General features: G+C 32.7%; 6 protein-coding genes, 1 long non-coding RNA gene and 2 pseudogenes across 7 annotated transcripts; 5 read left to right on the forward strand and 4 right to left on the reverse strand.

The window, feature by feature from the left end:
* Positions 1-4,894: 4,894 nt before the first annotated feature.
* On the reverse strand, positions 4,895-12,230 carry LOC132722199 (uncharacterized). Its single transcript, XR_009624590.1, has 3 exons — positions 12,125-12,230; positions 11,052-11,121; positions 4,895-5,336 (listed from the first exon to the last, which is right to left on the reverse strand). It is a non-coding gene; the product is annotated as an uncharacterized LOC132722199 (long non-coding RNA).
* Positions 12,231-16,113: 3,883 nt separating this feature from the next.
* On the forward strand, positions 16,114-19,262 carry LOC132722200 (transcription intermediary factor 1-alpha-like). The gene is made up of 2 exons (XM_060706648.1): positions 16,114-16,462; positions 19,129-19,262. Exons 1-2 carry the CDS (start codon positions 16,128-16,130, stop codon positions 19,241-19,243), a joined length of 450 nt encoding a protein of 149 aa, XP_060562631.1. The 5' UTR covers positions 16,114-16,127; the 3' UTR covers positions 19,244-19,262.
* Positions 19,263-19,480: 218 nt separating this feature from the next.
* On the forward strand, positions 19,481-20,470 carry LOC132722204 (uncharacterized). Its single transcript, XM_060706652.1, has one exon. The coding sequence runs from the start codon at positions 19,481-19,483 to the stop codon at positions 20,468-20,470; it is 990 nt and encodes a 329-aa protein (XP_060562635.1).
* Positions 20,471-22,873: 2,403 nt separating this feature from the next.
* On the forward strand, positions 22,874-25,474 carry LOC132722205 (uncharacterized; annotated as a pseudogene).
* A 3,218-nt stretch (positions 25,475-28,692) lies between these two features.
* On the reverse strand, positions 28,693-30,458 carry LOC132722201 (complement C1q-like protein 4). Its single transcript, XM_060706650.1, has 2 exons — positions 30,093-30,458; positions 28,693-29,596 (listed from the first exon to the last, which is right to left on the reverse strand). Exons 1-2 carry the CDS (start codon positions 30,340-30,342, stop codon positions 29,175-29,177), a joined length of 672 nt encoding a protein of 223 aa, XP_060562633.1. The 5' UTR covers positions 30,343-30,458; the 3' UTR covers positions 28,693-29,174.
* A 4,593-nt stretch (positions 30,459-35,051) lies between these two features.
* LOC132722202 (heavy metal-binding protein HIP-like) lies at positions 35,052-36,426 on the reverse strand (annotated as a pseudogene).
* A 3,445-nt stretch (positions 36,427-39,871) lies between these two features.
* On the forward strand, positions 39,872-46,452 carry LOC132722206 (beta-alanyl-dopamine/carcinine hydrolase-like). Its single transcript, XM_060706653.1, has 3 exons — positions 39,872-40,044; positions 40,413-41,092; positions 45,591-46,452. The coding sequence occupies exons 1-3, from the start codon at positions 39,957-39,959 to the stop codon at positions 45,963-45,965; spliced, it is 1,143 nt and encodes a 380-aa protein (XP_060562636.1). The 5' UTR covers positions 39,872-39,956; the 3' UTR covers positions 45,966-46,452.
* Positions 46,453-48,700: 2,248 nt separating this feature from the next.
* Positions 48,701-53,262, forward strand: LOC132722207 (beta-alanyl-dopamine/carcinine hydrolase-like). The gene is made up of 4 exons (XM_060706654.1): positions 48,701-48,881; positions 49,564-50,246; positions 51,018-51,434; positions 51,834-53,262. Exons 1-3 carry the CDS (start codon positions 48,794-48,796, stop codon positions 51,390-51,392), a joined length of 1,146 nt encoding a protein of 381 aa, XP_060562637.1. The 5' UTR covers positions 48,701-48,793; the 3' UTR covers positions 51,393-51,434; positions 51,834-53,262.
* Positions 53,263-53,962: 700 nt separating this feature from the next.
* LOC132722209 (GPI ethanolamine phosphate transferase 1-like) lies at positions 53,963-97,535 on the reverse strand. Its single transcript, XM_060706655.1, has 27 exons — positions 96,611-97,535; positions 90,440-90,561; positions 89,719-89,817; positions 88,194-88,297; positions 85,881-86,005; positions 84,916-85,046; positions 80,567-80,680; positions 79,808-79,908; positions 74,671-74,763; positions 73,635-73,712; positions 73,336-73,392; positions 72,889-72,968; positions 72,231-72,406; positions 71,686-71,758; positions 71,340-71,433; positions 70,496-70,588; positions 69,168-69,259; positions 68,769-68,819; positions 68,462-68,516; positions 67,746-67,854; positions 67,263-67,369; positions 65,637-65,792; positions 65,146-65,244; positions 64,578-64,633; positions 61,529-61,604; positions 60,272-60,388; positions 53,963-59,726 (listed from the first exon to the last, which is right to left on the reverse strand). Exons 1-27 carry the CDS (start codon positions 96,835-96,837, stop codon positions 59,556-59,558), a joined length of 2,856 nt encoding a protein of 951 aa, XP_060562638.1. The 5' UTR covers positions 96,838-97,535; the 3' UTR covers positions 53,963-59,555.
* Positions 97,536-132,223: the final 34,688 nt, after the last annotated feature.

The raw sequence follows: 132,223 nt of genomic DNA on the forward strand, positions 1-132,223 counted from the left end.
CAATGTGTTGAAAAATATGAAAAAACTATAAAAGGGGATCATTTTGGGGTTAAGTGCATTTTTGGGTTTCAAATACTTTAAAAGTAAAATAAATTTTTGTCCCTTTTAAAAATATTAAACAAACTTTCAATGGGGACAATTATCTTTTTTCTATGAAATCATTACAAAATTTGTACAATTTTTTAAACAGAATATCTTTGATCAAAATATCACATTCAGAAAACCGGGGTGGTATAAAATATATATATCCGGGAATTTTAACAACGTCTTTAAAATTTCAAAAAACCCGGGATCGTTTTAACCCTTATCATATAAACCCTTTTAACGCTTTTTTTCACCCTCCCCTTTTTTTGTTTTTGTCTCAAAGGGTGAAAAAATCCCTTATTTGGGCCCCCCAACCCTTTGTTTTGGTTGAGAAATGTTGTTTGAAAAAGACCACAAAGGGTAAAAAAATATACACCAGGGGTTGCACCAGAAGGGGGATGTGGCCCCTTCTGTTTGGGGGGTTTGAAGGGGGCGACAGTCCCCCTCATCGCAAAGAAAATTTTGGACTTGTGACAGGCTGAAAATGACCCCAGATCGATCATAAGGTAACGTGTAACCAACGCTGAAAAACATTTGGCTCTATCTCAATCTATTAAGAAGTTGCAGCACTTTGAAATAACTTTTGATGGAAAAAATCTTTTTCGTTATCAATTATGTTAAGTATATCTTATGATCTTTTCTAAAAATAATATTTAAATACATGAACATAAAATTTAGCCAAATATTATATTATCAAAACTTTGATTATTTTTTTCAATTAGGCATATAATTACAAGTATTGCGATTTCCGCATTTTAAGTTTGTTGATAAATAAATAGCTTAAATTATATTTAAATTTTAAGTTTAATTAATTTACCATTCACAATAAAAAATAAAAAGTTATCGTTTAATCGCCTTTCATTACGACAACCCAATATATCTAATACTATCCCGGATCCCGGGCGTCCCGGATCCCGGGATTTTTCCCCCACCCTAAATACTGGAAAGGATTTATTAATTTATTTATAAACAAAACTCATGGCCCTTAAGGGCATAAGAGTGAACAATCAACAAAACAAAAAATAATAATACAAACATGGCATGAAGTAAATAAGTAAATAAGGAAGATGACTTATTGAAATTTCAGCATTATAGCTTTGACAAAAATGGCTAGATTAAATAAAGTATTTCTGTTGTCACTACACATAAGAGCCTGAAAATTTAAAATACTAGGAAACCTTGAATAATAGTTACTGATATACCTGTGTCTTTCATGATTAAAATAAGTACATTAAAAAATATAATGAAATTCATCACCTATTTCTTGCTGATTACAAAGTGAGCATGTTCTATTTTCCCTTTCAATACCAAAATAGCGACCTTTCTCTATAGGAATATTAGAATTGAGACATCTAAATTTACAGAGTCAGAGAGCAATTGCTAAATTCCTTGGTAAACATAGTAAATAATGTTCTAATTTAAATTGAGTTTTATATATTCTATAGTTTAAACACTTAGCCGTTCAAAGTCGCGAAATGGGATAAAAGTCCTCCTAATATCGAGCAATATCCGGGGTACGGTATACCGCATTGGTAATCAAATGGGCCGACAGCAGTTCAAACGTCGACAGCTGTACCAGTATATACATGTCGGCGCGCGAAACACAATTGACGGACGGTAAGTATCCACCTACACGGGGTATTTTTAACATTATCCCAACTGCGTTCGAGTAAATCAAAGTTATGGATTCATAGTCAACATCCAAAGGAGCAAACTAACATATTTCTGGCCCTGTGCAAGCTTTACTTCACGTGAATAATGACTGAAAATAACCACACTATCCGATGAGATGCGGCATTTTTATTTTTAAGTCACAAAAACTTATTTATATTTCCTCATGATAATAAATCCTTTTATCATACGATTCGTAAACGTCAACATTTCGTCATTTAATATTCCAAACCATATCTTCAAAAATGCTTTTCTGTTAAAGTTATAGGGTATTTAAGTTAGAGCGTCATCAAAATTTTAGTAATGTCATCAGCCGTTCGCATCTTTTATTTAATGATAACATCGACAGCCATTCATCGGAAAGAAAGAATAACGCTGAAAGCCGTTCAAGGAAACAATTTTCAGCGCTTTTGTGCTATAGTAACTAGGAAAGATTAAAAATTTTTGTTCATTTAAAATATTACTTTCTGTATTATACTTTCTGATAGACGTCATGCTTACGAAATCCGTCTACGCTTCAATAATTTCTAAATTTTCCACCAACCTACTGTAATCTTAAACCGTTGCAACGTTTTATTTTGTAAATATTGAGTTTATCAAATTATAAACACACCCGTTAATTGAGGAAAATAAGTTCAATGCTGCGAGTAGACCGAACAATTGTGCGTTTGTAAATTTTGTGATTGCTGAAATTGATTGCTGCACAATATATCATAGAAAGTTATGTCTATAAAAAGAGACAATAAAGAAGAATACTAGTATATCTTGGTTATCTTGACATTTACATGTATATAGCAAGTGCTACATGTTAACGGGTGTGATACTAGCGGTGTTTATATCTGTGTCAAGTTAGACACAGTTATCTCATGGAAACTGCAAATTTAACTTATATGCATATAAACCTTGAATAATAGTTACTGATATACCTGTGTCTTTCATGATTAAAATAAGTACATTAAAAAATATAATGAAATTCATCACCTATTTCTTGCTGATTACAAAGTGAGCATGTTCTATTTTCCCTTTCAATACCAAAATAGCGACCTTTCTCTATAGGAATATTAGAATTGAGACATCTAAATTTACAGAGTCAGAGAGCAATTTGCTAAATTCCTTGGTAAACATAGTAAATAATGTTCTAATTTAAATTGAGTTTTATATATTCTATAGTTTAAACACTTAGCCGTTCAAAGTCGCGAAATGGGATAAAAGTCCTCCTAATATCGAGCAATATCCGGGGTACGGTATACCGCATTGGTAATCAAATGGGCCGACAGCAGTTCAAACGTCGACAGCTGTACCAGTATATACATGTCGGCGCGCGAAACACAATTGACGGACGGTAAGTATCCACCTACACGGGGTATTTTTAACATTATCCCAACTGCGTTCGAGTAAATCAAAGTTATGGATTCATAGTCAACATCCAAAGGAGCATACTAACAAATTTCTGGCCCTGTGCAAGCTTTACTTCACGTGAATTTTGACTGAAAGTAACAACATTATCCGGCCGATGAGATGCGGCATTTATTTTTAAATCACAACAACTTGCATTTTCTCACGATAATAAAACCTTTTATCATACGATTCGTAAACATTAACCTTTCGCCATTAAATAGTCCAATTCATATCTTCAAAAAATGCTTTTCTGTTAAAGTTATAGGGTATTTAAGTTAGAGCGTCATCAAAATTTTAGTAATGTCATCAGCCGTTCGCATCTTTTATTTAATGATAACATCGACAGCCATTCATCGGAAAGAAAGAATAACGCTGAAAGCCGTTCAAGGAAACAATTTTCAGCGCTTTTGTGCTATAGTAACTAGGAAAGATTAAAAATTTTTGTTCATTTAAAATATTACTTTCTGTATTATACTTTCTGATAGACGTCATGCTTACGAAATCCGTCTACGCTTCAATAATTTCTAAATTTTCCACCAACCTACTGTAATCTTAAACCGTTGCAACGTTTTATTTTTGTAAATATTGAGTTTATCAAATTATAAACACACCCGTTAATTGAGGAAAATAAGTTCAATGCTGCGAGTAGACCGAACAATTGTGCGTTTGTAAATTTTGTGATTGCTGAAATTGATTGCTGCACAATATATCATAGAAAGTTATGTCTATAAAAAGAGACAATAAAGAAGAATACTAGTATATCTTGGTTATCTTGACATTTACATGTATATAGCAAGTGCTACATGTTAACGGGTGTGATACTAGCGGTGTTTATATCTGTGTCAAGTTAGACACAGTTATCTCATGGAAACTGCAAATTTAACTTATATGCATATGTTTTATCTGGATGTTTCAGACCCGTTTTGAGTCGGAGAGTAGCTTTTATTTGTGTTTGGCTAAAAAAAGATGATCAGTGGGCGTTTTGAAATTGATTATGATGGTCTCAGACATATTCTTAATAAAATATGACCGAAACATACTTTTTCTTTTGGATGTCAATACATTATCAAAGATTACACCCAGGGATTCATTCCGTATTAATTTAGTCCTACATTATGATGAATATTAGTCGAGGTGTTCCGATTGAGGAGATAACTTTGTTAATAATTAATAATTTTTTAATTCAGTCCTAGTCACGGTTGTTAAATTCCATATGGACCATTAAATTGTACATCTGTAAAAGGAAAATGTGACTTCAGTAACTATATATATATCACTCCATGTGAAAGCGAAAGTAAGTCATTTCAAATTTTTAAACATGTTTTACGGTATGTCTTAATACTGTATATGACTCTTATTCGCGGATATGACTTTAAATACCGATTGTAATTATCTTTTTTATTATTTTTCTTGATACGATGTTTTATAATAATGAAATGATTTTACACGCAAAATATCGTTAAATTTGGTCCATAAATAAAAAAGTTATAAGTTATATTCGAATTACGTTCTATAAAAGTCATATCCGTAGCACAGGTGCTAGTGGCATTGATTTGACCTAAAATGTGTTTGACCTTGTTATTTATACAATAAAATATCAATATATATAAAAAAAATTAAAAAAAAAATAATTTTTTTTTCACTGTTATATTATTATAATAATATAGATCTAACAGTGAAAAAAAATATTTTTTTTATTTTTTTTAATATATTGATATTTTATTGTATAAATAACTGTCGTATAGCTGGTTGCACAGGCTAATGAGTCATACACGCTATATTCAAAAAGAATGACAAGTCAACATGTATATACATATATTAAGATTTTTATTTCATAATGTGCACTATGGAACATGACATGATTTATGAGTATTATAGTTCAGGATATAAGCGGACTGATCTTATGTCAAAATGATTAATATATGTAACTCTAAAACGTGTGTATTTATATACATTATAAAATGTCCTTATGACAGGTTGTCTTTATATATACTATTCTCAAATGTCAGAGAGGGGGAGTTCGACTTTGGTATTCCACTCGTTCATATGTGTGTTTGTATTTGTATATTAAAAGTATGTAACATCCGTGAGTTCTTCCTCCGTTATGCGACAACGGTTGATTTGGCGCCTAAGACCAGCGATGTCGAAGCGACGATTTTGGACAGCGGGACACAACGAAGTACCTGAAGCAGAAAATTAAAGGTGAGTGATCGTTTATATACCTGTAATTTGCTAATTTTGAAGATGTCAGATCAAGAAATAACTACAATTTTTGAAAATTTGTCAGATAAATTAGACAATATTTCAACTGTCATAGGTACACAGGGTTTATCAGAAATAGTACAAAATTTTGATGGAAATTCTAAATATTTTAATGACTGGATAAAATCTATAGAAAAATATGCTGTTTTAAAAGGTTTGGATGATAATAAAATAAAATTAGTCGCATTTCAATCAAGTAAAGGGACTGTAAGCGATTTTATATGTAGATATTTGCGTGATAATCATCGTAATTCGTGGGAACAATTAAAAGAAGAAATAAGTACTAGATTTGGGGAAATTAAAGATTTACATCATGAATTTTATCTTTTGAGAAATTTAAAACAAGATTTGGGAGAAAGTGTTCAAATTTTTGGGGAAAAATTTATTAATTGTGCTGAAACCGCTTATGAAAATTATACACTAGGAGATAATAGTTTAATTGAACTTCAGTTAGTAGAATTGTTTACGGACAATTTAGCGCATAATTATTTAAAACTTAAACTTATGAGAGAAAAGCCAAAAACTTTACAAGAAGCAATTACATGCGCAATGAATGAACAGAATTTCAGAGCTAGATTTTCTGCCAGAGTAAAATTTTCTAATTCTCAAAATCACGCAAAATACATGAATTACAAAGCAAATAATTTTAATCATTATTATACAAGAAATTTTTGCGTGTACTGTAAGAGACCAGGTCACCATGTGCGTAATTGTAGATTTAGGAAAAATGAAATATATTCTGTATTTCACCGACAAAAATTTTCACGATTAAGGAAAATAATAGCAATAATAGTTTGAAATCAAAGATTAAGTGCTGGAAATGTAATAATTTTGGTCATATTATGCGTGAATGTCGTAAACAAAATTTTTACGACAGAAACAAAATACATTTTCAGGAAAACTAGCAAGTTCCTGTCACAAAGGGGTCATTGACAGGAACGCTAAAATACCAAAATTTAGTATAGCATTAGCTGGAAGCCCTAATTCGTGTTTGATTAAAATAGAAAACTATAGATACAGATCGTTAGTAGATTCAGGTGCTGAAGTTTGTCTTCTGCATCGCAGAATATATAGAAAATTGAAGAATCCCCCTCAACTTATAAAACAGAAAATAAATTTATTTTCAGTTGACGGAAATTATTTACATAAAGATGGTTATATAAATCTTAGTTTTCAAATAGGGAAAACAGAAACAACTCAAAAATTCTATGTTGTTTCTAAAATGAATAGAAATATTATTTTAGGCCGTGATTGGTCACACAAAATGGCGTTAGATTATATTTTGATTTTAGGCTGCTTAAGAGTTAATAATACATATGTACCCCTCGAAGAAGATATTCAATTGCATCAATTGTTAGATTAAAACAGGATGTTATTCTGAAACCTCAAACAGTTAATGTGTGCACTGCTAAATTAAAACAAAATCCAGGCTTGGAAAATGATAAATTATATGAATTAAAAAAGTGTAGAAACTGGAATGATTGCTTCTGAACCAGGTCTTATGATAACAAATTCTGTTATGAAACTTTCGGCTGATAGAAGATTTCCTATTATGATTGTCAACAATACGCATAAAACTATAAGATTAAAACGAGATTCAGTAGTTGCTAAAGTTTCAGAAGTTGAGAGCATTAACTCGGTCACAGAGGCTCTTCAAACAACTTCCCCTCTTAACAACGATTTCGAACGTGATATTCATACACCTTCAGAGCATTTTGATATTGTTAGAGACTTATTAAGGAAAAATAGAAATATTTTCGCAAATAAAGATTCTGAATTATCACAGACAGATACTGTAACCATGAAAATACCAACAGGTAATCATCCTCCAATCAAGTTAAGCCCATATCGCACACCTTTAAACAATAGAAAATTTATGAGTGACACAATCGATGAGATGTTAGATGCTAATATTATAAGAAGAAGTCATAGCCCTTATTCATTTCCTGTTGTTATTGTCGGAAAACGTGACGGCAGTAAACGGTTTTGTGTTGATTTTAGACAATTGAATAAAATTACAAAGCCAACATCATATCCTCTCCCATTAATTGACGATATTTTAACACTACTAGGGTCTTCGAAATATTTTACAACACTAGACATGCGCTCAGGGTTTTGGCAAATACCCGTGCATGAATCAGACAAGGAAAAAACGGCATTTACGACATTCCGAGGCTTGTTCGAGTTCAACGTAACACCTTTTGGCCTAGTTTCTGCCCCTGGAGTTTTCCAAGAACTCATGTCACATGTCTTACAAGGTTTAGAGGCATTTGCTGTCAGTTATCTTGACGACATTCTAATATTTTCGAAGTCATTAAATGAACATTTATCACATATACAGACAGTATTTTCAAAGCTTAAAGAGCATACATTAAAACTTAAACTGAAAAAGTGCAGTTTTATTCAGCAACAAACAAAGTACCTTGGTTTTATAATTGATCATGAAGGTATAAAACCAGACCCAGAAAAAGTAAAAGCTATTAGGTCACTTCCGGTACCAAAATGTGTTAAAGATGTCAGATCTTTACTTGGTGCTGCTGGTTTTTTATAGAAGATTTTGCCCTAAATATTCTAAAATTGTTGAACCTCTAATCAATCTTACAAGAAAACGTGTTTTGTTTAAATGGACAAAAGAATGTCAAAAAAGTTTTGAACAATTTAAGAAAATGTTAACACGTATTCCACTTTTAGCATTCCCAGACCCAAATAAGCCTTATATTCTATACACGGACTCCTCGGATTTAGTGGTCGGAGCATGTTTAAGTCAGAAATGTGACAAATCTGGTATTGAAAAACCTATATACTTCTTATCTCATAAATTAAGTGAATCTCAAAGAAAGTACAGTACCATAGAAAAAGAAGCATTCAGTATTCATTATGCGTTACAAAAATTAGATGTTTATTTACATAATGCAGAGTTTACTATATTTACAGACCATAATCCTTTAAAAATATCTTCTAGAAGCACCTATGCAAAACAAAAGAATTCAGCTTTGGGCTTTAAATATTTCTGCCTATAACTGTAAAATTGAATATTTGCCAGGAAAATTAAATTTAATTGCCGATTTCTTTTCTAGACCTCCAGCTGATGATAAAAAATGCTAACAAGTCCGATATTGAACTTTATGAGCCTGATATAAATGACAATGCCTTCGAAATAACAGTATCAAATTCAAGTAATAATTCAAATAATGATAATGTACATGCTGTGAAAACTAATGAAAGCTATGAAGTAAATGCTTTTGATTCTACGCACTTTAATGCCAAAGAAATAGCAAACAAAGAATACCAATTTCAAGAGCCAATTGTAGAAGATATTAAACAATTCGAAAAATTAAATATGGCCTCAGAGCAAGATAAAGATCAAACTATTCTTGAACTGAAAATATTACTACGTCACGGACAGCCAACTAAATCAGTGCAGAGCAAATATTTAGAAATTGACCAAGTTCTCTATTATCTGTCTAATGTAGATGATAATCCTAATCTTAGATTGTTTGCTCCGCAACACTTAAAACACCTTGTCATTACTCAATATCATTTAAATAATGGTCACCCAGGAACACAGAGGTTATTTACAACAATAAAACAAAAATATTTTTGGCCAAATATGTTCAAAGAATTGTATGAATATGTTTCTAAATGTGTTGATTGTCAGTCACGTAATCTTACAAAAATAAAAGCACCTATGGGCGAAACAAGAGTACCAATGTATTCATTCCAGACCATGAGTATCGACGTTATTGGGCCCTATGAGAAAACAATGAGTGGTAACCGCTACATTATTTGTTTTATTGACCTTTACAGTGGTTATCCCGAGTGTTTCCCTACTGCTGACAAAAGTACTGATACAATTATACATTTACTATTAGAAGAAATTTACCCTAGATACGCATGTCCATTACAAATTGTCACTGACAATGGATCAGAATTCACAAGTAATGCTTTCAAAGAAACACTTAAAGAGTTAAAAATTGATCACGTGCGTACAACTACTTATCATGCTGCTGGAAACGCGAAAAATGAACGTTCTCACCATGTCATACATGATATCTTAGCTAAAAGAATCCAGGGAAATCTCAAACAATGGGATATTCATCTTAACATGACACTAGCCGCACTTAGATTCAATGTCTCTAGGACTTCAAAGCACAGTCCATTTTATTTGTTATATAACCGTGAGGCCATATTACCGGTCGACCTGTTGCTACAACCAAGGCAGCGCTATCATGGCGAAGAGTATCACAAAATTGCATTACAAGAACAACATAATACTTTTCTATCTGTTTATAAGAACCTTAAAAAAGCAAAACGAGAACAAGCTAGCTATGCAGATAAGACCGCAAAAGATATCAAATTTGAAATAGGCGATCCCGTATTTTATAAGAATTTTCGTAAGAGAAGCAAACTAGATGTGAATTGGAAGCCATTTTATAGAATTATGGAGAAAAGGTCACCATTAACTTATATAATAAAAAATCAATTCAACAGTTAAAGTCCATGCAGAACAAATTAGGCTTGCAAATATTATTATTTGGTCAATACCAAAAGCAGATGATACTGGCCGACCAAAAAGAAATGCCACATTTGTAGTAACACCTGAAAATAGCGATACTGATGATGCTTCAGAAATACCAGAATCAGTATTACCCCAAGTTGCTAAAAATGTTAGAAAAGAAAGGTCAAATTCTGATAGTGAAGATGATATTCCATTAGCTGAATTACAGAAACATCTTCGACAACAACAACAAATTTCAAATAATGAAAATGCTCAAAGTAATGCACATTCAGAAGAAATGCAATCGCAGACTGATTCAGAATTATCAGAATCAAATTCCATACAAGTAAATAGCAATCCTCAGTCACAAGCAGCATATAATGCTATTCAGTCAGATTCAATGGCTGATGATAATGATTCGGATAATGAAATGTTTATAAACTCTATTTCTAGCAAAAAGAAAAGTATTGTTAAACCTCGATATAAAGTATCTGGTAAAGCAAACACAAAGGTGCATAGTAATAATAAACGCTTGAAACCGAATGTTAAAATGTTTTTACAAGGATTAGCCAGTATGTTATAGAAAGTTATACTCCGTGTTATGTGCTATACTAATTTTCGGTAAATTGACCTCAGGCATTGTAAATAGTTATTATAGAAAAAAAACATATATGTTACAAGAAACGATAATAAAACAAAACAGAAAATTACATTATTTAATCATATATCTTTATATTTTTGGTGGTTGTATTCATTTATATCAAGTTTCAACTTGCTTTAATTAGAACTATATATCTTAGATTTTTTTTATTCTTGTTTAAAATGATCGTTATTCGCTATATGTTTATCAATAGATCGGTTAATTAAAATGCATTTCAAAGTAAATGACAGCACTTAATCATGAGTTTCAAATTGATTATTTACTTTATTTCATATTAGAATAACATGTGTATACATACATGTTTCAACTGTCAACGCACAATCATTAAATAAAGTTTAAATTGGGATAAGTCTTATTGTCGAAATAAAACTAAAGTTGATAGCTTAGTTAAAAACTAACAAAATATGTCTAAAAAAATTCAATATGAAAAGTAAAAAAAATTTCAAATATCAAGTATTACATAAATAAGATACTTACACTAGAGAACATCTTTCATTGGAATTCTTATCCTATGCATTTTATGACAGTTGTCTTGTTGTTCAAATATCTGAAAAAAAACAAAAGTATGTTTATTGTATATAATATCTATTAACCGATCTGACAACGGACGAAAATGCAAAATATTGGTCTAACGATCACTTGTCGTCCAGCCAAGACAGAGAGGTGTGAGCGATTTCGCCGGTACAGTAAAACACCGCCTGACTAGAAATATTACAGTCAGCCTCTACGATGTCAAACTATGTACAACAAAAACCATGCAGATATAACCATAAACACCTTCTTCGATGTAAAACCATGCAGATATAACCATAAACACCTTCTTCGATGCAAAACCATGCAGATATAACCATAAACACCATCTTCGATGTACAACCATGCAGATATAACCATAAACACCTTCTTCGATGTAAAACCATGCAGATATAACCATAAACACCTTCTTCGATGTAAAATTATATGAAATAAGCGTCTACGATGTTTAAAATATATAACTATGCTGACACAGCCGTCAGCAACAACAACAACAAACTTGTGGAATCAAATAAACTTTTGTTCCTGTCTTCAACCAGAGAAGCCGAAAACTTCCGTTTATCAATAGAATGTGTTTTTCTATGTGTTATATAAACTTAAAAACAAAAACCCAGAGAAATACTGATGACAACTTCTTATCAAAATAATTATTTGTGCGCGACAGAGATATCCAAAAATAAATATCACATTAACATTTGCGAGGATCGTGCAACAGCAAACTGTTAATTTAATTATCTTTTACTCAAAAAACATTGCTACATAAATGAAGAATTATAGATCTATCATCACTTTGTTGTATTGTTCAATACAAGACATTCTTTTTACAACGACGAAACAAGAACAGCGTTTACAGATGTGCCAATAAATATTCGAATATAACTTTATCAACGTGTGTATAAAGTCTACGTTTACACATATCAAATACATATATATTAATTTAAAAGAATCTTCAAGAACATCAAACATTTATGAACAATTATGAGTGTCAATTTAAAATTATACTTTAAAAAGCTACATACCAACGATTTGAAATTCCCGACACGTCAAACGACCAAGCCATACTGATGTCAGCAAGTACCTGTTACAAAAATATACTCGTCACAGGATGTGTTCAATGCGCATGCACAATACACGTTTTACAGGAAATGAAACACCTGGACATTTTATCAATTTAATTTATCAATTGTTTATAATATACCTTGTTTAATACTTTTTTTAAACTTTTTCGTATATAAATATCTTTTCTACTCTTATCATACATATAATTCTGTTAAATTTTATACCTTAAAGTTTTTCTAATTAATATTCTTACAATAATTTGTTCTTTGAAAATTGTTAACTTATTTGTTTGTTCTTTATGTTTCCTTGATCTCTAGAAATTAACTTTTTTTTTCTTTTTTTATGATGAAATAAAGGAAATTTAATATTTATTGAAAAACTTATAAAGCTATAATATTTACCTTATGTTACTTTAACATATTTTTTTTGTATTTTTTTGCATAAAGATTAATCGAACAATTAACAATAATTATTATTTTACTTATTCTAAACTTTTAAAACTAATATCAAAAGTAAACTTACCTGTGCTACATTGTATCTATCCAAATTTTTCTATTAAAATGAATTCAAACATGAAAAGGTTACACACGATATTCAATTGACCAATCAGAGATGATATGACCTGAGGTGATTTTTTCTTTTCAAAATAAAGTAACAAAAGTCGTTAGATAACATCTCTGACCGGACATCTCTGACCGGATATTACCTTAAGGGTAAAACAGATGTCAAGTTGATTTTAGATTTTAGATTTTTTTTAATTTGTTAGAACGAGTTTGAAATGTTTGATATTAAATAATACCTTGTTTAATACTTTTTTTAAATTTTTTTTTTATATATAAGTAAAGGAGGAATTGTCGTATAGCTGGTTGCACAGGCTAATGAGTCATACACGCTATATTCAAAAAGAATGACAAGTCAACATGTATATACATATATTAAGATTTGTATTTCATAATGTGCACTATGGAACATGACATGATTTATGAGTATTATAGTTCAGGATACAAGCAGACTGATCTTATGTCAAAATGATTAATATATGTAACTCTAAAACGTGTGTATTTATATACATTATAAAATGTCCTTATGACAGGTTGTCTTTATATATACTATTCTCAAATGTCAGTGAGGGGGAGTTCGACTTTGGTATTCCACTCGTTCACATGTGTGTTTGTATTTGTATATTAAAAGTATGTAACATCCGTGAGTTCTTTCTCCGTTATACGACATAACAAGGTCAAACACATTTTAGGTCAAATCAATGCCACTAGCACCTGTGATTCGTAGCGGACCGAAGATACCGAATATGACTTATATTTTATAAAATGATTTTTTAATAACCTTTCTTAAAACGGTGTTTTATAATAATAAAATGATTTTACATGCAAAATATCGTTAAATTTGGTCCGTAAATAAAAAAGTTATAAGTTATATTCGAATTACGTTCTATAAAAGTCATATCCGTAGCGGACAGAAGATACCGAATATGACTTATATTTTATAAATTGATTATTTTTTATTAACTTTTCTTGATACGGTGTTTTATAATAATAAAATTATTTTATATATTAATATATCGTTTAATTTTGTTCATTAATAAAAAAGTAATAAGTTATATTTGTTGGGGTTTTTTTTATATAAAAATCACAGGCACGAATATCGGACCTTGGAAGAAAAAATATGACCAGATTGATAAAAAAAACTTGTGTTCATCTTAAAAGTGTCAAACCCCCCCCCAAAAAATGTAAATAATGACCCCCTTTAAAAATATACTATATGTTAAGAGAAAGCCGGAAACTCCAGATTCGTGCCTACGAGCAAGGGATTCATTTCCCGGGCCGTTGTGAAAACAATTGGCCAGACAATTAAAAAAAACTCTTATCACTATTTCGCATTTAATATTTAGCTTCAAAATGAGACCAACCCCAAGTCTCTAGCCCTTCCCGTTCATGAAATATCTATCAGGAAACGAGCGAATTCGTGCTAAAAATCCTTGGTAGACAGAATTGCGGCACAACAATTCGGTACGTAAACATAGACTAATACATGTATGTCAGCTGACTACGGGTCAATATTACTTGAATTTACTAAATAATATTACTAAATACATTAATATTGACCACTCACAACCGTCAGTAGCATCTGATACACACGAGATTCGAGTTTCAAACATTTACACGGTCTTTCAATCGCTTTCTACGCCATTAGGCATCCTTGTGTGAAACGTTGCGGTTTTCGTTGCTATTGGCCAATCAGAAGACTCGTTACAAAATATCGAACAGCTGATTGACAATGGCGTAGAAAGTAATCTAAAGACCGTGGAAAGGTTTGAAATTCGAATTTTGCGTGTATCAGATGCTTCTGACGGTTGTGAGTGGTCCAACTTAATGTATTTAGTAATATTATTTAGTAAATTCAAGTAATTTTGACCCGTAGTCAGCTGACATACATGTATTAGTCTATGTTTACGTACCGAATTGTTGTGCTGCAATTCTGTCTACCAAGGATTTTTAGCACGAATTCGCTCGTTTCCTGATAGATATTTCATGAACGGGAAGGGCTAGAGACTTGGGGTTGGTCTCATTTTGAAGCTAAATATAAACGCGAAATAGTGAAAAGTTTTTTTTAATTGTCTGGCCAATTGTTTTCACAACGGCCCGGGAATGAATCCCTTGCTCGTAGGCTCGAATCTGGAGTTTCCGGCCTTCTCTTAACTTATAGTATATTTTTAAAGGGGGTCATTATTTACATTTTTTTTTTTTTTTTTTGACACTTTTAAGATGAACACAGGTTTTTTTATCAATCTGGTCAAATTTTTTTCTTCCCAGGTCCGATACTCGTGCCTTTGATAAAAATCATATCCGTGAAGAACAGAAGATACCGAATATGACTTATATTTTATAAAGTAAGTGGGTTTTTTTGTCTGGATGTGATATTTAATTACAATGAAATGAAATAACATGGAAATAATCGTTAAATTTGGTCCATAAATAAAAAAAGTTGTAAGTTATAATCGTTGCGTTTTCTATAAAAGTCATATCCTTGACCCGTGAAGGACAGAAGATACCGAATATGACTTATTTTTTCTTCATATGATATTTTATAATAATAAAATGAAATTGCAAAAAATGTTTAATTTGATACATAAATACAAATGTTACATGTTATATTCGTTGCATGTTCTAAATAAAAGTCATATCCGTAGCGGAAAGAAGATACCGAATATGACCTTTTTAGTTACATATATTGCACGCTCTGTATAAAAGTCATATCCGTGGCGGATTGAAGATACCGAATATGACTTGTCAAACTTGTTTCTTTTATTTTTTATTTATTTTTTGGTATTTTTTTTGTCACATAATTTATAAATTTTACATAATAATACATGCAAAAAATTGTTAAATTATGCCCGTAAATGAAAAAGTTACAAGTTATGTTCGTTGCATGTTCTAAAAGTCATATCTTTGGCGGAACTTATATACGTTGCATATTCTTAAGAAAGTCATATCCGTGGCGGATTGAAGATACCATTGATTGCTGCCGACAGCCACGTGCACGTGTCATACGTTGTATCATTTTTTTCCTTTTCTCAAATAGAACGATCTTGTCCGTGCATTATCTAATTAATTTCAGCTGATAACGAGTCTTATTCGGTATATTCTATCTAAGATTCCGTTTTTCGTGAACCTTAAATAACGCCGTTGCTGTTTACTTTTCTCCTTGCTACTGAGCAAAACTGTATGCGAACGTTTGGGATAACCCTCGTATGTCCATAACTTGTTTCAGCCTAAGCAGATATTTTTGCATTTTATTGCTATTTAATGTATGTTGTCATTCATTGCTATTAAAACAATCTTATTACCTAAACTATTTGTGAAGAAGATACAAACAACAAATAAATGTTAATTATATAAGCACGTTTTATTCTATCCCAATATTATAGAAGTAAGAGTGGCATGAACCATGGCTGAGGGTGGCGATTTGATTATAAAAGATGGCTCGGATGCTGACTTCGAGTACACATGTTCTCCATGTGGGGAGGATGATGTCAGAGAAGAGGCTGTCAAGTATTGTCCCGTGTGTGATGAATATCTGTGTACATCATGTTCACGACATCATGGTCGACAAAAAGCTACACGTTCACATACGTTAGTAAATTGTGATGCGTCAACAAAAGGTACAGCGGTAACCATGGTTACAAAAACAAAATGTCGTTATCATCCAGATCGCGACATTGAAATGTACTGTGGAGCACATGACATGGTCTTTTGTAACAAATGTATAATTGATAATCACAGGTTTGTTTATATATTTTATCGTCTTATTTAGTGGGGGGAGGAGCTCTACCGCTATGCTATTTTGAGCGTTTACCCCTAGAAATATACATGTATACTAAATATTAAAATTAATTCTAGCCAATCATACAGGGAAATGTTTTTCTATGCATCGGAGTAGAATTTTGATTATTGAACAAAAAGGGCTTTGAACATTAAATTATAATGAATTAAATTATAATTAATATTAAAAAAAATAACAATCGCCAGGACTATAACGGTTGGTTTTCAGCATAGGAAAATGGAATCACTTTTATGCTCTCGAGATATCTCACCTTTTCCAGAATTCCACGAATTCCGAGATTCCCATCTTTTCAAAGAAAAAAACGTTAAAACAAACAGTTAAAGATCCTGTATGTTTTGTGATTGATATTGTAACTGTGTGTATTGTATGTATGTAGTTAAAGCTTAATGAGGGTCCACCCGCCCTCTCGGGCACAAAATGCAGCTTTCGCTGTCGAGTACGGACCCCGGACATGTCACCAGTCATGCCATTAAAGAGTTAGTTTTGAAGCACAAAATGGTGATAATTTACCTCCATGCAATTTTCACGGTGTATTAGCCAAAGATATGAATTTTGAGTCGAAAAGTAGGTCACTGTACGGCGGTCAATGAGAACCTAAATGTACAGTAACCTGTGACAATAGGAAAGGTGTATAGCCCTGAAAAGAGCTGTTGGTGCCAGCTATAGGCCTGCCTTACAAGCCATCTATCTGTACTAGGGGCTCACGCACCCTAGTGCACCATCCTCGTCGTCTCAGCCTACTTTGTAGGGCCACTCCCCTCGGTATTAGTCAGGACATCGGCAGCTGGTCCGCAGAAGTGACGAAGTAGGATTCCGTAGTTAATGCCCACGGTTGAAGGCGCCGTTAAAGTTGTCTACTAGCCAAGTTGTAAATCTTCTGCCGATGCCCTGTGCCTTCTCAGCGACGTGCTGTCTCCGAGGGGAAGTGAGAAGAACTGTGTGTATTCCACACTTGCAAAAAATCTATATGTATATATATTTATGCAAATAAAACAATTTTCAAACATCGAAGAATATTTTAAATGTATACTGCAAATATTTTTTCACATTATATCTAATCAATACATTATATGCATTCATTTCTTATTGGAAAATTTTTACTTAGAATTTATAGAAAAAAATTTCTAATTACCTCCCTTTATTTACATAAAATGTTAAATTCGGTAAGATCTTTATAAATAATGCTTGTTGGAACTTACAATATTGACAAATCTTAATTTGAGCATCATTTTTAGCTCGACTATTTGAAGAATATAAGAGCTATTGTAGTCGCCCGGCGTCGGCGTCAGCGTCCGCGTCGGCGTCTGCGTTGGTTAAAGTTTTTTGTAAAGTCAAATATCTCAATTATTACTTGAGATATTCAATTGAAACTTGCAATACTTATTTATAGTAACAAGCTACATCAGTTTGACAAGTTGGATAACTCTGCCTACAATATTGACAGAATTATGCCCCTTTTTAACTTAAAAATTTTGGTTAAAGTTTTTTGTAAAGTCAAATATCTCAATTATTACTTGAGATATTCAATTGAAACTTACAATACTTATTTATAGTAACAAGCTACATCAGATTGACAAGTTGGATAACTCTGCCTACAATATTGACAGAATAATGCCCCTTTTTAACTTAGAAATTTTGGTTAAAGCTTTTTGTAATGTCAAATATCTCAATCATTGCTTGAGATATTCAAATGAAAAATAAAAATACTTTTTTATTAACAATGTACATCAGTTTGCAAAATTGCATAACTCTGCCTGCAATATTTGCAGAATTATTTGCCCCTTTGAAACTTAGAAATTTTGGTTAAAGGTTAAGGTCTTCAAATATATTTACTTGAAACTTTACACATGCACTAAGGGTCATAATTGGAGGGTCATAATTGTATGTCACTGACCAAGTTCCATAACTCTATCTTGCATTAAGGCTGATTCATATCCCCTTTTTTACTTAGTCTCTTGGTTAATGTTTACATGCAAGTTTTACATATCTCAATAACTATTAAAGATATTTATTTAAAACTTCACATATGCATTTAGGGTCATCATTGTAGGTCACTGACAAAGATCCATAATTCTGTCTTGCATTTAGGCTGATTTTTCTCCCCTTTTTCAACTTAGAAATTCATGGTAAAGTTTTGCTTGTAAGCTGTTATCTCAATAACTACTGAAGGGTTTGTGACTTTTTTGGGACACTTTTATGCATTCATAATAATAAAGCAGTTATTTACTTGATAAAACATCTTAATAACAAGCCTTTGTACCTTTTCTGTCAAATTTATGTATTCATAGGTAATTAGTATTATTATACTCAATAAAACACCCTCGTGACATTACCTTCCGAATAGTCAAGCCAATACTGTATAATTAGACTCTCTCTAAGGCCTATAACATGAATTTATAAAAAAACAATTAGCCCTTTTGTGAACTTAAAAAATTTAACATTATCAAGGCTCTTTTACTATCAAGCACTTAGAATAGTCGAGCATGCTGTCCTACCGACAGCTCTTGTTATGAAATAAAACCACGAAAAAAATGTAACAGGATCTTTAATAACTACAGGATATAACAATTAAAAAGTAATGATGATGACATTTTGTTTAATTCAGATCCTGCAATGGAGTATCTTATGTAGAAGACGTGTCTTCACATCAGATACAAGAAATTGAGCGACTCAAGACGGACATGAAAACAATTCAAGAGCGTTTAGATGACACTGACTAGAAGTTCCATACGAACATCAGAAGCGTTGAGAAGCAAAGAAACGAAATTATTTCTCGGATAGAGAGAATTGAGCGGGAATTCATTGAACATATCCGTAAGCTGAAGCATATAGCATTGGAAGCTCTTAATTCAGACTTTACTTTGGCCAAAGAAGAGATTGAGACAAATTTTTCTCAGATTAGCAAAGTTAAACAAGAAATTGAGCAAGCAAGTCGCCAGTTACAAACAGCAGACAGTATGAATATAAGACAACAATTTGTACAGACAAAACTGATACAGCAGATTGTAAACAATGCTTTGAAAGTTTTTAAACAAACCGAGGCTAAAGGTTGTCTGTCTTTACGCTTTACGGAAAATACGGAATTAAAATCTTTAATCATTGCGTCAACATCTTTAGGGTCTGTAGAGAAGACAACAGAAAACAACAGTCTGGTTGGATTAAAGTTGTATAAAGTAAGTTCACAGAAAGAGATTAAAATCAAAATGAAAAATGACCGTACACAATGCTACATTTGTGATGTATGTCAGCTTCCAGACGGTACAATCATACTGGCTGATTATCATAATATGAGGATAAAGAGACTTGATATGAATTGTAACATTAAAGATTGTTTGGATCTAGAATCAAAATCTAGAGGCATCTGTTGTACTGGTAATACTGAGGTCGCAGTGAAACTGAACAACAACGAAGTTTGGTTTATATCAGTAGGAAACTCATTATCTAAGGTGAGAGATATATCTGTTATAGGTGGAGGTAACTGGGGAATGACATATTGTGCTGGAGAGTTGTGGGTATCTGATGGAAATGGTGTTAATGTATACAATATGACTGGTACATTTATGAAGTCTGTCAGTAATAATGTCAATGGTCAATGCAAAATTAAATCAACTGCACAACAAATGGCTGTCAGTGGAGATACTGTTATTGTAGCAGATTATAGTGATGGTGCTGTCTGTCTTAACAGAGATGGTACTGTGAAGAGAGAACTGAGAGATAAAAGACTTGACGCCACACGAGGTGTATGTGTAGCCAATGACGGAACCGTGTTTATTTCTGGATATTACTCAAACAACATCATGATGTTTGATAGAGATGGTAAATGTCTGGGAGAATTGGTGGGTAAAGATGCTGGTTTGGTTAATCCAATATCATTGTTGTATGATGACAATAGAAACTGTTTAATTGTTGCATGCTGGCCGGACAAGATCATAGTTTATAATACATAATAATATGAGTCTATAGTTTTCAATGTACTGTTGTACGATGATTATATCTTAATATTTATATGTTGTGAATGATATTTAATGAAATGCGTGTATAGTACTTTTTGTTATGATGAAATAAAAATACTTTTTCTTCGAGGGTAATACTGTCTTAATGATTGATATGGACATAGGACGGTTAGAGCTTTTACTAATGCAAACTCCTTACAGTGATTACCTCCCTTGGCAGAATTGTAATCACTACCTTCACAGACGTTACATGATCATGAAAGTCACATGACGTAACTATGTAAATATCGACCGTTACAGTAATTTTTCTCTTTCTGTTTATTTTAACTTTTCGTACCTACGTCCGTTATATTTTATCAAAAAATATCAAAAGTATACAAAATAATGAAAAATAAAATCAAAAGCTAAAAAATATTAAATATCAGAAATTCTGATATATCGGACCGTGGTGGCAGAAATCTATGAAAATAAAACAGAAAGAGAAAAATGGCGTTAGATTTTCTATGTAACGGTCGATAATTACATTTGAATTTCGACGTTACGTCATGTGACTTTCATCATCATGTGACGTCTGTGAAGGCAGTGATTACAATTCTGCCAAGGGAGGTAATCAGTGTGAGGAGTTTGGTAATATCATAAGAAGTTATAGACGCTTGACACTACGTCACTCATCACTAATGAACATGGCATCCTTTTTATAATGTAATGTTACAAGTTGTTTTCTATAATAATTGAATTTCCTCCATTTCCTTGATATACAGAAGTTTGCTGACCTTTTCTGCAAGGTGGACTACAAACAGCACTGACACTTTAAAAGTACGCAAGGTCATACGCCACAGCAAGTCACATGACTTTTGTAGATGATGATGAGTAAGATAATTAAGATATATGCTTTAAGATACATGTATATAAACATATACACCCAACCGCCACTGGTTGAGAAATACGCATTCCGAACATATAGAATCTAAATGACAGAATATTGACATTATTTCATTTTATAAATTCCTGACCTACATACTGTTTATCAATTTCGTTAACACATAACAAATTATAACACATATCAAATTATAAAACAGTAGGTCGATATCGTGATCAAATAGAATATCTATTTTAAAGAACGACCCTACTTGAATCTTTTTGAACAGCAAAATGCCTCCTTATTTATTTTTTATTATTTGTTAATGAAAATTAAAAAAAAAGTAAAAACTTCTTGCACAAAGAACATTGTTTGGTCAATTCAAGGGAACATCGGACAAAATGCAATACGTGATCCATATGTGAATATGAGTCACGTCACGACAAATCCAACATAATGGGTTTGCGACCAGCATGGATCCAGACCAGCCTGCTCATCCGCGCAGTCTGATCAGGATCCATGCTGTTCGCTTTTATTTTCTCTACTAGTTATAGGGTTTGTAAGCGAACAGCATGGATCCTGATCAGACTGCGCGGATGCGCAGGCTGGTCTGGATCCATGCTGGTCGCAAACCCATTATGTTGGTTTTGTCGTGACGCGGCTCATATGTATTCCATATCCATCATCAAATCACAAGCCAATCAATAAGCCTGACTGCATATTGAAAAAATGACATAGTCTCTTTTTTAAATAATCTTAAAATATCAACACCCTATTCCTTAGATTATTCTGTCATCAGTGTATTATGGGCTATTTGATAGAAAGGAGTATACTGTATGACTACCGTTCACTTTCCATGTGTAGTGTCTTTAGTAAAATGACTAATAGAAGACAAATATATAACATTCTTACAATGTATTTTATTGTTGTCTATTAATATGTTTGAAACATTGATTAAAGAAGAGAGCACCTGTCTAATTATAAAACAAAGCACTGGCAGTAAACATTGCAACCAATATCTGTATTCTTAGCTTATTCCTGGGATATACGCTAGCTAAGATTTTCCGGGATATACGCTAGCTAAGACTTGCCTTAGTCTTAATATCTTTTTAAATGTCAGTTCTCAGTATGAACGGTTAATATCTATATAGTATTACGATTATGAGGCATGGCAGCATCCATTTAATTTGAATGTTGTTACATTGCTGTTGGTACAATCTAGGGGAAAACATATAAATGCATTATAATCAAACTTGTTAACAGAATACTAGTTTAACTTGAACGCGTAATTTCAATAAGTAACATTTAATTAAAATGCAGTAAAGTATTCAACTAGAAACACTTGCTTAACAACAATTGTTAACTGGTATAAGCATTATAAGTGCCACTTAAAACATCAAATATTTCACTAATCGAGGAAAGTAAGTGCATTACGAGTAATAAATAATTTCACTCTTATTGGTTAAAAGTAAAAAAGGGGATGGTGTCTATTTGTTATACTGACCAATTAAGTTGAAGATGCTCATTTAGACACTCTGTATCAAAAAGCTAATATACAATGAACAATACTAACATTATGAATTATACAGAAAGTTCATTGTGTTGATGGTACAATATCACTGCGACAAAAGTGACAAAGGTTCTGCAATGTGGAGATTGAAAGTTTTGCTTATGTTTGGACTGGTGAGCTCAGCTATATTAACAGTAACATCAGGCGATGACCAGCCCGACAGATTCGCTTACCATGCTAAACTTCTCAGTAGGATGATTAATATGGAAATGAAGATGGAACGAATGGAAGAGGAATTGAAACAAACAGAGACAAATATCAGCACTTTCACAAAGAACCAGGCTAGTATACTAGACAATAAAACCGCCGAACTGGAGCTATTAGGAGGTGAGACTTTTGATTTTAGAACAAAACATATCGGTTTAGTTTTAAAGTATATATGAGGTACAAGATAATCATTTTTATATACGACATCGCGCATCCTTTTGTATCATTTTTTCGTCATATGATCATCAATGAAGAGATAATCATAATGCTTGTTATATGTAAAACACAGCTTTTATTAAATGTGTTACAAAGAGAATATTGAAAATTAATCTCGCTTTTTGATAGATGCTAAAATATTGTATCCTTAACGTATAAAGCTTCTAACGTTACCATACTTCTGGGGTATTATGCTTTTGAATATACCATTGTTTATCTGAATCTACATTAACTTTGAAGTACAGAAACAATAAATTGACAACTGCATGTAAGCGAGCAATGGCCTCCGTGGTCGATTGTTAGTACCGCTGTCTTCGGATCACTTTCCCTTGACCACTGTAGGTTTGAATCCCGTCAGGGAATTTGGATTTTGCCGGGTGAGCAAGCTATCCAGCTAGGTTACGAAGACCGGTGGTTCTACTCAGGGACACCTAACGTTTTTTTCCATTTCTATAGCTGGAACACTCAAACTCAAAATAAATAAATAAACCTAATGCTGTCAAATATTTGTATCAGTAATTATGTCTATTCAAACTCAGTCGTAAAAACAATATTGTGGCATATAACAGAAGGATGAAACCTGTGACCTATTCTTTTGAGCATGTTTAATTGATTAGCAGCTTTTTGACATGTATTGCTTATAATTTTGCTTAAGCCGGTGCTAGCTGGCGTGGACGGTAACTTGCACTTTCCAGTACTGTCCATGAACAGGCTCAATCAATCCTAGTCTGCAACAATTTCAATTTTGCCGTGTTGGGCTTTTTTGGCGGAACTCTGTTTTTCTCTATTATATAAGCTGTCTGGTACTAAACAGTAGGGCTACTGTTGTCATTATGAGAAAACAATGTCGTGACTCTAGGAGGGTTCGAACCCACGACCTCTATATTGAGAGGAAGCTGTCTTAACCACTAGCCCACTGCTACCCTTAAACATAAAATCTTATTAACATATCTAAAACAATAACAACAACAACGACAACAGCAGCAGCAACAACAACAATAATAAAGAAACAACAAATGAACAAAAACAAACAAGAAAAATGAATTCGAAAAAAACCTACAAAAACAAGTATCAGTGAAATAACAGACAGAATTAACAGTCAGCTCCACTTTCTGTACAAGTTTTAAACATTTTATTGTCCTTAATACTCTGTCCAATATAAACATAATGCTCTGCCTTTAATTGATAAAATATATGACAAAATTATTATCTTATAGAAGGTTAATATTACCTAATGGAAAATTATTTTCAGGATGATCACAGAAATTTAAAAACTTAAGAAATAGCGTACCTTATACCTATATATTGTGGATTTCTTTTATTATATTCACGTTACTTTGATATTGATGATTTTATAAAATCATGATCTTAATCATAATTAATTTTACCATTATATATATTCTTAAATTTATTTTAGAAAGAGTAGATCTACCCTTGGTTGCTTTCGATGCCTATCAGCCAGTCGATACAAGTCCAGATACCAATGAGATCAATGGTATGGAGATACAACTCGTTTGAATGAAGGAAAAGTATATGATACAGTTTCGTACATTTCAAGGCGCCTGTTTCTCTGGACTCTTATCTACTTGGCAGTATACATGCATGTAACTAATCAGTGGTCGGTATTTCCCAGTATGCCCATAGTTCTTGGAAAATATCCTACATAGCGACGAACGTACAAATTCGACATAACAAGACTTACGATTTGCGGCTCGCATGAGCACGTTCGCCCGTGTAGAGACCGGACAGAAAGTGTGGGTGAAGTGTACCAGCGGAAGTACCAATGTTCTGCTGTGGGAAAGTCACGGGAGAAGTTCCTTCGTCGGTGCTCTAATTCATAAATAGACTGTCAAAATGATAGTAAAGAATTGCATGCAAATAATTGCGGTACACATGGACACTCGACCACATGCACATACAATAAAATGAATTGCCTGAATGTATTGAAACCATCACACCAAAAGCTTTTCACAGCGGATAGACGAATTCAGTGTACTTTGTTTTGCAAGCCTTATACATGTGTTCAATGCGTTGCTAGTACAAGATTCTGTTATTTCCGATCACCGTTGCTTTCTTGGGAGCTTGAACCTTTTCTTGCTACAAGCAGGGTACATTGTATTCATGTTAAACATGTTTGGAGATAAAATGTTTATGCTGTACTACAAAGATCGTTTTCTTTTCTTTATATAAACGATTTTTTAAAATGTATTAAAAGCGTTAGTTGATGAACGCTTTAATATTGAAGTTAATAAAAGCTTTATTATATTTAATAAACGTTTAATTCATATAATCAATGCAAATTCACAGAAGGAGGAGTTTGTTCCTGACTGCTGATTTATTGTTACTGTTCTTGTTTTTCATGCAGATCTTTAAAATAATATATTTAAAACACAAGAGCTTTTCGCTTACTTTGTTTTGTAAATAGTACACCGTAAAAAAGCTGCTACTGCGACAAACTGTATGTTACATTTCTTTAGTAGTAACAATGAAAATAATGATAATGATAACAACACATTATGCACATGTGGTTTTCCAAAAGGACAAAGAGCAGGAAAATGTTAACAGTGTAACCTTACTTGAAGTGGATACTTGATAATTGTCCTTGTAATACAAGGTGTTGAAATGTTCTTACGAATTTTCCTGTATCTAAATTCAGACCAAAACTTTTACATAAATAAAAATAAAAAAATCTTTAAAAACATTTTGTTTTTAAAAACATTTTCTTTTAACCCTTGGATGGGAGTACATTTAAAAACCTGGTTTTAAAACATTATAAAAGAAGTTGCTCGAGTTGTGGTAAAAGATCTTTTACCTTGAACTTTGTAATGCATAGAATCTTTGAACCTTTATTGCGCAAATGCCTTATTGAATACATTAGCTCTATGAAAAATAAGATATGTAATAACTCTTTTCGTGTGCCGCTTCAATGTTAACTTTATTATAGTTCGCGCTCAGGTGTTTGTTGGTATTTTATACTGAGCATGAACAGAAAATTTTAATACAGTATATATAGATATACATATACAGCTACATTGACACAACTACAATACGTAAATACATTTTGGGTATGCAACAATGAGTTATATTTTTAAGTTCAGAATTTATTAGTTTACATGATATCTTCCAATCTAAGAGTGTTCATCAAGTTGATAGTCACTTTTTTAACAAAAGTGTTACTGAATTAGTTGGTTCTTTCTCCACTGCGACATTTTAAATATTCTCGCGTTACGAATAGCCATGTTTTATAACACTGAAATTTTATATAGCAATGATTTTTACTCGTTCAGGTTTAAACTAATGGTTCAACATAATTTTACCAATAAATCCGGTAAATTAACTTCGGAATAATACTCTAATACGCAATTGCATGATAATGTTCTACAAGATCTATCATTCCATGACAACATGATATTTTATCTTTCTACAGTTCTTTTGTTCGCATAATGTCACTACAATCTATTTTGTCTTTATTTGTATGTCAACCGTACTCACATCTAACGAATGTGATGCCATTCTAAGCAGATATTGTGACAATTCATATTTTTCTTTTATTTCCCTAAATGATATTAAACTTGGATTAACCTTCACTTTAGCCCGTCATTCTGAAATGTAAATGTAAATGTCCATTGGTCTCACCCGCCATGTAGATATAAATAATTTTGGCTCAAATGATGATGGAAATAACCACCTCGCCCAACCCTTTTCTATTCTGGTGATACCGTCTATTAATCATAAATTGAAAAGTTACTCAAAATGTGAAAGAAATATTACTATTATTTGGATTACATTTGCCATTTTCGTTAGATACTTAGCTTTTTCGATGACACAACGCCATTTACATAAAAAATTTAATCAGACCCGTAGGGACAGCTAGGGGTGCGGGAATATTAAAGATAAAGAAAAAAGTGGATACCACACGCTTGCTTATTAAAATACGCTTACAAACCAAAAGGAGGGATTTTCCCCCCAGATGTCTAATACTGAAATGAATAAGAGAGATCGGTGATCTGTCGGCGATCTTTATCAACAATGTAGAAAATAAACATTTCTTCCATCGGCATTTTCGCTAAAAGTCCATGTTACTTAAACGTGCTTATTTTGTTAACATCATTTATACGGCATAACTACTTTCAATCTTTATCAGGGCACAGTGAACAGTTTGATTGGGATTAGCCAAGAGCAACGCAAGGCAAAAATATTCCGAAAACTTTAGACAAGGAGTAAACCTGTTGCTCAGCATTCGAAAATATATAGAAAATAATAGTTTCTTCAATGCCTTTATTGAAAATTCTGATAGCAAATAATATTTGCTTGAGGTATATGGGTAATATTCATCAAAATGCACAACACTTGATAGTCCGCGTAATTCCAACAATTTATTTTTATGTACGGTGTAATCATTGGCAATTTCAAACATGTCCTATAAAAGTGTCTATTAAACATTTAGATATTTAAAAAAAGCTAAGTCACTTTTTAGCGGCAGTAGCCAATGCTCGGTTTTCAATGTTCAGTCCTCCTTTTTGAGAGTTCCAGATAAGAACAAAGCTACCAACAATAAAATATCCCAGAGGAAAAGCACCGCAGAGAAATAGATCTGCACACAAACACCAAATGATTACATAATAAAAGTCATATCAAAGTATTTCAAAACTTTTAAATCACGATATATGAACTATTTATAAGTATCACCGGGGCCAATGCAGTCGGAACGTCCTTGGCTATTATCTATAATAACCTCGGAAACAATACTGATTGAAAGTAGTTCTACCACGTGGTTTTACATGTAAACAGTAACACAGAGTAATGTTAAACGAATGTTTATATTTGACATCCAAAGGAAATTTAAGTCTATTTCGGTACAATTAAGATTGAAATTATATGTCTGACAACCATTTTTAATTCAGATATGCCCACTGATGTACAATTTTAATCAAATCCGCCTAAATGTCAACAGATTGACATTTTGTACTTTTGGTTTCTACAACCATACTAGTAAATATATAAATGATGTATTGTTTGCATTTGTATGTATGAATTCACTTATTTTAGGTGAAGGTTTACTTGATATATTCGAAATAAACTTGGCAACAACTCCCAGCATTAAATTACTTTTTGTTTACATGTTTAGTTTCTTAGCGTAGGTTAGACCGAAATACCGCATCCGTTCTGTGTATTCATACTATTGTGTTCGAGGTTCTTCTCCGAAAACTTACGGAAAGGGCCGAAAAGTTGCGATTGGGGCCAATGTTCGATAATTTTCTCTGCCTCCTGAAATATTATTAATAGTCGGCAAGGTGTTCCGAATGATAGTATCTCTGGATATTATCGCTTCATTCTTTGATACAAGACATTACACACTTATCGTTTGATGATATTAAACTTTATTTTGATACATAAATATTTCATGATCATTACATAATCAAAAATGAGAATGTAACCTATCGTATAGTAACATTCTGATTTATATTTAAGTAAGGTAAATAAGAGACGTTACCGCATGAACGGACGTTACGTCATTTTTGTATGTTGTAGATTTTCATTTCTCATGAAGACGTACTAATCTAGAATTTAGTAGAATGTGTTGTCTTTATTTCTTACATTATTTACAGTCCTAGTCTTATATGAACGGAAAATATGAACATTTATGAAATTACAGAAATACAAGAATAACTACGACAACAAGAACACTAATGAAGTATTCAAAAGCACACCATGTTCATACACAAATGTTAACATTGTCTGAGGAAAGGAAGAACGTTGTATCTTTTATGTTTAATGTATAAAAGTAAGCGAAGAATATGTAGATCTACGGCTAAATTTCTACGAATGTCTTCCCAAAGTTCATTTCATGAATATTTTCTTTGTAACAGGAATCCGGAAAACGACGTTTGTCTATGTGTATCGTCATATAATTGCGGACTGGTGTTTCCACTTGTACACTTGACATATGCCCTTTGGCCTTTTGTGACCATTGTGACGGCGCTTGTTGAGCTACAGTCATATTGTACGTTGTTTAACTGTGTACTTCTGGCTATTGTAATGTGTTCAAGCATGATATCATAGTGAACACCTCGTCCTGGGTAGTTGCAGACATGTGCTACAAAGAAATAGAGCCCGGTTACAGGAGCAGTGAACACGCCCAGAACGTTATCATATCCGTTACCTTCATTCAGCCGGACCGTTTGAAGTATCAGGATCTGACTGGTATCTAAACTCTTATCAACTGGACTGTATGCGTTAAATGCAATGATTGGTGTATAATCTCTATCTGTAATAATAAATAAGACCTATATATAGTAAAGCACCAACTGCTAAATGATAAATTCGGTTTGTTTTTGCATAATGTTTAGCCAACATAAACTTATAAATAACTATACCATGCTAGTGTCTGTTATTACAAAATTTCCCAGGCAAGGCTTAGAAAAAGGGGTAAAATGCTCCATTCTCTTCATTTTATTTCAATATGTATTGATAAGGTGGCTGCTAAATCAGAGGGTAACTGATAAAATTATATGTATCAATCATGTACTTAGGTAACAGAAATCAATGCATTGACATGATAAATTCACGATTCAATGCTCGATAGATAAAATGAATTGAAACGTAAAACTGTTGCCAGTACACAATGCTTATCCTAATTCTTAATATTTCTATATTTTTCTTTGACATAAAAATCTGATTATAAGACAAATTAAGACAATTATCAAATTAAGTCTGCCGGATGGCCCTAGTCAGATATAAATTATTTGTAAAAGTTACAGCACCTTGTAAGAGCTCAAACTCTGCTGTTTTGTTATCCAGTACATTGTTCACATTTTCCAAGACATCTTTAGTATCAGAATTTGTTTTCTTCATATCCTTCTCTAACTCCTTAACCTTCACCTCTAGTCGAACCACCTTGTCTAATACCTGAGCTATATACGTCAAGTTTTCCCCCTCGACAAAACATAGCCCGTTCATTGCGATTTGAACTATTACCAAAACGACCAATTTTGTTTTCCCACACATTATCATTGAATAGTTCTTGCTTAAATGATAACTGCAATGAAGTAACAAACGTAGGCCAATGTTTTAAATGGTTAAACGCGTGTATGGTGAATTGCTTCAGATGATGTGCTATTTTATTTTCATTTGACAATACTTCACGTTTGTAGATATGATTTTATTTTCAAGTACAAGATGTCAAGTAGTCCATTTGGGTTTGAGGAAAAATGTCATATAAAACCGAGGAGGGACACCTGTGACATATAATTGATTCATACTTATGTAACAAGCACCGAGAAAGTAATTTCTTATTATCTAATTAAAGCAGAAACTATTAACTTATGCAAACCATCTTGATAGATATTCTAACAAATTTAAAATGACTTATCTGCACTGCATTAGAAATGTAATTCCTGATAATAGGTATCAAACATAATCCCTAATAAATATTGTGAATCTGGGACTCATGCCATGTGCTCGGCGCAGTAAATGCATGCTTACCGTATATTCATTAATAAAACAGATAAAAATCAACATATTTACGATACTATTGGTTTACCAAATCGTGCTCTTCAATGACTAACAGTACAAATAGTTTAAATCATTTTAACTTTTGAATTATTATAAACGACACATATAGATGTATTTGTTCGAGCCTGCATGGAACTGATGTAACTTTTGAATGCTGATCCATTCAAAAATTCAAGAAGCAAAAGTAACGCATTTACAAAGAGCAAAATTCTGCAAAATTTATTGTTCGAATGTCGCCTGTCTACACGTAAACAAAGTTCTGATAATAATCATATTGAAATCAAATGTAAACTATCGTGTGTTCAATACATTTCTTCAAGTGTTGATGCCAAATATGCCAATTCTTTGTTTAAATTAGTAAACAAAATTTCTCTGTGTGCATGCACACTCAGTATAGTTATCTTGAAAAAAAAACAACAACCTGTCCTGTCTTAGATTGAGAGATAGCATTTAATTTAATCTAGAACACTTGTTATATGTACACGCATGTAATACTGAAAAAAGGAAAACATAACACGTGTGGATCCATTGAAACAAGTGCCTTCATAAATATTTTTTCCTGCTTTGTCATTTTTCCTGCATGATGAATTCAGAAACTTGATTGGGTTTAAAAGTTTTAAACAGAACACCATCATTTAAACATAATAACGACATCTGCGGACAACTTCTTTGTTGATAGAAAAGAAAACAATCATTTATTTTAACCAATCAAAATGAAGAAATACAATTCTATTATAATTCATATGTGTTCATATTGTAAGTAAGTTATTTGAATTGTATAAATCGACTTATGAACATCAACAAGAGACTATGTTAGGTGCGAATTTGTTTGGACTTTTATGTGTAGCAGCACTAGCATATGGGGATAAACAAGTCGACACATTCGAGTACCATGCCAAGCTTCTTGAAAAGATGATTCATATTGAAAAGAAAATGGAAAGAATGGAAAACGACTTGAAACAAGCTAAGACAGAAGTTAACATTTTCATAAATGATCAAACAAATATCTTGGAAAATAAAACTGCAGAATATGAATTACTGGAGGGTGAGTGATTTCAATTGAATTTAGAAATGTTGTTAACAGCAAAGAAGGGTCATCTCTAAAATATTTCTTTTACATTTCTTTATTTAACTGTTAATAAAGCATAGACATTTATGTTAAGCAAATATATAGAAATGTTCATGAAAGCAAATATATAGAAATGTTCATGAATTACAACATTATTTCGGACAAAACAAAACAGCAACAACAACAACACAACCTTATATATTCTTTTTGTAGTGTTAATACCTATTTAACATTTTGTTTTGAAATATGAATCCAATGTTTTTCAATTAATTAACTGAATGCATGATTAAATTGCATATACATGTACAATATCTTTTATCGTGAAATAAGGTAATCATTTCTTCTACAAAATAATTGAGTAGAAGATATATTCCATATTAACAGCCAGTAACATGAAATTTGAAAAGATCTGATTAAGTAAGCATAGACATTTCTACGGCTGAATCGCTAAAATCGATTATACTCACCAACGAAAATCCCGTCCTTAATATGGAACATATATGTGTGCTCTATTGATTGATGCCAAGTTTTTAAAATTATATAGAGACTTGGCTGAGTTATGACTTGAGCAGAACCAAAGCACTGGAAGGGCGCAGGAGTTGCTACCATTGTATAACTAATACCATAGAGGTATAATGAAAATTGTGTAATAGTGCCATATTAATTATTGTAGTGTGGAAATTTACTTTAAATAATATCTTTTGGGGTTGTAACAGGGACTAGGGGATAATATCAGATCAAAGTGTTTTATTCCTGTGGGTAGAACTAGATAAACAATTTTTTCAAGGAATATCCAAATGATACGTTTCTATTGTTTTCATCAATATTTGAAATATTTTTTGAAAATGTGCTTATTGTAGACCAATCCACTTTAAAAAGCATTTTTCATCTTGAGCCTGCAGACGGATCGGGACATTCCTTTATGTCCAAAAGTTCTTAAATACAATGTTTATACAAATATTTACTCGATGTTTATTGTAATTGAATACCACAAGGTAACATAATTTTATCATGAATATACATCTTGCGAGATTTAACAGTAGTGTTGCGACATTTAACGGCACAAGAAAATCGTGCGACACTAAGCGGCTGTTGCGACATTTAGCCGCAATGGTACGACATATAGGGGCAAATGCGACATTCAGCTTTGTTGTGATATGTTTAGCAGTTGAAGCTTAAGTCTAGTCTGCGAGGACAACACCAGTGAACATCTTCGTATCATTATGTCTATTTAGTTTATAGAAACAATGTGTTATATTTTTCTGGTCCTTCGGGATCATTGATGCCAGCACTATTAAGTGTTGAGAATTGAGGCTCAAGCCGGTGCTAGGGGACGTGAGGGATGTTGTACTTTTCATTATCTCTCATGTACAGACTCAATCAAACCGAGTCTGCAATTTTCATATAATTTTGTTGTGAATAATGCTATCGAGAGGTCACTTTGTTTTCAGATTTTTATACTTCACAACAACAGGTGTTAAGTGCTGTGTGGCAGCTGTAAAAAGTTGCCCCGTACTTCACTTCAGTGTTGTTGTATTTTTCTGGTCCTTCGGGATCATTGATGCCAGCTCTATTAAGTGTTGAGAGTTGAGTACCGCTCAAATACCAATAAATACATTGGGTAAAGATAAAATATGTAAAACATGGTTAGGACTTACAATGCAAGTAAAACTTCAGATAAAAAGTATAACATTCCACTTACATTAAACAGAATCATGCAAAAGTAAGAAATAAAACCTATTATAACACCTGATTTAAATAAACATTCATTAAAATGCATGCTACAGAATGCATAAAACATGCAACATTCAAACAAGACATCTAGCATACCGCATCACAGTAAAAACGCATAATTACCCAGCTAAAAATAAGATATATAAGTATAGGTTATAGGTTATATACAGAGTTTTAAGAAATTAATTTTCGAGCGAACAAAGTGAAGCGAGAAAATTAGTTTCTTAAAACTCTGTATATAACCTATAACCGACTTACAGTTAGCCCTGTCTATTCAAATCGAGTGCACTATGTAAATAGGCGGAGTCCATTGAATCGGCTCATTAAATAAATTTAATACATACAGTTAAGTTACAGCACTGTATGGAAAATATTTCGGCAAAATCTAAACAAAATAGAGCGATTTCATTGGCAGACAAACTTTGGCGAACTGTAAAGCATGTTAAGAAGCAATAAAGTGGCACAGACCGTTAGTTTATACAAAATAAGCAACGGTCAGGATATTGGATTGGGCGAAACTTGCACAGTATGTACGACAGATCTCAAAAAAAAGTTTATATCCTCCAGGCTAGCCCCCCCCCCCCCTCTCTTCAAGTAATACTGTGGTGAGTAACATTAGCTATTGTGTCATAGTTTGGGGACCTTTCTGTTGAACATGTGTCAGAGTTAAATCGTATACATATACATGCACATTGAACTGGAGTGCATGTATTATTTACCCGCACTCCAGAGCATGCCCATTGATTGGCTCATTTTTGCTGGGGTTTACTTATTGTGACGGAAGAGAAAGGGAAAGCGACAAAAATATCATATTCAATGGTTACTTTTTCCCGGGGTTTCATATTGTGACAACAGGGAATGTGTTTTTATGTTTGACTATGAGAACATCAAAACACTCGGCAATCTGATTAATACTCGGGGGCTACGCCCCCTCACAGATCACATAGCCTCGTGTTTCGGTGCTCTTTCTATTACATATAACACAAACTGTCGTCAAATGTTTTGACCATCAACAGACTTACTCCGGAAATAAGGATATTTGGATTTCCCCTGCTAATCTACGGTACAAACAAACTTTTACAGTTACACCTTCGAAAATAAGAGCAGCAGGTTAACTAATCTATTGTGACCGGTAGTGCAACATGAAGCTATAACGGAAAACGTTTGTTTGTACCGGGGGATGAGCTGGGAAAAGCCCACATTTGCCGAGTTCTGGATTACATCTATTGGCAAGTACATGGTAGAATTTATGCTATACAATGAATGACAACAATAAACCACAACATTGGGTTACATGTGTACCAATTCACAAATATACAATGTACGTACAGACATTACATGCCACAATAATTTTGGATATTAATACTATTAACACTTTAATAGAGTTGAACTTAACAAAACCACGGATCTTTTAAAATGTTTTTATTTGAAATAAAACCTTTCATCTTTGTATAATAGAAAGAAATTATATAGTATAATGGGAACACCTAGATCACGTAAAGCACAGTAAAATTGTAGGCTCGTCATGAATAAGTCAGTTCAAAAGCCTTCCACATAGAAATATCAGGTCTCATACTACGTAAAAAAGAGAGAAAAAATGAAATAATTATTGATAGATGGTTAAAGTTGGCTTTGGTGATTCTTATAACACATCGTCTAACAATTATTTATGAATAAGAGCACCAATGAAGGAGCTTCTACCACTACTTTCCCACAGTTGGTTGCTGGTACCTCCAGTTGTACATCTCACCCAAACTCTTTGTCCAGCTGTAATCGTGGTGATAGAGCTCATTGAGTGACAGTCATTGACGGCGTTATCATATTGGTAGGACGAAGCAATGTCAGTTTTCTCCTTCACAATAGCATATTTATTTTCTACCCTGCATAGTTACACGTATGAACGGCGAAATAGTAGAGTCCGGTAACTGGTGCCGTGAAGATACCTGTATTAATGTCGTATGCGTCACCTTCGTTAATGCGTACAGATGCCCAAATGTATATCTGATTTGTATCAGGACTATAGTCACGTGGGCCGTGAGCATTGAAGGCTACTAATGGAACATCTATTTTTTCTGAAAAAAAAAGATATACAGCATAACGTTATCGTATAAAAATGATAAAATTTTATTGAGTACAATATCAAAATTTTTAGTTAAATGGCACTATATTCTTTTCGACTGAACGTGTATAATGACATGCATTTGTACATTTTTTTTAAAAAAGATGAAAAGAAATAAATTGATAAAAAACAAGCAAACGTAATCGAAAACAAACAAATATGATAGAAAGAAAGAAAGAAAACAAACAAAAGAAACAAAAGACAGAAGCAATCAAAAACATACAGACAAGTATCCGTTGGAAACATTTAACTGCACATGGCTATACAAAATGCGATGAAGTTACCTTGTAATTCCTCTAATTGTAAAGTTTTGTTGTTCAAAACCTTGGTTTGGTCTTGTATAGTGGCCTGGTAATTTGTCTTTGCTTTCTCTAATGATTTATGTAATCGTTCCATCCTTGATTCCATACGTATCATCCTTTCCAGAAGCTTAGCTTCATATGTGAGGTCATCCGGGTCATTATCCGAGTCATTTTCCGAGCTATTATCTACCGCTACAACATCAGTTACTACAGCAGCCAACACCAGCAATCCAGACACAAAAACAATCTTCATCATCAACCTTATAAGATCCTTTAGTATTATTCCTTGGTGTTTCCTTTGTCTCAAAAATCTGAATGCATTTTGGGTGTTTCACAACTGTTTATTTTCTGACTGCATCGGGATGAATTTATTTATTCATTTTGATTGGACGATATCTGGTCGTATCAAAAAGGAGGCGTGGCTGTTTTTTTTAATTGGATATTGTTTTATCATGCATCTGGTGTAATTTTTTCAATTTTTATTTTAATGTTTTCTCTCTTTCAACATTAAGTAGATACTTATAAAGTTATAATAAGTTATAATTAAACTCTAATAAAGGAACAAGGAAAATTAAGTTGTGAAGTAATGATGACGAATTAAGAATAAGGGTCATTTTTGGATACTTTACCTACATCATGCAAGTGAACTAGATTAATAGAATGCAAGCAATACATTGTCTGTTTCATAAAAAGGGATCGTCTTTTAAAAACGGACGGAGTGGTAGTACTTTTGAAGTAAAACACTTGCCGTCCAAACTTAATATAGATCTTAATGAAACAATATTTATTATATGTGTATTATCTTTACTTGAATTACATATTGAATCAAACTGAGTGTACGACATTTTTTAAAGAAGGTTATAAATACAAGCTGTTTTATTTATGAAAAATGTAAATCCTGATATGGTAAAATCAAGCACACATGAAAACAACGTTTTTTTTGCACCGTCTCACAGGTGGGTACTAAAATGGTCGCAAAATCTCAGGTAATGCATATAAGGTAGGGACATGCGTATGAAATTACTTGTTTTCAAGAGTTGTTTATGAGTAAAATTCATGCGTGGTTTTCACTAAATTTATGATGATATACAATTTCAAAAGGGGTCAACATACTAACAAAAATGGGCGATGTGGGTCATACGTATCCACTCTGGATATATACTGAAAGACTTATCTAACGCAATACTTTTGCTGTTATTAAAGAAAGGTTATTAATGAAATTAAGAGTATAGATAAAATGAACATCTCATATATGTATTGTGCAAATTTTATTGTAGCCAATAATGAAAAAGTATAAAATTTAACAGAAATAAAACATGAGTAACAGAGAATAAATCGCAAAAATTAACAACATTGTTTTATCACAGCACTTATCACAGAATACGTTAAACATAATATTAATCAGTTAATATCCAATATGTCCTCCCTCAGCTTGTATATCTTTCATACACGTCTGTTTCATGGACATTACATAATTCTTCAGAAATCTCTGTGGAATGTTCCTCCATTCCTGCACCAGGGCCTGTTCCAGTTCTGGTAGTCCCTGCAGTTGTACCCCTCGCCTGCGCAAACGCCTATTCAATTCACCCCACAGTGTTAAAAAAACATTTAGATAAAGAGATTTGGACGGCCAGGGAAGCTGCTAAATGTTTTGCTGTTGTAGAAGGTCCCGGGTGGCATGTGCTGTGTGTGCCGGTGCACCGTCGTGCAGAAGTATCATACCCCGTCCACCAGCTAGAAGATGTGGAAAAGTCAAAGGAATAAGAACATCCTGTTGATATTTTACAGCAGTCAGATTTCCTCGGATGATCATGAAGTCTTGGTATGTAGGAACACACAAGACAAAACCATTACGGAACCGTCGTCATACCGGTCTCGTTGAATGATGCAGGCGTCGTTCAACCGTTCCCCTCACCGTCAGTAAACTCAAACCCGACCGTAACTATGTAACAAATCAAAGCGGTTTTCATCCGTAAAGAGGACATTTGTCCACTCTGCATGCGTCATGATGTACGCTAATGCCGGCGAGCCCACTGTTCCCTCTTTTGACGATGACGTGAAGTCAGGACAAGGCTATTATATATTGTCGCCTTCCTCGAATGTTCTGGTAACGGAGACGCCTGATAACTGCCTTGCTACTAATGCGTCTACCTTGCGGTACGAGGTGTTGTTGACGCAGTCGATTCGGCGGTCTTTAATCGGTCTTGAAGATGACCTACAATAATCTTGGCATCTGATCCAGGTGTTGTGACCGTTCCACGAGGCTGCCGCCGCTCGTCCTCAACTCGGCCGGTATGCTGCTACTTTAATAGAAGTCTGGCTATGACAGACACGTACGTTTCTGCAAAAAAACTCGCGTCTTCTGAAAATATACAAACCAGAGTGATATTTGTTTTTTACTAATTATGAGGAAAGTAAAATATTATGTTTTAAGCGAATTATTTATCTTATCACAAACATTATAGGTAAAGCAGTATTTTCTTATATATCGCAAACTCACCTGTCTGACTGAATGACCTGTCTGAAGCATGCCGATTGCGCGTGCGCGCTCTTGTAATTGCTTGCGAACCATTTTACGTTTTACATGATATCTATGATTTTTCAATGTTGCTAACTCAATTCTATAGTTATATTGAAATAAAATCGACAACTTTCGCCAAAATCGACTTCCTTCATACCTATAGAATGTGCGGAACCAATAATCCGTCATGAATGAATGATTTCGTGGAAAATATTCGCAAAAAGTAGTCAAATATGGCAGAAATATGCCACCATATGTATGAATAGATTGCTAAACATAACACGATGTCCCTATAGGGCCATCGCGACACTTAAATACTTTTAATTAATTGACATCTTTCTATACTATAACTAATGTATAGACAATTAAAGAGGAACAAAACTATTGGGATGAACAAGAATTGAAGTTGTCTTTAAACAAATATAATTCAATTATCTCCCTTGACCCGAGTAACGCCATTTGTACCATTTGACCTTTAAACTTCGTCCTGGGTATGTGTACTAACTCATTTATATCATTAAGTTACATAGTTCTCCAATGGAACTTGAAATTGCTTAAAATGTTAATCCGAGATTGCTTACTTGCATAGAAATCTTAACATTTAAATGATTACATAGATCTAGATCTATAGAACAATTTTTATTGAGACTAACGATATATAGATCTATATATATACCAGTGTCATCTGAAAACATACAAATAATATTTTATGAAAAAATGTATGTTGAAATTGACTTTTAGATCTATATATGTTAATAACTTATGGGTTGTAACAGTGTTGGGCGAGGAAGGGGGAATCTGCCAGCGTCGTGTATATTTATCAAAAATTATGCTATTTACGGAACAATTTGTATAACGTTAAGTATTTAGATCAAGGCTGGGTTACTTTGTTTTTTTTAATGGCATAAAAAAGAACGATTAACATTTACGTACTAAACATGCTTGACCTAAAATAGTAAATGCCGTCCTATCTGGTTTGGCTTAATGAAATTAGTAGGCCTACATGTCTTACACTGTATCATTTCCGTAAGGGTCACTAAAAGACAACGACGTTTTAATTCGGTCATTTTTTAAACATAATTCCCAGTTGCAAAATCAAGGTTACTGAAAACACTGATTAAAATCTAAAGTAGCTTACACAAAAACATCTGTAAGTGTTAAAAACGTTACGCTAAAAAGGTTTACGTACATGCTTGTGCATCAATGATCACTGAAAAAAACACCACTTTTCACTTATAAAATTATACATAGATCTACATCATGTATACGGAAACACTCCAGTCGAATAATGGGAATTAATCTTTAATCTTTCATTTTGAATACAAATATTGTCTAATAAAATCGTATGAATTACATATATTCGTAGAAATGGACCAAACTGAAAGTCTTCCAGTATTATATATCCGAGCAAAGAGTCACTATGATGTTGGACATACTATTGGTACGACTTTTAAAGGTATGTTTCATTCAGTAATAAATTGAAGTCGAGTATAATTTATTTGTTCATGTAATGTTGGAACTTTCAACATAACATTTTAGATGGAGGATCCGCGTGGTATCTTTACACTAGGCAATTTGAATGGGAAGATCGGGTTGGGACCGACCCTGCCTATCCGTGACTTTACTTTATGTTGTTTTTTTTCGTCTGTCATCCATTTTTTTATCTTTGTAGTTTTACTAAGCATAACATTTAAACGGATTACACTTATAAAAGGTGATTGCATCCTGAAAACTGGTTTATATTCATTACTTTTGTAAAATGATTTATCAGCTTGTATTTTTATGCAGTGTCATATGATTATATGGGGAAATGTTTTCTTTCAGGATGGATAAAAGATTATCTAGACACTTCAAACGATGTCAAGCAGTATAAAAAGTTTTACAGCTGTGATGAAGGGAGTCAAATAGTTCAGCAGTATTTGTCAAGCAGTCGTAAACATTATCCGAATATTATGTCGGAAATTCAAGGCATGGCGGACGGAGCGGCAGTCAATTTTGAAGACCTTTTCTTACTACAACTTTCTTCGGAAATTGAGTTTTGTCATTTGAATGAAATTCTAGGAGACCAGGAAAGTAATCAGGTGGAAAAAGGCTGCACTGATGTTTTAGTTAACAGAAAACAATGCAGGGTGATTGGACATAACGACGATTGGACAAATGATGTTTCCTCCCGCGTTTATATTGTTCACGTGACTATTTTAGACGAAACTGATCACGTGACTGAACAGTTCGTATCGTTCAGTTATCCTGGATACTTAACAGGGTTTTGTTTCGGAATGAATCAATCTTTGGTTATAAGTCTGAACTCACTGTCACCGAAGAGAGCTAATAAGATGGGGGTTCCACTAGCAATTCTGCTGCGTTCACTTTTCGCTTATAATAGCATAGACGAATGCTACAACGTCATGGAGAGCAAGCCATATGGTTGTGCTTATGGAATGACTATAAATATTGCTTCTATAAATGGAACTGAGATGTGCTCCATGGAAATATACCCACAGGAGGTAAGAGTTAGACTACTTACGTGTGTAACCATAAACAATGGCCAGAATTATATCGTCATATCGTAGAAACTAGTTTTATTACTCTTTTTGTTCCATGTTTTTGTTGTTCTTCAAATGCATACCAAAGACTATCTTAATGTATACAATGGCACATGTATGTTTAATGTACAAAGGCAATGAGTAGTTGTATTTGATAGACATACTATATGCCCTATCATAAGAATCTAATATATGCTTCCATTCACACAATCCTAAATAGTTTTTTCCCATCAGCAGCCAAATGATCTAACTTAGAAAACCTGACTGTTTTTACCTTAATGTTTCTTAAAAGAAAGGTCATACAAATGAAAAAAAAAACACTTGTGTCAGAGGTAGTTTTTAATTTCCTAAATATTCTTTTTTTTTCTCGAAAAAGTCGTATAATTTTTCCTAATGTAATCCAAGCCTAAATTATCTGGAAAGACCGGGTACTAATAAATATTCAAATTTAAACCAAATTTAAATTACACTATGTGTAAACTGATCGTTCTAAATACCAGGGCTGGGAATCAAAACTGCGTCGTATCCTACAAAATGTAAACAAACGCCGCCATCTTGGAACTAAAAACGTATGTTTTTGTTTATAACTTTTTTTGTTGGAAATGACTGAAAACCAAATATATGTATTAACACGCTACACTATTTTCCGCTTCGTTCGGTATATGTTGCTTGCACAACTATTTTGTAAAACAAAAGTTATAGCGAACTTGCATCTCGAAGCGGGGCAGAATTTTTATGAAAATGTGTGGATACGACGCAGTTCATATTGCTTTATCTATCGTTTTTTCCTTCAAATCAATTATATATTTGTTTCAGAGTTCACCATAAACTTCGAAATATAATTTTGCATCATTTACTAAAATTTCATTAAAAAGAGATGTTTATTTTCTTAGAAAATAATGATTTTTACGAAATGATACGACGCAGTTGAAAATAAAATATGATACGACGCAGTTGTATTTTTGGCAGTCTTTTCAACAGGGATAATTTTGGCAAAATATTTCTATTTTATGGAATAATCACTTGCGCTAGATAAAAAAAAACCCAGATCATTTGCGGTGTATAGCAATGTTCTGTTGCTTTTGATTATTTAGAATACATTGTGTCATGTCCAATATAACATTTAATTTGAAAGTTTACATTGCGGAAGCTACTTTTCAGTTAAACATGTTACCTAATTGATCATAATATCTGAAACAATTTCTTATATTTTCTTGTATGTTCAATATTATCCCTATTTTTTTCGCAAAAAAAAATATAGAAATCTATTATTAACTTGAATTCATGTTGGCTAGCTACGCTCTAAGTTAACTGTGGTTCTGCATGTTCTGGGTAATGACTGCTTTTTTGTGGTTTGTTTTCAAACTTTCACTCTACACATTAGCTTTACTAGGGGCGAGGACTTCGGGTGCGCCTTTGTGCATTATTTCAGGCAAAATGTTGCACCTGCAGAGAACCATCGACATTTTGAAACTAGCTTGATAGGTTTTCCACACGAAAGAATAAAAAGTCCCTGGTAGTTTTCGAATGCATAGCAGTTCAGTTCAAGTGATTTGAATTCAGTAAACATAAACAGCTCGGCCACGGTCGGACACACCTGTCTGATTTGTTTTTTCAACAAAATTTGTTAACGTCAGCTGTACAAATAAGCAGCTTTTTTATTAACTTCGGGCGTGAAGTTATAAGATTATAAATATTTGAATTAATTATAAAGAGAATAACATTTAAATTTCTTATTTCGGTATGACTAGCAGAGAAATTTTCAATGTAAACAGGGGGTAATCCTCTGTGAAGTCATTTTCTGAAAACCTTTGTTTAAGTTTTCAGGCAATTCATTATCAAATAAAAATCACACTTTAGTATGAAGGTATGTTAAGATGCCATGTCTCTAGTCTGTTGAAAATTCGATGCGATAATCTGACCTTAATTTTCTGTTCAATATTGTGAAAACTTCTTCAATACTGTTGAAAGATCATGTCTGCCTATATCTGTATCAAATTTATCGGTGCACAGCGTAAAATACCTTTGCAAAACGGACACCTTCTTTACAAAATAATCTGTAGTTGTATCATATGTAACTCGATTTTGAAAATTTAAAGTTTTTTAATGGAGAAGAATGATACTTAAGTGCAAATATAGAAATACATTCCGTAGACCTTTCCTCATCGGCGATAAAGAAATGCAATACGACAACATCACAGGTAAAGTTCCGCGGTGCTGAACATAAAATGACTAAATGGAACGCATAACCTACTTGCAAAAATATATTGTAGCTTAACCATTTATAATATAATTTTAAAAATTTAATGTTCAGTTTCAAATAATAAAGCTCATCTGTTCTAACCGATTATTAAGAAAATGAGTACAATAAAATCGGCACGTAAAAGACATAAGTAATAACGGAATTGACGGAAATCATTGCTAATTACAAGTAACAAAGGTAGGCATGCAATTTGCGCATAGCTCTCTTCCGATAGCAAGAGACCTTTTCAAAATTTGTAATTCTTTCTCTCTTTTTGTTAAAAAAAAGGTCATTCCTGATTAATACTAGTACAGGGTTCAGGAGAGGTTACACTGAAATATTAAATTTTGTATCAAAAATAGTAATCACTCCCATTTCGAACTCACGGGAACAATTTTAGAAGCATGCTAAGGCAACACTGGAACACGTTGTCATATGGTTGTGCGATCACGTGTTTATTGCATAATGTATATTGCATTTGATACAGTTTTTCGGAATTTGTAGATGCTTAATATGATTGGTACTTAAATGCTACCGAAAAATGCAGCCTTGATAGAATTGTATTACATTTCCATTTTTATGGAACAAATGAGTGACCTTATCTGGTTCCCTGCCTACTATTCTACGATTATTAGTAACAGGGGCAGGTAATCCAGACTATGAGTGACCTCTGCTTTTGACTTAAGGTATTAGCACCCTAATGCATTACCTCCGCTTTGAAGAGTATTCAAATAGGCTAGAACTACTGTTAACTACATTGAAAATGAGGGCCATGGGTTCAATCCCCAGAAGGGTCAACTTTTTTTTCTTTCTTTTTTTTTCTTTTAACATTATTTATGTATCTCTCATGTCCCATTTGGAAAGAAAGAAAAAAGTGTTTAATTTTGATTTTTTTAATTCATATAGGTATTTATTGGCTAAATTATGCTAAATATAGTAATAAATATGGTACCTGATATTTTCAAAGTGTAATATAATCAAAACTAGACGGTAAAAGTTTTTCATATTTTACAAGATCAACCAATATACTTTTTTAAAAATTTAGGGAAACTTTGAAAACAGGCACTCATTTGGGTAAATTTTAAGAATTTTTTTTAATAAGGCTCCCTAAGTAGAAAAATGGTCAGACACGTGGTAAAAATGGGTGGGATAGGGTAACATTTTTATACAGATTTCATAAATTTTAAGTAGAAACCATAATTTTGCTTATTTGGATTGTTAGCTGAATGGTATTATTTGTTTCTTACCAAAATTTAATGGGAAAACATTTTTCATTAGAATGTTATTGCAGATTATTTAAAGGTTCCTACTTTCTAAAAAAAGGGCCCTCATAACATCCTAGCTTGAGTTCAGAAAAGTGGCCATAACTTGATTTCCGTACGGTAAACTTTGTTTAAATTTTGCATATAGGTGTACTTTAAGGTATAAATCTGACTTATGATGTCAATTTTTTAGTTCCTGATAGTGCCCATTAGGGTCCTAATACCTTAAGTTGTAAACAAGAAATGTTGTTGGACGTTATTAGCATACCTAGCACATAATTTAAATAGTTTAAAACCAATATGCAGCCTGCAATGAAAATACAACTGCGTCGTATCATATTTTATTTTCAACTGCGTCGTATCATTTCGTAAAATCATTATTTTCTTGGAAAATAAACATCTCTTTTTAATGAAAATTTAGTAAATGATGCAAAATTATGTTTTGAAGTTTATGGTGACCTCTGAAAACGAGTATATAATTGATTTGAAGGAGAAACGATACATAAAGCAATATGAACTGCGTCGTATCCACACATTTTCATAAAAATTCTGCCCCGCTTCGAGTTGCAAGTTCGCTATAACTTTTGTTTTACAAAATAGTTGTCTAAGCAACATATACCGAACGAAGCGGAAAATAGTGTAGCGTGTTAATACATATATCTGGTTTTCAGTCATTTCCAACAAAAAGAGTTATTAACAAAAACATACATTTTTCGTTCCAAGATGGCGGCGTTTGTTTACATTTTGTAGGATACGACGCAGTTTTGATTCCCAGCCCTGAATACTGTAGTTGGTGAACGGGACATAATTCATTTGTTTGGCCAATACGACACGGTCACGCTTTTTGATGGGCAGACCCTTCGTTGTAATCATTCATTCAAAACAAATAAAATGTTTAGGTAAGACGGATAGCATTGCGTCATGGTTGATAATGCATTATATGTTTGTATTGTAGGGGAAGTCTGAAGTAAATATCAAAACCATTCCATATGAAGGAGATTTACCACACGAAAAGTGTTATTATTATCATCAAAACTTTTATAAAAACATTCTTGCTGAGGAATCTGGACCATGCACTGGCTCCCGGCTTCGTGACAAGAGGGCTAATCAGATGACATCTCCGAAAACTATTGATGACGTAAAAGCTATTCTTGGCGATACTGAAGATGGCGTAGAACCAATTTATCGGGTGCCTTGTGCTTCCCATAATGCACCTGATGTGAAAACTGTTGCAACTGCAATTTTCAACATAAGTGAAAGGCAGCTCTATGTTTATAGGAGGAACCCGAAACTTTGTCGGGTATCTTGCCTGACCTTACCATTCTTGTAATCCGAATCTGAGACAGCTATTCTTGTAACCGTAAGCAATTCTTGTAACCTGAAGCTATTCTTGTAACCGGAGCTATTCTTGTAATCCGAATCTGAGACAGCTTTTCTTGTAACTGTAAGCAATTCTTGTAACCTGAAGTTATTCTTGTAACCGGAGCTATTCTTGTAATCCGAATCTGAGACAGCTATTCTTGTAACTGTAAGCAATTTTTGTAACCTGAAGTAATTCTTGTAACCGGAGCTATTCTTGTAATCCGAATATGAGACAGCTATTCTTGTAACCGGAATCTATTTTTGTAACCGGAGCTATTCTTTTAATCCGAAAGTGAGACAAGTACCTTGTTTGACTTGAACATTCTTGTAACCCGAAAATGAGACGGGTACCTTGTCTGGCTTTTCTTGCAACACATAATGTTTGTCATTGTATTTAAAACACAACGGTTGGTGTAAGCATAAACCTGCTTTATCAAGCTACAATTTCTATATTACTATATGTGTTATTTATGCTTGATAGATAAATGTGTTATTTATGCTTGCTGTTATTACATTATATGTGAACTTATTATATCAACGAATACGGGTATTTTTGATTAAGCTTCATTTAAACTTTGACCCGAACTTTAATTGGCCTAGGTTGAGAGGCTTAAAAATCAATTTCTTTTACGTTATATAAATTATATCTGGGACAATGTTGCATGACCTTTCCACCTTATTTTCTATTTTGAAGTGGATGTATAAATAAAACTGTGAAGACAAAATCTTACAATTACTGAATCAACATGTTTGCCCGAGTAAACCATTGTTGTAACCACCAACTGCCGTATAAATTATCAGCATTCATTATGTAAACTAGCCCAATTATATATCGACCTTACCAATACATATGTAAACTACTTCAAAATTATCTCAATATATGTATGTATATTGGTATTGAAGAGTTTCAACGTAGCAAAATGTTTTGTTGTTGTTGCTGCTGCAGTTGTTTTATGTCGCAACGACATTTTAAAGTTATAAGTAAATAAAAAAGTAAGACAAAAGACCACCCCAAAACAACAACAACAGCAACAAAACTACAACAATCGAAAGTTAACATCCAGACCTTGATGTAGGCCTAATACATATGATGCATAATACCTAAATCCCAGGAGGGGTTCATAACCTCTGTGGTCACATGCTTGGAAAGTGTAAATAAATAATATATGAATGATTTAAACAAGTGAATGTTACTGAATGGTATATGAGTAATAAATCGAATGGCGGTATGTAATATTGTACTATGTAAGTACATGTTTGTGAGTTTATGTACATTTAATTATCCATATGGGTGGATATTGATATAAGTCTGTAAAATGTATTTATATAAAGTTTATCAATAATTTTACTATATTAGAAACAGAAGTTTGTTTTGACACTAATAACAAAGTCTGAAATTAATAAAATTGGTTGTTATGATGTAGATGAGTTACATGATTGTCAGCTGAATAAATATGGCGGTCTATAATAATGAAAAGAAATTCCTAAAGGATTATGCCCAAGGAGTGCATTTATTTTTATTTCTCACAAGCTTCTAATTTGTTTTAATATCTTGTTATAGATTCAAAACAAAATACTCAAAATTACTCAATGGCCAATTACCTGAACCATCTTTTGCTTCTGTTGACTTTTGGTATTTAGTACCGTTATAGTGATATAGTATTTTGTATGAAAGTCAAAATATTACTTTGTTTTGCTACTTTTAAGACAAATAATTTTAAGTTTATTGCTTCTTTCTCTATGTATGTAACATACTCTAAGACCATAATTTGAACATATCACAGTTCAAGTTTGTCCCTTCTAAAGAAGGAAAAAAATATATTCCTGAGGCATCATGTGCCTTTAAACCAAACTGTTGGCAAATAGGGCATGTCGTCATTACATATAGGAAGATAAGAGACAGCTGTGCTTTGACATTGTTTTATCAAAATATATACTAATCAACATAGATATGCAAAACCTGTGAAACATTATCAGAAATAGTCTTTAAGTATAATTTAATATACCGATATTTTTTCGTTTTCTTATTTTACCGTCATCTTTGTCAAGTTTTTGCATATTCGATTTTCTATCCAGGCCATAATGCACATCCCTGCAACCAGTCCAACCTGCACATCCGTTCAACCAGTCCAACCTGCACATCCGTTCAACCAGTCCAACCTGCACGCACATCCGTTCAACCAGTCCAACCTGCACATCCGTTCAACCAGTCCAACCTGCACATCCGTTCAACCAGTCCAACCTGCACATCCGTTCAACCAGTTCAACCTGCACATCCGTTCAACCAGTCCAACCTGCACATCCGTTCGACCAGTCCAACCTGCACATCCGTTCATCCAATCAAACCTGCACATCCATTCAACCTTGCCAGGCTCTTTATTGTTTGCCAATTATTCAAACCTCTTAAATACGATTGAATGACTTAAGTCACTGAATAATGTTACTGAATGACATATGGATACTTAATACCCGGTTTGTCGAAGAACGATGTGTAATATGTAAAATGTGAATAAATGTACATAAAATATAAGTTATAACTCGACAAAGTGGTAGGACATACCATTGTACAAATTCATCAGGGCAAGACTTAAGTGACGTTGTAACGTATGTAATTTTGAACAGTTTCCATTATCTATAGGTCATGGTTTCTGGTTCAATATAAGGTCTTCTCACTAATGAAACTATGTGCATGAATAACTTTATATGAATGTATATTTTTTATATAATTTTCATATTATATGCAGTTAAGGGCCTCCAAAATATATACATATACATGTATACATATTCTATATTGAAATGGATAAATCAGAAAGTCTTCCGGTGCTCTATATTCGAGCCAGAAATCATTACGACGTTGGTTTTGCCATTGGAACTAGTTTCAAAGGTGAGCATTTACCTATCGAAGCATTTAATTCTTTACAGTGAGTAATGTTTTACCACAATTCTATTTTCATTAAGTCTGTATGTTTCATATTAGCTGAAGTTGTGTATAAATTTACACAAATAGTAGCGACATGAATTTTGTCAACGTTATTTATTTGTTACAATTTGCTTATAGGCCCATTATGCCGCAGATATTTATTGTTATTTCCAAAAAGTTAGTCATTGGCCATTTACCTGAACCATTCTTTCTCTCTGTTGACTTTTTGCAAGTACAGTTATAGTAATTTAGTGTTTCGTATGGAAGTCAAAATACTTCTTTGTTTACAGTTTGATACTTTTAGATTTGTTTTCACAATTAGTGTTACTTTCTTTAAGTAACAAGCATCTGACATGCTCTAAAACCATTATTGAAACGTTATAGAATTTATGTTTGCCCTTTCTTAAAAAGTAAGAAATTATTTGTTTCTGAGGCATAATGTGCCTTTTAAATAATGCAGTGTGGTGTGGCACATTTCTTTTTTGCTTTAGGCCTACTCCACAACAGGAAAATCACCATATGACATTTAGTGATATGTAAACAAAAACATAATGATAAAGTTTTTTTTTCTTTTCGACAATCCAGTTTTGGTGATATCTGTGGAGTACTCTTTAATGTTCGGTTTCGTATCTGATGTTTATTCCAGGATGGATACAGGATTACATGGAAACTTCAGACGAAGTAAAAAGGTACAAGGCGTTTTACACGGACAAAGGGGGGCGAAAGTTAGTAGATAAGTATTTATCTACTGGCTGTGAAACCTATCCGACATATATAGCTGAGGTTCAGGGCATGGCGGACGGATCTGAGGTAAAATTCGAAGATCTTTTTCTTCTACAGATTTCATCGGAGCTAAAGTTTTGTCATTTAAAAGAAGGGCATATAGAAAAAGAAGATATTGCAAATGCTGGAAAGGGATGCACCGATGTTCTTGTGAACGGAAAGAGCTGTCGAATGATCGGACACAACGACGACTGGACGGCAGACGTGTCTTCCCGAGTTTATATTGTGCACGTGACAATTGCAGACGAAAATGAGCGTGTGATTGAACAGTTCGTATCATTTAGTTACCCAGGATATTTGACAGGATTCTGCTTCGGGATGAATAAATCTCTGGTAATAAGTTTGAACTCGTTGTCTCCGAAAACAGCAAATCGAAGTGGGGTACCAGTCGCAATATTGCTGCGTTCCTTGCTCGCGTGCAGCAGCATTGAAGAATGTACGTCTGCAATGGAGTGTAAACCATGTGGAAGTGCTTATGGGATGAATATAAATATTGCAACAGTTCACGGGACGGAAATGTGTTCGATGGAGGTGTACCCACAACAGGTAATGATGCGAAGTAGTTACAGTTAATTTTATATGAATTACTGGCCGTCTGTACATGATATCGTTTAACACACAATGTTTGCAGTTTTTTCTTCATACTAGATCAACTTGTGTGTGTGGAAAAAGTAGTAGTACCTTAAGGTGATTCCGCTTTGTCAGTCACGTTTGTTTTCAAAACATGGGTCCAAAGTGAAAGTAGGCCAAAATTCATATAACAACAAAGCCTACAATGTAAAATGATGAACCATTTGCAATTTCACTACCAGGTCTATGTTTTAAGGACTATTATAAACAAAAATAAAAATGATAACAATAAGAATATTTACCTTAAATGAGCTAAATTTCTGAAGACCAAGTTAAATCTTTTGCAAAGTTTTATGCACATTTCATGAATGGCAAAATCCAGTTTAAAGTCTGTTTAAGTGCAGACAAATGCTATTTTTGCAATATAGCGTTCACAATAGATAACCTTTTGCGCTTATTTTCGAAGCTGTAACTGTAAAAGTTAATTAGTTAGTAAAACCCAAAATATTTTTATTCCGGAGTAAGTCTATTGACCAAGCAATGAAAACAAAAGGCGGAGCTTAATTAAATTAAACTTAAAAGGTCCTTTAAAATGCCTGCGATTAGTAGTCTTTTGTTATGAATTCGTTCTATTGACCCCATTTGTTAAAGTTTATTTGTCTTGACCTATATATAGATCTAGATATCGAGTGTTTATTTGTCTTTTCTTTTCGAAAACGATTTAAAGCATGTATACGTTTTCATTAGGGAAAATCTGACGTCAAACTTCGATACGTTCCAACAGAAGAAGAATCGTCGGACCAAAAATGTTACCTTTTCCACCAAAACCATTACAAGCACATCTCAGCTGAAGAAATTGGACCGTGCACTGGTTCTCGTCTGAGAGACAAAAGAACCAATGAAATGCCACCGCCAAAAACCGTTTATGACGTCAGAGTTATACTCGGTGACACGAAAGATGACGTTGAACCAATCTATCGCATTCCAAGCGCCTCACATTACGCGCCTTATGTAAAGACTGCGGCAACAGGGATATTCAGTATCAATGAGAAACTGTTATATGTGTATAGAAGTAATCCTAAACTTGCAGCGGCTCCTTGTCTCATTTTACCATTTTTATGAACAATGATAGTGCTGCTGAATGATTGGATTTGGACTTTTAATGTAATTATTCTCACTTTTATTTATGAAACGTCTGTTTTAACAAAACGTTTTGAAGTCATTTAGCTTGTTAAAAATTAAAATTTTAATGAAATTTAGTAATAAGATTTATTTCTTGTTCATAGTTTAATCACAAAGTCTTATTACTTCACTCATGACTTCTAGTTTTGAAGAAATGACCTTATCATCGCGTCCGAAGTCTTTGTTTCACAGTGTTTCAGTCATATTTTTGCCAGCAGTTGCCTAGGAATTGTTCTTGCATTCCGTACCATTGCTAACATGTTTTCCGCACATATCTGCCAACGTATTCATAATTATAAATCTTTTGAAAGTTGTAATGTTTCATATACAAACTCTATTTATGACTGTTTGAAATTAATCATGTCCTCTCACTTCTTCCAGATGTTTTCATTGGTGACTGATGTAATAGTCGGACTATTTTCATACCCATGGATAAAAGAACTTCTGACAAACACAAACAGAAAGCATTTAACAACATCATTCTACATTTGATAATCCTTTGCATTTACATGAAGGAACTCATGAATTTTTTTTTCAACATTTCGGAGGATTTAAATGTTTTATTATTCTCAAAAGAGGTTACATCTACTTTATTCCAGGCATTGTTTTGTTTTTATAAATTTTGAAAAAACTATGATTGTATCATTTCAAATTGTATTGGCATAAACACCAGTCAATGTTAATTTCCTAGAAACGGTGCATCAATTTACAAATAATTTCTGTTAACAATATTCTAAAAAAACAAATAAATAAAACACTTTTAGCTATCAAATACTGCACCTAGATTGATTGATTGATTGATTGATTGATTGATTGATTGATTGATCATATACTGTACCTATATTTATTGATTGTATGAATTTCCTCCAAAAAAGCCTCTGGTGCAGTTATTCATTACATTTATTATGAGGATTATTATGGTCTCTTTACCGAGGTACTAAAACTGGACTGGTTAGTATTTTTTTTCTTAAACGCGTCAAACTATAATATTATGAAGTCACGAGCGTGACGACTGTTATTCATGCATTGCTATGCTATGGAATATTACAAAGAGAACACCTTTTTCAGCCTTTTTGTTTTATTATATTTTATGTAATATAAACATGTATATCATTCTTCCAGAAGGGATTTAAAAATACTTTTTTCTACAGAATTGAACTAAAATTCCATATTTGACCTTGACATTAACGGTCATTTACAGATCAAGGTCACAATTAAAACTTTTACATGTCAATGTTCCCAGTCATTAAATTTGCCTTTTTCGAATTATTGTGAATCGAATCTGTCGATTAATAACAAAGTTTGGCAATTAGAGTAAAATTAAGTGACTTGACCATGCCTGTCAGTGTAACTTAAAGGTCAAAGTCAAACGTGAATACTTAATCATGTCGGTGTGGCAATAAGTGGACAAGTATGTAAGAAATACTTGAAACAATAAAATTTTAACAAAAGCCCAGCAAAATTCAATAGTTTGACCTTGACGGTGAGTGATGGTCAAGTTCAATCCGGACAACTTGAAGGTCTGTCCATAGGGTTTCTATGTACGAAGGCAATCCATTAAGAAAAACAACGTTAAACTGTTCGGACCCAACGACACCATGACTGTAGCAATAGCTTGAACTTTTTTCTTCCAAAATAATTGGATGCAGTTCTTTTTTGCAAGAATTCTATGTTGTGATCAAGAAAAGCTACTCGCTTTTTACTGCATGACAAGAACAGTGAAATAAAAGCCCGACTTAAGGGAATACCTAAGAAATTGTAATTTTCACATATATGTAATATTGCTCAGACGTTCTATGCGAAAATTAAATTTTCTTTAACCCATTACTTCATATACACGCCTTTTAACGCCTTTTTCCCCCCCCCCCCTTTTTTGTTGTCTCAAATGATGAAAAAATGCCTTATTTAGGCCCCAAACACTTGCTATTGTTTGAGAAATGTTGTTAAAAAAAGTGACCTCTTTTTCGGCGCGGCCCCCAACCAAAAGATACATCAGGGGGTTGCCAGAAGGGGGATGTGCCCCCTTCTGTTTGGGGGGGTTTGAAGGGGGGCGGAGTCCCCCTCATCGCCAAGAAAATTTTGGACTTGTGAGAGGCTGTAAATGTCCCCAGATTGATCATAAGGTAACGTGTAACCAACGCTGAAAAGCATTTGACTCTATCTCAATCCATTGAGAAGTTGCAGCACTTTGAAATCAATTTTGATGGAAAAAATCAACGCAAAATAGTGATTTTTGGCAATTTTGAGATGTCCCCCCCCGTTGCCATGGTAACAGAAAATTTAAGCCTGACCATGTTTTTGCAAGGGCAATGGTCCAGTCAACATATGTGCCAAGTTTGATTAGTGTTGAAGCAGTTGTTATAGTATTATAGCAATTTGAACTTGTAACGGGAGACTTTTCAATGAAAACAGCCATTTTTCACAAAATGCTCATGAAGTAATGGGTTAATGAAAGTTAGGAAAGAAATACGAAAACATCATGCACATTGTCTACAAAAATAAACAAACGATTTTTTTAAGGCAAAACGTTTATTAAAATGCAAAGCAAACAATGTTTTTGAACAATTTAAATGGTCTATAGAATGTTGATAAATTGCATACAAACTTTAATATGACTATTTCATATATTTGTTCATAAAATGTTTAACATGTATAATGACATTAAAATATGAATATTTTTGATACAGATAACCAATATGTCTAACATAACAACACATTAAAATAGGCCCTTACATGGTTTCACTAAACATTAACAAAATTATATTAGCGGAGTTACCAGTGCCGTTCCTCTGGAACTAAACTCGGTCAGACAATGAGGTGGCCTGTACTGGTACCCATAAACGCCAAAAACATAATCTGAGTGAGGATCTGGTACCATGCCGTCTGGCCATGGTCTGCCCTATTAGCTATTCTGTCAGTACATATTTTGTAATTTTTTCTTAACATTAAGAATGGTTTTTGGCCAGATTTGAGGATGGACGATTCTATTTTCGATATTTCGGGTGGTAAGGGTTAATATACACTACAATTAGATGATATAAATGATAATAATGATTATGATGATAATAAATAAATAATAAAACAAAAACGTTTTAATCAATATTTACAGATTACAGAATAAACATAAAAATCAGACAGTCGCAAATTGCATGGTGTAAACTTTACTCAATACCTAAACTTGAAAACTTGTTTATTCCTTATCAAAATGTTTAACAACACACTTTTACAATATCAGTATCCATTTAATTGACCTTTTTTACGACTAATTTTTAAAAGGAACATTATACATGTATAAAATGATTATGTGTAATAAGGAAATTAACAAAAAAAAAAAGAGAAAAAAAGATCAAATTTTTAACAATCAAGAGGTATTGTCATTTGTCAGTTACACTCCATCGACGAATTCTATCACAATCAAGATTATGGTTTTGAGATTTAAAGTATTAACTGGTTAAACTTAACGGTGAAAAACAGTTTATATCATTCTTATAACATTCTTGGAAATATACATACAGTACCCACTTGGAAATGAAATATATTGTTTAAAATATGCTACTTAGAAATGCTTTTTTATCTACGTATAACTGGTTAACAGAAGCATATGAATTTACCGGTGAAATATAGTTGATATAATTCATTTATTGAGAAAATGTATTGTAAATTATATTTCAAAAATAAACACTCTTGAAATAATACCCCTGGCCCTTTACAAATATGTGAAGACTTGAATTTCTTAATTCATTAAAAACAAAACAAAACAAAATATTCCGAATGTTTTCTAGCATTTAAGGAAATATCCTAAGTATCTTGCATTGACATACACCACGTTTATTCTTGCATTTTTGTTGCATTTTTTCGCATTGTTCTTACATTGATCAAATGATTACATGACTATATGAAGAAACCAAAAACAACATACAAGAATATAAAAATCATATTTGCCCTGAGAGACTATACATCAGCTATATATACCATGTATTCAAGACTTAAAGAAACAGAAAGTTCGTTAAGTTAAACATTCTTAAAGTTATAAATAATAGGCCATGCACACAATAGTAAATCCAGGAATTTAACTAAACAGAAAACATATTTTCACTAAAATAAGTATAATAATGGATTTCACAGCATATGTTTAACAATAGCAATTAAAATATAAAAAACAGATGTAATCCCTTTACCATGAATAGTAAGACAGTTAGAATAAAGGCGTATTAAATATCTTATATGATAACTTGTTTTATAATAAGCATTACATAAATATGAATTACTTGTTATTTAGGAGGGACATTCATAACTCAGAATCATATTCGACTTAAACCTTGCATTTCACTGTGCGACATTAAAATCTATATGAGAGGAACACAATATTTGTGTGTTGACTTGAAACTATACATTCTCCTACTAACTACAAACTATATATGAGCCGTGTCACGACAAAACCAACATAGTGGGTTTGCGACCAGCATGGATCCAGATCAGCCTGCGCATCCGCGCAGTCTGATCAGGATCCATGCTGTTCGCTATCAGTTAATCTACTTGTAATAGTTGGTAAGCGAACAGCATTGATTCTGATCAGACTGCGAGGATACGTAGGCTAGTCTGGATCCATGCTGGTCGCAAACGCACTATGTTGGTTTTGTCGTGACGCGGCTCATATTATATCTATACTAACTATTAAAGAAATATTCGTACTCATTTAAATACAGTGACAGCACCATTGATTTTCTGACTAAAATAGCAAACATAGTCTACTGGATAAAGTACTTTTTAAGTACTTAACCATGTACACATATTAACTTAAATTACCCAAAATGGCAATATAAAAAAACAGTTACACTCATCAACATTATAATTAAATGTATAAGCATTCACACATCATTTATAAGGGAAGTTTTTTCTGTTTACATTCATTAAACATATCAACATTCATAAATATAATTAACAATATCTGCCAACAACAAAATTCTTTACACATTTTACAAAGTATAATTTCTTATTAAAACATGGGCTGATATTTTCCTTTGAAGATTAACAATATAATGTCTCTTCAACAATTTGATATTTCAAAATAATTTCCTTATTTGTATGTTAGCACAGAAGTTTACAAATATTTCATGCAATATAGTTTGATACAGTAAGATTTGCCATTCAGATGCTTTAAGCATTTCTTTATGACACAAAAACTTACCTAACCTCAAAACGATGTAAACATCAAACGTAAAAATTCTACATATAAATTAGAACCGTTTATATATATTTATATATAAAATACTTATATTCAGTATGTTTACAATAAAGACAAATACATGTAGATACTTATATATTCATTGTCAACAATAAATAAAGGTACCTGTAAAATATCTATATTGTTTATGTTTACAATAACGACATGCATAGATACAAGTAAAATACTTATATTCATTGTTTACAATAAATACAGGTACTTATAAATACCTTTATGTTTACAATAAATACACGTATTAATACAAGTTCAGTATGTTTAGACATAGACTTAAGGCAGCAGTGATCAAAGTTTATTTCATTTATTTGTGTAATATGCGTGAATGAACAAAAAGAAGATGTAGGTATTATTTCAAATCGTTTTATATGGCAACTGTGTAAAGCCAAAAGCCATCAACATGGATATGATATTTACCAAAAGCCATCAACTCTTCAATAATATTTACCAAAATCCCGTGTCAATCAACTGACAAGCAAAATTAAATCGCTATAAAGAATTTCTTATGGAAGATATATACATTAAATAAAAATAAAAACACACACAATTAAGTGCACTAGTGATGTTGAACACACAAAAAAACACATCAGAAAAGTAAAACTTGAAACTTTAGGTAAAAGAAAAATATGATAAAAATAAATCTATACATGATTTGGAATGTTTGAATGTATGAAGAATAAAAGCAAGGAATGTAATTTTCCCTGAAGTGGACGATTAATTTCTCTATTAAGAAATAAGAAAATTTACTTCACTATATTTGCATCTCATAGACATGTACTACATGTGATAGAAAAATTATTTTTTCTTTTATTATAAAAAATGATCATGCTATAAACAATTTTCAAAATATTACAATATCATCTATTTAATATACTCGTACATAAAAATGACTTTATCTGACATAAATGGTTCAAAGCCTTGTGTAATGAAATATTTATTTATAAAATCTATAAAAGGTAAATTTATGTTGCTTTTGTGATATTAAGGCCGATTCTCCATGAAATGTCTCTGTTATTTAACACAAACAAATACATAATATGTTAACATAATAAAATGTTCCGGAATACAACACTATGCTGTTACTTTAAGTAGCATTTTAACTGATTACCAATAATTTCGTGCACATGCCATTCGCTCTAAATGAAATACACAAAGATAATTATTTCACACTGGTATTTTGGAAAGTATTCATTTGTAAAATTCAAACAATAATTTTATAAACTTCAGACACATGATATATTAGTTTTAACTTCAAGTCAAAACAATATTTTTTATGTTCGGAACAAATAGAGGGAACACAGAAATAACAAAGATTTACATAACGAAAACTATAAATAATTTATGAAAATGTGTTTGCATTGTATTTTGTTTTTGTTTTTGATAAATCAACAATTAAAAACAAGTATGAGCATCTGTGTAGATACTGCTTAGATTGCCTGAATTATTTTCTACCCGTTTATCTATTATCACAAACGTTATAAATATAAACTAATTCACTGTTCTTATGTACCTATTCACTGCTTCAATTTACAGCTATCATTTATCAATTTAGAGTTATCCTTTATCAATTTACTGTACACATATATAAATTTACTGTTCACATATATCAATTCACTGCTCACATATATAAAATTACTGTTCAAATATGTTATTTCGCTGTTTTCATATATTATAAAGTTGTTATATTATAAATTAGAACTTATTTTAATCTTTGCATGCGTTATAAAAGCATCTCTTCCGTGACAAAGATAATTTTCTATTTCTAGTACAGAAAGGAGTGTCAGTGAAATTATGACATCATATGTGTTAAAATTATGACATCACATGTGTTAAAATAAACAGCAGGCGAAGAAAGGCAAAGTAATCCCGAAACTAAATTATAAAATGACGCCACAGTGGACTTATTTTCATTAACCTTTAACCTTCTGAATTTGATTTAAATTTGGAACAGTCCATTTCAATGTTAGAGGAGGTCATTATCAAAACGCAAAAAATCGAGCTACCAGCAGTATAGAGTCTGGTCGGACTGCGCACATGTGCAGGCTTGTCCGGTTCTAAACTTTCTGATCCAGTAGGCTTATGGTTAATGAGAAACAAATGTTGAAAGATATAAATATGTAGATAGATATTATGCAATCATTTAAATATAAATAAAAACTTAAAACATGTTAAGGCCAATATCTCTATTAAACTTTTATATCATTTTACAAAAGTATTCAATCTATGTAAGGCAGTTGTGAAAGCGACCTTATCTGATTAAGAAGCACTTATTAAACATGATAAATTGTGTGATTAATCCTAAACATTGATTGTGACACAGCACATAAAATGAAAAGTTTACATTATCTCCTCCTTAAGCCAACCCCATCTCACATATTTATATATATACAAAAACACTTCACGTGAGATACAAATTGAAATACATCGGTCAAAGATACATACACTTAGTCTATATTAATCATAGCTGGCTTTCTTACATTATGTTTAAATGATCTTGAACTCTCCATTTAAGTTTAGAATAGCAGTATAAGTAAAGAACACATTTTCTCGTACAATAAACTCTGTATATGATACAAAAATACCATTTTTCTGCATATGATAAAAAAAAACATCAAGGCCATTATTTTATCATTTATCGTTCGTGCATCAAGAAAATCTTCAAGTTAATATGTAAGTTGTACTGATACAAACCTGGTGCAGAGTCACCAGTATCCTTCAGGTTTTATAACTTCTAAAAACACTTAACATGAAACAATTTAAACTCCATCAAATATTCCTGCTGATAAATCAGTCTAGAACACATCCTTTCTTTTTCCAGGTTGTAACAAAACCGAGTTAATGTTTCTATAACATCCGTCCGTCCGTCAGTGTTTCGAGGTATCTTTAAAGCAGCAAACGTTGCACGTGGTGAGCAAATAGGAAAATCCAAAAAGCAGCATGGTGACCATGTGCATTATTGAGAAGATGACGTAGTGGGAAACTGTCTCTCCAACATGTGTAGCTGATCCCCCATCATCCACCAGTAAGAAGAATTGCTACAATGTCAAAATAAAACAATACAGAATTAAAATTTGTAGGCAATTTAAAAGCGGTATTCAGAACAGTTATATAACAAAGTCATCTATGGCGGTATGGCCCAGTGGTTATCGCGTCGGACCAGTAGTCTAAGGATCGCTGTGTGAGTTCAAAACGTGTGAGGGGCGAGCTGCTGCTGTTTTCTTGAGCAAGAAACTTTACACCGATTGCTCAATGGGAACGGATTCCTGAGTGTATCTATAAGCTTTAAACATTCTGCACAATCGAACTTAAAATCAATTCTGTATAAACCAAAGTCATTGCATTAAGCCAGTTCAGCGTGTACTGCTTTGCAACTTGACTTTGCTTAAAATTATCGTCTGCTTTTATTTAATGTTCTGAACTTTTAAATTCCTGAATCTAATATTGGACAATACTGAAGTTAAGAAAGGACAAGGTCAATAAATTGCTGGTGAAAAAGTGTACTTAATATGTTTTATCTTTTACAAACGCATTCAGTGCAATAAACTTAAAAGTATTAAAAAGACAAAAAGGAAATACTCACAAAGTCTATAATATTTTGCAATAAAATGGCGACCAACGTAAATGACTTTAGTGGTACATGTGTCATCAAATTTATTGCTCTCATTGTGCATGTGATAGGAATAAATGGAATTATAATCTGGAAAAAAAACAACAAATATTTAATATAACATTGTACAGCAATCAAATGGTAACAGAAGGTGGAGGTCATAGTTTACAATCATACATTTATTCTTTTATCATCCTTAAACAATGCGTTTGAAATCAATGACAGTTATTTTCGTCTGGAAAAGTTTGGAATATGTTTGACACTATAAATAAGAAAATGTACAACAGAATGGTTTTATAATAGGTAATGATCCATTCGTTTTTGAGACTGTCAATAAGAAATGAGCCGCGTCACGACAAAACCAACATAATGGGTTTGCGACCAGCATGGATCCAGACCAGCCTGCGCATCCGCGCAGTCTGATCAGGATCCATGCTGTTCGCTTACATACTCTATAACAAGTAGAGAAACTGATAGCGAACAGCATGGATCCTGATCAGACTGCACGGTTGCGCAGGTTGGTCTGGATCCATGCTGGTCGCAAACCAATTATGTTGGTTTTGTCATGGAGCGGCTCAAATATGTCTTAATAAACATTGCTTGGTATGTACAATAATGGCTAAGAAATATTCTTTTTTACAACATGAAATGTGCACACGAATAATTGCCTTAACAGACTTGTTTATGAAAAAAAAATACAAACACGAATTCATATGAAATGAAAATGTTTTTGTAATTGAAATTCAAACATAAAATAAACAAAGAGTCGAAACTTAGTTAAGTGTAATTCAAGCTTTAGTAAAAATTAAAACGTTATTAAGGGATAAATGTTCATTTAATTTCATAATAAAATTAAATAAAATATCACCATAGATTTAACGCAAATGAAATTACATATGTATTTAACTTCTACATAATTTGGGGAAGAGTAACAACCAAAGGTTAATTTTTTAATGTTATTAAACATGTTAGATATATAATATGAAGAAAAATGCACATGATTCACGCATAATAATAATTTGTGGGATACGAGGAATTTGTTATTTGAACTGAAATCTGTTTAAAGATAGTAGAACAAGTTAAATGGCTTACAATTAGTAAATTATAACTAATAAATGTTTTCTATAAAAAGTTTCAATCCTAATAAATTATAATATCATTATTTATATATCTACTATATATCAAGCTATAAAGGTTCGGGTATTGTAAAAAAATTACCTAATTGCTTACCTTTAAAACAATCAATAATCCCATAAATGGGGGATTTGAAATTGTTAAGAAACAGAAAACTGCAGCCGGATCAAAACTGAAAACAATATGATACAAATGCGTTAGTATTCTACCAATAGAAAATTGTTTAAAGTGCAGTGAAAGAAAGAACAAACTGAACTAATTCTAAGAGCGAGCTACTTATATATGTTTTGAAATAACAACAATCTTGAATCCTTTCTTCAGTCTAAGAAATATAGCTGAAAATCAAACAAAACTAAAAATGTGTCCATAAGACACTGGTGTCCCCACATCCCACCGTTTTGTCTGTCTAGGGATGAACAGAGGAACAGACGGAATTGGCAAATCTACATGCCACTCCCTATGTAGTTCCCTACAAGCAAGCAATGTTAGTGGCTAAAATACACAGGTTTACCGGATACATGTATAACATTCGACGACACTATGAAAGTTTGTTTATTTGCTTTTCATCTGTCTCCAAACTATACGATCCTCCTAATTACACGGATTACTATCTAAATTTATTTAAATACAATCTATTTATACTAATAAAATATAGATCAGCAAATATCTAGATATATTCATAAGATCCTATCTTTAAAATAATCTAGCTTTACAAACAAGGGGGCTAGATTATGTGTTTGTTTTAAGATCATAATGTAATGGCCTCATAATGAAATAATATATTTTTATATACAAATCATAGTGTTATAAAGAAGTAAGCACTTTACCCGGCTTGTGGCACCTGAATCTACCTATACGACCTGAGTGCCGTCGGACTGCGGTCTCCACTGAGCACTATTCAGTCAGTGCATGTTTTAAAATTTTACTTAAAAATTATGAATGCTTTTGGCCAGATTGAAAGATGGACATGTAAATTTAAGATAATTGAGCATGTTAAGTGTTAAAAAGGGTTAATATACAGTATACTCTAATGATATGAATAAATATATATTTATATATATAAATGTTAGTCTTGTCACATAGAGACTGAATTGTTTCGGATGATAAGACTTTTCAGTAATATAACAGCTAATTTATCACTTTGAAATTTCTTGGAATAAAAATTAAAAAAAACAATACCGGTTAAATGCGTTATTAAAGTACAAATATATGTATATTATATTTAGAAATGACAGTTATATTGAATTTTGGTTTGAATTTCATATACTTATATAAAGCGTTTATAGAGAACAAACAAAATAAAGATACAGTAGTATGCCTAGACGAGTCTTTATATGCCACGAAAAAACCCAGAAAATAATTATTGTTTGTTTGTTTAATTGGGTTTAACGTCACAACGACACAGTATAGGTCCAAGCTTTACTGGTGGAGGAAGACCTCAGATGCCCCTCCGTGCATTATTTCAGGCACGAACGGGCCCCAGAAAATAATACTCTAAGTAATAGAAGCATACAAATTCTACAACAGGACGTACCGAGGTCAACAATTTGTATATAATTATTTCTTTTTTTACCCCTAAAAACCACAATGTCATTTCACATTAGGCCAAAATTATTAAAGATATGAGCTAATTGATTTCAATGTCACGAAATCTCTATGACGTCACCATTGATATGAATAAATTTAAAATTTAGCAAGATGTAATTTAATGGGTACACATTAGTTTGCTGCGAAAACTAACACATGTGTATGTGTATGCATACTAATATGTTAAAATGTCCACACAATTTATTCATAGACTGATGAGCAAAGTATGGAATTACATTAGTTATACTTTAATCATATGAATGGTGATTGTTCTTTATTTAAAAGGTATAAAATAATATCGCAACAATAAATTGACTTCGATACGTTCATTAAAATGTATGTGAAATTTAAACTAAACTTTAGAAGCATAAGTAGAAAAGTGGAGTTCTTTCTATTTACAGAACTACCTTCAGAATGATCAGAGTCCCCATAAAAGGGGGATTTTCAACGGTTACAAAACAATATACGCTGGCTGGGTTAAAACTGAAAAAGACCAAAAACGCCAAATTTAGGTCGGAAATATCTACAAACAGAAGTAGCTATCTCTCTATAAAAGAACAAGTCATGCATTTAAAGAAAAATACACGTAAACACTCCTCGTTATATAACTCAAAAAATAACAATACATATATAAAAGAAAGACAGAACGCTTAAAACGACAAAATGTTGCGTGATCCGTTTGATTTGAACCTGTTCATCGACGGAAATGATAAGTCATTGCCCCCAGCACCGGTTTAAGCAGTTAAGGCAATACACTACCAAAAGCAATAAAACACTATAAAGCGGGTCGTCTATATCCGGATTTACGCAATGGTGCAATCCTAAACTTTGATTTTACAATATTTTTAATGATATTTTTTCGCATAAACTATGGCATATTATTTAAAATAAACTTTGGCATATCCATCCGAAATTCATTCAAACCAACAGAGAGAAGTATTTCAATTGTATACCTATATTCTTAAATTGAGATTTGGAAATAAACATTTCAAATGTGGGCAGGACAGATGTCAGATGAAGTAGCAGAGCGATGTTTTGTTAAGGCTTGTGTCATGCATTGTTTTACAAGAAGAAAATATTTCCTGAAAAACTACTCAGAGATTTCCTTATAAAGGAGACAGATTTGGTTATATATGCATGTATTTATTCCATAGACATAACTTACAATACATATATACATTGCATTTACACATGCATTTTTTTAATGCCAATTATTAATTCAGAATTTAATGTAAAATGGATAAAGCTTCATTATTTGTCCTTAAATCAAGAAAAATCTGTCCTAATTGTACACGAAAAGGACCGTTTTGGCTTTGTTCAACCAGTATAATTATTCCGATATACGGGTGTGCATGACGTCACGTCATGTGAGACAAAAACTTTGATCACGTGGATGCAGCAATCAAGATGTCAGACGCTAGGTTGTCCGTATGTGGAAGGCTTTGCTTTAAAATTTTAGAATATTTTCAAACATTAACATATTGAGTCAGTTAAATTTTGTTGTTTTCCAATTTGAATAATAATTTTCATAAAAGATTTGAAATACAAAATATCTCACCTATTAACGCTTGCAAGATTTCCTGTTCCAAATAAACCTGCAGTCAACAGGAGCAGCTAAAGAGGAGTCAAGGAATAAATGTCGGAATATGTCATTACAAAATACTCCAATATGAAGTAATATACTCTTGAAAGCAAATCTATCTGGTTACAAATTGGTGAAAGGATTTTCCAATGATTTTCAAAACAAGCCTTATCCAAACAAATTACCTTGTATAACATTTCTTTATCGAATTAACTTCATTTCAAGCAGTCATTTTTTTTTAATGATTGGGAAAATATTCTGGAGTAATTTTCTAGTTTTATTATAAACGAAAACGACTGCAAGGCCCCAATATTTTATTATAAGAGCTGGATGAGTTCGTATAATATTTTTCTAGAGCAATAAAATAGCTGTCAAACTAATAACATCAATAACAGAAAGTGGCCTTTACCCCCCCCCCCACCAATTTCAAACATATTTTTCATTATTGACACCAATATCTCACTACAAGGCGTTTTTTGCACATGGGTGTTCCATGTGGACTAAACGTAAAACGATCGGGAATTAAGATCAATAAAAAGGATACGAAGTATGATATTCTGCGCAGATCAGCTCGCACTAGACCCTGCCGGCTTTTACCATTGGCAATTTGATTTGAGATAGTTGCAAAATCTAAACTTTCCAGCTGTAAAAAAGAAAAGTAAAAAATTAAATGAAATAAATCCCTTTTGAAACGTTCAATTTCTCAGAGAAACAATCAATAATTTTTTGATAATAACTGCATAATATTTCTTCAGGTATACAAGATTACGTTTTTATTTTAATTTTTTTAAAAGCCCCTTCAATAAAGATGAAAGACAAGCTAAATGCATGCCTAAAGAATAGATATTCATTTTCAAGACATCAAAAGAATAGGATTTCAACTACAGACACATTGATACATGTAACATCGTCAGGGGTAAGACATTGGTTCCTTGAGTAAGTAACTTCACACTTACAGAACGTGTGTCTATAAGCTTACAGCTCCTTACAAAATCAATCTAAAATAAAACTGTAAAAAAATACCTTGAAACTTACGAATTTCGTGGAATGTTCGGGGCTTGCTTTGCCATTCGGTATGTTACCATTCTCTATAATTTTTGTTGGTAGTTCTTTGTAATCATTGACTAGGCTAGCTTCTATCAGCATCCATATGTATAAATGCCAGCAAATAACAACCATGAATAAACATTCATATGTAACATTAGTTAAGGTCAATAATTGTGATAAATTAGTTACTTCTCATAACAAGCTATAGTTTATCTTACCATTTTGCGTACACAAGTTAGCATATATACCGTATTGAGAATATTTGCGTTTTTCCTAATGTAAGAAAAAGGGTTAAAGCAATAATACAAAACATTGTGTACATGGACCAGTTGTGCAATTTCCTGTCGTTGCAAAGTTCACGTGACTAACTTACTTACTGTGTTTTTATGGATGTAAATATTTTGCATTAATAGAGGGACTAAATATTATTACTTATATAAGATTTTGACAGGTTATATGTCCCGATTTAGTATATAGTTATTTGCATATAAAACCGGTGCCGCTTGTGTGAATCTAATGAATCTACGAATAACTGTTACAGATTTTGGTACACCTGCACTCCAATAATTTACTAATCTAACAATATATATATAGAAAACTTGTATCATCTGGAAATGATATTGTGTTTTTATGTTGTTCATTCATCTAGTATTTCCAAGAATCATTTCATGTCATAAAAATCTAAGGTCATTTTTATCAAGTTATCAAACGTGGGCGAAATATCGTATGTCAGGGGAAATAAAGTTTTTGATGAGAATACAGTATCTGATATATGGCTGTATATTCTAACTGACACACAAATGATAGCGAAACAAGCCGTCGTCTGCTTTTCTTTAAAAGAAGAATGAATTGAGATAATTATGATGCCATTATTTAATGTTATATAAACCTGTCTTTTGATTATTTCTTAATGATACGGTAATAATCATTAATTGAAACCATTTCAAATGGTATATAAATGGAACACATTTTATCAAAGGGAACTGTTTAATAAATAAATTGAAAAAAAGCAATTAAATAGGTCATTTATCAGAAGGACCAGAAAAATATAACAACACTGAAGTGAAGTACGAGGCACTGTTTTATAGCTGCCGTATGGCACTTGAAACCTGCTGTTGTTAAGTTTATATTGTAATCAAATGTTATGGTTTTAATTATGCTTGTACATAATTAACCATTTCTGAAAAAGTACGTGTGTTGATGGCTGATCACATAAGAAAGACAGCCAAATATATAATGAAAGCTTACTTGTTTAGACGAAGTATACTTTACTCTTAAATTATGAAAATAATTTAGGTTTTGCATTTCAACAAAAATGATGTCTCACTTAAATACTTTTTGTTATACTAGTATGTGCATACTTTCATATTTATAATTCGGTGTTGATTTACCATAACAATTTCCCTCGCGTTATCTGTCATATAATGCTATTTATTATAAAAGGTGACTAATAGGTCCATTGGGCCGGGTGCATAACTTTTTGTTAAAATGTATTGTACTGTGTAAATGTTCATTGCATATGTCACTATAATAAACAATTATCTTATCTTATCTTAATTAATGTCAATGACATCATTTCCGGTGACATCACTTCCGGATCAACACAAAAAAAGGATATGAAATACTAAAAAGTATAAAAGGTGACATCCACGCTAGAGCTATAGAGAAAAGCCGACATCTGATGTCTGTGGTTACCAAAAATGGTTCAATTATTCCTAAACCTGAAAAATACAGGAACATGCATTATTAATAGTTTACTTTTGACATATTTTTCGTATATATATACATTTTTTACTTTTAATAAATAAATTTAATTAGTATATTTGATAATTAATACAACACCTGTTTACATTTCTTTACAATAAGATTTTTACATGTATACAAAAGCCATCGCCGGACATCAGAAATAATATTCCTCAGTTAATAGGCTATCTTTCAAACTGAGTCATTTATGCAATTGCTTGTTTGTTCATTTGGAACAGGAGTCCTGCATTTTCTTATCCGGAGGGAAGCACAAAACCTGCTTTATGCCATTTTATGTATAAATCGAAAATAAATGTTACGGTACAAAATGGTGCGATAATACTTGGTACGAACCTAAAAATAACCAACTAAGAGTTTGGCTTATTAATGGTGTTCTTCTATTTGTAGCTGCCATTTCTGCTGTATGTCTCATAATAAATATAGAAACTGCTAAAATAAATATCTGAAAATAAACAAACAAATTTGCAATGTCTGAATAACATTAAAAGAAATAAAACCCGTCATTCCTTCCCTTGCTATGGTTACTTTTTCGGAAATCTTCATTTGACTCTGCATATAATGCAAAAATGATAAAGAAAGAATTATATCAAGTTAACAAAGGTTAGTTCTTTCTCTATGCTAAGCTATTATTCAATTCAATTCAATAATAATACTTAATAATATATATTAAGCGATTATGTAAACCATACTTGGCAATAACACCTTTTTTCATGACATAGAAATCGCCCATTACTTTTTGTACTGTACCTGTTTAACCCTATACTACAACTTTTAAAAATCATTAATTTCCATTACAAAATATAATAATCTAAATAAAACACAATCTCTTTATTTGCATTAAGCAAGATCAAATCAGAATATATTTCAGAAACACTTTACATCAAAATGATATAGAAAAATAATCTAGGAATAAAATATTAGTGCAATGTATCCCCTGAGAGCCGATATATATCTGCAATTTAACACGAACATTGCATCTGCTTCAATGTATGTAAAATTATTCCATATTACTCAGAAATGACAATTAACTGAAACGCTGCGTCGCTTACCTGGAAACCAAATATGAGAAACAGTTTCCGTTTTGCTAATTGTCTTGTGGCAAATCTGAAAAGAAACAAAAAAATGTTATTAATGATAGAATATTCTTGTTGACAGTTACAAATACATGAAGCTGTAAGTTTTGTTTCCATCTTTTGAATGAATACATCGAATATTTGAAGATATTCAAATTATAAATAGAGTTACATCGCAATTTCATGTCATATGAACAACCACAATAATCTTGAATTGACGTTATAAAAAAGTTCAAATTTTAATAACCAAAACAATTATATAAGTATCAAAGCTAATACTTACGTCTTTACAATAAAGCAAGCGATTGCAATGGCGACTAAGCCACCTAAAACACTGAAATAAAAATACATCATTGTAAGTATAGACACAGTATATTCCTTTTTTATATTTCTGTATAAAATGAGTACACACATATGAAGATAACTGAAAAAACGATCGCTATTTTTAAACCGTTTTCACAAGACACAGAGTATGCTGATAATAATTACATTACCGTTAAAAACACCCCCACCCACCCAAACAAAATAAAACATTAACTACCTATTCAATTCATTCAATTTAAAGAGTTACCTCCTTTAGAATAATGTAGTATTTTTTACTTACTATCTTTTAAAAAAACTGTTTTAATGTGTTTAAACAACTCTTTTTGACATTTTAATAACAAAAAATCAATATACTCACACTAAATTAAAATTAAGCTCTCTGGTCCCTGTAGGAATAGCTGGGAAGAAGGCAACAGTGAGGCATGATACAGACCAATGTATAAGAATACGCTGAAAAAATATACAGAAATTTAAATTGTGCAATCTATATATAAACTTATTCAAATTGGTTTCTATAAATAAAATCATTTCAATTGGTCTTTTGTATAAAGACCTTTTAGTCATTGGTCGACTATAAATAAACATACTTTCATTGGTCCTCATTAAAAGAAGTGTTTTATTGGTATAATGTTAAACTACTCTGTGAACATTCCCATGGGGGGATACTTCAATACAAAAGGGTCAAACATTCGAAGAAATTTCGGTTAGAGAATAAAGAAAAAAAATCATTTGGACTATGAGCAAATAACAGATAAAAGCCTATTCCTTGAACTTAAAACTAGAAATAAAACTTGATACTCAGGCATTTGTGCAAAACACAATCATATTCTACAATTTTATACGGAAAAACAATCTAATGGTAAAAGTGATGTTGTCTAGATTTTTGTATTCTATTATTTTCCACAGAGACAATTTAGATATTTTTGCATTTATGTGTCCCCAAATTAATGCATATTCCATCTGATAGACAGTATCACATGACAACTGATGTTTACTTTCTCTCTATATTTGCTGTTCAACATCAAACGTATCAAAGCATTCAATATAAACCGATCAAAACATCGGCTTTACGATAAAACAATTATGTTCCCATGGGTGGCCATCATACTGATTTCCATTAATATGCAAGACAAAAACAACAACAACGTATTTGATAGAAAATTATAAATACGAATATGTGACATATGCAAGTTAATATTTTGTTGATACTCCATTATGTATACACATAGCTGACATATAATCAGGCAATTAGTACAGTGAACTATTATTGTGTAGTCAAAATACCACCTTGTTTATATTTAGCTACTTTTATGAAATAATATTTCACTTTCAGTGCTACCCTGTCCAAGTATTAAGTATCCTCTTAATTCATTATTACAACATTCTAAAACATATGTTTGTTTCTTCTGTAGAAGCATATATGTATTCATTTCTGAGGATGTGACATAATTATATGAAATGTTGCCGCCCGTTGAAAAACATCTATCAATGATGTTGTATTTAGCACAGAGTAATAAATATATAATACTTTCAGTAAAAAAATATTGATACCACAACTTCAAACATGTTTTTTCGCTATCAAATGAAATGGGAATACATAAAGTCTAATACAAAGATCAGATGAAGCAAAATGAAATCATTATTTTGTATATTAATAAATACCACACTGTATAGCAGACTACTTACTCTTTCAATTTCATCTTTTTTAAACACCCAGGGCCACGCAGCAAAAAGTACAAGTCCAAATGATATTGCCTCTCGATAATAAAAGCCCATCAGCTGAAATTAAAACAAGTTAAATATGAAAAGAAGTCATGTGCGTTTGGGTGGTGTACACATAGAAGAACAGTTGTCTTTTGTTGTGTAATTAAGGTAAATGAATTTTAAAATTCAATCGTTCATACCTGAGTACAAGCCGTATAACGACAGATCTTTGCCACAGGCCTTTGCTACCGGCATATGACACAAGCCCATGCCACAGATCTATGCCACAAGATATACTGCAACATTTTGCTACAGACCTATGCCCCAAACCTTTGCCACAGGTCTATGTCACCGTCTTTGCATATTTGATACAGGCCTATGCTACATACCTTTATTGCAGACTAACGTATACGCCACCAACATCGTTGACTGGTCAATCAGATCAAAAATCTTATGATAGTAGAACAGGCCCAGTACACAATTTAAGCAGGATATAATTTAAACGTTTTAGTGTTTTTTTTTTTTTTTTTTTTTTTTTTTTTTTTTTTGCTAAATTTTAAGTCACATCGGCACTGTTAAGTTCATGTGAGACTTTTCAGCTTCATTTTGACAAGGAAAACGCCAGGTGCCCAATCTGTGCATTATTTCAGGACAAGCGGACACCCGAGTAGAATCATTGACCTTTCGTAGGCAAGCAGAATGACGCCCCAACATGAACAAACTCCATGTGCTGAGGTATAAGACCTAAATCACTCACAGGTCCCACCATATTCACATTTTAACAATAAGATAGTTTTAATGAATATTGTGAGTATTATACACTTACTATAATTTCTAGGCAAACAAATGTCAGCAAAAGATCAGGAAATAATGTTTTAACAGTGGATAATACACTTGTTATCTGCTTTAATATATCAAATCTGAAATAAAAACAATATTCTTGTTAAAATCCAGATGTTTGTCTTCAAAATATGACTTGTAACTTTTGCATTCAAATAATTATTGAAATTTTAAAGACTTTTCTTTGTAAACATTAACGTCATTGGTGGTAGTTTTATACGGAATCAACCAATCAGATATTTTGTTAAAAATGAATAAATGTGTCACCTGACATACAGCCAATCAAATGCACTGTTATATATTAGCTAAATATGAATTTATTAATCACTCACCTTAAAAATACAGCCATCCATATAGGACACGGTAACAAAACGAAGAAATAATGAGTCCAAGTTGTGGATTGTACTGAAAGAAAAACAAATTAAAAGTTTTTATTTTTGCAGAATATTCAAATAATAAAGTCTTAAATTAGAACAATGTGCAGTTTTCAAAACTCCTGTACTTTCCTTTTACATAATTTTTACAAAAATGTTTTTTGTTTTTTTTTGTGTGTTTTTTTTCAAACTTTTAATATTTATCACATGCTTAATTGAAAGCGGTATTGAATATAAAAAATAGCTTAGTTTCGGTATAAAGTTCCGAAATAAAATTGTTTATATATAAATTTTAATACAAAAGTATTTCAAACTTTCGATATCGAAACAGTACTCAGTGTTTTTTTTTTATCTTAGATGAATGTCAAACAATTACTTTAAAGTAAAATACTCCATAACTTAATCAAAATAAGCAAAATAAAATTTTAAGTTTCCTTTCTTCAATTCAATATTTCTCATCATTAATTTTCATGAAATGCATAGAAAATCATTAAATTACTTACTGTATAAAACTAAGAAACTTATGACGCTTATAGCACTGAAAAATCCAATTATGAGCCCCTTATATCTCCTCGAGAGTTGTGGCCCCTGTCCAGATGTAGACAACCCACTGTGGTCTTCATACACTAGACTCACAAGATAAATCATCCAGCCAACATACGCACTGACGATGTTAAACCTTAAATGAGTGGACGGAAATTTGTTTAGTCTAACAATGAGTTTCTCACACAAACAAATACAGCATTGGCACCAATTATATGACATGTTTTTTCGGTTGTTGCTGACAGGTGATGCTAAAAAGAGGTTGAAATATTATGGAATATTCTATTATTGATGTGTTAAAGAAATAACGGCTCTATAGAGGGTCGCTCATCAGAGGTTCCACTGTAGCTCCTTAAATTTTAAATATTCAAAATGTAACAATATTTATTTATCGAACAGACAATCTTGCATCATGGTTTAAAACTTTACATAAACAAGTGCCACTTTGTAAATATTATAACATTTTTACATGTTTTCTAAAAACCTGTATACCTTTTGAATTAAATGGCTATAAAAGTGTAAAATATGAAAACGATCAAATTTATGTTGCAATACATTTCCAGCAAAGTCTCAGAGAACTGATGATAATAACATCAATTTAATAAAATGTTATCTCACCAGAGATATTGTCTATCATATGTTGTGTAATATCGAATTCCTTCTAGTGCCATCTCAATTCCTCTTTTAGATTCTTCAATCTGATAAAAACACAATAAAACAAGTTATTTTTCAATATATGAAATAGTACAAGGGAAAAAAACACTGAATCAATGTTTAGAAAATAATAGAAAAGAGGACACAGTACATTTAAATAAGTCGTTCAAAAATAACTTTTTCCTGGCATACTTTCATATATCTATACATATATAATATGGTAACGTTAAACACATTTTCTTTATTTTTTAATATCATGTTTATAATGGAAGAGTATAGAGTTTTAAATGATACTGTTAATATTAAAACATATATGTTAGGCAACCTCAATCTCAATAACGAAAACATTGTGCAAAAAATCATTAATTTAATCTTAATATCACAACTAAGGTTGCAAAAAGAAATACTTACAGCTTCTTTGTAGCGATTACTGTTGATTTTTGCTCGAATGTCATTTTGGAGGTTGACCTAAAATTAAGAAATTATAATATATATGCGTTTGCACAGTTATAAGTTTAGATGGAATAAAAAGGATTTCCTAGAGCGGCAACAGCTTTCTTTTAAACTATCAAGAAATCTAACTCAAAGTGAAATTCAGGTTAGGTTTTAAATATGTTCAAAAGGCTTCAGAATACTCTTACATATTGTAAACAATCACTTTGCACAAAACAATTTAGAATCAGTTTTAAATTTTTAATTAGACTACTTACAGTAGAATCGGAGTCCAGAGGTTTAAATGGTCTAAATGTTATTTTCATTGAAGTTTCCTGTCTATCTTCTCGCAATGCCTGAAATATAAATAGCTTTAACGTGAGAGTATAAGATAACGTTTAAGTAGCAAAAGATCGGAAACATAAAATTTCGGATAAATAGGCTAGGTGGCACATGTATGGAAACATGTGTATGTGTATTTATAAATTTATAAAACTATGATGATAACAAAATATTAACAAATTAACAATGACGAAATACATGACAGGAGACCGAATCACACAAATCTTGCCGACATTATTCATTTGATTGTCCTATCATATATGGTCTTAAAATATTCAAAACACTTTCACTTAAATTCTCCAATGCTTAAGAAACAGACACCCCTGACGGAAACTAATTGAATGATATTCAAATATGCTATGTAACAAAGTAAGGTAAAGATAAAAAGCTCAAAGCAAATCTACTTTTATTTATTCAGTCTTTCCCCTCATAAAGCTTTAAAGATATACTCCTCAAGAGAAAAAAAAATGTCATAAAAGTTACTATAATTCTACCTCGTTACGAATTGATAAAGGTATTTTTTTTGTGAATTTTGACACAATTTACGTATCTAAGGTCGATTGCTAGTGCCTAACGCTAGCTTTATTGCATTAATTGTTTATTTATTAACCTTGCTTTGTTTGTTTATATGGTTTAACAGCGCACAAACACATTGCAGGTCATATTACGCCGAAACAGGAAAAATGATAGGAAAGACGATTTTGGCTAACCTCTGGCGTTACAAACTTCAAAGCAACACGTGGGGTCAAAACCATCTTACCTGCTGGAGCTCAGAGACGAATAACTACAGTAATTTGAACTAATTTAGTCACGCAGGGATAAACGGTGGCCTCAACATTTTAAGGCAACCCCTCGTACACAAGGGGCTTGCTTTTTTAAAAGCAAAAGTTTCATAATAAGTATGCCTTTGCATGCGTTCTTCATTACATCAATGACAGGAAATGACGTCACATATAAACACTGGGTACTTACCTCACATTGTGCTAGAAGTTGCCTGAGGTTTGCAAACAACATCTCGGACATTTCATGGTCAGTAATATTAAACAACTTGTCCGGAACAGGTAACTGAAAGTTGAAAAATTAATCAAAGTTTTTGTATAAAGTAGATACATACATGTGCATTTGGTATAGATAAAATATTGTAACATTATCAATTGTATCGACTTTTCATTCTTTTATCTTTACATGTATAATCAAAGGGCTGCAAGCTCTGTGGTATTTTCTGATCTTTGCAATCTAAATCACACTGACTATCTGTATGTATTTTCCTGTTATATACTATAATTCATCTTACGCAGCGACTGCGTTTAGATTTCTTTTTTAGAACAGTTTGAGATTGATACTTATCACACACCCGTGCAGATTTTGCGACTCCGTAAATATGGTATTGCACGGCCGTGCATATATTTTGACGTGAAGTCATTAGCGTTATACAAACATAGTGTAAAGACGCGCTAAATGTTAGCGTTATACTACAGGCGCGTCAATGAAAAATTGTTAATTTCACTTTAAACGGTCTTTATTTTTGGGTATGTGATAAATAGAATATTAAATTTGTGTAAGTTCATTACTGAATTTATTGCACTCGTTGAATAAAATAATATTATGCTCGCCAGAGGCTCGCATAATATAATTTTATTCAACTCGTGCAATAAATTCAGTATTGAACTTACACTCATTCAATATCCTCTATATAATTCATGGAATTTTGCATACCTAGAGTTGCATCAAAAAATCATTTTTCATTTTTTATGACAGCCACACTTTATCCTTGCATATCGTGACTACTTCCTTAAAAAAGACACTTCAAAAGAAAAAAAATGCCTCAACTAGGATTTTAACCTTAGGCCTCTCACACTTTAAACGAGCGCGCTACCTCTGAACCACGTTGAATAAATACGTATGTAGCTTGAATAAAAGCAAATGCATTGTAATTCTAAATACCGATACTAGCAGACGACAGGCTATTCTTATGAGTAAGTTTTCGAGTAAAGATAACCGGTTGCGTATCTCACTGTATAAATCGTTTGTAAAATGGGCTGACATATGGTAGGTTTAACAGTTAATTTAAATACTTTGGTGTCAAAAGATATGTAAAATTATATACTGTGACAAAGCTAAGATCCTAAGCTTTTCATTGATGTAATAATTTTTAAAATCGGACAAACTAGCGGTTTAAAAATGGCTTAATTTGTATTGTTTTATCGTAAGAGATACCAATTTTACTCGAAGATAAGGGAAACAACTCGTATTTTTCACTTGATATACCTCGGTTATTTACGTAGTTCATATAAAAAGTGTTTATGGGTGTATTTCCATTTCGTGTTTGTAATCCTTACTTATTTCGAGGTATTTTGTTCACGATAAACCTGTTGTTTAACACTGATGAAAATAATTTAGCGCCAAAACAGTCCGACATGTATATATTCCACTACTCGACAGTCAGATTTATCTGGAGTATTCGGTAATCGACATAGCTAAACATAGCATTTTCATTGATTAAAATGATATTCATCCGCGTAGTTTGTCATTGTGCATTCATGATTTACGAAAATAGCCGAACATTTTTCATTGGGTAAAAAAGATATTCATCCGCGAAATTTGTGATTGTAACCTCATATTTCTATTGACTAATCTAAACCTTTAATGCACTGTAATTCGTTAAATGCCTACATTAAAAATTATTTTTTTCTTTTAAATTGCTGTTTTTTAAGCAGTTTTGAGTGAGAACTACTTTGCGTTGTTAGGTCTGTTAGGAAATTTTGTGTTAGACCGTGGATGTTAGCTTTGTATTTACTGATCTTGCGATCAGAAAATACAAAAACGTAAAACATGCTTTATACAGGTATATGCAAAGTATTGAACTTAATATCTGTCGCTACCAACTAGGGCTATTCTAAGACACATTTTAGACACTTTAATTTCATTGTAGGTGCCTTAACAGTCTTATCCGTTGTATGTTACGTCAGTTCAAGGTCACATTCGATGGACTCAATAGTGCAAATTGACTGACTGGCTATCAAATTGCTACATTGCAATATTGCATAGACACCGAATGAGATGTTATACACAAGAGCAAATGGTTTTGTTGTAAGTAACTGACATATAGCTAGAAAAGTTGACTGCAAAACAACTGGAAAGTTCCATAGAGATATGCAGTGCTAAAGTAATAATTCTAACAGTGCTACGAGGTTTAAAAAAATCATTCAGCTTCAAACCGGTAAGTACAGGAAATAATTAAAGATTTTTTTCCAAAGCATTAGCCTTTGGGTTTTGGCGTCAGTGGAGTCACGTGAAAACTATCATCGCTTTTTTCACTAGATAATTCTTTATTGCAAATTCACGTGCGACATAAACTTCTGATAAAACTAGTTTTAAACATCAAATAAAACAGAAAAAAAAAATGTTTTGCCACAGTATGACAATTTTACCAATATGAAATAACGAAAAGTATTGAAATCTTAAAGAAAATAAATCAATAAACTTATTGTCATTTTATGAAGATAGTCAAGAAAGTTTTATATTTAATTTCCGTTTGATTTTTTATATATCGCACCCAACGGATACATTTCTAGCGTCAGGAATTAGTTTTTATAATAATGATATTATACATGTATTCTTTGAAAACGGGAAAAACCTCCTTGGTAACCTGACACGGACGTATGTTTGTCTGTATTGTCTTACAGTGTTTGTCGTAAACTTCATTTTCGTTGTCATGGTAATTTTAATGATATATTTTAGACAGTTTAAAATATACCATCAAAAGTGATTTATTGATTTGACAGGAAAAAAATCTGCCTCCTAGACTATGTACATATGAACTATGTAGATATATATGTATAGTGAATGAAATAGAAGGAAAATGGTTCATTATGCTGCTCTCGGAAAAAATGACGAAATGGGCGTTTAAAACAAACTTATAAATGCATTTTATCTATTGATTCCTCTATAATTCTTTCAACAATACTTGATTCAATAAATGATCATTTAATTGTTTTAGGTATGTGAGCTGAATGTTTTTTTTTACAGTAACAACGCCTGAGCTCATTTCTAAACACACACAGCTCTGACCTCAATCCTTTCTCTCCATTGATATTAAAGTTTTCGAAATCGTGAGTAGATGTCATAAACGTCTATTTGTTCGACCGTTAATGAATCAGTAAAATGTAAAGTACTTGTTCACCGTTTAATTTTACAATTAGCAGACGACAATCTTACAATAAGCTAATGACAAGATCGTAAATAATTAATGATCTATAAAGGTTCCTTATCAAATATATGAAGGTTCTACTGCTTCAGTGCCGATCGATTAGCGGGGATGATATATATTAATATGACAACTAACTGTAGCTGGCATTTCCAAAAGCCACTACTTCTTCCTGTCAAAATTCTCTACGAATGTGTTTGTGTTCAACATATTTTTTCATGAATGACTTCCCCTGATACTCATATATTAAAACAATTCCGATTGTTGCTGGTATTGAAGTTTTAAACATAACTTACAGCATAAGTATTGTCTAAATAATGACGCCTGGAGAAAGATATCAACTAACGAAATGCGATCTTTTAAAATAATACTTAACAGTTTTTAAATGTTTCAATTCGAAATGGTATGCTTTGAAAGAACAATAACAATGACTCTACACTTAGTATTGATGGAAAACATGCTAAAACTACGCAACAGCATTCAACAAAAGCGTTGGTAGCAAAAATATTCAACTCTCATACTGCAAAAAAGAAGAGTTTCGAAAACACGACACGGGTATTATAGGAGGAAAATATGGATCGATACTTTAATAAAACATGGAAAGGTTCTGTCATAATGAGGCACAGTTCTAATTGAAATATGACGACACTTTAAATATATTTTGATTGTCTTTCGATTGAAATTGTACATATTATAATGTAAGTGCCTCCTTGAAGTTCTTGCATTCTATTAATTTATTGCATCATTTATTTACTCAACCCTATTATGAAATATGATCGGGAAGAAGGAAACGTGGTAGAGTCACGTGATCAATACCTGAAATCACTATTTAAACATTGGTTCTACTTTCAGAGTCATATTTCTCCTTGTGGATATTCTTATTTCTTTTTAACAAACAACAATTAAATATGTTTAAGATGAAATTTAATATCATAGCTTTGAGATAAATACAGACGTATATCATTATTTAAATAACCTATATATTTGATTTAATTTCATGATATGAGAAATTGCTAAAGAGTTACAGATAATAGCCGTGTGTATCACAATTCAAACATTTTCAGTTACTTTATCTATGATATGATATGAACACTGATACATGCATTACTGTTAATATTTTCCGAACTCAAAACATCTTACGCTATAAAGGCAGTACAAGTGTACTTATAAACACCTATGAATATTCTGCTTTAATATCATTTAAAACAGCATGAATTTATTTGATAACGACAATCCATATCAGATATTAATACCATTTCCCTGAATGTAATGTCTGTAGGGAGTGTAATGCAGGAAACGAATATCATTAACGAAAACAAAATCCCAATAATTGTTAGTTTTAACATAGGAAATCTCTGGAGACATATAGAAAGTTATAGAATCACTGTTAATACATGATAATTGTTCAGCTGACATTGTCAACTAGTAGTTTCAATATCATCATCATCATTTTAATACGCCAGAATGGTGAAATATTGTATATCTCCACAGATCCAGGATAACTCATTCTATAGATAGAGTATATTCCAGGCCAAGTTTCACTTTCATCTCTTACAACAACAAATACAATAAACTAAAATACGCACTTAGAAAAAAGAAACGTTTATTTAAATATTATATACCAATTGAGATCGTGTCAAGAAGATACATAAGGAAAAAACTCAAGCTGTGTGTCAAATTTGGAAACGGGGCATATATTATCTTTAAAACGTGAATAGTATTCAAGTACTGTATGTTCACATTGACGTTCTTTTTAGGGTTCAAACGGCTAAACGATAACAGTTGCTTACAGTTAAACCCTTACAACGTCTTTAATGTAGGAAGATAATGTTCAATCTTTCATATAATGCCATAACCTTTTGCAGAAGCTTACTTAACGTGCTGGACGGAACATAAACTTACCACAGAATTCATTGGGAATGGTATCCCAACCAAAGCCGCAAGAAACGCTGCCATACTTGCTTGGTTAATGTCCGTCCGCTTTAATCCAGTTAGACTCCATGCTAAAAATAGAAGCCATGACCAGTAAAATACCAATATTCAATTTAGTTTTAAAGTATCACACCTCCAGAATCATGCTAATTTTTCATGAAATGTAATAAAAAGTAAAATATCGACAATTTACACATTGCTAACAACACTTTAAATACAGGATAATTACCAAATAAAGTTCAAAACATGCAAAAATAAGCCTTTCTGCATTAGTCATGCAGTAGAAATATGATGATGTATACAGCAAAATCAGTCATTCATTGCAAATAGCAAGTAAATTTTTAACTGAATTGTGAATATTTTAATATTTTTCTTTTCTTTCAATCTTAGTGTACTTTCTCAAAATTGATTTTTTCTTGAACATGTTTTGAACATATGAAAGCACGCAGCTTTAAAAATGTTAGACCCCAAACGGTTCACCCGTTTTTAGGAGCATTACGTCGTGGAATTTAGTAATGTCAGACCTTACATAAATATACTTTAATATGTAGACAATAGTAAAACTATTTAAAGTACATTTAGTTCTTATTCCACATCCAAATAATTTGACAATTTCATAAGATTTAGAGATAAAATTGTGTGTATACAATAACAAAATCTTGACTCGGAATACAATGTATCGCCTATAATCTATGGTAGACAAACGAATCGTAACGACCAACAACGAACCTTTGGAAAGACCATCCCGGTATTTTCTGTCTTCTTTCGCGGGTTCACGTAGACCTGGTCCCCATGCTATCAAAGGAGTCAAAGTCTCGTCTGGGGTACCATCCCCATGAGCTCCTAAAATATGATAGAAATTTATAATACACATGTACTGATTTACTGTAGTTTACATGGACACTAGAAATCGTGCCAAATTTTACTAAATGAAAAGACTTGTTTAGACATTAGTCATTTCCTGATTGTTGAGTTTTTCTCGAGATTCCTCAGCGCTCACTTTCCGAGATTTCCGACGATTGAGAAATAATTGTAGCCAGGTTACATACATTCTATCGTGCAGTTAGTTTAAATAACCATATCGTAAGATGAATGTTCATGCAACATATTCACATACTAAAAATAGTTATTTCATCATACTATAACGAGATATGGTTATGTAAACCAACATAAAATATCTTAGTTCATCCATGAAAAAGGGTATTTATCTCATATCATAAATTTTACCTTCATGATTAAAGCAGCATGCCCCTTGATTCATGCGAATTTTCATGTTTTTGTTTGTTTTTGTTTTTGTAATAAAACATTGTGAACAAAAGAAGTTGCACATTGCAAATATCTTGGCTCATCTGGAGGCAACCAGCTTTAAACAGAACCGGAGTTATACAAGGAAACGTAGTCGTGTCACCTATACGATTCGAACCTGTAAATCCTCGGTTACAAGTAGATAACATGACCATTGAAGCTTTCCCACCATTTATGACGATTAATATAATTATTTTCATAAAGAATACCTTTTAACAAAAATACATGTACAGATGTTTTTACAGTGTATGCTTTTGTTTTCTTCGTTTGGTTCATTTCCATTCGTTTGCTTAAAGCTATCTTGTTTGTTAATTCATACTCGTTAAGGGATATACTGTAGCTTAATACACAGGATAAAGAATGGCATTGTATATGAATAATTCATTTTTATATTGATAACATTATTTTGTCATTATTGAAAAACAACACGGATGTTGACATCGCATCAGAGCGAGAGTTGAAGTAGATCACTTTAAAGGCACAATGTGCCTCAGAAAACCATATTTTTGTAATTCTTTAAATATCAAATGTATGTCAAATATGTATTTTATAATGTTTTAATAATGGATTAAGAGCACGCTAAATGTTTAACAATTCACTGAAATAGTGCTGAACATGTGTTGTAAAGGTAGCAAAATGTAACCAAAGTAGTATTTTGACATCCATAGAAAATATTAATTCACTATAATTATACCTATTGCAAACATAGCAACAGAAGCAAAAATAGTTCATCTATATGACAAATGATTAAATTTTTGGAAACTGTACCAAGATATCAAAAATAATAAGTTTTTGAGCGAAACAAAAATGACAGCATTTCTAAGGCATAGTGTGCCTTTAAATATATCTATAAATAACTTCATGAAGAGGATTGTCCTTTATCATTTATGACAACATTCTGATACAACAATATTTCATATTCCTTCCCAACAGAATCAAAATATTTACTTAGCGTTTAGGACCCAATATTTTGATCACATGATTTAGAATTCAATGCATTATCAATACTTATACATGTATTTTTCAAGTATTAGTACAAACTAGGAAACAACGTGGGTTGTTTTTCTCTCCAATAAATCATACTGATAAATAACAAAAGAAAACTTTATTAACTTATCATAACGTACTTATTTAAAGATTACCGGCTTATGCCGACACAATCTTTAATGTTCGGTCCTTCGACAAGGGCTGTTGGTCAGAAACGCAATTCTTCCGCCCTTTTCCGTCAGTCTTCGGATAAGGACATGTGTCTAGGACGATCCGATTGTGGGACATGGGTAAGGTGCTCCGAATGTTGCTTAGTTTCTGATAATTCACATTTAAGTTTGTATAAATGTTGCCGTATTTCCAGAATACATTGTCATTACATTACATCAATTCAACAGACGCATATTGCTATTATATATAAGTCCCTTGTCGACTATTCCTTTAAACAGCATCGGTTATATTCTTATCTGATTCATTTAACATCTACAAGCTATAACCATTAAATAATGATGTATAACCCAAAGGAATACAGGACTTAGTAATTTTCAAACACCAGTGAACAAAAGGTCACGAACTCTGAATACGTAGGTATATACTTAGTACTGGGATTGCAATAGTGAATTACATTAATTTTGCATGTTGGAAAACGAAATAAAACAAATGTCAATGTGACAAGAAAAATTCAAATTTTACAATTGTTCGAAAGAGACATATGCTCGAAAACTGGCAATCAATGTAATCTTTCGTTATATTTCATATGTCAACAATCTTTAAAAATGACTTTATCATTTTGATTAAGATAAAGATATAGTCATAAATTTGCACCTGAAAAATTGGCGTTACAAACGTGTAGTACATGTACAATGTATTTATTGCATGTATAACGGCAAACACTTGAAATTATAGACTAAAGGGTTCACCATATAACTATCAAGACATGTGACTTTCGAACAAAATTTACAGCAAATTTAGCCCCACTGACCTTTACAAATACATACGTACAAAGATGTATAAGTGCAGTATGCGTTATTTACAACTGTATTCACCTTTCAGTAAATGAACAAAAAAGGTGAAAACAAACATAAATTATGCTATGTTGTATACATGATAAACTAAAGTAACGCGGTACATCAAAGCTGACAGGTTTTCCTTCAGATCAATAAAATCTAATTAAGAAAGGTAGGCGAGATAAATTCTAATCTTCAACAAATTAGATTCAACAGATAGACAATGAAACATCTTATAAAAGCACAATGTATTCTTTCTGATATTGAACGTGTCAGTATTGTTAGTTTGTTCCTTCATTTATCTTTAGTCCATCAGTGAAGCCATGTTTAGAAAAGCGAGTCAATGTCAGTGAAAAATTACCAGTAACCGTGAAAAGTAAAACTACATTGAATGAGCGAGTTTAGTTCTTGTCGATCAAAGTTGGCCAGTGACTGTTTTCGGTGAATTTAACAGTGAGTCCAAATATGTCAATTGAAGTGGTGCCAAGATTAAGTAAGGTACCACACATTTTTTGCCTTTTTATACCCCTACATGTACTTTTACAGTTTTGCGTATTTATAAAAAAGGACGTAATTTGTGTACTCTAGTACATAAATTACACATCACTATTGCTCTGAAATAATTATCAATAGCGGACATATGCTTCAAAGAAAAGATAAGATCAAATTATAATGTTTAGAGCATGATTACAAATCATTGTGGATTAATCCATTCAATAAAATACTAGCAAAGTGAAATGATATAATATTTTATATAATTTACAAAGACTTGCAATTAAGTAAATGTAAGACAAAATTACATTTAACTTCATTTAGTCGCCCCTTTTTTCTTTTCAGATCTGCGCATGCGTGAAATCAAAGAATGATAAAGCAATTGTAGGAAGATTATTTTTTTGTTCTAAATCGATATTCAGTCCATATATTTTTACTGCCGAGAATCTTTAAAGATATATAGTGCTTTTCATCACGTGACACAGTTCCCGTTTATTGTTGCTAAGGAAAACGAACCATTTATTATGAAGTATATTAAATATTTTTCTATCGCATGTTGTTACATTTATAGGCTCCTGATTTCTTGTCACGTGATCCTAAGAGTTCTGTTTTACGCACAATGTATCGGTTATTTCGAACCTTTTCTTCTAAATTCCTTAAACACACATGTATGTATAAGGGTTGGGGTGGTCGAGGTTGACTATTTAGGCGAAGTAGTATCGTGCATTACATAATTATAGAACTCAACAAATACACAGGTGCAGCAACAAATAACAAAACAGCACAGACAAATAAAACAATAAACAACAAATCTATCCGAGTCATACGTTTGCTGTAAAACGCTTATACTTCAAGTGAATACATAATTTATTAGACGCTACTCACACGTGGCGATGAATATTAAGTTTCAATGAAAGTATTAATTTACAAGTAGCATATCAATGGGAATAGCATCAGGTGTATCAAATTGAAATTAAACCGTTAAGTATGAAAACAATCATCAATAAGATAGTGATAAACACAATATTCTATACAAGATCTTTTATGCTTACAATGACGTCGGGTACTTCCGTAAAAATCGGATATATTTCCGGAATCTATACTGGAGAGCCCGCGGTATTCAAAGAATTTATGTACGAATCTAGGTTGTCGAATCATGTGATACTTCAAGCTCATTAATTAGTGATATTTCAAGCTCATTAATTATCATTTTTAGCCGTGTCAGGTGTTCTAATTTGAATAAAGGAGGGGGGAGGGGGTAGAATTTAAATAAGTAATAGTACAAACCCCAGTCAGTCATTCCGTGATCTGATGTAAAGACAAAAGCTGTTTGACCATCATGATTGTAATGTGATTCGAACTCTTCCACAACCTTCCTTACCCCTTCATCAACAAACGATATATGATTAAGGTAAGCCCTGGAAAATATGATAATAAATGCATGAGAAAAAATGATGGCTCCGGAGAGGGTATAATGCATAAAAAAGAAGTACGCCACATACGATTTGATTAAACTTATGGAGGTAGAATGACCCTATAAGTTGTTTAAGGCTTACATAGGATGAAATCATACTCAAATATAGAATATTATACTTTGTTTACAAAAACATGCCGTGGATTAAACTGGTTGAAGAGTTTCAAGAAATTAAAATATATTTCAATATTACAAAATTTAAATAACTATAAAAACACTCCATCGGAATTTTCGTCTACAAAGAAATATGTTATAATAGTGGTTATTATAGTCTTTCGTTCTTTAAGTATTTATCAAAACTTCATTGAAAATCTTTCATCTACATAACTTATATCATATGCTCAGGTATCAAATTTACTTTTTAATTTTATTTATAGTAAAAAAATGTTATAGATATTACATACTTGTTAATGCAAATATTGACCTTGTATCATAATTATAATGATACGTAAACTTAATATAGGTAAACTTTTCTTAGTTCGAATTATGTAAATATCTTATAACAAAAAGTATTTTTCTAAATTTCAATGCATTTATATTGAAACAGTTTTCAATAAGATCAGAACTATAGCTATCGTATATCAATATTCAATAACATAATTCCGCATGATTTTAAATAATGAAATGTTATAGCCATAAATTACAGTCAAAGCACCGTTATATTTTCAAACAATACAATTTGAAAAGTTGCCGTTTTTGCCCTTGCAGTCTACTTCATGCATAACATATAGTCATATGTGTCAAAAACGTTTCGAACAGAAGATTACTAAATATTTACTCTGAATTTGGTCTGACGATATAACCGCTGTGATCGAGGCCTCCAAGATGTAGAAAAAACAAAATCTGGTCCTCCGCCATCTTGGCTTTCAGAACTTCGTCAGTTTTGGCATTCTCCAGAAGTTTCTGAAATAAACAAAATAAATTACTTATACATTTGAACTCGAATTTGATCTGACCGTTACATGTCGTTTCAGTCATTCATCAGTGCAAGGGCATATGTTCGTGTAAGGAATACAAACAATATAAATGTATACAGAAGAAATACCACCGCAATATATAGCATATTAAAGCTGTTTTTCTATCTTATATGAAAAAAAATCTGCTGGTTTAAATAACAAATATGAACAAAAGGGTATACTGATTGGAACTGAAAACGCGTTTGGCATGCAACTGAAAATTACTATTTCCTATTTAAAAACCTTTATCAATGGCAATAAGAAACAAAAAAACTGCGTTTGTATATTAAATAAGTGGTATTATAGTTTGGGGACCTTTATGTTGAAAATGTGTCAGAGTTAAATCGTTAACTGGAGTACAGGTATTAGTTACCCGCACTCCAGAGCATGCCCGTTGATTGGCTCATTTTTGCTGGGGTTTACTTATTGTGACGCCAGAGAAAGGGAAAGCGACAGAAATATCATATTCAGATGCCCGTTCATGGGTTCCTTTTTTTCTGCGGCTTCATATTGTGACAACAGGGTTTAACTATGATACAAAAGAGAAAGAACATCAAAACACTCGGCGATCAAACACTCGCTCGCCCCCCCCCCCCCTCGAACAAATCAGATAGCCTCGTCTTTCGATGCTCTTTCTATTACTAACAGTTATCGTTTGTAACTTTACCCGAAAATGCCTGTTTAGATAAAATAACAAACATGTGATTAATTTATCACATAGGCCCGGATTTTAAACCAAATGAATTACTCACATAGGCCCGCATTTTAAACCAAATTCATGTATATTTGAAAAAAGCCTAGCCACTGCACGTAGTATCAACAGAAGAAAGGCGGAATTCCGACCTGCAACTCAATAATCTGATAAAATACAATCGTGATGGCAGTTTTATTGAGTGTTTTCGTCACCTTCACAGGCATGCTACTTTTATTTATCAGGTGTGCACATATGGGTATGAAATATTTACATGCAATCTAAGATTAATAGCAGTTTATAAACGGAAACAGGATTTAAAAGGAAGTTCATTCTCTCCAAATTATTAATTTTTATCAGACTGATTTATCAAATTATTATTCTTTTGATTTATGGAGTATTTGTATTGATTAATGAAAATAAAGACTTAACGTCTTCTGATTTAACATACAACGTACTCGTATTTGTTTAAATTATTGAAATACTCTTTACATATATATTTATAATTTGCTTTTTAGTCTGCTGTTGCTGTTTCTGTAATAGGTCTTTTTTTAACATTCTACCTTAGTATTATCACTTGAATATTCTCAATTAATTAATTATTGCGTATTTAACAAGAAATTCGTTAATTTAAAACCCCACGCAGTTATCAACACACATACCTTTAATTAAAATTTAATGATAATCGAACATTTCACGTGTTATCATCAATGTTTTGTCACTAAATATGTCGGTATGCAGGTTTACATGCAATTTGATTGAACAGATAGTGAATTAGTATTGATTTTATAAGTGATCATACCTATTTTTGACATTGAATACGTACTGATTTAAATGTTACTTTATGGGTTTATTCAATTGAAACTATTTAAATCATTGGCCTATATTACGTGGAGAAGTTTAAGAATTAAGAGATTTAAAAATTGAAAAGAATGCATTACTCAGCATTTATATTAGCATGGGGTATTTTTGAGTATGTGTTAACTACATGTTACTTATTTATTAAGTTAAAATTTTTAGATAAATAAGAACTATGTATTATGTTGTTGTTGTTTCAATGTTGTTGTTTTTTGTTGTCTCTTTTTTTTTCTCAGAATGTTAATAGACCGCAGTGCTTTAATGCCAGCAAAAATGCATTCTTTCATTCATTTAATAAAAAGGAACTACATAAAAAGGTTTATTTTTTCTTAAAGGCTACCTATTTTGGTAGTAACATTATCATTATTGTTCTTTTATACATAAATTGCTCGCCTTATCAATATTACGAGACGGGGTGTTCAGATAACACAAACAAGAACAACAGCAGCAGCATCAGCATCAGCAGGAAAGAGTCAATTACCGCCAACAATGCTGAAGGAACTAAAACGTATGGGAATACATACTGGGTGATATTTTACGGTCCCCACACTATCCTAGCTAATGTAAATACTAATTTTCAACTTACATGTGTTTCCCTAAACACCCACGAGTCCATGTCCTCTGCGTTTATACCGGCCAACCATTTCATATGGCCAGGATATTTCGATGAAAACATGCGGTTTGCATTACCTGTAAAATATTTAACATCAATTCATGATATAATAACAATAAAACAAGTATATACAGCGTTAAAACAACAATGACACCTGAATGTCTTTAAAAATGTGAGATGGATTTTAGTCATTTACTCCTGCTCAAGGAAGTATTATTCCAGGTAAGTAGACAAGTCACTAGCAGAATAACAGATAATAGGTATCGTCACAATAACGAACAATTTTGACGTTAACCCCAGTTTTTACTTATATACAGCAAAGACATGATCTGGGGGAAAACAACAATGGGCAAAACATTCTAAATAGAGCCTTAACTCTTGTAGTAATGCCACAGAGTTACAACTCTTTTATTGTTTATATTTGTTTATTTTGATGTCACAATTATCAATTATCACAAAGTTTTATAAATATATTTACACACAACACGCAAAAGCTAATTTGAGCAACAACAAATTGGTGTTCGTAGTTCGATAATTTCACCATTAATTTACAAAAACCAGCATTCCTGCCAAATATAGACAAATGAGGATTGGTCATGTGACATTAAAAAATAATGGAAGGCACGCGCTCTTTAATGACCTAAACATTACTTCAATAATAATGTCTTATCTGAATTCACAGGGAACTTTCACTGTGAAGTGCTCTAAATGGATTTTTAATGTTGTCTCTATCAAAAATGAAGTGAATGAAGTTTTCAAGTGGATGTTATGACATTTTAACTGAAGATATTCAACTGTTAGGACCCTTGATGCATACACTTATCTCATCTGATATTTTACATGACGAACAAAAAATGTATTCAATATAAACTGTATGCATTACTTGTGCATTGTAATATGATTGTTATCACACATTAATTGATTTTGTACATGTGTACGTATCCAATGTAATGTTAAGTTGTGCAGTGTCACACTCTAATGGGATCGTCACATCCTAAAGTGATCCTTTCGAATACAAAACCAAGAGATGTACTATTCGTAGTCGTTGCGGCATAGAGCTCCTCGGGGTTCCCTACTTAATAATGCTCCAAAAACTTGATCGACGCTGTACATGCTATCACAGTAAAGTGCCCCGAATATTATTCTTTGTGGAAGATTGACAAGTTGTTCAAAGGAGTTCTCTTGTTCAATAAAGTCTTTATTATTATTATCATTATTATTATTATCATCATCATTATCATATCATTATCATTAACATTATTATCATCATTATTATTATTATTATTATTATCATTATTATTATTATAGATCTAAATATTGGTACTCTACTAGAAAGGGTCCCCTTTAGTGTGTGACAGCCACATCTTGTTCCATTCTTGTCAATTCATTCAAATACTTCAAATCGCGAAAAACCAAACTTGCCAGTTTTAAGTTGGGTAATTTTAACTATTGTTACTAGATAAGTTTTACCATTACAAATGTAAGAATGTAAATATACCTCCTGTAACTTTGGCCAGAAATTTGGGCGTGTCCCAAGACCATGTATACTGGCTCTCATTAAATACTGTGTCAAACATGACCTCCTTCCCTTGAAGATCTGAAACATAAATAAATACACAAAATATACCTCTATAACGTAACATTATATACTCATAATACTTAGGATATCTAAACCGTACTTAAATACAGCCGGGTACCATGACGTTGATATACCAGAAACCACGTACTTAAAAGGTTTTGAAAGATGTACGGATAATGATAAACGCGATCAGCTCAAATATTTAAATGATTATTACCTTAAATGAAACAAATGCTTGCAGAAAATATCATATTTTGTGAACGTGAAGATTGGTTGTAATTTTTACATGAATTGTTCAGATGACTGTGTCACATTACACTCCTGTGGTATATCGTTAGATTGTTTCCGGTCGTAATTTAGTTCATAACAGAATACATGCCCTACCATTAAAGCTGCACGTCTTCAGATGAGCCAAAATATTTCAAGAAAATCAAACTTGAGAAAAATGTTCTAACATTTTAAGAAAATTAGCATGAATATGGAGGCATGCTGCTGTTACAATCTAGGATACGAATTGTTTAATATGAGTTGATCATCTCGTTAATTTAGACAATAAGATGAGACAAATTATTAAATAATTGATCCAAATCTGCTACATTCTTAACACATGAAAATGTTAAATCTGAGGTAACATTCAAACCTTTAGCTACAGAGGTTGGATCTTCGTAGAAACCAGCAGTTAGGGCAACGTGTCCGGGTCTTGTTGCCGTGGGAACAGCTGCATGAGATACGCCCCATCCTCCTTTCGTTTGAATGATATTTCTGAAGTAATATAAATATATTATACATCATGTAACATATATTGCTTAGAAAAAACTTATATAATTGAGTCTTATTGTTTTTAGGTTGATATTGACTGTACTAGAGCGATGGGAAAAGATACTTAATTCAGGTAAGTGGTGACCTATGGTCAAGTAAATATTTAACCTTTCTTACTTTTTCAGCTTTTTTTTTCAATTTGAATAATGCCTGTTACATGAGATCGATGATGAACAAACAAGGTTGTAATTCATTTTTTAAGCTGTGTGTCTATTGTCTACAATCTCAAAATGTCAACATTTACTTTTCAAAATGTCACAATTTCCTTTATTGAATTATAATAGAGATTACGTAAAGGAATAAATAAACTCTTAATATATTCAATAGTTTCGCGACAACCCCCGTAGGACAAAATCATACCAACTTGGACGTAAGCAAGATTATCTTAATTCTTTTATCAAAATTTTAGTAATCCTTTAGCCTTTATACATGTTATACATGTATAAACACCAACAATTCATTGATCATATTTTGGTATACAGACAAACTTGTTAACAACGAACGGTCCTCTTTTTTGATAAATAGACTGTAGACACTTAAAATTTTGCAAAAAAATGTATGTGTTTAGACTCTAAATGACAGTGGGTTTTGTTTTGACGAGTTTTGGCCCCAAATGTGGGGATTATTCTCTAAATGGCGTATTTTGACTACTCGAGATAATGCAAATACGTAGTGTTCTTTTGCACTGGTCTTACTGTACATAAATATATGACATGTTTGATTATGCTTTACCGACATGATCAATTTTAAATGCATAATCGGTCTACTAATCAACCTGACAAAAGGGAATGGCTATTGGATTTCAGTTGTGTCCTAGATTTTAAACTCTATAAAGAGACAATCGTGCTACACATTAGAAAAGGATGATTGACCAAGCATTTTAAGTCAAAATTGATAGTTTAAAGAGGGAAACATGTTTTTCTCACTTGTCTGTCTGTCTGTCTGTCTGTCTGTCAGTCTGTCTGTCTGTAAAGGTTTATGTTGATTGTTTACCTAATCACAATTAAGAATGAAACAGAATGCTTTAAAGTACGTAACTTGGGAAATGACAGTATATAATAAGAGTATTTCTATAAATACTCCCAATTCATTGTTATACCATTATTTACATTTATTTGATTTCTTTGGGTTAAATAAAAATTGTTCTACATTTTTAGAGCTTGAAGATCACAATCATTGACAGTAATTTATATATCATATTACAGAGTATACATTGATATGAAATTACGTACCATTACCTATTCATAACAATGCTAAATAACTTTACCTATATATTTGTATATTTACAATATGAAACACAATATGTACTGAAACTTTTCTATCGTCAGCTTTCAGTTACAGGTACATGTATATCAAATAGTAAATTTTTGGTTGATGGTTAAATAACATGGTTATTAGTGTTTTTATATCAAATATGGATAACTTACAACAACGGCGCTTCATTTAAAGGCCCATAAAGGCCACAAAACACATTTTTTCATCGGTAAAGTTGTGTTGAAAGATACTTTTACATTTTGTAACTTTTATGATAAATTTATCACATATTTGCTTTCCTTGGCAGAAAACATTGTTGTCCATTCCTATGCTTGATGTGCCTTGATTTGAACAAAGTAATTGATTACAATAAATAGATCGAAGTCACTTCTAAAGGAAATAACGGAGCGATTCCAATTCATTTCTTAGCACTGAGCTTTAAATATTTCTAAATTTACTAATGCATCACACGCGTATCTTTGTGACTAAAAACAAACATATAAGACTATAAATAACTCTTACCGAAGTCAGAATTGAGAACACTTGTAAAAGGTTAAAATGTAGGTAAACAAACTTAGTTGTAGTTATAATGACCGAAAATTTATAAAGGAAATTCGACACCTGCTTGCAAACATTTAACACGCTGATATACCCAAAAATGTTTTTTTACCGAATACGTTTTCAGCTGTCAGAATTCGTTGTGATCAAAAATGGGAAAAGGGAAAGATCCCATACCGCGTTCATTACCTAATATTTCGATGTTTATTTACAAAGTTAAACATTCCAAACATCGGTGTCAAAGCAGAAGACTGTATAATACACAGAAGATAATAAACTGACAGTCAAGTGGTTCAATTTACATTCTGAAATAAGGGTTGATCTCCTAATAGTCCACTAGAGCTCAGGGACATAATACAACGTCCTAGACATTTAAAACTTCAAAATGTTGCACAGTACCATAAACTGTGTTGACAATAAATGTAATGATTTATACAGGTAATTGTAATAAATCAATATTCACGTTTCGTCCCTTTCTTATAACATATATTACATATTTCAATATTACAGATTTTATAATATTACAGGGTTTCATGCGAAAGTTTCTGGATCAATGGACTATGCAGTAACTCATTACGGATATTTCACCTTAATTGTGCAGATTGGTGTATACAATTTATTGATGTAACCATCGATCAGTGAAGTCTGCTCTCATATTACAAACAGCCCACACCATGTAGATAAATACCCGCTTCAGACACTGAATATTGATTCATAGTTAACACCGTGCCTTTGCTTCAGATTGATTGATAATATATTAGCGCAAGCGATTGTCTATGGCTAAAGATTATGTATGATGACTGGGATTTTAAGTAGTTTAGACCAATAAACTGTGTGTACAATTTCAAGTCATTCTCACAATACGTTCTCGAAGGATAGTAAACAAAACACTAATATTTACCTCAAAATTATAAATAGCATATTTTAGATATATTTCTGAGTATATTTCTTCATTATCGTTTGTATATATTTCCGTAACCGCCCCAGTTGATCTATTGATGTAAGAATTTCAAACTTTATTTCTTAGACCATTGGACCACAGTCAAGCCATCTAGATGTAGTTTTCAATGTTAGCTGGAAATACGACAAACGGACGGATGGACGGGCGAATACATGATATATCTGAAGTAGTATAAGCTATGTTTCGTGATACAGATTAAGTCAGCTTAAAGAAGGAACATCAAATTGGAAATATAAACAATAACTTTAATACGCTTACAATACCTGATAAATTTTCTTTGGGTGCATTCGACGTTATTGAAATGTTATTTCTATTTTAAGTAATGAAGCTTAAGAAATCGTGACATATTGTTTAACGTTCGTGACTGTGCTGAAAGGTATCAGCTAACAAATGCACGATGCTCCTTACTACATGTATTATCTTGCATTACCATGATATGTGTTTTTAACACAGACGATTTGAGACATGTTTAATTTTGCGAAAATGATATTTGTTAAGAAATGACATTTCGCGACTTCCGCACGATTGAGACGCGCTTCCATAGGAAATTCAATAATCATTGTGTTTATAGCGAGATTTAAAGACGTCTGAAATGATTTCCATATAAGAGCTGATACATAAATCATCTCAGCATGGTAAACAAATCGTCACTTTTATGAATTTATGTATTGTTGTTATTCAAAGTACTGAAAAACGCGGTAAAAAGACATTCTCAAACACTTTCAGATCTGTTTATAAAAAAAAAACTTAGAAAACTCGTGATTCGTGATCATCTGTTAGAAACATGATACTTCAGTCACGACTACCTATCTTTAGGGGATAAAGTTAACTTTTTAAAGAATATATCAGCGTTCAGCAAGCAAACGATAAGGTTATAAAGGCGAAAAGCTATGACAAAATAAATCACATGCTATTATGTCAACACACATCATGTGATAGATCGTCATCAAAAGTGTAATCTTATATTAGTCATTAAAGGCAACAGAGAAACTAGAAAATCTTACCAACGGGTGTCGCAAAAATTTCGAAAAGGGGTGATGCATATTCCAAAATGGGTTTTTCATTTCACTATCTTTTACAGGAGTGTGTCATTTTTACCAATTTACCAAACCAGACAAATCCTAGATAGGAAGAAAACTGTGGTACCCCCCCCCCCCCTCCACCAATTGTTTCCGGGTGAACCACTCTATTCAGAGATGAAAGACGAGCAAAAGACACATGTAATCAAAGGTGTCGAGGCTAGTAGTAGTAAAGTTGCTGAGACTAGTAGTGGTAAAGTTGCTGAGGCTAGGCTAGTAGTGGTAAAGTTGCTGAGGCTAGTAGTGGTAAAGTTGCTGAGGCTAGTAGTGGTAGAGTTGCTGAGGCTAGGCTAGTAGTGGTAAAGTTGCTGAGGCTAGTAGTTGTAGAGTTGCTGAGGCTAGTAGTAGTAAAGTTGCTGAGGCTAGTAGTAGTAAAGTTGCTGAGGCTAGGCTAGTAGTGGTAAAGTTGCTGAGGCTAGTAGTTGTAAAGTTGCTGAGGCTAGGCTAGAAGTGGTAAAGTTGCTGAGGCTAGTAGTAGTAAAGTTACTGAGGCTAGTAGAAGTAAAAGTGCCTGTCTCTAACGTAGGGATTGTGAGTTCGATCTAAAGGAGTTATGATTATTTTTTTCAATGACCATATTTCACTAGTACTGGTATCGAGGAAGCGGATAAGAAAGCGGTTGCAACAAACTTAAAGTTTTTTCTGTCTGACTCACGTTAAAACTAAAATGTTAAAACTGAGCGGAACAAAAGCCGTCCCTTCATACAACAAAACGCAAAACATTTCGGTCTTAAACTTCATGGATAAAATAAGAAATAACACATTTTCCACCACGACGGTCTAAAATTACAACATTCACGAATACTGAGGGTTGTAACCGGAAACCGCATACATCTCCCCAGCTTTAATTCTCTCAATCGTACCTTCTCCAATACAAGCTAATATGTACTTCGGGCAAAATAAATGGGTCAAAGATACTAGTTATATATACGGTCACCCTTTAAAATGTCGTTAAAATTTGTACACACAGTTTAATTCATTCATGTGCTGGGAGATAACATGGATGGTTGGGTAGAGATATGTCATTATATGGTGTTTAAAGTAGATTGGTCTACAAGGGGCGCATTTTCCATTAGTATTTCAAATATTGCTAAAGACAGTTCAAATGTATCATTCGGAAATTCTTATAAATATTCCTTGACAAAAAATGTTGATAGAGTTCTTTATTCCGAGCATCTATATGCTGAATAATAGTATTTTTCCCGAACAATTCATTACATAAATGTCGATAAGTAATATCGGACCATTTTATGGTAAACTAATATTACAGACCTTCAATTCCCAGTACACTCTATACAGGTTTGACAGTATTTTATATTCCCAGTACCGGCATAGAAAATTAAGTTTATTATTATTAACTATTACAAGTACATATTCATTCATGGTGCAAAGCGTTACGGGTACATTCACGAGGTATACTATCTTCTTATAAAATCGATATTTGATATTTGCATAATTTCATAATTCAGTCATTTTGGTGTCCTATATTGAACTTGTAAAGTCATATGAAAGCTTCGGTAAATAATATTTGTTTGTTTTAAGCTTAACCCTTTCCTTTAAAACGCCGCGATTGTTCAACTAATACCGTTGTCCCTCGTCCTTTTTTGGTCAGTCCATCTTTAAAGAATGATTAAAATTATACTTTTTCATTTTTCATATTTATATTTTTTGGTTGTTCTAAAGGTTTGTGTTTTCGTGTAAGGAAACAAAAAATGAGATATATAAACTGTTTTTCTGTTAAATACTATTATTGTATAGTGATCTCACGAGTCACGACTATACAATAGAAAGCGGGTATTCTTGGGGCTCTAAGTTTAATACTGCTTAAATAAAGCCAAATATTTAAGCTGATTATTAGTGCATTATACAATCATATATGGAAGTTAAAATCTGGAACACATGTTTGAACCAACTGACATTGGTTGGTAACCTTGTTTGTGTATTTAATAAACAGTAATATCTCGATAACTTTATCTAAGAAAAGTCTTATTCATAATATCATTCATATTTTTATTGAAATTGGTAGTTGGGTCAATTCGTTACTCGAGGTCGTGACTTACTAGGTCAAAGTGGGACACCGGCTTTAAACAGAACAGAACAGAGTTAAAGAACAGTTAAAGAACAAAAAAGTTAAACATACCTTAAGAATGGTGCTGGGCTTTTCCCGTTTGGCATAAGTTCCATAATTTTGTCAGCACGTAATCCGTCGGCAACAATAAATACCAGCCTCCTCGCCGGCGGCTTCAGAGGGGAACGATGCGGTGTCATTCCATTCACAAGCGGTGTGGCGAAGTATATTTCAAAAATTGAGAAAAAGAATATGGCGTGTATGACCATTCCTACCGCAATAACTAGCCATAATTTCATCGTTTATAATTTTCTATATATTATTTATCACAAAAATAAATAAAATTTAAAACTTATCAGCAACTAACAAATCTCCAGAATTTAAAAATAAAAGCACAAACGATGATCGTTCTGGTTACTGTGGCAATTCCTTTTAAATTGTATCCTTTTATTTAAGTTACATTTATATATCCTATTTCAAAGACCTCTTCGGCAGATGTATGTCACACATTCAAAGTTACAGTTTAGACACGTCCAATAGCGCTCGCACTTTTTAATCCCTTACTTTATTTGCAATTCCATACTCAATAAGCCGAGTCGATAGTTTACTATTTAATCGATTGATTGGTCATTATATTTATTTCTGTTTATATGTTCTGTAGTTACTACAGCTTTAATACTTATTGAGGGTATATTATAAATGTCCTTAATAATTTTGCACGTGCAAGACAGGGTTATAATTACATAACACTGTAATACTCTAAATAACTAGAGCGGAAAATATCCAGTTTTTTTTTAACCTTAAATATACATGTACTTGGTCCATTCATTTATACCCAACCTTTCACTGTTCAATTTCATACACTACTGATTAAACAACTGAGATCGTAAACTTTTTCCCCTTTTCTATGTCTTTTCTTTAGCCAATAACCATTGAGTTCTAGCACGTTCAACTATTTCATTAACAATGTGTTTTAAAAGGTCGTAGTAAATTGGAACACCTGAAATGAAAAAATGAAAAAAGAAATTGCAATTTGTAGTGATTAAGCTAGTGTGCAAAATACAATGTTTATATATTAAGAGAGTATATGTATTTGTAAACATGCGTTAATTAAATATCTTAATTTTCTCGATAGATCATCAGAGAACAACAGAAAACGTTCTATATTATCAAAACGGTTGATAGTTTTCAATGATAATAAATAAACCTTAGAAACAAATACAGAATAAAAAAAACTCCAAAACAAACAAACACACAATAACAAATTCATGTTATTTACAAATGTATTTACCTCTAACATCTGGTTATATGTTTAAATGTACCAACATAATGTTCAATATTTATATTAGTCTTCAATTTTCTGTGTTACAAAATATGTAACCTTGACTAAATAAAGAAATATTGTATTGTATTGTATTGTATTGTATTGTATTGTATTGTATTGTATTGTATTGTATTGTATTGTATTGTATTGTGCAGTATTGTATTGTGCATTGGATTGTCTTGTGCTGAGCTGCGTTGTGTTTTGCCGTGCCGTGCCGTGTCCGGCTGTACAATGCTGTGCAGTGCAGTGTACTGCAACAGTACGTTAACGTTAATTATTATTATACACATATTTACCAAAGTCACTGTAAACAGGTAAGAAATAAACCAAACAAATATTGGGTGTTTTATTTTTATCTCAACCTTGGATACCCATTGTCTAATGTACTCTACAACACGCAATACTCGTATTCATTATTGAATCGTTTTAGCACATGCCAGGTTAAGATCTACTCGTTCAACGCTGTCATTCCTAATAATTCTTTATCATATATATATTGTATATATATTTTTTTCTGGTTGCCGGATTCACCAGATTTAATTACGGATGGCAAAAACAAGCTTATTCAGTGGTTCGTATCGTTAACACTTTATCAGCGATTATAAACCCTCTAAGTGGGTACACGAGTACTAAGAATGCGTTTGAGGTGAGATTTGCCTATAGATAAAATACAGTGTTATTCATTTAAATTCAACCGTACACAAGTTTTGATGACATGGGTTAGTTTACATTTCTCCTTATTATTTTACATTTAGTCTAAATTGTGTTTTCAAACATTTAATGTACATGTATTTCATTAATTTCAGAACACCACGATTTAGTGATTTTTAAAAATACTTAAACTTTGATAATTGATAAAGGCCAAAAGGCACGAAACGTAAAGCGGTAAATTTCACGTTAAGTTTAAGATATGGCAAGAAGATTTAACTTTATTTCGGTTTGTTTAATCAAAATATATTTATTCATACTAAAGAATTCCATCGCTTAATTGGTGCATTATGCAAAAGAGACTATCCTACTTGAAATATTTATCATTTTGTTTGAGCCGCGACATGACAAAACCAACATAGTGTGTTTGCGACCAGCATGGATCCAGACCAGCCTGCGCATCCGTGCAATCTGATCAGGATCCATGCTGTCTGCTTCTAGTAGAGAAACTGATAGCGAACAGCGTGGATCTTGATCAGACTGCGCGAATGCGCAGGCTGGTCTGGATCCATGCTGGTCGCAAACGCACTATGTTGGGTTTGTCATGACGCGGCTCAAATGTTAAATTTGCCAATCAATTTACGTCATTATCAGCTAATCTGTAACTCCAACTGAGCCGTCAACAACAAGAACAACAATAATAACAACAATAATAACAGGTATATTTTTATTTCATAATTATGAACCAGTTTTATTTAAACAAATTTGTCGCTAAACATTGTATATTGTATATTTATTTTAACCCGTTAAACTTTTCAACTGAACCAATCACTCCAATCTGTGCCATTCTTTACTAGTGTTTGAAATAAAAATAATGAAAACATAGCATCACTGTAAATTTGATTTAGCGATAGCACAAACAATCATATTGTGTAACTTTTTTAAGTAACGACATGAATGAAGTAATCCGTGACACGTTTATACTCGTACTCGTACATGTAAACAACGTATATAATAAACTGTTATAATTTTACAAAAGAACACAATGCTTATTATACTATTATAATACCTGTGAAAATTAAATCTTAACATAAATCTGGCATGCGAACACACATCTTGAATATTTAAGAGTTCAAAAAGTGACAGACTTAGAGAGATTTATAATATTATCTATATCTGTTTTATATGTATTATATAAGATAACACGACTCTCGTAAGAAAAAAAAGAAGAAAAAAACCTGTATAGGTTTTTTAATAAAAAAAAATAAATCATTAGAATTAATTAAAATATTAATTTTAATAGTGTATTCAATTCTTAGTACAAATTTTAAATTTTCAAATAAATTTAAAGTAATTTACCATATTATGACATATTTATTTTTAAATAAGTAGATCTAGTCTGCCAATTTATTTCTTACACCGTGAAAACATTGTACTTTATTAATTCATGAAGTTCTAAAATTTCATTTAAAGTGATAAAGAAAGTCAATTTATCATATAAAACATTGGGCTGTGTTTTAACATAATAAAAATTTTTCTTAAAAAAGCAAACTCCGAAGCGGTTCAAATGACCAACCCACGTGACCGGTTAGATATCCGCCGACCACCATACAGTTTACATGTATTCTGTAAAAGCTACTGGTTTAAAGGTAGAGTAATGTAATTTATTTAAATTGAGCAAATGTACATGTAACATTCATTTTTTAATTTAAAATTCAATTAGATGACATCACGGAAGAATCTTGCATATCTGTATACTAGATTCCGTGTTTCTCACAACCAGTATAGTGTTCTTTTGATAGGCATCTCGCTTCCTCATCATACTCTCTACGTATATCCGTATTATCCCTAATTTATGTAATGAACTTGCAAGAAGCTTTGAATTTGGAACAGTCCATTTAAGGGGTTGAGGGATTTCAATGTAAAAATAAAAGCTGCTTACATGATAGAACCCGGTCAGATCACACAGATGTATAGGCAAGGCAAAGGTTTGCGGCTGTCGGGACTAGCATGGTTAATAAATTAAAAGATCCAATTCATGATACTTTTTCTATATCATAAAAAGAATGCATATTGCGCGCACGAAGTCGGCGAACTTCGTCACATTCCGTAAACGAGTTTTCTGACAATATTTCTTGTTTAACATACAGCTGTACTGTACGATATGTTTTTATTTCTTCTGCAAAATATACAACATCATGCGGCACGCATAATTTACATAAACAATATTCCATATCAGGGCCAAAGAACCCTGCTTTGTAGAGGCCGAATATAGGCTGCTTCCCCAACCAAACTAGTCTCTTTTTTTCCCCAGTTTGGTCCTCAAAAATCCCCAGTCTTTTGAAATTTCCAATAGAATTTATAACAAAATTAAATGATGGTGTTGAATTAAGGTCTTTTACTGCCTTATTAGTATTTCCCAGTGATTTTTGCTTTTCTATTTTGAAGAACTTGTTAAAAGTTTGTGATAAATTTGAGACACCTTTCCCCAAAGTATGCCAAAATCATGCATATCCCCCCCCAAAAGGCTGAGGCCCCTTCCCTAAAAATGGTGTTTTGGCCCTGATCATATACATGTATACCGAAAGAATATCATTTTAAAGTGAAACCTTGTAGCAATTCAAATCCATACAATTTTAATTTTCATTCTTGGAATTTCTAAAATGTTGAAGTTTCCCTGTATGTAACTAATATATATTATCATTACATGTTTAAGGAAGTTAAAGACGGACCAGTCTTCTATACTGATAGAAGAGGTTGTCCATTTATTACTACAATTAAAAGTATTAGTTAAGTTACTGAATTAACTTTAATTTCAAAACAATATACATGTATTATGTAATAAGTGTACCGACTTTTGAGTTTTCAATTGCCATAATAAATGGACATTTATAGCACATTACTTCATGGATAAACTATTTAATTCAACAAAAACAAAATCATAAACCATTCTCCAGACATTTTAATGATGTCTTCAAGAAGACTTTAATACATATACACAAAGTTTCCATCTATCAGACATCGGAAAATTAAGTTATTCATGAAGGTGGTTTTCAAAATATTTAGTTGTGCTTGGCCTCATTAATAACTTTATTAAACAGAACATAACACACGCACGCACACACGCACGCACGCATGAACACACACACAAATGTATACAGTAAATTACGATTAAAAGAAAAACCTTAAAAAAGGAAGCATAGCCATATAAATGTAAGCACAATTTAATCGAGAAAACATCGGGCATTTCCGTCAAATTTTATCCTTAAACAACAATTACAACGTCAGTATTTTCCTAATTGCCCGACAGGTTGGACACATCTACAAACTTGATGAATTTAGTTGTAATGACAAACAAAGAAATTACTTGTCTATCAAGCAACCATTAATGAAGCCATTCATTGTGAACTCTCACTTTTGGGGTCTCCATTCATCTTGACGTTTACATAACATAATAAACAATTCATTTATTTTTTACAATGAATACCATAAAAAGGATAAAACAAGAGAAACCGCTGAGCGGGGTCACGCTCGATTTATTCTTAACACATCAGAGGGAGAATTCAACACTGTAGTAAAGGGCTTTCAAAAACATATTTTTGTGAACAGAAATTTTCATATTTGACTATAACAATTAAGGTCGTCTTTTTAACGTACCAATGTTCTCTATCAACTTTTATTAACTAAACCAGATCATTGAAAGTCGATGTCATATTTGAATTATTTTTACAGGTTGGTTTGGCCACTGTGTTGTTTGTCTAAGTATGAACCAAATCCGGTAACAAAAATAAACAAATATATAAATTATATCAATTTTAGAAAACGTAATATTTTGACAGTGACGGACAAGGTTATTTACACCTGCAACAGGGTCAAGGCCAGTTTGATTTTCTTGACGTTCTTGTTCTAATCATTGCTGTGCCCATATATGAAGACAATCCATATATATATAACAAAGAAACAATTGTACCACAAACAAGAACTGTCGGAGGACAGTAACGCTCGACTATTCGAAAATTTGTCACAAGGGTGTTTCATTGAGTATTATAATGCTTACCTATACATAAAATTGTCCGAAAAGGTACAAACTCTTCAAGTTTCAATACATTCCCTTCAGTAGTTATGGAGATACAAGCTTACATGCAAAAACTTAACCAAGAATTTCTAAGTCAAAAAAGGGGCATAATTATGTTAAAAAGCAAATTAGAGTTATGGGACTTGTGCCAATCATCTTAGATAATCACAGAGAACAAGTGTGTGAAGTTTCATTCAATTCCATTAAGTAGTTATGGAGATACCAGCTTACATGCAAAAACTTAACCAAGAATTTCCAAGTCGGAAAAGGGGCATAATTATGTAAAAAAGCAAATCAGAGTTATGGGACTTGTGCCAATCATCTTAGATAATCACAGAGAACAAGTGTGTGAAGTTTCATTCAATTCCCTTCAGTAGTTATGGAGATACCAGCTTACATTCAAAAACTTAACCAAGAATTTCTAAGTCGAAAAAGGGGCATAATTATGAAAAAAAGCAAATCAGAGTTATGGGACTTGTGCAAATCATCTTAGATAATCACAGAGAACAAGTGTGTGAAGTTTCAATCCATTCCCTTCAGTAGTTATAGAGATACCAGCTTACATACAAAAACTTAACCACAGGGACGCCGACGCCGACGCCGACAAATGGGTGACTGCATTAGCTCGATTATTCTGCGAATAGTCGAGCTAAAAATATGAAAAATTTAAAATAATTATTGACCTAAAATGTCAAGGCCATTTCACGGGTGAAGGTCAAGTTTAGTCTAAATCAACTCAAAAGTCTTGTTCAAGTCCAGTTATGAAAGCAATGCATTGAGAGAGAAAAAATATCAGCAACGTTCAAATTTTCAGTGGGAAAAAGAAAAGGCCTATCTCTTCTCTTTTTCTTCAGAAAGTCGAGCTAAACAGCAAATGATTTATATATAAAATGAAACTAACAACATAACAAACAATGTAAAAACTGCGGCGATTTTTTTTTCCAGATACTTTCACAAGTAACTGATACAAAGACTGTTCAAAATGTTCACGAAAGTTTCCTTCATAGTCACATGACTGTCGCATATAACAAATGATGGATCATTTGATACCAAATTCTTTCTTTCAAAGTGATCACAAATGATAGCTACATCAAGTTAACATGGTCTTGCGACAATTGACTGTTTTGGATGGTACACATAATATACTTTTTGTTTACATGTTTTGAAACTGAATTTCTGCTACAGAATATGTTTATATACAGATTAATTTATTTTTGTTACATGCTTTGAACAAAAAAGAAGATTTTTTATGATGAAGAAACATGAAAAGTGAAAAAATCTAAATATAATTCAATGGTAGATTTAGCTAGCCGAGGTATATTTTAATGTGAATGAAAAGAACGAATTGTAAATGAATCGGAAATTATGTCAGAAATATACTCCTAAGTATAAAAAGTAAATTGGATGTTTGAAAGTTACAGTCAGCATAATATTAAGATAATATTTTGATATTTATAAAGCATTTGTACAGGATTTTACTGTAGCATTCCATCATAAATACTACTATATGAGATAAATCTAAGTCTATTCTTAGTTTGTCTAAATGTCTACAGACCTATATCATTGATATTGAAAGTCCATTAGATATTTGAGATAGTCGCTTCAATAGTTTAGAAATGGATCGAGCGAGGCGACGTAGGCGGGATAATCAAGTTTTAGGACCACTCGAGGATAACTTTCAGGTAAATTGATGAATATCACAAAGAAATGTGATATCATCAGATTCATGTATATATTACAATATAATATATCATATCTAATACACCATTTTATCACTGTTCGTAGGGCAATAACCTTATCAAATAGCTATGACAATGATTAATAACCGATAGTAAAGTTACATGACCAGTGTTTTTTTGAACATTTGCTGTCAATTCCTATATGATAGTGTTTTTTTGGCTTGCAGCCACGGCTGCAAGCCATTTCATATGGAAAACTTGTTCCGGTTAGGTGGTTTCCTGCTTACATCTGTTGGTGCATGATTGAACGGAAAACCAGATGCAATCGTGCCAATCGCAACTTTTCGGCCTTTTCCGTCACTCTTCGGATTAATGATAATAGTCGATGTAGTTCCGATTGCAATCGTGACAATACGGGCGATTCCATCATACTGCGGAATCAGACGAAGTAATATTACGGAAATCTAAGCTATTTTAGTTACTACGGTAATCCCAGTTTGTTTATATAAATAGGATTTCTATTTTTACTCGATTTATCGGTTTAAACCGTAATAAATTATATACGAAATTGTTCCGTTTCAATTGTTTTTCAAGACGCAATAGTTAGTTTCTTTTATAATTGTTTTTTTTGTCTGTATTAGTTTACAAATCACGCATGATCGAGTTATATTTAGATCTACTGAATGCAATTCAACTTTTTGGTGAGGTAATCTAAAAATAGCCCATGCATATCATTAACCTTGCCACGTGCTGATATACGTATTTGTGATCGTGTAACATATAGTTCATATGTAGTTGATACAAGCTTATTAATTGGTACCACGTAACGAAGTAATTTAGTGCATTTACTTGTCTATAAAGCAAACGAACGATTTCTCTGCGAAAAAGGGGAAATGAAATGTGCACACTTGTTAGTTTTATACAATAGAGAATAGATTTCAAATCGTTTTGACAAAAAAATATTCGTTTTTCAAAAAAAAAAAAAAAAAAAAAACTAAATTAATAAACCCTTTATGATATACAAATACCGTAATTCAAAAAAATTGTGATAATAAATTGAGAAAAAAAAACAACACAATTTTAAAGGGTGTGGATGAAGGCACAACACTGTGCAAGCCTTTCCTTTTAAAAGGAAACTTTATTTCTACTTTATTTTATATATGCATAAACTATTGCATTACAGTATACAGACGAACCCCGACAGTATTTCATCATGATTTCTATGATTATATTGAATAAAATTTAAACTGATGAAATTAAAAAAATATACGTACGTGTGATAAAGGTTGATATGTAAGTTAGTTAGACTGCTCTGTAGGAGCACATTTGTCTCGGAACACATTTGTCACATGAAGTGTGACCGATGTGTTCGTAAACATTCATATTTGCGACAAATTGGAAATGAGACAGATGTGTTCGACACACAATACATTTGTCTCACATTTTTTACATAAAAGGTAATACTTATGTCCATCTGTATACCGGCTACTAGCCATTGTTCTCTGTTTTCTGTATTTATAATATCGTTTAGAGGTCACTTCTGGTCAGTCAAAAACTTCCTGCCTTTGCAAAGGAGTCATATACTAAATTAAAGAATAATCCCTGTTCTCCATGTCACAATATAAATTTCTACAAGTGCAGCATCCAGAACCTAAACACATTTGCAGCAAGTCTATTCTTATCGTTATCAATTGTGACACGTCTATTTTCAATGCTTAAAGTTTTATAGATGATTAATGGCACTAGAAATATTCTTAGCATAAACAAGGTAGTATCTACGATGGCATAAAGGGGACATAAAATTTTCTTATTATTACGTGCGCACACAATAGCTTTTTCCGTGGCCACGCGATACTATTACGTGCGCAAGCGATAGCTATTACGTGTGCACGCGCATATGTACTTCGCATTTGGACCCTGCCCGGGATCCTCGCATGAATAGTTCGACACCCCGTGTATGTGTCGAACCTACAACGGTTAGGGGCAAGTGTTTTTTTTTTAAATCACTCTGCTACGGAGGCCCTTAAATATTCCATGGAAAAAATAAGAAGACCATTACACACGTTTTTCCTTTTCATCAGAAATATATGTATAAAAAGTCGTCATTTTACAAGAATTTCGGCTTTCAGACTCGCCATCGAAAAGGCACTTACAACATGCAGAAGTTCCTAAAATAATCCGTGTAATGTCATAGTTATGGAATATCGGGCCACTCAGAATCGGACGCCACATTCCGATGAGACACGAAGCGAAGCACGATATTGTAACAGGAGATCTCGCAATGTTAAACTATCCCGTACCAAGAGATTTCAGAAATGAATAAATTTTTACTTCTTTAGATAGGGCAAGTATGAATTTATTAATAATTAAATAATAACTTCAAAAAAATCGCGATAAATGTGAAATAATGCGTCATAAAAGAAGCAAAATGTGAACAATGTAGTACTTTGACTTTAATACAAAATTCTAAATCAGTTGAACTGTACAAACTGCAAAAGGCAGCAGATGAAAAATGCTTCAGATAATTAGCCAATGAGTAACTTTTTGGAGCTAAAAAAGTATACCAATGAAGAATACAAATAAAAGCATTTCTCACGCATAATGGGCCTTAAAGTGATTTTATGTAGACTATAAAGGGAATACTGCTTAGCCACGGTGCATATCCATATCGGTACTCTCTTTGCGAAATCTGCTGAAAATGTACCCTCTTTGCGCATGCACAGGCCACTCTCTGCTAAAAACAAACCAGCGATGGATAACAATACAGTAAAATTTCAATATAATAAGGAAAGAAGGTATGACACGTAGAAAAGATGTATACCACGGAACATAAGAATGTTTTATCTATGTGCTGATTTGTCATGTTCCCGTTTTTCATGTACTACAAATTCACAATAAGCTACAAAAAATCGACATGTCTTGCTTCGCCCATCACCTCGACATATTTTTTGGGCTGAAATGAACCTGTGGCTTGATGATATACACATCATACATATCTAATATGTTCATTTACATATCATCATCGGTAAAAATGGCAGTACATTGTCAAAAATAATTGTAAAATTCATAAAAACACCCTACTTTCAGTTTTGCAGCGGCACGGGCTACCTCTCTTCATTTGACTTTTTTATATCACAGGCACCCTCTCATTTTTTTACACAAAGGTACCCTAAAGGCACGGCATATGCTTTTATTTGCGTTAATCGTAAGGTATGTAATATTTCTTTATTTATGTAAATATAACATACTTAACACTTAACGCAAATAAAAGCATATGTCGTGCATTGAGTATACCTACTCGTATGTGTTAAAAAAATGAGAGGGTGCCTGTGATATAAAAATTCAAATGAAGAGAGGTAGCCTGTGCCGCTGCAAAACTGAAAGTAGGGTGTTTTTTATGAAATTTTACCATTATTTTTGACAATGTACTGCCATTTGTCCGAAGATGATATGTAAATGAACATATTAGATATGTATGATGTGTATATCATCAAGCCACAGGTTCATTTCAGCCCGAAAAGTATGTCGAGGTGATGGGTGAGGTAAGACATGTTGATATTTTGTAGCTTATTGTGAAGTTGCAGTACATGAAAAACGGGCACATGACAAATCAGCACATAGATAAAACATTCTAGTGTTCCGTGGTATACATCTTTTCCACGTGTCATACCTCCTTTCCTTATTACAATGAATTTTTACTGGCTTGTTATCCATCGCTGGTTTGTTTTGAGCATAGAGTGGCCTGTGCATGTACAAAGAGGGTACCGTTTCAGCAGATTTCGCAAAGAGGGTACCGATATGGATATGCACCGTGTTAGCGGTATATGAGCTGGAATCAAGTTCTTGTCTTGCGTTGACGAACGGCATGCGAAGCGAGACGCAAGATTTCACGAGATGCGAAACGAGTCACGATATTGTATCATTCAGTATCAACCGATTACGGTGTTCCGTTTGGACATAAGTAACATTTAGTCTCCCTGAACAGCTATTCACAATGGTACAATGGTGACATTGATATGGTACGTCGATGGTACGATGATTAAAACCTGATGACATGATGGTGAAATCACGATGATGCGATGACATGATAGAGAAAATAATATCGCGTGCGTTTTTATCATCATGTCATCGCAGTTTCATCATATCGTACCATCGTATTTTCACCATCGTAACATCGTCTTTCACCATAGTACGATCACGTTGTCATCATCGAGCCTTCGTTGTTTCACCATCGTACAATCGTTGTTTCACTATCGTACAATCGTTGTTTAACGTTCGTACCATTGTGTTTTCACCATCTCACCATCGCGTTTTCATCAACGTACAATCGTGCCATCGCGCTGTCACTATTGTTATATCATGGACGGGATTTAGTATGTTTCAGTGTACGCCTTCAGGTTAAGTCAGTCAATTTCTTGAATTAGAGATATTATAATTAATAGTTCACTGTAAGTTTTCATAAAATTTAATAAAGCATAAGCAAACCTATTGATGATACACTAGAGGTAAAAAGGCGAACCTCAATTCTAAAAAAGAATTTCTGCCGTGAGGAAATATGCGATTAATAATTCATAAAAAATGACATGAGACAAATGTGCTTTCTTGTCCTTAAAAACACATGAGACAAATGTGCTTTCTTGTCCCTTAAAAAACTTGATCGGAGCACATTTGTCACGCAAATGAGTTTTTTTGGTTAGACATTTGAGGTCCCATTTGTCTTATGTGGGACAAATGCAACCGCATCGGTCTTACGTAAGACAAATGTGCTCCGAGACAAATGTGCTCCTACACTGCTCTGTATAGCGTCATTGTCTGATGAACATTACTGTTAATCTCCGGCCCGCACCATCCGCAAACCCCTGTTTCCCACACAGTTCAATTGACGATCTACAGTTGTCAGTAATAATTTAGACAGTTTATGACATTGTATGAGCTTATTGGTGTTTGATTTATTTCAACACAAGTGTTGTTTTTTGTTTTTATTTCACTTGACTTGTTATTGTTTCTATACAAATCTGTACATTCACATGGAGCTATGATTCAAAAGATGTCAATAAAGATCAACAAGGAAGAGCAATATGGAAACTGCATAAGATATTGCATAAACACCCCCCAGATACTCTCTATCTAAAAATAAATAAAAACTAGACAAAGCAGCAGACGACAATCTCACAGCAAGCAAATAGTTAATATCGTCATACTTTACGGCAGTTAATAATCACGCTCACAATTCTCACAATATCACATTCATTTATCTATCAAAGTGATGCAAATGTATTTCTCGTGTAAATCTCTAGACATAACAAACAAACAATAACTCGTTATATACTCGTATATTTGACAGTAACAGCATTAAGACGGTTCAAGTTTACTCCATTTAAACATAGATAATTTACTGGTAAATAAATATCGTAAAATCTCTTAATCATTAACCATTGATCTATTCACAAACAACAACAACATCATCAACAACAATAACAACAATACAACAAACAGAAACATAACCCGTAATGGACATAACCACTGACAACGAGTTTCACCTACGTGAATATAAAAGCGAAATGTCGGTTGCAAAATTATCATCTAAATTTCTGATTATCCCATTGCGACAAATGGGTGTCAAAACGGCCGACCGCAGAGTAAACTTTAAGCAACTTCGCTCTTATTAAATAAACAGTTAAGCCCCGGAGATTCGCATTCAAATTAGGAGATAATAGTTCATTATTCTATTCCTGCCACATGCTGTATTATTTTTTGACAGTGTTCTAAAATTGTTTCCCTATCTGTCGTATCCGAAATATGTCATATCCGAAAACAATTATTATCTTTAGCGCTTTTCACTAATGGTAATGACAGAAAATAGCCAATTACTCTGACATCAATTTCAATTATGGCTCATTTTTAGGCTAATTTCAGACATTTTACGAGTTCATAAATGCCTTTACTTATTGTATTGCTGTCCATACAGTCGTTTTCAAGATTCATTAAAGTGTTATAGGGCGAAGACGAGTTTCAATAGGGATGTACATGTTATAGTAAGTTTAATATTACCAAATAATCAACTTAACAGATATAAATGGAAACAGACACCCTAACTGATTGCTTTATGTGGTCTAGTTGAATGATACAATGTACAGAATTTAAATATTGATGTATCTGAATATTTTGTGAACGCCATATAGAATCGCCTTAGAAATTAGCCCTATTAAGGCAATAATGCACCATGCATTTGATTTTCTTTTTTGAAAAACTATGAGACGTCGTAAAAGATAGATTGCATATTGCGGGAAAGGACGCGGACAGAAAGATTGAAGTATAGTATAAATAGCATTCTTTATGACTCCTTGAGTTTTATAGGGTATCATAAACAATATGCGTCGTCGCGAATGTTTCCCTTGCAGTAAAAATATATAAATGACCACCAATAAATTATAACGAGGGTAAAATCTAGTAGTTGTTACAATCTCTAACGATAATATACAACAGTAATACTGCTTGTTTTCATATAACTTGGATGTGTCGGATAATTACCATAGAAGATTTGCCTTATTAGCGATCGTCTTAAAGCCATATACCAGTTAATTACATTTCAAACATTTAAACAGCAAGATCCAACATGATCCATGTCTTAAAGTATCACTCCATTGTAACGAATCGAACTAGCTGACACAAGAAACTCTGCAAACACTTTCCTTCGCTTGTATATGAGCCGCGTCACGACAAAACCAACATAGTGGGTTTGCAATCAGCATGGATCCAGACCAGCCAGCGCCTCCGCGCAGTCTGATCAGGATCCATGCTGTTCGCTATCAGTTTCTCTACTTGTAATAGAGTTGGTAAGCGAACAGCATGGATCCTGATCAGACTGCGCGGATGCGCAGGCTGGTCTGGATCCATGCTGGTCGCAAACCCATTATGTTGGTTTTGTCATGACGCGGCTCATATGTATGTAGTTTATGCTTAATGATGGTCCATCCGCCTGTGAGGACACAACTAGCAGCTTTCGCTATCGTGTCATGTCACCAGTCATGACCTTAACGGGTTAATTCTGAAGCAGAAAGTGGTGATAATTTATCCCAATGCAATTTCTTATTGAAATATGATTTCGAGGGATATCTGAATAAAACAATGCGGACAGTAGTTGAATAAAATGTATTACAATCAAAGAAACGCATCAGCAGCGCTTTTATATCTCGGTAATCGTCGAGTGTTTCCGTACACTCTCGTAAGTAGATCAAAGGGAATGATATCAAAGGGAAGGATACAGGTCGATCATAGGTTATAAACATAAGTTTTCTATTTATGGAAAAAGAACATATTGCTACAGGTAAACATTTTCTTGATGAAAGGAGTCATTAATTATGTTAAAATACGACCAACCCCTGCAGGTTGATATCTGAACATTAAATTATCTTCAAGGTGTCTCTCCTATTTTGAAAACAAACACAAATTAAATTGAAAAAAAACTGCAAATAAACAACACCTTGCTTTTATGTGGTCTTCATTTAAAAGGTCGCGTAAACATTGAAAAAAAACAGCAACAAAGTTATGAGTATGTTAAACTAGAGACAATAAACTTATTTTAAGTTTGCAGGGTAAAAATGTACAATTACGATGTAGATCTACATCGTGTTAACTTCATTTGGTATAAAATATATAATTCTTACCGAGTTGTTTATTATATGAGCCGCGTCATGACAAAACCAACATAAAAGGTTTGCGACCAGCATGGATTCCAGATCAGTTTGGGGCATCCGGGGCCAAGTCTGTTTGGGACCCATGCTTTTTGCTTAAACTCTATTACAAGTAGAGAAACTGATAGCAAAAGAGGGGACCCGGGATCGGGACTGGGGGAAAGCGCAGCGGGTCTTATCCATGGGGGTCGCAAACCCTTTTATTTTTGGGTTTTTTTCATGCAGGGCCCCCCCTAAATTTATAAAAATTTTTTAAAAAATAAAATTAAAATTTTTTCCCAAATTTTGGGGGGTTTTCACTTTTCACAAATATCAAAAGTGAACTAAAAAATCATTTCAAACCGTACTTTTCCATGAAACTTTAAAGGGTTTAACAACAAAAAATTACCCAAAAAAATGTTTGGGGTTTTTATTTAACTAAAAATAACCCTGAAGGTTGTTTTTTTAAAACCCATACCTAAATTTTTTTAAATAAAAAAAAACTGACGAGTATTGAGTTATAACTATTTTAATGGAAAAAAAAGAGAAGAGAGAAAACTTACATATCATATTTTTATTTTACGCTTCACTGTGTATTTACTATTTCAGTACATATGTACTTGTTATATAACTATTAGAGCAGTTGTATTTATGAGTGAATTCCCTACTGAATACATAAAAGATGTTTTTTACTGTTTTACCTTTTTTTCTTTGCAGATGTCTACCGGAACCACATATTTTTTTATTTTGTTATTTGCATATCCTCATGTTGTACTTATAATACCTTGAGTGGAAATAAAGTTTTCTGTATTTCTTTCTGTCTATTATTTCATATAGTATTAAGGAAAATGGTACAAAAACAAGCAAAACATAAAAAAAAAACAAATTTTTCTATTGTATTAACATGGCTAGCTCAGTTTCCATATCAATTAACCTGAGTTTTGACGAATATGAACATGGTTTTATAAAAAATTTGTAAGAAAAACAACACTCACTTCAATGGTAGGTTTATGTTCATTTGATAACAATAATTACCTTATTTATGCACTATTTATTTTAACTCTTCGTCAAACCTAAGAAAACCCCTTTCTGAAACGTATTCGCATCGCCAAATTTTAATTTGTCCTTTTGCCCCCAGGTATATTTGCTTGGTGTATTTCGCCGAAGACAATGCTTTTTCATGAATGTTAAATATCTTTTTCGTATTATAACCTGTTAACAAACTCCCTATTTTGCCAACAATAAACGGAAAATTTTACGCTACGGTTACCAGTGAAAGAAAAGAAAGGGTCACACCCTACATGTTAAACAAAATACCTCGTCAACAAAAGAATAAACTGACACCTTCATTCTCCCAGCACAGTAATTTCCATTGTGAAAAAACTCGGGGTTTTTTCCCTTTTTTATCCCATAATCTTAAAAAATTTAAAATGCCCTTTTTCTTGGGGAATATAAAATAAAGAATTTTTTTTTTGGGTTACAGCGGGGTGTACTTTTTAGTCCCGGTTTCGGAAATCTTAAAAAAAAATGTTATTCCCTCCCGGGTTTTTAAATTTTAAACACGAAACTTGTTTTAAAAAACACAAAGACTACCCATTTTTGTTTTAAAACAGAAAAAAAAACAAGACCCGGGGGGTTTCCCAACCCCATCCCAAGGGGGCTAGTTTTTTTAAATTAAAAGGGGAAATTAAACCCCTTTGGGAAAACGGACGCCCTTTTTTTTTAAAATTTGAAAAGGGGCATGAGTTTCCGGGGCTAGTATAAAAAAGTCAACAACTTAAAACCCCTCGGGCTGCGGACGAACCCAATATTTTCTAAGAAAAGAATCAAAATGACATAAATAAATTAAACACAAGGAGCACTTTCAAAGTACGTAATATAAATAAGCAAAATTCTGCATCGAAAGAAAAGACTGCTGTTTTTTGTTCTGCCTAATACTGGTTCCCGTACAGACCACTCATTATTTTTTTTCTCATTTAACAAACGGTTTGTTCCTCCAGAAACGCGACCACTAGTTCTACTAAAACCTATAGAGATCTAAGAACTAGTGTCATGTCAAAGCTTACTATAGTTTCCTTTGATGGATAACTGGTTCCTACACACAAATTCATTAACATGTTCCTTTAGGAAATCGACAACTCGAGGTTGGACGCAAAACTGCAGTAACTTTATATGAAAATAAAGAAGGCTTACAACAGTTTTTCGGTCAACCTTGAAATAAGCTTACAGTTGGTTCCCAAGACTAGGTATTTTTTTGTGATGTTGTCACGCGATAGAGGAATCAGTTCAATATTTATCATGACACTACTTAGCACTAACGAGATCATAATCACTGTACAATTTGTTGTCTATCTGATACAGTTTCACCTTTAGGTCAAATAACGGGTTGTCATATTTATGCATGAATCACTGTGAATCAGTATTGATTACAACGATAAAACACAGAGGATTTTATTTGTTTCTATTCCCACCGTGAAGTATACCCCGGTATCCGTAATATGGAATGTAAAGAATAAAAACGATTTTTCAATAAACCCGAAACCTATGCAAAATTACGGTCAACGAATATGTCTAGCAACCTATTTTCTTCAGTTTATATAAAAAAAATACTTGCAATTATCTGGTCCAATTACTTATCACTTACTAAATAGGCCATTTATCACATGCCGCGTGCTGTTTTGCGGCTCCCGTAAAAAACGTATTTGGCTTGACCGGTAACCTTATAAATTTTGACGTGACGTCATTTGCGATAACGAACAAAGCGTTAATACATTATAAGCACGTTAATAAAAAAAGTATTTTTCTTAACCCTTTTTTATGAAACCGTTCTTATTTTGGGTATGTGCGAAACAACATATTGTATTCGTATAGATTCATTTTAAATTGGAAACAAGAATTTGTAACAGAGTTACCAACGTCCCCCGTCTAAGGGAAGTTTTACATGAAGCACAAGATTGTGCTATTTCAAAAGATTGAGGTATGGGTGCAAAATCTTGATCAATGCTAGATCTGCACATACAAGTAAGAATAAATTCATTTGAGAAATATAATGAAATAACTCCTGTGCATGTACCAATAGACATACATTTGTGTAGCTGTCACTATTTCAAAGCCACAAAATGTGACAAATACAAAATCAATGGGTATGGTCTGTTACAGGGTTACTTTTCCGTGTCCAGTCCGTAACCTTTTCACCAATCAAGGTAAGTGGGCGATTCACCAATGACACTTTATTTGCATGAGTCTGAGTTGGCATCATACCCTGTAACTGACCATGTACAGTTTTGACCTCCAAATGTGACTTTGACCTTGGAGGTAGGGGTCTGGTTGTTGCTCATGACAATCCTGTCATTATTGTTATCATTTGTGCCAAATATTTTCAAAATCCCTTGATAGAAAGGAAAGTTATGGACGGACACCACATTTACTCTCGAACAGACAATGTTGACATTTTATCACCAAGTAAGACATTGACCTTGAAGGTAGGCGTCTGAGTGTTGAGCACGACACGTCGTCTTGTTATTGTGAAAATTTGTGGCAATTGGACACAAAATATACCCTATGACAGACCATATTCAGCTTTGACCTCCAAGTGTGACATTGACCTTGGAGGTAGAGGTCTGGGTGTTGCGCACGACATATCGTCTTATTGTTGTGAACATTTGTGCTAAGTAATTTCAAAATCCCTTCATCTATGAAGAGGCTACGGACCGGAAACGATATATACCCTATAACAGTTTAGTTAATCTTTGATCTTTACCTTGAGGGTAGGCATCTGGGTGTTGCGCACGACGCATCGTCTCATTATGTCTCCCTTCATGGATAAGAAAGTTATGGACCGGACACGACATATACCCTCAAATTTAACATGTTTACCTTTAATCACCAAGTGTGACCTTGACTTTGGAGGTAGGCATGAGAATTTGTCTTATTATAACAGACATTTTTGTTATTTTTTTTCAAATTTCTTTGATAAAGGCTTAGTTACAAACCGGACACGAAAGTGTGACGGACGGACGGAAAGATGGATGTACCGACGAACGATGCCTATTTCTTTATCCCCCTTTTTTCTTCGAAAAGTCGTGGGACAAAAAATAGCTCGGTTGTAAAAAATAAATCTATATATTATGCTCGCCATAGGCTCGCATAATTTAATAACCGTTAAATAAATTCAGTATTTGTGACCTACACCATTAAATATCCTCCATGTATATCAATAATGTACTTTACGTAATGAAAGTCAAATTTTATACAATATGATGAAATGAAATAAGTCAACGAATCCCAGCACTCGGCAAGGTAGCGTTTGTTAGACCCATTCCTTGTATTCATACTACAAAGGATGATTGTGTACAAGTATTCATTTTGTTTTGACACGGAAATTCATGCGTAAATGATACATTGTATCCGTTTTTTAATGATACTCATCTATATTTTACGATAAGTTTATCGCTTTGTAAAAAATACATCCCGCGGGCCATCAAAACAAAATGACTTCAGTTGAATCGGACACAGTATCATCTATAGAGGATATAATAATTAAATGAGTGAAGTAACGAGTGGAATAAAACTATATTAATCATGATATTATTCTACGAGTAACGAGTTCAATACATTAAGATGAAAATACACGAATATAATATTCTATTATATATGAAAATATAAGCGCGTCTTTAGACTTTTGTGTAACGCAAATGACGTCAAAACAAATGGATACATGGCCGTTATGTAAAATATGATTTTTACGGAGTCGTAAACATTTATATGATAAAATATCAAAAATCAAGTTTCAAAGCCCGGGCTGGACATAAGAAAATGAGTTTTTGAATGCGATAATCGCCCACGTCGGTCGTCTATGTATATCGCATACGTAATTGTTTACTAAAGGCCTAATACCTATATAAAATAGTTACTATATAAAATAGTTGTTATCATATACTACATCTTCTACCTTTTCGCTGATCAGGACGTCTTGTCGCAAGCTCACAAAAACACTATTTTGTTCCACTTACATGTGACTCTGAATCGGTTAGCCGTAAGTTACTAATTTTATATTAGATCGATTATCGTAACCTCTGTTTATTTCTTTCACATTTAATCTGTGATTTATGAACATTATAATGGTGTTATTTAATAGTTTTAAAGGTATCAAACAAACATTCTCTTTGCCTAGAGATAACTTACTTTTATCAAAAAATTTTTATCCGCTTCTTTTCATTACTACTTAAATACTCAAGTTGCTATATTTACGTAGATTCGTGTAACACACATTCAAAATTAGGACATTCATGTTTTCATTTGTATTAATTCAGTTTCTCAACCAATACTATGTCTGGAATGTTCTAAATATATAAATGAAATGAGCCGCGTCACGACAAAAGCAACATAGTGCGTTAGCGACCAGCATGGATCCAGACCAGCTGCGCATCTGCGCATTCTGATCAGGATCCATGTTGTTCGCTATCAGTTTCTCTACTTGTAATAGGGTTGGTAAGCGAACAGCATGGATCCTGATCAGACTGCGCGAATGCGCAGGCTGGTCTGGATCTATGCTGGTCGCATACCCATTATGTTGGTTTTGTCGTGACGCGGTTCAAATATTAAAATTTGAAGTAGTATATTATCAAAGTTTCAAATTAAAATTTAGAAAAGCCTGCAGTGAGTAGAACACCGGCATTACATATAAATGTCGAGATTTTTTTTCGAGAATTTTAGCATCTAACACTGACAATGAAAAAAACATAATGTCCGTTCATTTGCCGAGGACAAAATCGTCAAAAGTTCAAATTCTGGAAGAATAAATTCTGAGTATAGTATAATATAATCAATTTAACATGGCGGACCATTTTGTTTTGCCTTCATTGGATAACTTAAATAAAAGAATATACTCCCTAGTCTCTAGCCCATCATCGGTGGATACCCACGGCCAAACCCTTAACAGTTATGTGATTATATGTATATACTATCCGCCGGGTACTGCCCATACATCTGTCGTCATTATTTGGTCGATTGAACGCACTTTTATGATACCCAAGCAAAGACTCCATGTGGTAAATACCGGTACCAGCACACCATGAGATTTCTGAGACATAATGTGCCTTTAAATATGGGTCTTCTGAGGTTAACAAAAACAAACAAACTAGGTCACCTATAGTCAAGATAAACCTTGTTAAAAATCTTGAGGTGACATGATAACACAGTATAAAACATATTATTTGGGTTTTCGGACTGTCTTCTTTTTTGTTTTGATCTTAGGGGTTTTTGTTTTGGCCAAGGGTCTTTTTAAACAAACTAACGGTTTTTTTCTTTTTTTTTTGCCCTAAATATTATTTTTTGGGTTGTTGGGGAAAAAAGGCTTTTTTGTATGGCATTTGTCAAACCCCAAAATGAAATTTTAAAAATTTATAAACTTTAAAAAGGGGTTTGGAACGCCTGGACTGTCTTATGTTAAAAAATGTATATCCCGGGTTAAATGTCTTTCTGTGAGCCCGAGTCAAAATGCTGGGGGGAAAAATATGTGCTCGTTATTGAAGTGCTTTTTGTTGTTGCTGTTGTATTTTTTCGTAAATCAATGTTTTGTCGGGGGCTTCGTTTGTTGTTTTAAAAACCAGCGTGGAAAACAAAATTTGTTGAGTTAAAAAGATATGTTGTAGGGGTGTTACAGTTATTATGTTCGGTTATAATAATATGCTGTTTTGTGCTCTTCTCATCATGTTCAACCATGAAAATAAACAGTTGAGTGGTACTATCATTTTGTTTGGTTGAAGCAGTGTATTATTGGGTGATACTTTTATTATTTTCAGTTGCAATGACATGCTGTTGGGTGCTTTATTACTTCTGTTCAGTCGTGAAATAGAACTGTTAAATGGTACAATCATTATCTTAAATGGTACTATCATTATCTTGTGTGCTGATTATATCTTCTTCAGTCAAGTAAATGTGTGTTCGGTGCAAAGGTCGTTATGTTCAGTGGTTTTTTTGGTACTATCATTATTGTTCAGTTCAGATGATATACTGTTCGGTGCAGAGGTCATTATGTTCAATAGTGAACAAACGGTGTTGTCGTGATACAACCATTATGTTGGGTTCATTCGGATATTTTCGGGCAACAAGATGGGAGAGGGTCACGTCGAGGCTAATGACCACTAAATTGCCAAAACAATTTTCTTCCCTGTAAATATTATCGGGGGCTTTAAGAACAGTTATTTTCATAAATTGGACTTTTAAATACCCTATGGGTATTTTTTTTAGTTAATTCATGACTATACTATACTGTTACAGTCATAATGGGTACAGTATATAAAACTTAAAATATGGTAAGGGTAGCCTGTTAAAGTCACACATGACCACCGTAAATAAAAACTTAAAATTTATTCTGTTTGGTAACCTATAAGAGTCACAAATGGACACAGCAAACGAAATTTAAAATATAAAACATCATATTCAAGTAAGGGAACCCTATTTGAGTCACACATGGCCACAGGTATATGGAGCATATATAAGTAAGGGTAGCCTATTAAAGTCACATAGTGGCCACAGCATATACAACTTAAAATGTATTTGTTGTAACCCATTTGAGTCACACATAACCACAATAAATGGAACATAATATTTAAGTAAGGGAAACTTATTTGAGTCACACATGGCCACAGTAATATGGATAACATTAAATATAAGTAAAGGTAGCGCAATAAAGTCACACATACCCACATTATGAAGAACATTCTATATAAGTAAGGGAAACCTAATTGAGTCACACTAGGCCAAAATATATGGAACATTATGTTTAAGTAAGGGAAATCTTTTTGAGTCACACATAACTAAAGTATATGGAACATTATATATAAAGTAAGGGTAGCCTAATAAAATTAGACTCAAATACATTTCCCTGACTTAAACATTATGTTAATATATTGGGGACCATGTGTGACTCAATTAGGTTTCACTTACTTTATAAAATTTTCTTTATACTTTGGCCATGTTTGACTTTATTAGGCTACACTTACTTATATATAATGTTTCCATTTACTGTGGTCATGTGTGTCTCAAATGGGGTTTCCATACTTATATTTAACGTTCTATATACTGTGGCCATGTGTGACTCAAATAGGTAATTGTTTTGGCAATTTAGTGGTCATTAGCCTCGACGTGACCTATGGAAATTAGTTGCTCCCGCCCGCCATCTTGTTTGACGCGAAGATATCCGAATGAACCCAACATAATTGTATGACCACTCAGCGCATTGTCAAATGACTTGTGCACCGAACAGAATATCATCTGACCTGAACATAATGACGGTATCACACCACAGTTTGTGTTCACTACTGAACATAATGACCTCTGCACCAAACAGGATATCATCTGAACTGAACATAATGACGGTATCACACAACAGTTTGTGTTCACTACTGAACATAATGACTTCTGCACCGAACAGTATATTATCTGAACTGAACATAATGACTTCTGCACCGAACAGTATATCATCTGAACTGAACATAATGACCTCTGCACCGAACAGTACATCATCTGAACTGAACATAATGACTTCTGCACCGAACAGTATATCATCTGAACTGAACATAATAACGGTATCACACAACATTTTGTGTTCACTACTTAACAGAATGACTTCTGCACCGAACAGTATATCATCTGAACTGAACATAATGACGGTATCACACCACAGTTTGTGTTCACTACTGAACATAATGACCTCTGCACCAAACAGGATATCATCTGAACTGAACATAATGACGGTATAACACAACAGTTTGTGTTCACTACTGAACATAATGACTTCTGCACCGAACAGTATATTATCTGAACTGAACATAATGACTTCTGCACCGAACAGTATATCATCTGAACTGAACATAATGACTTCTGCACCGAACAGTACATCATCTGAACTGAACATAATGATAGTACTATTCAACAGTTCTATTTCACGACTGAACAGTCTGAATAAAGCACCCAACAGCATGTCATTGCAACTGAAAATAATAAAAGGATCACCCAATAATACACTGCCTCAGCCAAACGAAATGATAGTACCACTCAACAGTTTATTTTCATGGTTGAACATGATGAGAAGAGCTATTTTAACCGAACATAACAACTGTCATACCCTACAACATATCTTTTTAACTCAACATAATTGTGTTACCACATGCCTGTTTGTTTTAAGAACTGAACAGAACGACTTATGCACCCGACAATACATTGACTTGACTGAATAAAATGTAATCAGCACACAACATTACACTTCAATAACTGAGCGCATTTGGATTTCAACCCAGTATATTGGGATTTTGACCCAGCATATTGTATCTCGGACTCAACAGAATCACATTTAACCATGTATATCAGTCATTCTACACATAAGACAGTCCAGGCGTTCCATAGAAAATTGGCAAAGCCTACACTTTGCTAGTGAGTATGTATTTTGGCTTTGAAATCCATTACTGGAAACCGGTACCGGGCTCCAAGATTACACGGTGCTAAATAATTATTCACTCATTAACTAAATATAAATTATCTGATACTAGTTATGATATAGTGTGTTTTCTGGCATGTATAGAGTACCAACATATCATGAATAATAAGATTCATAACAAATCACTTCAACTGTGAAAGTTTATTAAGTCGGACTTCTACAAGTGGGCGATAATAGATAACATGTCTCTGATGAAAGAAAAAATCAAAATCAATTTGCAGAGTATGTATGCATGAATAACTGTTTATATATAATATCGGTCGTATATAAAGCATATTGGATTAGCCATTTGCTAGCAGTACCCTTGCAATCTGACTGTTGTTTTTTTTTGTTTGTTTGTTTTTGTTTTGTTTTTTATTTTATTTATTTATTCATTTTTTGTTTGTTTGTTTTGTTTTTTTTAGTTTTTGTTGTTGTTGTTGTTGTTATTTTTTGTTGTTGTTTTGGATACTGAAATCTCTTAAATGATTCAGCAGGGTTAACATCATAAAACGATTGTTATTTACGCTTTATAACCTGACTTTATGATAAATCGATGATTTTGAAATATGTTCACCCAACAATAAGGAACTACTGTATGTCTTACCTATATTTAACAGCATATTTAAAGCTGGCGAATTACCAGGATTTCTTTTACAATTCCTCTATAATTAGATCATACAGTGTAAGTCAGAGTTCAGAAAAGAGTATTAATATATTTTGACAACATCTACAATACAAACATTATACCTATCGTCAGGTACATTGTAAATTCAGCGTGGGAGTATTTATAGTTAGGTATTTGTTTGGCTTTTTAACATTCATCGACGGTCTTTTGCTGACGGAGATTTAAAAAACCCACCTTAAATAGAACATATCATAAACAGATCATGGCATAATTAGGTCATTACCAGTAAATGAGAGTGAATGTATGGGGCATGTAATTGCTAATTATTTTTGTTGTACAAAATGTAAAATATCTCATAGACCATCATCATTACTGGTCTCACAAAATGTTATTTTTATGCTACATAATATTCATTCCTTGACAACGGAAGTTGAATTCTCTGCACATGCACGAATCCAGAGAAAGGGTTAGAGGGTCATGTTTTTTGTGTATACTGACGTGTTTTAGCTGAAACTTGTGAAACTCGACAAAATGTGTCCTCGTTTCAACGTCTGGAAAACTAGAAAATGTGTCAACCCACTTATGGAATATGTACTATTCCTTGTTGAAATTTTGCGAAATATAATCGCGCCTGTTGCACAAGCGTATATGCAGTAATTAAGACTGTAAACGTTCATAAATTATCAGAATATGAACAGTGTGTTAATGAATTTTACATTTACTTTATAATGTTGCATTGTCAGAGATCTTGTGTGTTTTCTTTCTCATTGCATGAAAGGAACTGAGAATATTAATATTTTTGTCGAGATTGACATGGGAAGGGAGGGTCAACTCTCTAATTTATAGTGTTTTCTTTAATGCGTTTATTTAAGGTCGCCGCCGGAAAGCCCATATGGGCGACCGTACACTCAAGTCGGGCCATCCTAGAGCGTCCCGTCGAGATTTTTTCGTCGATTGTTTTCCAGCTTTATTGGTGGAGGAAGACCCCAGGTGCCCATTCGGGCGTTATTTCAGGCACGAGCGGGCACCCGGGTAGAACCAGCGACCTTCCGTAAGCCAGCTGGATGGCTTCTTCACATGAAAGATTTAGACCCGAGTGAGGATCGAACCTACAGCGGTGAGGGACCTGTGATCTCAAGTCAACGACCTTAACCACTGGGCCACGGAGGCCCCTCTAATTTTATTATTAACTAATTTATGGTTCGACCCTTTCACCTTTTTATAATCCAAGTTAATAATACTAACTTATTCTTTCAATTGTTTGTCTTATGAATGCTGTATCGGCTTTGTAAAAAAAGAAAGAGAAATGTTTATGTTTGTTACCTGTACTTTATACGAATGTTTACAGTGTTATATAACCGTATATCATTGGATAACATTACCAATGTAGGTCATGGCTAACATATGATAAATTTTATTGTATCGCTGTATACTGTACCCATATCATAAAAGTCAAATATCAGATACTTAAATACGGAGAGTCATTTTCTTTATGATATCCTCATATTACAGTTACATAGGATAAAAGTTAGATACAAAGATATATACTATTTTAAAGTTATTAATTTAATAAAATCACTATACAAGGTCTCTGTCAGTACTTCAGTTTATTTTTTTTAAACCTTTGTACAATTCTGCTGCTTTATTTAGGATGAGACCAAACCCGAACACCTGTTGTTTAAACGAACAATTTTAATATTCGTTTCCCTGGTAACAGATCTGTAAATATTGAAGGAATATCAAGTTCTCGTAATTATAAGCATTATTTTTAAAACAACAAAGAACGCTATAAACAATACATTAGTTTTGTATCAAGTTTCAAAGATGCCAACTGCTTCAAGATGATTGTTGTTGAAATGATAAATGTACTTTCATATTTCATAATACAAAGCATACGTGTTTCATGAAACAACCTAGAATCAGGTTTTGACAGACACGAGTTTCTAATCATTAAAGTTAATATCTTTTTTCGCTGCTTTAACAACGCAAACGTAACATCTAAAGAAAACAAAACGTTATTTTCTTTAAACTGATTCAAAAACCCAAACTCTCCACATATGCAGATTATGAATGTCGGTTTAAAATTCTGAAAAGTTACAGTAACTGTTATTGTTTCCATAAAAAGGAAGGGCCTAAGAAGGAAGGGGCATATTACAAAATTTGTTTTGTGACGCTACCTTCTTCACTCTCTTTTTTCATTCATGCATCTTTATCGGTAAACACTATTATGATAATCTTATCTAAATCTTTAATATATATCTGACAGGCGTGGTCATTGCAACCCCTCGTCATGACGAAAACTCGATCATAAATAATAAAATCTTATCAACTAAAAAAGAAATGCAGCATTTTCATATAATAAATTTTAACTTAGTAATTGAATGTCAGCTAATGGACTAGTTTGCACGTCAGTAAAATTTTAATGGAATAGTTTGCACGCCAGTAAAGTTTTCAATAGAATAGTTTGCACGTCAGTAAAGTTTGCACGTCGGTAAATGGAATAGTTTGCACGACAGTACATGGAATAGTTTGCACGTCAGTAAAATGAATTTAAAATATTTCATTTAATTAGTATAGGCTCCCGACCCACCCCATCTTCATCAAAAGGCAGACACCTTAACAAGTTGGCCTGCACTTATATCTTACTTTTATTATATTATGACAATGTTCATTGCTCACCATCAAAGGTTATACATCACATAACTCAAACACCCGGCAACACCAAGTGATATGATAAATGTAAGAAATATCTTCCCAAATTGTATCATATTTAACATAGCATAAAACATTCCATCCAAACAATCTCTGTTTTATTTAAGTAATCGGATACTTTGGTATGATACGTAAATAGTTTCCTGTTTTCTAGTTAAACGCTTAAAGACCCCCTACGACCAATACCAATTACTTTCATTAAATGGTAAGTGTAGACGACTGACACGTGACTGTACGAAATATATTAGTTCGTGAAATACATTTGCCTGGTCCTAAATCTTTACTATGTAACATTAGTAAAATGTCCGGAGTTTTGAAAGTAGAGATCATGAGATCTTGAATTCAGGGTCAGTCAGGTGTCAATGGTATTTTTTAATAGATGACCCCATAGAGTTACATCTTGTCTGGGTATAAAGGTTTTTATGTTACGGAATGAAGACGTTTTGACCAAGCAAGACAAAAAAACCAACATACTTATCAGTCGTTACAGGGGGATCAAACTTTCTATGCAGTGTTTTTAAACGTGTTATTATAACAATTAGATGGATATTAGAGATGTAGCGATATCATCATACGATTAAGCAGGAACAGGGGGCATTTGAGAATACAATTATCATCACGTGACCATTTACTTATCGTATCATCATCATCATCAAAAACGTTATCTAATCGACTCGTTAAATTCGCAAATAATTCATAAGCATCCGAACTTTGACGGGAAAAGCCGAGAAGTCACAATTTTATACTCGCTGCCTTTTCGGGGTACTTTGGGAGAAAAAAAACAGTCCGCCAGACAATGGGTTAAAGGCAAAACGAACATTATAACAAAAACATATTTAAACTAAAGTTTAAGTCTATGAGATGATAAAGGAACAATCACTTGAAGCAGGAACTTGAACTTTTGTAATCACAGCGAAATGATGTTATACAATACGTTCCCTGATAGGGTGTTTTGTGAATTAAGCGTTTAGGTCTCGGGAATACAACATTTAGGGTATTATGTTTTTGAAAGAATGGAGTAACCAAACACGACGTTTACTAAAGCATTACTGGAAAGAGGGATCACTTAGGAAATTGGGTGTTTATAGAACAGACTTGGAAGCCCGTGTTGTTCAGAAAGATAAATGCAATATAACATAGTGTCTGCTTAAGGCCTCAGACGGTAGGATTTAGTTGTACAGCACTAATTAGAGATAAGATGTACAGTTTTCAAAGCAATACAACACTTGCATTCAGACGGTAATTCTACACTGTAGAATCATCTGAGGTTTCCCCTAAGAAGAATCCCTTTACATTGATCCTTTACATACTTTACTCACTAAATACTTTTTTTCGCCATGAGTAATTATTGAAACACCTCCAATTTAAAAAAATATATATATATATTTTATTATTATTTTTTTAATGTGAAGCCTGACCGAGACTCAAACCTTGGACCCTCGGAATACCGTACTGCGGCTCTACTGACTAAGCTATCCAGCTGCCAACAAACTACCTTACCTCCCCTCCCCTAATTAGAGAACAGTTCAATACCGTGACATAATCATTTTCGGAATAATTTGGGATTCGAACATAACACAACTTTGGGTCTCCTGAAGAGTTTTTCAACATCATTTTTACCCCATCTTACTACTATGTTTACCTTTTAGCCCTAATTGTTCTGGAATTTCATTCATTACACCCATTATCAGGACATAATTTGCTTATCTGTTACTTGTCATTGTGTGAGGTCTGAAAAAATCGGTGCGACAAGATTTTCAAAATAGAACATGTCCTATCCCTTACATCTAGACATAAGGTTTCCGAAATCAAGAAATAGTAGCCTTCACACATTAAGATTTGTCTGTACATCTTAGTTTTAATTGGTGTTGTACTTCAAAATCCTATCGTCTGTTGAGGCTTTTAGTGAGGGAGGATATGCATACACTCAATAAAATCATATTACAACTGACGCTCCACTACCTGACGCTTCGTAGCGTAGAACATTAATGGACTGATTTTAATGAAACTGGGAATAAAGAAGCTACATTTAGAATCATAAAATTATCTTAACTCATATCATTTTAATCAAAACATATCGGCATATGCAAGTAGAGACATAGATAACATGATATCTACATTTCTGATATTGCAAGTAACTAACTGCTACAACCTCATTTTAATTACACGAACATTCATATATATATAGGACAACCAACTTTGCACAATGATTATTCCTGTAAAAAGTTGTTCACTGTTGTAATAATAATTAAAATATCTATTTTCCTCTGATAAATATCAACATCAAGTTTCGTTATTTCAATCTAGAAAAAATAAGAACTCGAGTTGGATTGTATTCATTAGAGAAAGAATAACTTATAAATCTACAAAGAAATAAATAACATGTGGTATATTTAAGCTTCACTTTTACTAACTTTCGAACTCGTACAGAAACATGTAATTATGTAAATAGAAACGTTTCTAATGTTCATACAGAACATATGGACCAACCTAGAGGCAAAACGTGGTTATACTTCATGGCTGACCTCAAATGTTTAAATATGTCGTTATGGGCATTTAATCTTAAACTTTATAGTTCCCCCGAGTCAATAAATAGATTGTCAATGTAAAGACCTTGCTTTTTACACTGTTTAATGCTTTGAAAGGACATGACAGCACGGCTGCTGCGCTTTTTTTTAAACAAATAGACTTAATCGATTAGAAGAGAATGGCTTCAATAATTACAATCCTATTTAAATAGCATAGGAGAAATTAAATATATATAACATGCTTTAACGTGGTCGTTTTGCTATTTTGAACACCGATAAATGACGACATATTCCGAGGAAACACGAATATATGAGGGGTATATTATCTTTACATACATCAGTGAACAACCGCCTAGATAAAACTACATTCGCTTTAATGATTTATTTACAATAAAATTCACGCTTGGTGTATGTTGGGTTAAAACTTAAGTATACAAGATGAAAGAAAAAAGAAATATAAAATCAGATATATTTACAACGTGCAGCAACACTGGTCACGTTCGCAGATTCTCTTTATATCATACAATAACGATATATAATACAAGATAGTTGATAGACCTTGTAAATTACTAGAACAAAATTTGTTTAAACTGGGACATTATTTAATATAAGCACCGTTATGTGCAGTTTCAACTTGCGCAAAGGTAAAATGTCAAGAACTACCAAAGAAGATCTACATGTATAAATGAGATGCATTTAATTACATTTTTGTATTTATGGTACTTTGAACCGCGGTTCTTAATGTAATATAAATCCGTGTTTGAACATACATGTTTTTGTAAATCATTTACAGAAAATAACACAGTTTGTTTCCAGCAGCATTTAAGTTGCTGCCTTAATGTAGTCATCAAGGAGAGAGAAAATTATCAGATAATTAGACGAGTAAACAGAGTTGCGCGTGTTTTCGAGCATACCTTTAACTGTTGAAATAATTCAATATTTGACACAAAATAACAGCTGTGTAATACAAATGTCACTTACCTAGATGTGCAATTATCCGATACAAAACTATTTTAAAAATCAAAACTCCCTCTCGTATTCACTCAGTAAATCTACTAGTTCTGTGAAGCAATATTCGTGTAGTTTATACCATCACCTGGTCACTGACATGTGAACCGTCCGCTTATTTTTCAATATAGATTTTTTCACGGGTCGTTTCCCATAAATATTGTTACAGATTTTAACCGCGTTTAAAACTCAGCGTCGCACGTATACCTTTTAATCTGATCACTATTCTATATGACTGTAGATCATGTGACTGATGTTAATAAATAATCAACGATAAATGCACGTGAACGAACGACCCCTTGTTATCAGGTTTGTGTATTCGTGAAGTTAACAATGTTTACAGTGATACGGCCGGTGACCACATATTCAAATTGTAGTATGTGAAGGACATACATGTATATATCTTAACTTATCCACGACTGTCGCTTCATATATTTCTCACTGAGGTATGAATATTTTACCGATATCTAAGCAATTGCGCCATTGTATTGACAATGATAATTGCTGTCAAAGTAATTCATTCTGTATCAGAAATATTGATTAAGCAAACAAGTGGGCCCAGAGGCTGCTCGATTTTCATTGGGATACATACATAATCGATCTGGTGCATATGTCTCTGATATAGGATGCCATAGGTCAAGCGACGTCGTATCTTTTAGCGTTTAGACACTTCTAAGCAATTAAACATCGCGTGTCACATATACCATATTTTTATGTTAGACAACTCTATCTAGCTTCCTTTTTAACACAGATAACTCTCACGCAGTTGTTTCCCTTTGCAAAAAAAAGGTTACTAAAAAGGGAAATAATCAAAACAATGTAAGTCAACTATTTATGTACACGAGTTATCTATAAAATAGAGAAAATGAAAATCCCTAAAGAAAGCCCAACACAGCAAATTGAAAATGTTGCAGGCTCGGTTTGATTGAGCCTGTTCATGCACGGTACTGTCAAGTGCAAATTACCGTCCACGCCCCCTAGCACCGGCTTAAGCAGAATTTAACATGAACTGGTAGAATTTGGAATTTTGAAACACCGCAGATTTATGCCTCAGAAACGAATAAATCTTAAATTTACTTCTTTAGAAAGGGGAAACATAGTTTATGAAAAATATGATTCATAAGCATTAAAAACGTTTTAACCTTTTACCCCATGAGCACATTGCGAAAAAATGGCCGTTTTCATTGAAAAGCCTCCTGTTACAAGTTCAAACTGCTATGAAACTATGAAAAATGCTTCAATACTAATGACACTTGGCACAAATGTTGACTACTGCATAGCCTCTGTAACAGCATGCTCAATGGTAAATTTCCTGTTACCATGGCAACGGGGGACGTCTCAAAATTGCCAAAAATCACTATTTTGCATTGTTTCTTCTATTAAAACTGATTTCAAAGTGCTGCAACCTCTCAATGAATTGGGATAGAGTTAAAGGCTTTTCAACGTCTGTTTTTAGCCTGTCACATGTCCAAAATTTTCTTGGCGATGAGGGGGACTCCGCCCCCCTTCACCCCCCCCCCCAAACACAAGGGGGCACATCCCCCTTCTGGCAACCCCCTGTGATAAATAGGGCATTTTTTCACTGTTTGAGGCCTCAAAAAGGGGGGGGGGGCAAAAGCCGTCGAAACACGCTTATATAAGGGAAAAGGTTAAACAAAGATTATATCTTTCATGAAGCTGGATAGTATTTATCATTTGTGGACACGATGGTGAACATATAAATGAGCCGCGTCATGACAAAACCAACATAATGGGTTTGCGACCAGCATGGATCCAGACCAGCCTGCGCATCCGCGCAGTCTGATCACGATCCATGCTGTTCGCTATGACGCAGCTCATACATATATTAAATGATAATTCAAATAAATCAATACAATTATTTATGTACAGATCATTTCCACAGGGAGTAATAAAGCAAGACTACCCGGCCGAAACAACTTACTAGTTATAACTTTTACTTCATCTATAATGTATAACTTTTGACAACAGTGAAACTTGTTAACTCAAATATGATTGCGTACACCAACAAGTATCATCAAGTTTGTTAATTGTACAAGGAATGTTTATACAATAAAGTAAGGTAGAATGGACAATCATTCCGTTAGCGTAAAGGAAAAAAAAAAAAAAAAAACTAAACGACTGACTTTCTACGGTGTGATACTTACTGAAGGCTGGATTATATGATATAAGATATAGGATCTCCATCTACCATGCACATGTTCATCAGCTATTTCGAAATGAGCAAATAGTTTATGTGGAACAAATGACGTAATGAAATTTAAATATAAAAATAACAACGATGTGTTGAGAAAAAAGGTTGAAAGTGAAAAAGGGACGCCAGATTCAGATGATTTAAGATTGAAACGTGTGCATTCTGGCGAGGAACTGATAGTTGAAAGAACATGGGGCTGGAAATAAAACCTATAGAATGTGTTTCATTGTGAATGAATTTCTTACTTTCTGAGTCTGGTTCGCAAAATAAAGAGCAATATACTTTTTGAATTGACTATGAATATAAGAGATTTTGTAATATCATAAAGATGTTCTGATTTTGTAATCAATCAGCTGATCGAAATAATATAACACCTACTTGGAATTGTATAAAATATGCTTCAGTTTTTACAAGTCCGATTATTTCTACAAATAAACCGTCAAATTAAAGATAAACGTATAAAATACATGTAAATAACTTCGATTCTTCTTCACAGAATATTTCTCTCACACAATGGATTTTGGAATAATTTACAAAATTACTGCTCCGACAGAAGTAAAGTTGTTTCTCTTAGCTCTATGTATAGGTGGCATGCTGGACGTGTTGAGACAACTGAGAGAATGGTTCCGCGTTCGAAACAGTCTTCGCGACTTGTTTGACAAATTTTGGATGAAGAAGGGCGTTAAAAGGAATCTTCCCCTTGAATTAAAAATATTGTAGTAGATTATTAGGCCTGGATTTGTAGGCGATATTTTAAATTGAAATCCACAAATGGAATGTTGTACAATTAGTTCTAGAATATATTGAACTTGTTAACAGTTAATTCGAATATATTTTGTCATAAACAGGGCAGGATGCTACAGGCAAGTTGGCCGCATAACGAAGGTGACCCCTAGCTCGAATTGGATTGTACTTTCATTAGAGAAGAATATAAAACACTAAAAGTTTCACTGGTGGTACTGGCAGGTCAACTTTATACATTTGTATAGATGAAGGTCTCGGTTATAAAGAAGAAAACTCAAACTATTTATCAATACTTTTATTCCTTTTTTTAAGGAAATATTTCCATATTAATATTAGCACACACATTTAATAAATAACAATCAATAACAGCTGTACTGTTTTATAATACAGGTGAGCAATGCAATACAAGGTACATTATAATGTACATAATTGATAAAGATACTTTCATATCGATTGATTTTTATTTAGTTTCATGGAAGTATCCCATAAATTACATTGTCAATATCTCCAAATAACAACACATATTCCATTCTTAAATAACAAATTCCCTCCCTTAATAACATTCCCAAATTCTATATTAAACAACTCAGTCTTTAACAACATGAAATTTATAGCTTACAATATATCTTTTATGTCTTTTTCTAGTCTTTTGTATATTTTTTAAGTTACAAACAGATTTTTACGACACCATTATTATTGTTGTAACAGAATTGTTGATAGACTGTACCACAATAAACGCATGGCAATAATGAAAATACAGAAGGTAAAAGTTAAAGGAACTTCACTCATGTCCAACAGCATTGAAATATATCATTTTGAATTTCATATATAGATGAACTTCAGAACAAGAAAGATAAGCAAAAGATTGCGGGTATAAAGAAATATATTTTTTTGTGCTATCCAAAGTCTGATTTGAGTTAAAAGCATTGCAATACTTTTCAATTTTTGGGTCATTTTCAGAATTAAAATAATTATT

The sequence above is a fragment of the Ruditapes philippinarum genome, unplaced genomic scaffold (genome assembly GCF_026571515.1).
Source record: "Ruditapes philippinarum isolate M1 unplaced genomic scaffold, ASM2657151v2 ctg1731_1_1_1_1, whole genome shotgun sequence".
In the NCBI taxonomy this organism is placed as follows: Eukaryota; Metazoa; Mollusca; class Bivalvia; order Venerida; family Veneridae; genus Ruditapes; species Ruditapes philippinarum.

Excerpts from the sequence above, each read along its gene's own strand:
- LOC132722209 (XM_060706655.1), bottom strand. The coding sequence starts at position 96,837 with ATGAAATTATGGCTAGTTATTGCGGTAGGAATGGTCATACACGCCATA. Across the intron at positions 90,562-96,610 it reads AGCCCAGCACCATTCTTAAG|AAATATCATTCAAACGAAAG; the intron begins GTATGTTTAACT and ends ATATTACTTCAG. Across the intron at positions 70,589-71,339 it reads TTGTTTGCCTAGAAATTATA|CTGATGGGCTTTTATTATCG; the intron begins GTAAGTGTATAA and ends TTTTAATTTCAG.
- LOC132722201 (XM_060706650.1), bottom strand. The coding sequence starts at position 30,342 with ATGATAATGTGTGGGAAAACAAAATTGGTCGTTTTGGTAATAGTTCAA. Across the intron at positions 29,597-30,092 it reads AGAGTTTGAGCTCTTACAAG|ATAGAGATTATACACCAATC; the intron begins GTGCTGTAACTT and ends TTATTATTACAG.
- LOC132722200 (XM_060706648.1), top strand. The coding sequence starts at position 16,128 with ATGGCTGAGGGTGGCGATTTGATTATAAAAGATGGCTCGGATGCTGAC. Across the intron at positions 16,463-19,128 it reads TGTATAATTGATAATCACAG|ATCCTGCAATGGAGTATCTT; the intron begins GTTTGTTTATAT and ends TGTTTAATTCAG.
- LOC132722206 (XM_060706653.1), top strand. The coding sequence starts at position 39,957 with ATGGACCAAACTGAAAGTCTTCCAGTATTATATATCCGAGCAAAGAGT. Across the intron at positions 40,045-40,412 it reads TATTGGTACGACTTTTAAAG|GATGGATAAAAGATTATCTA; the intron begins GTATGTTTCATT and ends GTTTTCTTTCAG. Across the intron at positions 41,093-45,590 it reads TGGAAATATACCCACAGGAG|GGGAAGTCTGAAGTAAATAT; the intron begins GTAAGAGTTAGA and ends TTTGTATTGTAG.
- LOC132722204 (XM_060706652.1), top strand. The coding sequence starts at position 19,481 with ATGAATATAAGACAACAATTTGTACAGACAAAACTGATACAGCAGATT.
- LOC132722207 (XM_060706654.1), top strand. The coding sequence starts at position 48,794 with ATGGATAAATCAGAAAGTCTTCCGGTGCTCTATATTCGAGCCAGAAAT. Across the intron at positions 48,882-49,563 it reads CATTGGAACTAGTTTCAAAG|GATGGATACAGGATTACATG; the intron begins GTGAGCATTTAC and ends TGTTTATTCCAG. Across the intron at positions 50,247-51,017 it reads TGGAGGTGTACCCACAACAG|GGAAAATCTGACGTCAAACT; the intron begins GTAATGATGCGA and ends CGTTTTCATTAG.